The sequence below is a fragment of the Anas acuta genome, chromosome 1 (assembly GCF_963932015.1).
Source record: "Anas acuta chromosome 1, bAnaAcu1.1, whole genome shotgun sequence".
Lineage (NCBI taxonomy): Eukaryota > Metazoa > Chordata > Aves > Anseriformes > Anatidae > Anas > Anas acuta.
The window spans coordinates 157,485,480-157,629,658 of NC_088979.1; the positions used below are offsets into that span (position 1 = coordinate 157,485,480).

The following is a 144,179-nucleotide window of genomic DNA, read 5'->3' on the forward strand; positions in this document are numbered from 1 at the left end:
AACTAAAACAAGCACTAATTTTGAGCCTTCCAGTTATGTCAGACTGCACTGAACACAATGTAGGAATGTGGTCAGTGACAGAAAGAATAACTGAACCCAGTATAACCAGCGGATTTGCACAGTTATTAGGAAAGGAAAAACCACTCTGAATATAACTTGTGAAAACCAGTCATTATCACATCCTCCTCATGAAAGTGAAAGCTTTTGTTGCAGCCTCCAACCAGTCTAAGAAACTGGAGCATTTAATTGTTCCCACATGTGTGGCTTCCCAAGAGTTCACTTATATGATGACATATTCCCCAATTCAAAGTAGCTTTGTTGTCTGAAGTGAATGACAGAAAGGTCTGTTAGAAAGGTCTAATTTTTTCTTTTATTGTCATTCATCATTCCTGTAACAGGTTAGAAAACAAAAATTACATTTCAATAACATTTCATCATAGTTTATACAGAACTGGTTGATGCATGGTGTCATTTACTCATCCAAATCCACAGCCACCTTCCAAATCGCAGTTTAGCAATTACAGTGCACGCTGGACTAATTTTTTTTCACAATGTAAGGCACAACTACATGATCACGAGTAGTAAACACAAACACTGAAAATAGAACTTAAGAATCAAACTCCAATGAAAAAGAAACAAAATCCAAACACATTCATGCAAAATTTATCTACACCTACCAAGATGGTATGATCCAGTTTAAAAGAAGTGCAGTACTCTGTAGGTAAAATTGCATCATAAGGCTATTATAATACATTACCTCTAAATACTGGGTAAGAACTTAAAACTTCTTCCATTTATATTTTATACAATTCTACAGAAAATAAGTTGTATGTGTGATATTCACATCTGCAATAATAAACCAATCAATAAAATGCTGAAAAGAGGCAAACAGCACAACGCTACTTGTGGCACGCATCCATTACAGAAACCATTCATCAAGTTCACATCTTGCGTATTGAAGGAAAAAAATGCTAAATTAATGGTACATTTGGTGAATGAGGTTATCCATAGTCAAATGACAAAGATGTATACAAAATTGTTTTTACCCAGCAGACCGTGATTATGAAAGGTTGTGGTTATGATTTATTTCCTGTCCAGCAGCTAGAGTTTGCAAGATTGAAATTACAGAGGTTAAAAGAATTCAACAGAGTTTACAGTAACTTGAAACTATTGGATACTTCCAAACATATTAAAAAAAAAAACAAACTTTTTTTTTTTGGTGATAAACTTTTGCAATTTTGGCTTTCACTATAACTTTTACATAACGTGACAGTGAGCAAATCCTATTAAACTTACCTAGTGTTTGATTTTCACACTGAGAGGTAGTTCAAATGAAATCTTAAGTAACGGCATCAAATGGTGGGGTTTCATGATTTTTATATTTTTTTCTGATTTTTTTTTTCCTTTTCTTACAAAAGTGACAAATCCTATACAAGCAGCATTTTGGACACATTACTATAAAAAGTTCTGGTATTTGCTCACTCAGCGAGACATTCTTCTAAACATCCCTCCTGTGCCAGGATTCAAGACTTAGCGTGATACAGCAGAGCACTTCGCCATAAACCCAGCAGCAGGAGCCCAGACCTGCCAGTGCTGGCCTGTCGACATTTAACACTGAACACTATTCCCAGCCTTCTTTACCCTAAAAAGGCAGGAAACAGGGGTGAATTTGTTTTTCAGTTTAGGTCACAGGGGGAGGCAAAGTCGGAAAACATGACTACCAGGCTTCTGCTTTCATAGTAACGTTGATCTAAAGGGGTTAGCAGGGCTTCAGTAATCTCCACATGAGCAGGTACGCCTGAATCTGCCGCACAGCAAGTGCATAGTATATGGCACACTGCAGACAAAAGGCAGAGCTTATTACATTAACCAGTGTCTATTCTCTTTCTTACTGTGATTCTAAGTGGCATCTTGTGTTCTCTCTAAAGATACAAAGCTCTTTATTCAGTGCCACTTTACAAAAAGAGAGAGAGAAACACAACTGAGTTTCTGTGGAGGGACTTTACTATCCAATTATTGCTGGTTTTTGAAAAGTAGACCACTTAGTGTTTTCAAAGAGAGGCTGTGGTCGGACAATAATTTTAAACTTATCCTAAAAGGGATGGTGAGGTCAATACTTCAAAAATGAAGGACTAGACAACTGGCAAGAACCTTGAAAATACATAAAATTAATGTATATTCACTTTATAAGCTTAAAATGAAGCTCTACAAAGACAACATGTGAGTGACTACATGAATTTTCTTGTTACATGTGCTCCCGGATGATGACCTTATTTTTGGTACAAAGTAATTATGAGTGCAATTCTCCTTACATAGCAAGGGGCCAAATGTAATGCAGTGAAAGTCCAGCTGAAGATAAACCTTCTGCCCACTGATTACAGCTAGCACACGCAACGCCAGCAGTGCCATTCCGCTTCTTGGAGATTATATTCAGTTAGACAGCAAAAAGTGCATAGTGCAAATGACAGTGTTATTTCCTAGTCCCACAAGAATATGAGTGGAAGGGGTGGTACTTGGAGGAGTAATTTAACAGTTTTAGCATACTCAAACCACGGTATCATTCTTCCTGACATAGTTCGTGCTCTATTTGAGCTCCAGCTTCAGCAGTTTTCTGTCTGCCACTGAGTACTGGTCATAAATTTTTAAGTTTTGCAAAAAGCATTTGTTTCAACTTTCCATTTAACTGACATTGAACAATCTAGAAAAATACTTTTTTTCCAGTCCCTGCTTTAGGAATACAACTTCTTTTACATCTAGCATAGTAGAAACAATTATTCTTGCTAATATGTGATACAAACAGCGAGGTTACTTCATGCTTCCACTCCCAAATACCCTCTTGCTTCACTAAGAAAGGTTTTCTAGTGAGGATTCACAAATAAACCTAATGGCCCCAAAACCAACAAAAACATTCATTGCTCTTGCATGCCTAGCACTCCACACTCCACAACAACTTGGTTACTTAATACTTTCCAAAAACAGAGGAAAAAAACTGCACTCTATGGTAGAGCATTGAACTCTTGTGCCAGAGCAAAGCCAGACGAAAAATGAGATCCCTCTAAACCTCTTGTCTCTGCTGGAAGTAGCAGCAGAAACTTCCCTTTGCCTCTTTATCTGCAGACAGCAATTTTTCCTACTGTGACTCAGTTTTATAATCTTTGTTAAACCTTTGCAGAAAGGGGAAGGTTATTGGAGGGAAGGAATACATGGGGAGAAGAAATAACAGTGAAGCATATCCAGCTAAGATCAAAAGCTTGCCACTGAACCCTGCAGTGCTCTCTGCCTACATGGGGACTGCAGTATGAAAATATGAATTATGCATTGTTGACATGAGGCCGGAATAAAACAGTGGGGATTTGGCATTTTGGAGACAACAACCCAAGGGATTGTGGCTGTTTGGGAAGAGATGCAGCATCTCCAAACAGTTAAAAGAACCTCTCCCCATCCTTAGCAAGACCATCTTTTATGCTTCTCCAAATGACTTGGTAGATTGTCTCAGCCCATGCAGCAGTTGGTGTTTCAGATTCTGCTTCACCAGAGATGCTGAATGTCCCCCTGAAGACACTCTATCCACAGCTTCAGGAACGAGTCCCATGCTTCACTGTTCAATTTCTGATGCCATAGTAATGGCTGGCAATTAAAGGCAGCTCAGGGATCCCACATACTTTCTGATTCAAGCATTGGTTTCACCATTTTTCCTCTTGACATCTTACTCTACAATGGCCTCTCCTTGGTGAATCAGAGCTATGTGGTTCTTGCTAAAGGCTGCTGAAACACATCACCACACGTTTTCACCTTCTGGTTCCATGTTCTAGTCTCTTCTGCCATTTTTTTCCTCTGTTTCCATGTTTGTAGTCTGAAAAATCAGTGCATTTAACTACTTTGTCCAGAGTCCTTTATCTCAGTGTGGTAAAACCTAGCAGACTTTTTGCTAGGTTTTCCTATTATTTATATTTGAAAGGAGTGCAACAAAAAACCCACATCTTACTGACAACATACCCTTCAAAGCAGTCAGAATCTATAAGCACATTTACAAATACAACACTTTTCACCTTCAAGTTTTCCTTATATAAATAGTAATACCCTTAGGTCATTTTACTGAGCTTGAGCACAACTTTCATCGTGGCAGCCAGTATTATGTGGTCTATCATACCAACAAATTGTCAGAGAATACAGACCTGCACTAAAAATCATAAACACAAGAGTAGGAGCATAAGATTTAACAATGAAGCCACTAATTTATTCCAGTGAAAAGCTGCAGAACTCCTAACTTTGCTTCAGTCTCAAACCTCAAAGTTTCTACCTCAGTACTGCTCCTCCTGACCTTAGCAATCCCTCTTTCTACAACTGTGTATTTGAAAAGTATTTCTGTCCCCTCAAGAAGTCAGCCACACACATCAGTCAGCAAAAAGAAGCCTTCAGAAATTGGGCTGGTTTCACCTTGAAGCTGGGAAGCTCCATCCTGAGTTAGAATCATAGAATATCCCGAGTTGGAAGGGACCCATAAGGATCATCAAGTCCAACGTCCAACTCCTGAGTTGTCTGGTGACCAACCGAACACACTTATTCAGCAGCCAGCTGAGTGAGATGACTTTGCTTGTCTTTACAGCACAGCATCCCAAAATCACGAACAATGATAGCAGAGCTTCTACCATTTCCTCTTTCCTGTAGAGCTCTCCCCTCTGTTCAAAAGTAAAACATCTAAACACAAGCGGATCTTTCAACCATTTCCCTAGCTCCCCCTGAGAAACTTCCATCTTCGTTCACCACATACGTTTTGTCCTTCATGCAGTTGTGGGAGGTTTCTCTCTTCCCTCTTAAAATCCCCTCCATTCTACATGGTTGTCCTTCACCCTAAAATCTGTACACTCTGTGTGTTACACAACCGGATGGTGCGTACCTAGGAAGAAGCAAGACTGTGACATCTTTGCCAGATTTCTGAAGCCACGTATCAGACAGAGAAAGGCTTGAAAGCAAACTCTTTGGATTCCATCAGTAAGTAATTGAACAGAAAAAAATCCCCAGAGGCAGAGATTCTGTTCATACTTCCTAGTCAAAGAATTCTTATTCCAATCAGTTACCCTGACAAGGACAAGCAGCAAACCCACAGGATCTATTCATATAGAATCATTACAGCACTTGTTTCTTTCAAGCAAACAAATCTCAGAAGTTTCAACTAAAAAAGCTGGTAAGTACTGCACATAACCATGCATGTATTCCAAGCATAAGGAATAATAAGAATTAAATTTTAAGATGACTCCTTGAGGATGCAAATTTAGAACTAGATGGGTAAGCTAAGATGGGATATGAAACATATAGATCATTACTGGGGAATAGGGATTAACAAGTCTTTTCACTTGAGAGTTAGTCAGGACTAGACATTTTCATAAAAGAGGCTCCTCTTCATTCACATAAAAAGCTGTCAATACATAAAAGTAAATAAATCTGCCTAAAGATGACTAAGCATCTATCATTGTAACAGAATGTGTTTCCTTACCTTGGAAGGCAAGAATTAGAGGAATTGAGGGCATAGTCCTTTTCTCTGAACAGCTGGCACAATTTTGTAAGACAGAGAAGGGTTTAGGTTGTAGAGAGTTTACTAGGATAATGAAGACTAAGGGTCCCTAAGTATTGGAAGGCATAATCAATGATCAGAAGAAATAACCTTAATGGTTTTGAGGCCAGTTACAAGATACTCCTTTCAAAGGGAGGAAAATTTAGACACAGGCAGGCAAGAAAAAACAGGTGTAAATAAAAGCACAACAAAAAGAGCAGTCTATATGAACTCAGCAGGAAACCTCTGTAGTAAGTACAGAAAAGGAAATATGAACAAATACAAGGTGCTGGAGCAGGTTCCCCAGAGATGCTGTGGCTGTCCCATCAATTTCCATTGATGTTCAAAGGAAGTGTTCAAAGTCAGGCTGGATGGGACTTTGAACAACCTGATCTAGGGTCCTGTGCAGGAGGGGTGGAGTGGACGACCTTTAAAGGTCCCTTTCAACCCAAGCCATTCTATGCTTCTATGCTCTAGAACCATATATGTTGGCCTGTTTATTTAGAGTTGTGTGCTTATAACTAAGCCAGCACCAGGAGAATTTAACCACCATCCTAAGCAAACTAAATCATAGAATTCACACACCATTTAAGAACCTTTAGCAATGGTGGACAGAAGGAACAATGGAAAAGCGATGTTTGTTAGGGGTAGCAGGAGTTCAACTTGTTCCACCAAAAGCTGAAGGAAGGGATAGGAGAAAAGGTCAGCTAAACTGCAGCACCCTCTAAAAAAAAAGAGCTTTTCTTAGTAGGATAACTAGTGAGGCATTTCTGGACATCCCTGAGAACCACAAGGACTTCTTGGGGCTTCCAGACTATGGGCAGAGGGTCAGACGGGCTATAGGCTACTATCTGCCTTGTTTGTTTACTATTTAAAACCTGCATATAAAGGACTTCTGGAATATTAAAATCCATTCATCAAACATGTAAAAGTGAAATCAATTAATATGGGAGAGCTTTGTGTAGTACTCCTACAATGCCCACTAAACTTGGTCACATCATTAATTCACACATACAGACACACAGACACACGCACACACACACAATGCAGTACAGAATGTGTAAAGATGTTCCAGTATCCAAGTGCTGTAGCTGGGAAAGAACTCAGGTGCTGACACTACAAGTTCTAAGCAGGCAAATAAAACAGAGTTGAGTCCAGCCCATTACCCTCACTGCGGAGTTACAACTTCAGAGAGAAAAGTCCAAGAACCAGAGAGAGAGAAAGCAAAACAAAGGGGTTATAAAGAACATGAGATACGTAATCAAATGCAACAATTAGTTATGCTATTACAGCAACATTTGATACACAAAATCCTCACAAATTTTTGCATCCTCCTTTTCCATTGAAGGAAACAAGAATAAACTGCAATATCACATAAACGCGTTTTCTCTTGAACAAAAAAAATAAAGATAAAAAAATACATTGTTACTCCTCTGTTTAAACTTTATTTACAAATAACTTGGTATTTCTAATCTAGACATAGAAGCTCTTTCCAGGATAAATGGCAATAAGCTATGGGTGATCTGAGCCCATATCTCACAAAAAATACAATAGTTTTACTTGGTATCAATAAACATTTTAAAATATACTAAATTTTGCCAAGTGTTACAATCATTGTCCAAACTGAATAGTAGTCTGAGTGCAGAATGAAGTGCATCAACAGAAATTATAAATTTTAGCGTAACATTTCTTTGTCTCTCACGATAGCCAGTTATCCTTGCAAGTCATTAAAGCAAGTATCACAGACCCGAACAGGCTTCTTAGAGGAAGGAGTTAAGGCATTCTTTGCTGAGCACTCAGCACAGAAAATATTTCCACACTGTCTACAGTGATGCTGTGAAAGAAAAGAAAAAAACATACATGGTGAACATCAATTACAGGCTTACGGGTGTAGATTAATAATGGAGATAATTACCATGTCAAATCAGCACTCTCATGTTTCAGATTTTTAAAATAACAGTTACAAGTGCTGCTTCACTGAGAAGGGAGACCCATACCAGTTTCAGATCTGAACTGGTTGAAATTCATTCTCCTTTTGAATTTTTCCTCTTGAACTTATTTTGTTTGCATGAAACACATTCATCCTACATGTAACTATCTGCTTTCACACTGGGAATTACACCCTTGAATCAAAGGAACCAGAAGCCTTTGTTCAAAGACTACCCAAAGGACATCACAATGCAGGACAGGGAGAGCCACCTAATACCAAGTCAGGAAGCACTGCAGAGTGAACCTCACCAACATCCCTCACCTACTTCATTGCCAAGACACTCGGTGGAGGGATGATAATCTCTGGATGAAGGGCAGGCCCTGCCAAGGAAGGGATGCTAACATCTTAACTGCCCACAGCTGTTTTTACAAAGAAGGTCTGACTACAGACCTAAAACATACCCAGTTGTTTCTTCTGTTCTTTGTCTACTTAGCATTTACAATCACAAAGCTCCAGATCTTGCTGATGTCTTATATTTTCACATATATGTGGTTTCAACAAATTTACCTTCCTTTTTCTCTTCAAAATCCATTCCAGACTGGTTTTAAATACGTTTACTGTAAGAACCCTTACAACAGTATCATTCTGCTTGCTTCGGGGACTGAGCTATTTAACATTATTTATAAAATGCTATCATTAAAATGACAAAAGCAGCATGAATGCGGTAAACCCCACAAACTGTATTTTTAGTATTTAAGGCACCATAAGCAGTATTTGTATTCTAAGGTGATGTCCCAAGTATCATACCACTTTACAGCCATTTTCTAAAATTTCATCTCATGAAAAACAGTTTGAAAACAATAGAAAAAGAAAATCCCCACGGATACAGCGAAAGACAAACTTACCCTTCTCACTGTCACTGAAAAGCCTTTTCCACAGGCCATACAATTCTGTACCTCGTTGTCTTCTGCCCATTTCCTGTTGAGAGCTTGGGTGTGTTTGATCTATTTAATTTAAAAAAAAAAAAAAAAGCATATGTAATCCTTACTCATTTACTCTATTACACTGCATACACTACCCAATGCTGTATAAAAGCACCAATTCTGACATGATACTGAGAACTTATAATTCAGAGAGAAACCTAAAAGCAGAGTTAACCTACAGACAGCCATACGGTCCTTGTGCACCACAGGAACATCTTAATCACTATGGAAAAATAACCCGCCGCAAATACGATGCAAACTTATAATTCTGACAAGACCCACAGAGAGAATTAACAGGTTTGCTTCAAATCAAATGATACCTGTAATGACTGGTTTTCTCGGCCTAGCTCCTGCATTGCAGCAGTAGTGTTGTCCAACTTTTTCTTCATTTCTACAAGTTTGGCTTGAAGCTTTTCAATTTCTCCTTCACTTTTTATACACCTGAGGATAAAGAGTGAATAGTCAGTCCAAAGGCAATGTGCTCTGCCTCCTTTGGGCAGGTTGTCATGACTGAGAAGAGTTACCCTCATAAAATCCGTCTGAAAATACACTTGCTGTGAAAGTTCTTGGCTGGAAAAATATTCTGTTGTAACAACCAGTTTAAGATTTTCTGGCATTGCTTCCAAATATCTGGGGCTTTTTAATACCTGGAGTTACTCCCAACACCAGGGACAGTACTGAATGCAGCCCATTAATCAGCACGCCCTGATGAGCATCACTGTGCAACAGAACACTCTCACAAAGCATCTGCTGCAAATCACTTCAGACAACAAAGCAGAAAGTAACCTTTTTCTTTTAGCAAGGCCACCTCTCATCAGCTGAAATTCAGTTAACTTGAAACACAGATTTTAAAGGGTGCTTTTCTACTAAGCTGTAAAAGGGTTACTGGATGAGTTCAGCATAGTATGACAAGGGATAGCCAAAGAAAAAGAATCTCATTTGAATTGATCCCATCCTTTCCCAAGGCTTACTGCTTAAAAGCCAAGCAGCAAGCTTGACAGGACGGAATAAAGTTTTCCATTCTGCCTTCACCAAACATCCCAGGAAATAAGGATGGAAGAAGTTTCCAGTCTCACAAATGTTGTAAACCTTATAATCTCTACATTCAAGCCACTCCTGCTGGTTTGCATGTGCCTCTTGCTGCCCGAAGGAAAGCAGCTCTGCTTATGTAAGTCTTAACGACTATGTTGTAAAGACAACAAAAGAACTGGAGAAAGGAAGATATTAGCTTTTTAGGAGGAAGAAAATGCCTCATATGGAGCTTAGAAAGTCTCTCTAAGCCAATTACATGTTCAATATCCTAATGATGAGCAGTGGGCACACCTAGAAGTCCATAACCAAATTCTGTGTTATTGGAGGCACTAATGAGTCTGATCCAGGTTTCTGGATGACTACTGCATCTATTCTGATTCATTCAAACGAATCAAGTTCCAAGGAGTCTCAGAGTGACAGAGAAGATAAGTTTACTCAGGTAACAGAGCCAGGCCTTGCATGGTTCATGCAACAGATGACATGAAAAGCCACAACCTACACACCTTAAAATTCCAAGGCGCCCAGTAGGGATGGACATAAATCTTTAAGCGGAGGCACAGACATGTGGCTTTAGTGATAAAGTAAGGTTCTGATAAGCTTGCCTGATTTCCTACAATACGGTCACCCTGTCAAAGCTCACAGAGTACAGTTCGTTCACAACACCGCTTGCTGTGCTTTGGCAGGGACAACAGAAGGTTCCACTTTGGAAGCCACAGCCCAGACAAGCATGGATTTAAGTACAGCATGGATGCAGAGCTTGAGTCAACTGAAAGTAGTTTTCAGTGCAAGGCTACCCATTTCCCAAACTACACTTCCACCTCATCATGACCACTGCTCACCTCTCCAGCAATGCTCTTCTCTCATCCTGGTTATTCTGCACTGTCGCTTCCAAGACGGCAATGTCCCCACGTAAATCGTCCGTCTGTTTCTCCAGCTCACTTACTCGCCTCTGACTGCTTTGCCACTCCTTCTTCATGGTAGCCAGGTTTTCATTCAGAGCTGTGACCTGCATGGTGAGCTTGGCCTCCTTTTCCTCATGTTTCCGGTTTTCTTCTTCTTTCTCTTTTACCTCTGTGTGCTAAGAACATCAAGAAATAGTGAAAAACAACCTTCCAAGTATTCTTTCTGTATTCATTATACTCAAATGAGGCAAATAATCTTTACCATACTAGAATCATTACTTTTAACCAATGAACCCTATTACACAAGACTATCATCCTACTGAAACTTCCTACACTCTTAAATGCCTCAAAGATTTTTGATCTTGACATTTAAAAATTAGTATGATGTAAAACTTTAGACAACTCTATGCTTCCTCTCGTCCCCTGAAAGAATCCAAAGGCACATTCACAAAACAGTCTTACAGTCTCTCACATACTAACCAGTTTATCTTGAATTTCAACACATTCTTTCTTCAGTTCTTCTTCTCTCTTTTTCAACTGATCTTTGACAGCTTGTTGGTTTTTCTTCTCCTGCTCCAGAGCTGAATTCATATGATCTATTTTGCTCTGAAGCTCTAATTTCTGTTGAATCAATAGCTGTTTTGCATCCTTGAGATTTGATACCTCCTGTTAGGATACAGAACTCAAAGTTAAAGTGGCAACATTGAAAGTTTTGCTGACAAATTCAAAACTAATGTAATTGCTTTCCAGGGAGAGCACAGCAGTAATTTTTCATTTTATCATTGGAAGAAAGGATGATTTTACAGCATAAAGTATCAGTGATTTTCATGATCAAAGACTTTAAACTTATACAATTTTTACGAATAATGCTCAATTTTAAAAATAAACTTAAATTTACTGTATTTTTTCTACTAAACTAGCAGAAGCTGCGCTGGATTATTTTTTTACTGTTCTTTGAAAATAAATGACCGTTGTAATTTTCTAGAGTCAGTTCTAAAATTTACTTCACTTTGTTCTTTAGTTGTAGTAATCAGGTTAAAAGCATAATAATGACCAAGTTAAAAACAAACACGGATGGGAAAAAGCTGGCTTCTCTTAGCCTTATAAGTATAAATATATGCACTAAATTTTATGCAAGCAGGATGATACATTTGATTTTAAACATTTGTTTGTTTTTCTGTAATAAAAAACATGAAAAAAAATCTTGAGGTAGAATACTCAGTTAAATTTATAGGAATCTTTTTCCTTAAAATTACACAGCCAAATGTACAGGTACTAAGAGCCTAACAGGGGTTGCCAGTTTTCCAGAAATCAAAGTTTTCAACACAAACTAAAGCCAAACCAAAGACAAAGAGAGAATATAACCCGAGGGTAAAGGGATGTCCTATAAGAGCGTATCTATCCACTCCCTGACAGGAAATGGGAGTTAGAGTATAGGCGTGTAGGAGACAATTTCTGTTTTAGTCTGAATACTTGTATGTAGATCAAGAGATGAATGTATTAAGCCGCCGTTGGTGTACACACATTTCATAGTGTGAAATTGTTTGTTTTATTGAAGACTTAAAGTTATTTAATTGAAGTCTACAGATTTTTACCCTTTAGACATCTCATTTGACTGTTATGATTTTGGAAAACAGTCTTTTATGAAGCTCCCGATGTTGTGTCCCTCCCCCCACCCCAAGTGTGACTTTTTAAGACATTTTAAAAATCACAGCACATCAAGGAAGTTTCACACTCTACCACACATATTTGAGAAGTACCAGATGTTCCTAGAACATCTGGAAAACTTCATATTCATGACAATTTGGGACATCTTTTCTACACTTCAGAATTGTCAAGCAAGGGTATGCACAGTGAATCTACAGCAAAACAGAAAAAAAGCCCCGAAACTAAGACAAGTCATGTGGTCTACCTGGCCAAGCACGCTGGTAACTGGAGCTCCAGTACTATCACTAATCAGGTCAGCATTGCTCAGGAACCCCAGTGAAATCTGTGCTTTGTTTCCCTTATCTGTAATACTGATATTTACAGCAACCATCTTTGCAAAGCCATTCCAGATAATTTCTGTATTTCTGATCAGATAACTGAGCACATGAAGATTCATTTTGTTTCAATATACCTTCTCATATTCTTGCTTGCAGACTCTGAGCTCTTCACCCAGCTTGGCACTTTCTTTTTCAAGTCTACTCTTTATTTCCTGGAGCTCTGTTGTTTTACATTTTTCATTAGCCAAGTCTTTTTCTTTCAAAATCTTGAAGAAAAAAATACATATACAGATATATATACATACTTAAAAGGTGATATAAAGGTGACTTCTTCCAAGTCCACAAAAAAAAACAAAACAAAAAAACACCATCTAGTACCCCAAATCCTTAATTACAAAAGCTCTAAGAAGGAAAACAACCGTCACATATCTCTATCCACAGTTAGCAGGGCAAACAATTAGCAGCATGTTTACAGTTTTATATTTAAAATTAATAATGTTTTTCTGCATGTCTAACCACTTAGTACAAATTATCAGTCTATTTTAAAGTAAATTCATTTCATCTGTCTGTTAGCAGTCTTCAAGCAGGAGGTTCAATAAAATTGCTGTTGCTATGCTCTACAACAGTGGTATGCCCCCAAAACAACCCCTGTTTAGAGATGTACCAGAAATTAATGGGGCGGGGAGAGGGTGAGAGGCTGTGTGTTTCTGTGGGAAGATTTCAAAAGACAAAGACATTTACCCTATCATTCTGAAGATCCTGTAGCATTTTGGTCTTCTCACCCAGCTGCTGCTCCTTCTTTGATGCATCCTGTTCCAGTGCAGACTTTGCTTTCTTCAGTTCCTGGATCTGCTGATTATTATTAGCAATTCGATTTCTGCTGGAAACTACCTCTTCTTGAGCAAGAGCAAGTTTTTCTTCTGTGGACTAATTACAAAGACAACTCTGTAAATTATCTTTCAGTATAAGAGCTTCAGATACTTGACAATCATTTAGTCATTTTCCACAGAAAAACTGTCACATAGCATGCAACATTTTACTTCAAATGTTGACAAAGCATAATTACAGGAACTTCTGGGTCTTGAGGTTATGCCTAGCAAAAACAAAGTACCCCAGAAACATTTCCGGCTGCAGTACCTACTGCATCCTTCCACAGACAAAATGTGAAAACATCCAGAGGGCAAAGAAGGAAAAGTGATTGTTTCACAAAAAGAGAATGAACTTGAATTAGCTTACACAAGTTGATTTATTCTCAAGGTAAATGTACTACCTTATAATTCTATACAGATGGTATTTAAACAACAGAGAAGCTACACTGTGAAGTTTCCAGGAGTGATTCATTATTACTGTATTTTTTCCAATGACTTAACGAAACTAGCACTAGCACAGTCAAGAAATTTTTGAAAATCCTGAAGTGAAATGTGCAACCTAAAAAAGCTAGAATCAGAGCAAAATGTTTCACAGTCTCATGTGTATCAGCATTTCAATTCAATCAGATCTCAAACTTCCACTCAAAATCTATTACATACCATAATTTAACTGGCCTCCAACTCTCCTTATTTCCAGGGTGCCCTCATTGTAGCTTTTCAATACATAAAGGGGTCTTATACAAAGGATGGAGAGGGGACTCCTTAGTTGGGTACATAGTGATAGGACAAAGGAGGTATGGTCTTAAATTAAAAGAGAATAGATTTAGATTAGACATTAGGAAGAAATTCTTCACTCTGAGGGTGGAGAGGCACTGGCACAGGTTGTGGATGCCCCATCCCTGGAGGTGTTCAAGGCCAGCTTAGATGGGACATCCACCTGATCTAGTGGGTGGCATCCCTGCCTATGGCAAGGGGGGTGGAATGGGGTGATCTTCAAGGTCCCTTCCAATACAAGCTCTTCTATGATTTTGTTATACAGAAAAAGACCTCTCTATACAATAGGTCACAGAAACCCAAGTAACAATCTCAAACTCACACCCAAGACTCATTCTATTTGCTCACAGCAAAGTCAAACTTTGAGGCTCTTCTTAATTTAGTATTGTGGAAGAGAGGGTGTTGTGATGTTTTTAAAGCCTTTGGCTTAGCCATGGACTAGCTACATTTAGGAGCATGTCATTTCACAAAGAACTAAAATGGAAAAAAATAAAACAACTCATCCTCTAAGTCACCAAAATCATGGTACTTGATGGAAACATTTTATGCTAAGATACACAGTGTGAGGTGGGGAGATTTATTATTAACGATTAATTTATTACGTTCTGTGCACCAATAAGGATTTAAATTCTTTCAGAATAAACTACATTCTTTTAGCTGTTACTCTTCTTATTTAAACCCTAATTAAACCTCTTGTACTTGTTGTTCCTTTAAAAAAAAATTACTAAACTTCAATAACCTTGACTTCACTTAATTATACATCTGTTTTAAGCAGCTCCTGTCTTCATTTAAAAACTGATTTCTGTTTCCTAATCCTTACTTGTAGAGTCTGAAGTGTTTTATTGGTAGAATGAGATTTAGTTTGAAATACTAACGTGATGGAACACTGCTGATCCAATACCATTTTCTACAGCTTCAGTCACTTAAAAAAATCAAACTGCCTTTTTGAATTAATTTGCAGACCAATTATTGGTCTTCTGGTTTATAAGTTTACTATTTAAAACTTCACAAGGTTTTAGCTCAAGAAAAAAATGAAGCAAAATAGGAGGTGCTTTTGCAATTTCAAGATTGTAGCAGAGTGGGTCCTTCAGAAAAGAAAATACGCCCTCTCTATTTCACTGTGTGCGGTGGAATACAATATTTTCCTACAGCTGAGAAAGGATGGGAAGCGTAGCACCTTCACAGGAAAACCCAATAGTTTTTGCAAATTTAGAATGAAGACATGGCTTCATTCTGAAGACATGGCTTTTATTCAGATTTGCTTCTTGCAGAAGTATGATTGTAGACAATTTTGTACAGGATTGTAGACAATTTGTACAGGATGATAAAATTTGGCTATGAAGTGGGTAGCCCAACAAAAAGCTTCACCTATCAGATACTCTTCCCTCAACCATCCCCAAAGTGTCGGTCCAGGACAGGCAATCTGACTGTGCCTATGCCCAAGCTAAGACAAGGTGAATGTCCTTAAAAGAGGAGTCAGTATTTAGCTTGCTCTGAGATATCTTATACATAAACATTTGCAATATAAGGGACTCTGAATTTTGAGAACAATTTATCTTACTACAGCTAATGCACAGCAAGTGGCTCTTAACTGTGTTGTGATTAACAATAATGCTACTGGCCTTAATCGAGAAAACATTCAATATAACTTTAGCAGTAAATCCACCTTCTATCTATCTGTGCCTTTCTGTCTGCCTTCCTCAGAAGTCCCTCACAGCACCCTTTGGAAATCAGCAGAAATCCAGCACATGGTTAAACATTCCAGTTATTGTCCTTGCTCCTGGCTCAGTCTCCAACTAGTTCAGATGGATTCTTTTGGACTCCTGAGGAGCTCACATCTTTAACAGAAAATCACCTCTTCAAAATCTGATGCCATTCACCTTAATTATTGTTCAATTTTGACATCGCTCTCCAAAAATGGTAATACAACCCCAGTCATGAGATTCCTTTTCAGGATGACAGAGAAAACCAAATGCAAGGAAAACATACAGAACAAAAGAAGTCAATCTGGACTAACTGTAAATAAAACCAGATGTTAGGTTGACTGGCTAATTGGTTAACTAATTAACCAATTAAAAGGCAATCTCAGCCCAGTCCAGTACAATTGGGCTGTTGCACTGCAAACAGGCCACATGGAGCCACCAGCAGAACTAGCCGGGTGCTAGGTCCTGGATTCATTCCATCGAAGTGAGGTGCACGAATGAACAATTTTAGTCTGCATGCCCCTCTCCCCCCACCCAGCTCACATAAAGGGCATGTCGTTATTCACAGATGATAACCTAATGTCGCTTCACTTCCTCGGCAGTAGGATTAGACTGACCGCAGGCAACTTAGGCTCCTAACTTAGAGACTTAAGGTCTGGCAGCACAACGAGCATCCAGAACATCCACTGAAGACACACGGAGAGTGGTGCCAATATCGGAGGCAAAGAAACATTCTTTTGAGAACACAGAAGAAACCAGGACTGACTACAAAAAGCACAAATGCCAAGACCAAAGAGCATTTGGCAGAGTTCAGGAGAGCAAGATGCACAAGTATGTTTGCACTAACTCAAAATCAAGGCAGAAATAATAACAGCTCTTCATTTTCAATAAGTCTTGTAAATAAAAATAGTCTTTTCCACAAAAAGGAATCCCATTTATAAATATAAATGATATATATATAAATATATAAACAATACTATATATATAACTTTTACAAGCACTCAAATCTTGCCCAATTTCTTTTTTTCCATCAGAGACAAAAACACGAGTTTATTTACTGTTACAGAAGGCAGGTTTTTTAAATTAAACTGAATGTGCAGCATATCGTATCCATAAGAATCTAACTATGTTCTCACTTTAGAATTTGCTACAACACTTCTCACTTTTGCTCTGGGAGACTTACAGCTTCACAGTTTGCATCTGGCTAACACTACATAACTTGGACCTTCTGTTATTGAACCAGAAACTGAAGTGTTAAGGGGGCGTTCAATTTTTCAGCCTGTGCTGCTGGTGTGCCAGGCAGCTGCCCGCTTGCTCTGCCTCTAGCTATGCATAGCTAGCTCTCACGCAGTGCTGCATCCCCAACTGCGAAACTTCATGTAAGCATTACTCACTTTTTATCACACGCCAGTCTCACAGCTCCCTCAGCCCGAGGTGACCAGCAGCCAAGCAGCCTGGCAGTGATATTCCAGCCAGAAGCCAGCAGATGGTGCTCTGCGTACAGCCCCGCTCACTGGGCTTCAAACCATGCTCACTAAACACAGCTGTGCAGGGACTTCATAGTTCTGCTAGAAATCCTGCAGTAAGACATCTAAGCTTACCTAATACACAAGTTCTAAAAAGTTCTTCTACTGTCTACCAATAATATCAAGACCAGTCTGGACCCCAGCCCTCCTTGGTTCCAAACCATCCAAAATTTGTAGCTCTGGCTCAAATCATCTGCCTTAATTAAATAACTCCCCTAAGGACAAACATAATGCACATAACTGGCTTGACTATGAATCTTTGCCACAGAGTTCTTCTGATTTGAGTGGTACTTTTGTGTTCAGCTCTCCAAACTAGCATTAGTCTTCCTTGACACTTTTTATAACTAGTCTGAGAAAGCAGCAAAGAATATCATTACTATTTTAGTTTAACACTGCAATGAGACGGCACACTTGTGATTAAACATATATTGGCCCTGTCCTTTTTCCTCTCCTGGATTTTACAGAAAAAAAGCAAAGCGGTGCCAAGCAGACCTCACCATCCATAATTATTGTAAATAACTATAAATAAATAAACAACCATGCAAACAGCCTCCAAACTGGTACATCACCTCAGCACCGAGGACACCAATATTTCGCAGGCTCTTTAGGCTCCACAGATATTTACATAATAAATCCAGTTACCTGTTCATATTAACAGTCTTATTCTCCTGTTGCTAGTCACCTTATTTATATATTACAGGTGTTGCTGGTCACCTGTTCCTATCACCTTATTTTACCTTTTTGCACTGATGTTCCATCTCTCCCTTGTTACCATCCCAATTCAGGTTTAAAAGCACATGGGAGACCTACTGTCCTATTTTATATTTGTCAGAACTAGAAGTCATCGAGCTGGCTTAATAATACTTATTCAGAGCTATCTTTGCAGCAAGCAATATTTAAATGAACATCCAATGCTTGTACAGGTCACTGCATTACCAATTTAAATTATACCATAATTACCAATGTGTTGATCTAAACACATTCTGGGAAATTAACTCAGAAAGGAGGTTAGCAAGCTATAGTAACTAACTGTATGATTAAACCACCTTTACTTGTTAAGCAGGCCAAAGTTCTTTATACCCTTGCACAAGGATTCAATCAAGCAGCACCAAAAATAATGCTAATCTGACTTGCAGGAAAATGTGGCAGGTAATCTAATGTCACAGAGGAAGAGTATGATTAAGAGAAATCCAATGATGTATACATAAAGGAGCTACTTTTCTTTTTCTTAAAGGAACTCAAAACATTGAGTTTGGCGAGGACTCCACAGCTCATATGGAGCTACCTGAAATAGCCACAAAACCTTTAATATTTCAAGGATGGGACCGAAAAGACTACACTGGGAGAAGTAAAAGGGACATATCAAATCTAACCAGTCACCAAAAGCTCTCTTTATATATAGTGAAGGCAACAGAAGCCTGCATCTAAAATGGATTGGATGACCAGTTCTCCAGAAGCACCTATTTCTCTCCAAGAAATTCAGGCAATCTTAAAACAACAGTGTCACACAGACAATGACTCCCACTCCAGCTTTGCAAGTGAAAAGAGCCAAAGCCACACATCTCTGCAGCAGCGTATGTCCTGGAACAAACCTGAGCATTTGTTTAGCACTGACATGAGGGGATGGGGCGGGGGAACGGAAAAAGGATAAAGAAACACCTGTTCTTATCGACTCAATTCCCAGCAACATCTTTTTGAAGGCATTACATCTGAATACCAAACCAGGTAAATTCTGCTTAGGAATAGCAAAATCTTGGAGGATTACATTCAGACATCTGTACTCCAGGCAGGTCCCTAAACCTACTGTTTTTACCAGTATAACACCTCTCAAAGTCTGTAATGAGCCAGGAAGAAGCAGAAGGAGCAAGGGCACAGGAGCAGACTGACAACTACAATTCTAGTTAAATCGTCTAGAAGGCAGTGGTTACTCACACGCTGTCAGTGACTTTGCCCTAATTAGCTACACTATTTAAATTGGTTGAAAGCTACAATATATACCACCACCAACAAAAAAAATATATCAAAAAAGAACATGAAAATAAATCATCTTTCACTTTGCACCCACAGGTCAGATTGCCATTGCAAAAATGGAAGGGTAGTTCAGGTAAGCTGGCAAATACACTTGGCTTTCAATTAGTGTCAGTATGTCCTTTGTCCCAGGGGAAGGGATTGAACAGCACTATATTCTATATATAGCAAAGAGCTTTTTTTCTTTCTTTCCCCATACAGTTTTTGCACTGTTTCTGTATTTTGCAAATGGATACAGACAGATCTATTAAGTCACAAATAACATTAAAGTGTCTCTAAGTACCTTAAGGTCCTGCCTGGTCGCCAGCAACTCAGACTCTTTCCCGTAAAGATCCAGCTGCAGTTTTTCCATGTTTTCCTTATATTTTTCATAGGTCTTCTGTAAGTCTGCTAGTTTTCCTTTCTCTGTTTTAAGCTCCTGAGCTGACAAAATTGTCTGCTGTTGCAGCTTATTCTCCAGTTCTGCCTGAAACATAGGCATACAAAGCGTCAGTTAAAGTTACAGATGGTATGCTTTATGATGTCAATAAATCATATTTTTACTGAAAAACTATTTTTACTGAAAAACACTTATGAAATACCAATTAAGTAACCTAACATAAACAGTTTTATAGCAATATTTTGTAACTAATTTCACAACAAAATTAAATTCACATTATAAGACTTAGTTAAACACAGCAAGACCAAACATTTAAAATTTAAATTATATTTATATATATATATATATATATATTTATTTTTTTTTTAATCATACAGTGTCTGTAGACAAGCTAAAGCAAAAGTATGATCATATAGTACAGGGCAGCCAAAGCTGGCAAAACATTTAATAGTGCACAGCACACAACACAACATTCAGTAATGTAAGACATTTGACCTATTTCCACTATAGTTTATTAGTTTCATTCTGTCACTCAGATAAATTATTTTGCTATAATGAAAGAGAGTTTAAAACTGCCATGGACATTCCAAAACACTGCAGCGTTTGTCTAAACTGCTCTCACAAAACTGTCTACTGCTTTACAAGAAAACAGCAGCTCTTACTTCACAGTATCCTCCTGAGTCAAAATAAAGACATACAATCTAGCCATTTTTACCAATTTACTGAAACTCAGCTCCTAGAGAGTCTGTATATTTCAGCAATGGCCATTGAAGACTTTGTTTCCACATCCTGATCTTATCCTTTCCAGCAAGACTACAGTAAACAGCTGTTTATTCCAAAGACATTGGTATAAAAGCCACAGGATGTATCAAATTTATATTAATTTTCTTACAGGAGTAAGAGGCCAGCCTTACCTTTTCTAAAAGGGCAGTTTTTAACTCAGCTTGTAGTGTTTCACTGTGTTTTTTCTTCTGCTCAAAAGATTCCTTTAGGTCTCTCAGCTTTCCCTGAAGATGCTGCTCACTTTTTTCTTTGTCTTTCAGAAGACCCTGAATTTCCAGTACTTGTGCACGTGCTGAATCAAGTTCTATCGACAACTGCTTAGAGATCTATATTCAAAAATATTAAATAACTGTATATAATTTTAATTTACATCATTATTTGTACATGCTGTAGTATGTAAACTGTGTGTATGACAAATTGCAAAGCTCAAGGAGTGAACAGACAAGTTCACAAACGAAAAAACTGTTAAAGCTGAAGATACAGTCTCTAGTCCAACCCCCAAAGGACTGCTCGAAGTTGGGGAGTGTCCACTGGTTGCAGTAACCTGAGAGGCTTGCCCTCAGCCTGCTATGCTCTGGGCTGAACAAACCAAGGGGCCTCAGCTGCTCCTCATACATCTTCCCCTCAAGAGCCTGCACTATCTTCATAGCCCTCCTTTGGATGCTCTCTAATAGCTTTATATCCTTTTTATACTTTGGTGCCCAAAATTGCACACAGTGGTCTTGGTGAGGCTGCACCAGTGCAGAGTGGAGTGGGACAATCACTTCCCTTGACCAAGCCGGTAATGCTATGCTTGTTGCACCCCAGAGTACAGTTGGCTCTCCTGGCTGCCAGGGCATATTGTTGACTTATTTTCAACATGGCAAAATTATGCAGAAAACACCCAGACCCCTTTATGTTGGGCTGCTCTTCAGCCTTTTGTCCCCCAGTCTGCACATATAGCCAGGGCTGCCCCTTCCCAGGTGCAGAATCCAGCACTTGCTCTCGTTAAACTTCATACTGTTGGTGATTTCCCAGCTCTCTAATTTGCCAAGATCTCTCTGCAAGGCCTCTCTATGCTTACTAGGGTCAACAGCTTCTCCCAATTTAATATCATCTGCAAACTTCCTCAAAACATTTTCTAGTCCCACACCCAAGTTATTTATGAAAATATTGAAGAGAACTGGCCCTCAAATGGAGCCCTGGGACACCCCACTAGTGACTGGCCACCAGCCTGATGTAATCTTGTTTGCTATAACCCTTTGAGCCCGATCCATCAAGCCAGTTGTTCACCCATTGTATTATGCACTTATCTAACTCTACGCTGGACATTTTGTCCAGAAAGTTACTGTGTGAAACTGTATTGAAAGCTTTACTGAAATCCAAAAAGATCACATCAACTAACTGGTAAACTAGGTGGGTAGAAATTAAGTTCATTAAGCAGGACATTCCCCTCATGAACCCATGTTAGCTGTGACCAACGACCACATTGTCCTTGACGTGTTTTTCAGTAACTCCCAGAATAATTTTCTCCATAATTTTATACAGCATTTACCTTTTGCCAGGCAATTTTGTATCACCTAATTTCAGTGTCCCAGATGGGTTACAATTTGAGAACTGCAACCTCTTTTTTTTCCCTCATTAATCCCAACATATGAGAATGACAATGAATCTTTTAAGCATTTGTTATTATTCTTTTCTTGATTTTTGTAACTCTGCGGACAGCTTACCCCCTCCTTTTTTTCCAGTGAGTTTTTCAATTCATTCCTCTCTTTAGCTACAGACTCTGTTTGTACCTGGAGCTGTTGTTTTACTTCTTGGTAAGATTTTTCCTAAAAAAAAACAAACGGAAGACAAGCAAGTATTTATGTGAGCTTCTAAGACCAAGTGACATGTATTTTCACAGAAGCTACAAAGCATTCTAAAAGAATGCTTTTCTTTCTAGTGAAAATGCCTTTCTTCTCAGTTGCAGACATTTTCAGCTAAAAATATCTCTAGCCATTAACAGTGATAAGTCTAAGCTGAACTCTGCTGATATTCAGTACTTCAAGGCAGCCATGTGCCAAGAAGTTTTTCTGATTAGGAATAATCGCCTTGGTTGAAGCTGCTGTTGGCAGCCATCTTCTTATGGCAAGCAGTAGGCTCATTGCTCTCCTCAGGATCCATAATTTCTTGATGTTCTAAAACTCATGAGTAAATAGATTTGCAGAATTAGTACGCAAACATATTTGAGTATAAATTGGGGAGAAAATCCTTCAAGCTTTTAGGAAAAACACAAATGTTTAAACAACAATATTTAATCAAGCCTCTAAGCAAAAAGGCTTATCTTAAGAAGGTGAAGTAGGAAAGGAAAGTGTTATTTTTAAGTATTAGGAGGGTTGTTTTTGTTGTTATTGTTTTGTTGTTGTTTGTTTGTTTAAGAGTAGGATAAAAGCAGCTATACATGGGTTCTGGGAAATACTGAAATACTGACATGCAAAATAGGAAGGGAATGAGAAAGAAACTCTACCACGTTCTGAGGGTAGGGCTGTCAGTAAACCTGCATAAGAAAATTTATAAAATATATACTTTTATAGTAGTCAGTCATGTTACCAACAAAGCAAAGGGGGAAGGAAAAAAAAGTACATTCTAAAGCTACCAGGAGTACACTCTTCTTACCATAACAGGTTGCTCTGTTCAAGTGTTTGTTACTATACTGTCATGTGTGAGACCCCTCTGAAACTCAAATAGTTCTAGTACTCTTATAAAACCTTAAGCTAGGCATCTCCCAAAACAACAGCCAGTTGGATCTTGTTGTGTGATATGAACTGATGTCTACCACAGTAAACATTGAGACAAAAATTCAAGTTAGGATAAAAATTCAAGTTAGGACACATGTATAAACAACTAAAATCAAAATCTGTTTTTCCTTAAGGAAATTAACTTTCTTGAACTTATCATGTGCACTGTTTTCAGAACAAAAATAAAATCTTAATATCACATTGTAAATACCTCAAATTTAAGCTCTAATCAAAAAAAAGTCTACTAACCATTTCTGCTACAGCTGCTTTTTCTTTTTGTATTTCTTTTTCTAATTCTTCTTTCTTTTTTTTGAAGGATTCAGAACTTTTTGAGAGCTTCTCTTTGGTAGCTGTAAGGTCCTTTAATAGGGCATCCTTCTCTGATTTCACCTGTTGCAACTCCGATGTTGCTAGTTGCATTTTACAGTCTAACTCCTTGAGTTGTTTACTTGTATCTTGACTTGATTTCTCAAGGTTTTGTTTGAGGCTGGCATTTTCCTCTTCCTGCTTTGAAATTTGTTGTTTTGCTTGTTCAAGGGCCTCAGATTTCTTCTGTAAATCCAATTTAGCACTAGACGTGCTGCAAATACAGAGCAAAATAAAGAAAAATAAAAGATTTTTTTAAAATTCTCCTTCACAAGATTCTTTATATCATTAAACATCTCTACTTAAATATATTAACTGTAGAATTAATTCAAAGAATACATTTTCCTTCCAGAATACAGGCATTTGTCTCTCCAGTGAAGACATAAGCTACTATAAACACTATTCTGAGATGGATTTTCCTTCCTTAAATATTGTGAACAGAAGCTACCCCTTTGCTGCTTATACACAAATTGAAAATTAATCTTTGAAAGTTACAGAGCTATGGATAGTTAGAGACGGACCTTAGCGTGTCAGCCTACTTAGATATTTAGCTGACAAGCACAGTGAATATATCGAAGTATGTTAAATCACTTCAGCCAGTGAGTGATTCACAGAAGATGATGTGGCAGATGGAGTCTGCATGGCAGGTAAAGTGCAAGAAAACAGATGAGATATAACTCAGTTCTCATAGCAGAGGGAATACATCGCTTTTATTTATAATTTTAAGAAATCACAGGAGAGAAGAACAAAATTTCAGCTGTAGTCCAAACCACTCTAATTTAGCTTTATATCTAACTTTGAAAAGTATTATAGCACAGGGTATGCATACACTTCTCTTTCCGCTTCAAGTTGTTTACTCAGTTCTGCTGTTCGGAGGTCTAATTCCGTAGATTGCTGTCGCTGCTGCTGTAATTCCTGAAGAGCTTGTTCTTTGCTTGTTTTAGCATCAAGAATGTCAGCTTCAAGTTTCTGAGATAGAAAAACAAAGAAGTTAGAGCCATCAGAACAGAGACAATAAAACAAAACAACAATAAAAAGCAGAAGTTGTCCAGTAGTATTTACTGTAAAAAGTGTTTACTATAGAAAGCAGTCACAGTTCTCACACACTATCTATTTCATTAGCTGGCCACTTGTCTTTCATTATTTAGTTCCTGCAATACTTTTGCTCCCCCAGAAGTGATCCATTTTGGTAAAACATTCTGAAATCACCTTTAAGTTAAATGCCAAGCAGCCATTTTACTGCAAAGTAGTAAATAAAATGCAGAAATCTTTAAAAGGGCATACACAGCGTTCAGCTTTGGGGCCCTGTTCTCAGCTCCCAACAAGTAGTTTCAGCAGTTTCAAATGACTGGTGATTTACATATCCCCCAACTCTGCCATTCTGTGTAACTACAAAGACATGAACTACAGCTATAAAAAAAAAAAAAACAAAAAAAAAAACTGTGCTTGTTTGGCAGAAGGTTTCTTTTGTTTTGTTTATAGAAGATACTTGTTCATTTGCATGGAATATAAAGAACACAGGAGTCTTCAGCAACCGGGCACTGCTTAGACTCTTCAACACACTGGCTGTTTTATAGATGCTTCTGCTTTCATGCAGTGGCCATAAAACACCATGGTCACCATGGCCAAGTTTCTAAGAGAACATTCCTGAGGGTTTCAGGGTTTCTTTTTTTTTTTTTTTTTTTTTCCCTCCTCTATCATTTTTAATACCATGCATTCAACTGGAATAATCCTAAAGAATGGTGATGACACCAAGACTTGTACACAGAATTGCACTCCTGTTGATAGCATCAACAACCCTGCTCAGTTTCACACTTCATCTAATACAGACCTCATAAAATCTTGGGGAAGCAAACAGCGTATTCCTGCATTTGAGCATTTAAGCATTTGAGTACACTGGTTACCTGTGATACATTAGCAAAAGAATGAAAAATAAAAGCACAAATGAAACCAAGCAGAAAAGCACAAACTAGAAAAAGCACCCAACTCACTTTAGACAGCTGATCTCTTTCAAAACAGATACACAACACTGCAAAACGAATTCTTCATTACTCCCAAGACCTATATATTACATGATTTTATATACCGTGATTTTGACCACTAAGAATGCTTAACAAATATTGAACAAAATGTAAAGCCCAAATTTAAAAACACTGAAGCATTAGGAGTAATTCATCCTTAATGGAAAACATTAATGTAGCAAAATAAAAAAAGGTTCTGCAAACCTGGCAGAATTATGTGCAATTTAAGAGAAAATCCAAATCCAGAAATGGAATATAAAACTCACGATCAAATTTGTGGAAAAATATTTCTCATACACAAAAATCACGATAAAAAGCCCCCAGAAAGGCCTACTGAAAGGTTCCAGAATTAAATCAAAACAGACAGGTACTATTAACTTGGGCTAACCAACGTAACACATATTCACTGGTACCACTTGTAAAATATATAGACATGGAGACTTAATTTCAAGAAGTATTCATGCTCCTTCTCATAGCATTTTCCAGGTAGCATAGAGGTTGGTAAAAGCACACATAGTGGAAAGTGACAGTATAAGGGCAACATCCTAAATCTTAGTATGATATACTAGCACAGAAGAAGAGAATAGGATTAAAGGGCAGATCAGGAAACACCGGTGAAAAAGAAAACCTACAGAAGTCATATTGATAAAATCCTTTCACTGTAATTTGAGCACAGCTTTTATGAAATACTACCAAGCAGTGGAGAACATCAGTTGCAGTAAGCTCATATACTGTGCTCAATACAAACCTTAAGCTGTCCCTCCAGCTCTTCGGTTTTCTGTTCTAAATAAAGACATTGCTCTTTGTGCTCTTTGAGATTGGCTTCCAGCTGAGCACAGTATTCCTGCTTATCATTCAGCTTAGTGGTAACTTGATCCAACTGACTGCTGACCTTGTTTAACTCCTGGGGTAAAATAAAAATAAGAGGGTTGTTAGCTTTTAAATAGCTTCCAAAAATGACTAATGTCCTCAGAATAAACGCTTTAAATGATCTAATGTGTTGAAATTAAAAAGGAAAAAAATGTTTTTTATTCTGATAGGCAGGAAATTGAGTGGGAAAAGCACAAATTCTCTATGTTAAACATATCCCTCTCAACCTCTACAGGCTGTGAGCTAAATCTTAAGAAATGTGGTTTTACTTATAAACAGAAGAGAAATTGTATGCAATAAATGCTCAAGATCCTGAAGTTAATACAGCAATAACTAGAAAGTAACACTACAAAACTTTATAGAAAATGTTGCTGTCTTCCTGAAATCAAGGAATCACTGAAGAAGAAAGCCAATATCATGGGAAGAGTATGCTCTTCACATACTAAAGATGATTACAAAGCATTTTGTTCAACAAATAACAACATAATTTCTGCAAGAGACACAAACGCATTCACTTAGTAACCACTAAGATGACAGTTACATCCAACCTCCTTGCTCTCCAAGCAAGTTGATTTGTTTAACTATTAGGTAATTATGTATTTAATTTATAGTTGCAAAAAAAGGTCTTCTGTTTATAGCAAATAATTATATTCCCACTCTAAAAACCAGTGCTCTTTGGAATTGCTGGATATTTCCACTAAGATCGGAGCAGCACTAATCCTAACAATACAAATGTTTGATTCAGTACCAGGTAGCATGCTTCACTGGGATTACTGTAAAATAAAACATGCAGTTTTAACAAGCACCTTCTAGCTTTTGTGTCAGTTGGCATGCAGATAATTATTTCTGAAAAAAGACATCTAATTTTGAAACTATCTGGATATGCAATACAAGTTAAGAGTTTTCACTTGTACCCACTGCATTCCATAAACTCTTTTTTTCGTAACATATGGATTAGAATTGAGTTGTACCCCAATACGGAAACTGAGAATACCAAATATGGTTTCCAATACGAAAACCATAGCCAAAAATACAGCAAGGATTGGATTCCTAATTAAGTTCTTTACACTATAAAATGTATCTGGTCCAGATTACAGCAAAAAGAACTGAATACCTATCACATGGTTAAAATATCCTACATGATTATTTTCAAATGCATAGTCACACATTTAGTGTGTAAGCACATTATTCGTAGGTTTGTAAGTAGCTTTTTAGGTAAGGTAGAAACTTTATGTCTGTATGTTGCTCCTAACCTGTTGTTTATCTTGCAACGCATGCTGGGCAGTGTCCAGATGATTCTGAAGGTCGGCTCTTTGAGCAGCTTTTGATGCTTCTGCTGAGAGCAGCAATTCAGTTTTTGCTTTTACCTGAAAGACAAGTCATACTTCACTAAAACATCTCTTTTACTGTAGCGGATTATTTTTTTTTTTTATATTCATAATCTGATGTGGTTTAGCAGAGGACTGGTTAGTGTTACGTCAGAGGTTGGACTAGGTGACCTTAGAGGTCTCTTCCAACCTAGATGATTCTGTGATTCTGTGATAATTAAACTTAATAGTAAAATTAGCAGTTTTCATGTGTTAATTTAAAAAGATTTTTTTTCAAGTTTTAGCAAATAACCAAGATGTTAACAGTTCTTTCTTTGATATAAAAACACAAATTTAATTAAAAAAAAACAAACAAACAAACAAAAAAAAACAGTCCCACTCATTCTCCTCTAGGAAAGTGTTTTTATTCACACGCAAGGAACAATGGGAGAGACTTACTGCATTCACACTCTTGCATGCCTTAGTAACCTCAGACTACATGCACATAAAATTGTTAGAAGATGAAGAAACAAGTAAAACATGCTTCCACATGTATATTTTTCTCTGTGCCTATCTGCATGTCAGGGAGCAACTTCCTACTCTTCCCAAAATAGCTAACTAGCTAAAAATTTATAGGGCAGGTATGAATGCTGTTGGTGCTTGCAAGCAATACTCAGGGTCAGATACTGTAGCCTGAGATATGCAGCCCAGAAAAAGCATCAGAGCTACATCAGAAGAAGGTACTGAGTAACACTAATTAAAAAGACATCACAGTGTATTAATCCAACAACAGCAGTACTATGTGCACCACGTGTATCTATCTAGGAACATAATTGCTAAACGTCTGAAAAAGTGTTGTGTATTCTTTATGATATCTGAACATAATTAGCTGATTTTAGCTTAAGCAGCACTTAGGAGAGACCACGTTGAATCCATACTTGGGATTTCCCTTGTTTAGTTCAATTAAATTGACAAAAAGGCAGCCTGCAATTTTTTGTTTGTTTGTTTTTGATAAAAGCCACCAGCTTAGGAAATTTCCACGCAACAGCAAGATCTTACTGATTTAACAGACTGACTCTGGTGCACAGAATCCAGGACAGCTAAAAGCTGTTTCGTGGATGATTAACCATAATGAATACAAAAAAAAGATGCTCAAGGACAAGTTTGCACAACTTGATTATAAACTCCTACCATCACCACCACAAAACACCCACCCAATAAAGAAGGAAAAAAAAAAAAGAAGTCACACCAACCTTGCCATCTATTCCTATTCTGAATCCACTTACATCCTCAAGTTTATCTGCCTTATTCTACTTCATTTATCTGTTAGTAGAAACATGCAATTTTTCCCCAATTGCTTTGTACATTCTCTGGAGAGAATACAGAAATCACAGACAGGATTTATCATCACCAGGCAGAACAGAGTTCCATTACCTGTACATCAAGTTGTGATACTTTCTCTTTACTTTCATTTAGCTGGCTGCTCAGCTCAGTGATATTTGCTTCCAGGGAGAGTACACGGTCTTGAGCAGCTCTTAAATGCGCCTTCTGCTCCTGCACTTGCTCATGCAAATTTTCTTGGGCTTGTTTATGACTTTCTGATTGATTCTTCAGCTTCTCTGTCAACTGAGTTACCTGCAGTGAAAAAAGGAGGAAAATAGAAGACTGGAACAGGATGACCAAAAAAGTCATAAACTTGTTGAATTCTGGGGCATCTTATCATGGCTTTGAAGTCCCAACTTTAACTATTACAATGAAGCTCGTGGAATCAGTTTGAATAGCGTACGAGCTGAAAAATGAAGCAAAGTGACTGGTCAATTTGGCCTTACAGCAACAAAAACAACACAATGAAAAAACAACAGACTGAATTTTGGTGTTGAAAGCTGGAATTACACTATTTTTAAGATAAGAGAAACAAACATGTATGTAACCATTTTTTTAAGCATATATTGCCAGCATGTCTACATAGGAAACATCTAGGAATTTCTTCCTCTTTGCTGATAGCAAGGAGGTCACCAAAGCACAAATACTGTGAAATGTAAGAAGCAAAAACTTCACAGTATCAAAGAAACAGCAAACAAAGTATAGAAAAGACCAATTCCATGCTTAATAAAACAGAAATAAAGAAAATAAGATGCAATAATGAGAGAAAAAATAAAGAGATCTCGAGTTCTTACCTGTATCTGCAATGCATGATTTTTCTCTTGTAGCTGGTTAAGAACTGCAGTTTCTCCTTCACCAGCCTGAATTTTTGCATACAAGTCCTCTCTTTCCTTTTCAAGTAGAGAGATATTTTCCTTGCTCTTTTGAAGCAAGGCCTCAAGATTTTGAATTTTTTGGTCCTTATCTCCAATTTGCCGTAGTACTTGCTCCAAATCATTCTAGAAAATCACATAGTAGTTTCCTTAATTATAGCAACCTTAGAAGTTATTCCTAACGCATAAAATGTTGGATACATTTATTTAACATCCTCTGTATATTCTGTTCAAAATTTACATATTAAATTATTGAAACTACTGTAAAGTCATGCAAGCTGATTTTACAGAGAAAATGCGTCGAAAATAATGAAATTCTGAAATATACTTTCATGTGAAGATATATTACTATGTTACCTGGGCTTCTCGTAGCTTTGATGTTGTGTTTTGTTGAAGTGTCTGGTGTTCCTGGTGCTGTTGTTTTGCCTTATCTAACTGATGTTGCAATTCCGTGGAATTTGCCGCTTTTTCCTTCAGCTGGGAAAAAAGGAGGCTAATGAATGATCAAGCACCATTCAGTATTTTCATAGCACTCAATGTTTACTCTAGTGTCAGAAGGGTCTACTCTAAACATGAATATTTAAAAATTGGTATAAAAACAGAACTATGTGATGCTAAGTTATAGAATCAAAACCTAACTGAAGCATTCTTTATTATTAATAGGTAAGATCCAAAATCATAAGCGAGAACTATGACACTATCAGACATATATGTAATTTAGTTCTCAAAAATATAAAAGATAAATAGAGAATTTAGCATGTTTTTTTTCCAACAGTTAAGATATAACAGGACTAACAATATAGGTATCCATAAAACAAACAGCATTATTATTATTAGCAGTTTTAGTAGAAATTTCAGTTTAGTAGCATTTCCACTTTTATACTGTTCAAGGCTTTACAAATTAGCTACAGAAAAGCTTTAAAGCTTTGACAACATACCACTCACATATTTGGCCAATCCCCATAGAGGTAGCAGAAAATCAGCAACATATACAAGATGTTCGTTAAAATAAATGAAAAATAATAAAACAAGCAAGTTCTACCCATCCAACCCACACAGTTTATTAACTACCTATGGTTATCATTTGGTTTTGGGTTTCATCCCACAGCATCTATATACAAAACATTACTCCATATGGGCACCTATATCTTTCATAGAACACTTACACAAAGCTCATAAGTTGCAAAAGAAAAATCTTTCATTCATCTCTAAAGCACCATGAACATACATGCATGAGACGAGCACTTAGCCTTACAAAATCTGTAACACAAATGATATTTAGGCAGATTTTCATGATTTCACCGTAGGATTTCAGCAATATTAGTCGAATGAAATTATCATAAGGACAAATTTTATAAACCACAACAAAATAACGTGAGTATATAAAGGCTATTGTCAGAAACTGTATAAATCAGAGCCTGCAGAAAATGTCCTACCTGCTCTTCAGCACGAGAAAGCTTTAATTGCAGATCAGCCACCTGCTGTTCTTTGTCCATTAACTTTTCACTGGAGAGCTGCCTCTGTTCCTTAAGCCGCCCATGTGCTTCCCCTAGCTGGCGCTCTGTTTCTAGAAGTTTACTGTGCAACTGCAAATAGAAATCCATTTTTTCACACAAAGTGAGTCTAAAATACAGGACTGTTGGCTATGTTTGACATACATTTTCATTACCCAGATTAAAATAACTCCTGAATTCATGCACATACATCATAGTCGTCAGAAACATAAGTCACATTAACAGCATCAACTGTACAAGCATAAACAAATATTCAAAGCAGTAGGTAAGGGGGACCCAGAAAAATCTTCATTTATCTACAAAAGACCGTCTACATAGCTACAGAGATTTTTTTTAAAAAAAAAAAAAAAGAATAATCCTTCTAATACTATCAAGAAAAATAGTAATGCTTAGAGCGATCTCATCTTACATCTCAGCCATGTAGATCCAGTGGCAGAAGCACTGTGCCTTTACCTGCTGCACTGGCTCCAACAATACTGTTTTCTGCATTGCTCATAGTAAAAGTTGTTAGGCACACCAGTGGCATTCATGCTCTGCTGAGAAGACATGCGTGAACCTTCACTGTAGGGTACACAGTAACTTGGGTGGCTTATATTCCAGCACCTCCCAGTAACAGAGAGTAATAAGGGGAAGTGCTCTTCCAGCTGAAAATAAACTCCCTTGTAATTTCAGGGGTCACCAAAAGCAGTACTGCGCCATCTTTAAAGTGCAAGAATGGCCTTATACAATTTACTATTATAAAAAGCTTGCTTCATAAAATCAATTTTTGTTCCCTTTGGGTAACCTTCTACCTACTTCCACACTAACAAATTTACGGATACACAAATTTCAACTTAATGCAAAAACAAGAAGTGAATCAGACCCTGCATCACAGCAAGAAGTTTCTACAAGCTGTCAGGATTAATGAAGCTTGGTTTCCTATTAATTTATGTCCAAGACCTTTGTACCATTCACCTTGTACCTCCAGGCCCTCCCTCTCATATTCCTAAGCCCTTTTCCTAAGCCCTACCTCAAATTCTTACTAATAGCTAGGCAAAAGGCTGTGTGACCTTGTTGCTTGCTGCAAGCTACCACTTGTTGACTGGCTGGCCATATATGCGCACCAGCTGGCTGCCTAGTGGGACAGAAAAAAAGGAACAGTGCTCTCGGTAACATTAAATCTCCCCCCAGGCATGGAGGGGGTGAGACACAAACATAAGTCTCCTTCCTCCACTCAGCTGTTTGTTTCCACAAAAATTTAACACTGAAGAACCTAATGCTGAAGACCTTTGTGCCATCTGTCAAAATTGGCTGAAGTTATCAAACAGTGCAAAAGTTACAGGGGATAGAGATGGAGAAACAAATTTGTTTATATGTCCACAACCACCAACACTGCAAATGAAAAGCTGTTTGGCATGCAGCTGAGATGCTGACTCCTAACTGTGACTGGAGTTACAAGAAGTAGAAAAAGAGAGAGGACAGGGCATGGAAAGAGTACATAACAATAATCAAGAACATTTGTCTAATGACATATTTTTTTTGACAAATTTTGACCAAAAAAAAAATTGACAAATGAATTTGTCTTTTTCTGCAGGAATTGCTGAATTATCAATACTTCCTCACTAAAAATATGAACAAGAGCAAAGGAAAAAATCTATCAAAGGAAAAAAAAATCTATCAAAGGAAAAAAATCTATCAAAGAAAAAGCGCAATGAGATGGCTACAGAGTTCACAGTTATGCTGATACTGAGAGAGAAAATATTTGGAAAGGAGGAAAGGAAATCAGCAAACAACATTCTACTAAAGTCGGTTTTACTGTAGGTACACTAAGAAATAACTTGCAATCAGTCAATAAGTTAACAGATGAATGTTAAGTTACAGATGCTACTGTGTGTTTTAAATCGTTACTGGCCATATATATAAGTTATGACCTCAAAAAAAGATAACAGCCATTAACCACTAACAACTTCTCTAGCAGGTCATTTATGAAATATAGGAGTACCCATAAAGTCTTGTCATTTTTCCCCTGTGAAACATTTAAGCAAAATACTTAAACTAAACCAGAATATCATATAGCATAACAACAACAACAAAAAAAAATCTGCAAAAGGCAAGTACATGTTTGTAACAACAAAAAAAAAATCACAAGGCTCTGAAGTCTTTTTAATGACATTAGGTAAACAGAACCACGAAACCCAGAATTAACTTGTATTACAGAATACAAAAATCAGATTTAGCTATATAGAAAGAAATATTTAGACTTTAAAAGATACAATCTTGAAAATATTAAAGTTTGCCTCAACAACAGTAATTGTATTTATTAGCAGCTAACAACTCTTCTAGATCAAAGGAGTTCCTATTTCCCTATGAGAGCCTCTTCCCATCCCGGTGCTGGAACCAACGCCACCATCAGAGCTTCCTTCCATTGTGAAGATCATTTCCATCAGGTCACCCAAATTCTAAAATCAGCACTCAGAAAGGGGCACATAAAACTGAAAAACTATTCCATCTTTTCAGAAAAAAAATAAAAAAAATAAAAAAAATAAATGCATCGCACCTCTTCCTGTTACTCAAAGAATCAAAATACAAGTCTGCATTTCTTGAATATGTATCAACTTTCTTACTATTACTTAAGACAGGAAGCCTGTGAGCAAATACAATTGCTCAATGAAGACTATGGGATAAAAATTGTTAATATTTAGAGAATCCCAGCTGCTGCCTAGAACAGCAGCCAGGAGGGTTAGCACTTTGCAGAAGTACATCGGTACCAGGACCTGCATTTATCTAAGGGATTTTTGAGAAGATGGCAGCTTCTTTGAAAACATGGTTTGACTAAATACCTCTGTATCTGTCTTCATAAAAAGCATTTCACTGTGACAACATAAGCTATTAGACTACATCTGTAAAAAGGTAATTCCACTGAAGTAACGTGAACAAATAAGAGAAATTTATTTTCTCCATGATAATATTTACTTGTTTGGAGGGACAGAGAAAAAAAAATTTTGCTTGGTTTCAATCCTAATTCTACACCATATAAACTGAATGTGTGAATGACTTCTTTCCTCAACTGTTCTTTTACAGCACAATTCTAAAACACACTCTGAGATCCAGCAGCATATTTGGGCTTTCATTCTTAGACTGACTTCCTTCCCAGTGGTATCCCCAGAGAACGTGCGAGGCCTGTATTTCCTTCCAGAGGAATTCATTCAGCCATGCATCATTCACAATCTTTCTTCATCTGCCCACCTCAAAAATCCCTCTCCAAATGCCCTAATAATCTGAAGCCGCATTTCAGCACTAGTTCTTGTATTTGCTTCTGAAGCTTGCATACGTGTTGCCTAGACAGACTGAGGCAGTTTTACCAATGAAGATTCCTAAGCAGATGACTAAGCAGAACACAGCTCTCTCTCCCTTCTCCCACCGAAAAAAAAGACTGATGGGATAAGGAAAGACATTTTGGGGATACATAAATGAAGTTCTGATACATAAATGAAGTTCTGCAGAGCTTGCAACTTTGACAAAGGATTGAAAACTAATAAACACTCACTTTAAAGTAATAAAGTTATAACAAAAGTTTAAAATGAAGTGCTTCATCCTAAAAAAAAAATAATAATTCTATCTTAGAACTGGATGTGACTCCTGATGTGCAAGTTTTCTTCAGTCTAATGTATTTCTCCCCAAGACACTAGATAAAACAGATTGAAGGCAGCTTCAAAAGTCAGCATGCTCAATGTTGTATGAAAGTCTTGCTTCCATAACTCATCATACACAGCAGAATAATACGCAGATAGTGGAGGCATGACTGTTCTGGGTGTTCTCTTAGCCACAGACAACATGTGTTAGTGGATAGGTGAAAGGGAAGCAACATTAAGACCTTATTATCCCTGCTTTTCACACTAAGTATTCTCTACTACCTTCACTATTCAATTTTAAAACAAAACAATTGTTCAGTTCTAATGTAACAAGAGGACTTTCACTTTTTTCACACTTCCTATGGAGTAGTTTGACTTCAAGTAGTAATCTTACTACTTCTGATACTCTACTTGATTTTTTTTCATAGCCTCAACTCTATAGATTCAGCTACATTACTGAATCAAAATAAATAATCTTGCTGATTTCTTAGGAATTGCCCATTACCATATTTTCCATGGAAACTCAGTATTCTGGGCTACATTCTCATTTGACAATACACCCCTTATTTCAGGGAATTTTATGCCTTTTTCACCAACAAAAAAAAGCAGAGGGAAAAAGATGGAGGATGAAGGAAGGGTTCATTTAACACAATAAGAGAAGGAGAATGAACAAGAAATCTGTTTCACTAAATAAATAAAATCTTATTTATTAATACGCAAGAGAGTCCTGTAAATTCTCAGAACACAAGAAATAAGCTACATCTTCAGAACTGAAAGCTATTTGTGTAAAGACAGGTAATTAGAACAGAACTAGAACAGAAATCTAGTTTCCCCTTCTGAAAAAGGTGAATTATACTACAGATATCTAGATGTTATATTAGTATTCCCAGAAGTGAAAATGTAGAAACATAGCTGGAATTGCAGATCTCATTGAGTTTGACTGTGCCACGGGGGCTACAACTGTGTTCATTTGCCCTTGATGAGCATTTGGGCCTATGAAAAGGATTCGTATGACATACAAACAGCAAAGGCTTTCAGCACTCATATCACAGGCTCTTCTTTTTGCCTGTTTTCTTCTTAAGTCTCTAAGAAAAAGTGACTTACTGAAATACCAGTTACCTACTTTTCTACTCCCCTTCAACAAGGAAAAGCACAGCTAATAAAACCTAATGGTATGGTTTAAGGAATGGTCCTAATAGGATGATGGTCTGGGAGGTTTAATGACCTTACCTGACTGAGCTCGCTCTGGAGCTGCAGGCCATACTGTTCTTTTTCCTCCCTCTGCTGCTGGAGCTGTTTGCATTCTGCCTTGAGATGCTGGTACTTTGTCTCTACTTCAGATAATTCTTCTTTAAGCTTCTGGCTTGCTTCTCCCTTCTCACCTAGTTCTGTCTGTAATCTCTGTATCGAGGCTTCAGATGCAGACAGCTTCGCCTGAAGCTGTTGGCAGTCCAGGTCCTTCTGGTGAAAGCTTGCCTGCATGTTCTTTTTGCTCACAGATATCTCATCATGTTTTTCTTCTAGCTGGCTGTATTCCTGCTCTTTCTTCAGCAGCTTCTCACTCAGACTCTACAAACAAAATTACACAGCAGTTCAATTGCAATTCTGCTTACACCCATTCAATACATTATACAAATGTCTTCTCAAGTGCCAATGCAGAACAGCAAAGAACTCACTTATTAAAGGAAATTCTGATCTCTATTTCATATTACAGAAGTTAATTCCAGAGCCCACAATGTCCAGAGTTTCACCTGGTTGTATTGGTTTTCAAATTTTCACATAAATCCAACTCCTCTTACTGAGAACACCATACATGCTACATTCATATATCCTGAAAAATAATTTGCTCTCCCAGAAAGTTCAAATCGCAGGCTATTACAACTGCATTTGCTTGGAGAAAACACACATTGACACATGCCAAATATATGTATATATCTATATTTATAAATAAATTTCAGCTATTACATTTTTTTAGCCAATTTTCATGACCTAATCAAAACTATATTCAGATAGAAATTAAGTATCTTAAAGGGCAATATATAATTCAGGAAAGTTTATGTTTTCTCCCAAGCTTAGGTTAAGCATTAACTTCAATTTCAGAGATCTGCAAGCATGAAAAAGAAGCCATGAGAACCATTTCTATCTTCCACTGGAATTTTCTGAAGCACAGAAATGCAATTGCAAGGAGGCCCTGGTCACCATCCAGCTTGGGTAATTCATTCTGTCTTCTTGAAATGTATTAGCAAGTTCCATTTAGATATTAGTAAGATACTGCAGTATCTCAGTGGAGCATTATTATGCACACCTTTCAAATCCTTGTGTTCTTCCTGCAGTTTCAATGACTACTACATTCTCTAGTGACCCTTTCAATTAAAGCACAGAAAAAGAAAGAGTGTTTCTAACATGTCAGCTTGAAAAAATGCCAATGCTGAGGTCAATCTTATGCATGAAAACTTCAGACAGTTCTGCAACTCTGGAGCAACACTGTTCCAAGAGAAGACAGACAGAGCTGTAATTCTGGCTACGCTGAACATCTTAAAAGCACATTTCCACATAGTATCCAGGGATGAAATCTGTTTTGCCACAAATAAAAAGGCATTATCCAAATAAGTTGAATCTGTTCTTTACAGATTTTAACGAACGACAGCTATATTGACCATTAGAAACCACACACTTTTATTTTACACTAATGATAAATGGGAGTATCTTTTTTAAAAGAGATGTTAGAAAACAACAATAAATCTTTAAAATGGCAACTCTAGCAGTCTAGCAATCCAGGTGAGAACAAATATATTTAATACCTTAAGTGTCCATTTAAAAATATATACTTTCTAAAGCATATAGTTCATCCAAGACCTGAAGTAGTGTATTTTGAAGTGTTTCTTGAAAAACAAAACAAGTTGTTGCTGTTACAGGTATGCAGAAGTTTTTGTACAGGCATATATAAATGTACAAAACAAGAAGGAATAGAAAACTTCAAGAACATAATGAGGTCATTTGTCACCTTTACCCTCCTGAAGTCAGTGACAAGGCTCCTACTGCTTTCACACTCTGAATCTAAAATAAAGTTGCAATTCCCTTTTCATTAACAAGAAATGGCCAGCCAGGATCATTAACATTTAGGCTGAATCATGTTCCCAAAATACTAACACACCACAGTAGCTTTTTCATCAGAACTGGACAAGTTAGAAAAAAGATATTAGTATTACTAGTACTTCACAACTAGATCCACATGTCAAATGTAGAACTGTTGTGAACTATTTCATCATGAGTCAGTGCAGAGCACACAGATTTTCAAGTAAAGTTGGGAGGTAAAAAAAAAAAAAAAAGAAAGAGGAATAACCAACATTGTCTTGAAGCAGTATGAGACTTTGGGAAGCATTCCTGGGCATTACTTAAAACAAAAGAGAAGCAAAGCTTCTTCACCATCTCATTACAAGTTATTCAAAGGACAGCCAAAAGCAGCAGCTACAAGTTCAAGATGCTGCCCTGTATTTTGGTGCTTCTCTTCCCCTCCCTGCTCTGTTGAGCAATAGAACAGGGAATATTCATGTTTAAAACTGCAAGGTCGAGTTAACAGGCTGCAACTCAGAGCCTCTGCCCCTGAAAGCTGAACACCTTCTGCAGTCACAAATAGCCTGACAAAGCCACAAACAGTTACTGCTGCTTTCTCAAGAGAAGAGCTGTGTTTGCCTGACAAACTTCTACCTCTGTTTGTGTCTGGAGCCCACAAGTAAACTTGAGGCCACAGAGCTGCTAATGTATGTATGTATCATCATTCAGGTTTTACCAGGGAACCCAGCATCATTTCCTGTTTGGATGCATGTCCCAGCTGCATCCCAGATTTAAAAAAAAGGCATGTATCACATTCTCTTCCCCATGGCTTGGGTTTCATTTCCACAGAAAAGAAAAAGGGATAGTCACTGTGTTCCAGCCTGCAACAAAGCCCTGAGCCTTCGAAGCTCACAAGATATAAGCTGAAACACAACTCTGATTTCTTCTTTTATATTGCTCCATGGAAACATGCAAGAAGAATGTAATACAAACTGTGCAGTCACAATGGTTAGGCATTAAAGAATGAACACTGTGGTAACCGGCTGAATTTCAGAACAGTTATGTCAGTAGTAAGTTGGAAACTAAGCATTTTTCCATGTAGATAATGCATCAAAAATTTCCTAAAAGAAAACAGAAAACCCACATGCAATGGGTTGGAAATTAAAGCAAGTTTTATACTTCAGCGGAGATGCTGTTTTTTCACATTAGGTCTCCTCTGGGCTACAGGCCATTACTAGCCTCCAAAGCATTGCCTGGCAGTGCAAAGCAGGCCAAGCCCCATAATTACAGAGTTTTATAAATGAAGGGAAGTCAATTCCTACTGTTCTCAGAAAACTGATCTTATGTGCTTGTCATCTGCTCTTCTCAGTATAGCTTCCAGAAATATAAGAAATGGCTTGCTTACTTGAGGTTGTACATGATCTTGGAAAACCCTGCATCAATGCACAGAAATATCTTCATGCATTAGAATGAAATTATGCAAGGATGTACACGGCAAAACGTCATGTATGGATGCAGCTAATAGCACGTCCTGCCTTCCTGACAGCTTCTTCAAGGAGCACCCACTGAAGGTAGGGCAATTTCTGTTGTTTGGGAAGCTAGTCTTACCTTTTCCTACTCTAGGTCCAAGTCCTCCAAGGCCAAGGTTCCTTGGCTAGCATACCATAAGCTACATAAGCTGTAAACTGCTTTAAGTCACTGAAACAAGAAAAGTAGCTCGCTGCCACTTCTGCTCTCTCTGTTCCTCATGTGGTGTTTGGTGTTAACCTGACATGGCAGAGGACACTCTCTTAAAGTACAGTCATCTTATTCATCAATCTGTTTCACTTCATGCTGTAAATACAACAGCAATACATTCAGGCAAGTGCCCTGTGCTTTACAGAAATAAGTTTGCCACAAGCTTTATTCAGTGTTGCTGGTCTGTGGAAAGAACAGCATGATAATTCTCACCATCTCAGTTCTGCACTTTATTTTATGAGCCAAAACAGGAGTCATACTACCAAAGCCAAGTTTAATTTACCAAATTGTACCCTATTATATCTTTTTAAAGGGTTTTTAAATATTAAATTACTTTAAATATATACTGCTTGGTCCCTGTCCTTTCCATTTTTTCCCCCAAGACTGACAATGTTGCTGTTAAATACAAATGTAAAGTTCACAGTATATATACGGTATTATATACACACGCACAACAATAACCAATATACATCTTTTTCCTTGTCTCCTTTCTTTCCTTATATCTATTTATTACCTAACACTACATGCTTTCTTAATGCAAATGCAAAATGCAGCAAGCTCACCAGGCTTTGATAAAAGCTCTCAAGAAGTACTTATCAGCTAAGAAGCTTCAGGAGTTTATTTCAATTTTCCAGCATTCATGACTCTAATAAAAGGTCAGAAAATACAACACTAGTACAACACTGGTATAAAAGCAAAGATAGTGTAAGACTAACAACGAGATCTCAAAACGCCTTCTGAATGTTGATTTTTACAGAAACATCACAATATTTTGATCGTTACAGCTTTATTCTTCTAATGTGTGAGATGGCAATGCTGCATAAACTACAGCAGTTAGAAACCTGAAAACACAAGCCAGAGTAGCTAAGTTGAAATGTACTGATGATCATTTAAAAAACACTGTTTGCTTGTACATTACAATATCCTTCATATGCTAAGTGAAATGGTAAAGGAATTCTCAACTTCTGCAACACCAAGAAGTGTTTTGTTACAGTCTTCAACACTTCCCAAGGCAACGTGTGGTATGTTTCCATTTTAATGTGAACTGACAAGTATAGGAAATAACAGTATTCTCACCTGGTTTTTCTGTTCTAGCTCCTTGACTGAACTTTGAAGTTTTTGCAGCTCCTGAACATACACTGCTACCTCCTGAGGTCCTTTGGCAAGTTCAGCTCTTAACTGATTAATGGTAGCCTGAACAAACAAACAAAATCCACATTTAAAGCAAAGCTGTGAATAACCCAAACCGAAGCAATATGTTTGGTAGCAAAATAAAAGGCATCTTGTATACAAATAAACAGCTAAAGGAAGGGAAATAAATAAATAAAAAACTCCTGAAAACTCAACTCATCTCAGAGCACCATCAGCTATAGAAGTACCAATGAGCATAATTTCCCAGTAAAGACTAATTCACACGCTATTTCAGAAGACAAAATTTGCCCCAGTCCTATAGAAAACACCATGTTGGGCCCAGAAGCACTGAAAATCACAACAGATTATCCATTAATCATTATCACAGTTCTAGCTCGAGGTGAAGCCCCTCCCCCCCCAAAATCATTGGGGTTATACTACCAAAACCTTTGTCTGCCTTGTAAGAATAAAGCACTAGAAAAGGTACTAGAAGCTTTGAGTCTGGCATCTGATGCAAACTTGGTGTATGACTTTTGGATACATTGACCTTGCAGGTCAGCATAATCAGGATAACAAATACTACCCTATCAGACAGGATTAGTACAATACAGAATATACCAATGACCACATAGTATTTGTATACAGTAAGAAAAACAAACAAAAAAGACTTTAGATGGGTAACAAAAGCTGCCCTAAAGCATGTTGTGCTCAATTTAATGGGAAATAATATCATGTATTTCAGTCACCCTGTGACCTTCTGCAGATATCAGAGAACTTGTAAAAAAAATAGTAAAAGAAAAAAAAAAGGATTCTTTCAAAAGTGGGATCTCTCCGTATATAATTTTAAAAAGTAAAATCTGATTCTTATGCTGGACAGAATAGGTAATTGTTTTTACAGAAGGTTAATGAATACTGAGTTACCTAATTAAAACACATTTTTAGTACATTACCAGAAGCTAGCAGTTGACGTACTTGCTATTAATGCTCAGCTTCTTTTTGACAAACACGCCAATGAAGCTTCCTTGAATATTTGTAATATAGAAAATGAAATGTTCTGTATGAATCCACTCACTTTAAATACGTTATTTCAATGACCTTCATTTTTTTCCTACTGTTCTCACAACCACAGATTAAGCAGAAAGATATAAATGCTGAATTCAAGAATGAACTAAAGTAGAAGATCAGAAGTAGTAGACAACAAACATATCATGACGTTCCTATGTAAAAAGGATGACCAAAGAGAAGATATGAACACATTTATTGTGTGGCTACGTATCATTATTAATACTGAGTTTCTGTAATCCTGCACTTTACAAGACTGTTATATTAAACAGCTGTTAGTTAAAATATATCCTGGGCAGACAAGTATCTTAGACAAATATCTCAGACAAATATCTCAAATATCAAATATCGCAAACAAACATTCCAGGATGTTCTTAGAAAACAGCTTTCACTACTGAGAGAAGATATGCAGAACCTTGCTAAGATTGCCACTGCAACCATTCAAACTAGAACCATAATTTATATGCATTAAGATACACTTCTCTCAATTACAAATCAAAGAGCTGTCCTGTATTTCATTCTTAAAATGGGAATATATCATGGATGAGTATTCATTCCAGATATTGTCTGGTTGATGTGTATATATGATTAATGAAAAATTAAGGGATAGAACAATAAGCAAATAGGAACTCACCTGTTTAACAACCTCCTAAAATTATCTTGGTAAGACAGAAAACTAATGTAACAATAAGAAGTTTTCAAAAAAGTTACCTCAAATTTAAGCGTCTCCATTAGAAAGCAGAAAAAAAAATAAAATGGATGGATGAAAGATGGAAATAAGCAGTGACAAAAGCTGTTAGCAGATAAGCTTCCTCAAATTTGTTGTCAAATATTGCTGGGTTTAAGGCCTATGCTTAGTTTAAAAAAAAAAAGAAAGAAAGAAGAAAAAAAAACAGTCCTGTCGTTATCAATTTTTTCCATAACTTAATCTACTAATCTTGTTTAGTAACTTAGACATTCAACATAACAATCTGTAGGAACATTTATCAGATACTGAAACAAATCCCAATCTGCAGAGATTCATAGAAACGCTTAGCTCTACAGCAGTGCAGTTGTTTTCATAATGTGTTCATTATACAGGATTCCCTATAGTGAATCTATACATGGAAGGAGTATCTCAGGATGATCGTTCTTCTGAGGTAGATAACCAGACACCAGAGTTTCACCAGAGCTTCAGGCACAACTCTGAAATAAGGGTGTAACACCTAACAAAACGAAAGGACAATAATGAAAACGTCTAGGTGACAACTGCAGATGTACACTATCCTTCAAGTTCTCCCTTTCCTGTAGTGTTTAAGGTGCCCATTTAGAGTTAGGAAGACCTTTGTTATTCTCCTCACCCAGACTATAAATCTATCTTATTTTAAAGAAGTGTCACTTTGGAAACCAATATTAATATACATTGTCTCACCCATCCCAGCAAAATGGCCAAGGATGACACAAGAACCATTTTACTCTTTCAGCCTTGAAGTTGACTTAAAGAACAAAGCTGAGGTGTAACACAGCCAAATTTTTATGGACAAAACTGCACTAATTCTGACCAACAATGAATTTCCACTTCTTGTTTTCTTATGGCTAATACTTTTCAAAGATGTAGTTTTGTTTGTTTGTTTTAAAGTAGTTTTCACCGCTATTAACTCAGTTTTGTTTTGTTTTTTAAAGTGTAACCTACTGACACTTTGCATCGACAGAAAAGCTTTTATTTTGAATATGTCTTGCTACCTATGCCTTAGACTATTGTTGTCCTATGTTGAATTAAGCAGAGAAGACAGTAACTATTCTGAGAAGAAACAGACTGCCCCTGCATACCATATTCTTTCATGCAGCAGCTCATACTGATGATACTACATAGGTACCCAATTTATAATTACTACACTGTACTTTATAAACCTTCCATAACATCTAAGACTTCTTAGACTGTTCTTCTGGGAGCAGCCAGGGTTATCATGCAGCCTTCTCCTCCATTTGCCATTACTCTCATCAGGACCGAAAAACCTTCTTCGTTTGTCTTTTTTCCTGTTAAAAGCTGCATGTTAAAGCTAAATTTTAAAATGGCTAGTTATGTCAGAAAAACATACCTAATTTGAGGAAACAGGAACAATTCATGTTGCTGTGAGTGTTTCAAGTTGATAGATTTTCATTACGCCCCTGTCACTATGTCATTTTATCTTCACATGAAAACTAACTACGATATCCAAAACCACAAGAGACTACAAAGACTGTATTTTGAAAAGAAATTTGAATTCTGCAGCATAGTTGTGGGATCTCACAGTTAAAACCAAATTACAATTATGCAGCAACTTACATGGCCACATAACCACATCATATTCCTAACTCCAACTGTGATACTCCTTTTTTCATGTATGATGAAGCTCTTGGCATGCATAATTTTAAATTGAAAACAATGGTAGATTCATTTAGTTCTATCCTGTACACTTGTACAATTCCTGGAGCTCTGCATACCTGTTAGAGTGTTCAGGGGAAAGCAGGATGGAAAGCCCTAAGGAGTTTAAAATAATACAGGGCAGAGCTTCTCTGAAGTTCTTCAGTGAAAATTAAGAACTAGAAATTTAAAATTGCATTTCTGAAATCTAGGACACGTGAAACCCCAGGACAACAAGATGTCAGGAATTCTTCATGTTCAGAAGTCTCAGCAGGATGGAGGATAGTATAAATCCTACAGAAACTCTACTCATTTCCTCATGTAAGCTGAGGAATTCTGCAGTGAACATGTTTAACTAGGGACCATAATTCTGCATCATTTTGCTGGCCTTGTTGCAGTGGTGGGGGAACGACAGTTAGTCAAGTTACACCAACCAGAAGTAAGATGCAACACCTAGTACAAGAATTCTTCTGCAGAATAAATAAATTATGTTAGACAAAGCCTTCTTGGTGATAGCAGATTTTTATTAGGATTTCTTGTCAGCAACTCTTCCCTTACTATTGTGTTAAACATCAAACAGGCCTTAGCCAGGAGAGATGTGACATGACTATCTCAGGACAGTTTGAGGAGTAAGATTCCACCTAAAAAATCCAAGTCAGAGCTCTTGCATTGCTTTTACTCTAGCCTGCATGGAAATGGAAGCTTTCGGTACTGGAAAAGCAGAGGAACCAAAACCAAGAAAAAACAAACATACAAACAACAACAAAAAACACACACAAAAGAAAATCCACAAACATTTGCTATGGGAAAGCTAGGTAGTTTTGCATCCTACACAGAGTTCTCATCAGTTGTATATACATGAATAACAGAAGTGGACAAATGCTTTCAAATCTCCCATCAGCAATTTAAGACATCTTCCACTGACTCAGCCAAAAGAGAAGCAAGCCTTCAGAAAGTAATTCTGAGAAGAAACCAGCATATTCCACAACTCAAACAGTGAGGTTCCAATTTACAGATGGAATGTAAAAGCTTTAAATCCAAGGAACTATGGAGAAAAAAATGCCAACAATAAAGTAACTAACTCAAGGAAAAGAGCAAAGAGGGAAGAAAACTACAATGCTGTTGCCTGAAATAGACTATAAGTGACATACTGCCATCTTGACTTTAAGCCATGGTGAGAGGCCTGGGAACCACTCACTTTCTCATCTAGTGAATAACAAGCAACATTTGGAGGCTATTATGTAGTAGATTTTGGCAAGGAGGAGAAAGAGATTTGTATCTTACACACAAAATATATCTCCAATAAATACTAGCAGTAGAAAGGTTTCCAAATTCAATAGTAAAAGCTAGATAAAGAAAAATGAAAACCATATATATACATAACATCCATTGAGATTTTTTAAATCTTCAGTAAGCTTAAGAGTTACATGTCCTATAATTCCATGTGCTCAAATTATCTTTGTATTAATAATTCTTCTCATACATTTTAACACTCTAGCATCCATTTTCAAACACATCAACTCTAATATTAAACTAAAGCCATAATTTTCAATAACTGTTTTTATCTACATGTAGCTCACTATCAGAAACACTTCTCTGAATCACACAAGTACTGCTCTATTTCTCTCTCCAAGTAGAAAGAACACAGCTCTACCAGAAGGTCTTTTGCTCTGCTATTAGGCTCTTGTAATAACTTTTCTGCCAAGAAAAGGTTTTGCAACAAAAAGCATGGGGGTGTTTCGAGGGTAAATATAGTAAATTGCATAATTCTGTTAATATTGAATAAACATGTCTCTCAGATAAGTCAGAGATCCTATTAAGAACAAAGCTTCTTCATTACTATAAATTTATATTTTCCATTTTCATATGAAAAAAATATCATCAAAGGTAATACACGTCTTTTGGTATGACTATTACCTCTGAGTTCGCCTGCTCTGCCTGTAAGTGCTTGCACTCATCTTTCAGCTTTTCAGATTCTCTCTCACGCTCCAAAGTCATTTTGTCCATCAGCGTCTGAACTTGGACCAGCTCCTTTTTCAGGACGGCCACATCTTCCACACCAGGCCTTTGTAGCTGGAAAGTAGAAAAGTAGGAATGAGCAATATGATGTTGGCAGACATTCTTCCAGCGTCAAATTTCATCTCTCAAAATCTTTCAAACCAAGTTATAGACAAGGTGACATACATAGTATTATAGCTGGAATAACAACAAAACAAAGTATGTATTGTTCCCAAAGGAAATAGGATCTAATGCCTGATTGTCAGTTCTTGCCTTCTAAATTTTGAACTTGTTTTCCGATATCAACTAAAGCTGACAAAAAGGGATAAGGTCCCAGAGACTGAATTCCTACAATTTTCAGGTAGGTAGATGGCTAAGTATAGGAGGTCTTCACTCAGAGAAAACACTGAAGTGACAAGGAATCCATGCAATAAATTTATCTGAAGTCATAATGCCATGAGAAGTAGGTTACATTCATTCTACTACTCTATGGAACAAATTACTGTATATGTTATACTGCTGTAAAACACACGAGCCCCTCTCATGACTGAGACATATAACAATCCAGTAGAAGACAGATTTAGAATGATACTGTTTATGTCTTCAAGAACTTCTATTTCAGAAAACAACAGACAAAAAAAAAAAAAAGGGCAACTGAAGGAGATATTTGAAGGAACTGTCAGATACACTTCACTCTAGACCCATACGTAAAATTTGCTGGTAATTATATCTAAAGCACCATGAAGTCCTACCAAGAGAAGACTCATGGAGTGAAGGAATGTAGAAGGCAATACTGGGCAGTGAAGAAAGATGAGAAAAGTGCTCTCAGTTTGTAGAGAACAGGTACAGGAAAAAGGGTAGGAATGTAGAATCATAGAATGGTTTGGGTTGGAAGGGACCTTAAAGATCACCTAGTGCCAACCCCCCTGCCGTGGGCAGGGACACCTCCCACCAGCCCAGGCTGCCCAAAGCCCCATCCAGCCTGGCCTTGAGCACCTCCAGGGATGGGGCATCCACAGCTTCTCTGGGCAACCTGTGCCAGTGCCTCACCACTCTGAGTGAAGAATGTATTCCTTATATCTAAACTGAATTTACCCTCTTTTAGTTTAGAAGGAGAAAGGAAGACAAAACTAAACAGGTAGAGAGGAATGGATAGGTCCCAGTGGCTGGTCAGGGCCAAGAGGAACCAGTAAACATTTGAGGAGCTGACTACAGGGAAGAAGGGGAATAAACACCATCCTACTGTCCTCTGGAGTCTTTGCAGTGGTTGAGTGGAAGACAAGCAAGAATTTAGGAAGTCCCTTAGCCACTGCTTTGGAAGCAGCACGACTTCTGAGTCATGGAGATCATTCCCAGAAGCCATGACTATCTCTAAAAGTCACCATGAGCCAAAATCTTGGAATACGCACATATCAGTATCATCAGCCAAAAGCAAGACGGAAAACATTAACAGATGACAGCTGCCAGACATTTAGCCACCATGTCATGGAGCACGTCTGTGAACACTCCTTATGAATGCAGCTGTCCAGGGACAGTCATAGTGTAACACCTCATGGAAAAAGGGTGATCTAAAGACAGCTCCTGAAGTCAACAACGGCATTCACCAAGTGCAGCACTGTGTAATATCCAGAACTGCAATACTCTGAAAAATTATTGAAGTTCAGAGCATCAAACAAGCAGACTACAACATAACTTATGGTAAATTTTAATATACACCGGAAAAATGTTGAAAATTTAAGTCACTGAAAAAGAGCAGAAACAATAGCGTTCTGAACCTCCTTTTAACCCACAATCAGATGTCTGCAATCTCAACAGTTTGTCTAATTTAAAGCTGTGTTTATAAGGTAGGTATATTTCCCCTTGACTCAAAAGTTATAAAAACATTAATAGTGTGATATGAATACCAGCTCTGTCTTTAAGTCTTCTATTGTACGTCTCTCCTTCAGCAGTTCTTGTGTTAGGTTTGTCAATTTCTGTTCTGCACCTTCCCGAAGGCTGATTTCTTCATCATACTTTGCTTTAAGATCTAATTAAGAAGGAAGTTGAATAAATGATCACTTGCACAAGCTACGTAAGCAGAGAACAGAATCAGACCTCATTACTCACCCACAATTTCAGTGGCCAGTTGTGCTGCTTTTTGCTCAAATAAGTCTTTCATTTGCTTAATGTTAAAATTTTCTACTTGGATCTCTTCTAGTTGTCGTTCTAATGATTCTATTTCCATAAAAAGAACAGTATTAATTTCCAGAATTGCTAGGACAAGGTTATACAGTTACTCACATCAATAACAAACCACAGCAGATAAAAAATTAATCTAAGTTCACTTTGCTAATCCAATTACCTTAATAAAGTGAGTGACTTTACTCAAGTTAAATATCTATGAGCATGACAGTGGAACCTGCTACTAGTAGAGTTCTATGCAAAATTAAGTATATATTGGTTTTCACCAGTCACAAATAGCCCTTCAGATCACTGTAACATGGTGCTGAAGTATGAGCCCTGAACTGTGATTAAAAGCTCTTCAATCATGATCAGATACTTTATGGATATGTTAGGAAAAAACTTATTCCATGAGTACCTCATGGAAAACAAACATGGTGCAAAAATTATTGGCCTGGAAAACACCTAAAACAACAAAATTCATCATTTTCTTTGCTAGCAATCAGTACAGAAGAACACTGAATAAAACCAGCACTGATACAGTTTAAATGTATACAGCCATGGTCTTTCTCTGCAGAAGACTTGAACTGAATGCTTGAATACATTAAATGATTTAAAACAAGTTTAAAACTACTAATACAGAACTGCTTTTACAGGCAGGAAAACTCTCATTTTTACAAATCACAGACCCCAAGCCTCTGTAACATTTCCCTACACTATAGCTGTCTTAAAACAAATAACACAAGCAAGTGCTTCAGTAATTGTACTATTTCAGCATGTTATGTTTTTAGCTTACCAAAACTGCTTTTTCATCAACCCAAAATCTACACTGAACAAAACTTCAGAAAACCCAACATAATTCAGAAATTAATACGATAAAATGTTAGCCACCTGTAGATGCAGATGTTGTCAATCCATCAGACTTAGAATCCTTAAGAAAACAGAAGGACAAATGCTTCATTATACAGAAGGAATAAAAACTACTACTTCAAAAGTTCATCCCACTTTTGGAAAAGACAAAAATTAAGATTTCTATGCTCATATACTGCAGTATAACTGTTTGAAATCGGGTATTTTTATATCTGGAAGAAAAGGACAAGATGATTTTCTATTTCTTGTATTGCTAACAAACTTCCAGACTTGCAAGACTCTAAACCCCCTCCCCTTTCTTTTCCTTAATATTGAAATCTGACCTAAAACACAGGTTACAGACACTATTAAATACATCTGAGAAGGCATTCTGTCAGAACGTAATTTCTGAGGTTCATAACAATCCAATATCTAAGTAGCTTATAGTTATCTAAGTAGCTTATAGGAACTAAGTGAGTTTCCTTAGGGCACAACACACTAATTTGTTTTCAATTGTTTGTTCAGTTCATATAGACTTGTGAAATCACACTACTATTCTTCCCCACGTTTTTTGTTTGTTTTTCTGTTTTTACAAGAAAGACCCCATTGACTTTTCTCATTACAAGTGAAACACTACATTCAATTTGTTGTCTTCAATAAGCTGAGTTCTGAAGAAGCTCAACAGAAAGAAAAGTCTGAACTGAACATGTTGTAAGCAGTATGGAAGAATCATTATCTTCTCTTAGCTTTTTTTCTTCATATTTATGTATAGTTAACACTGTGGAGAGATAACTAGCTTTATTTCCAAGAACATGTCAATATTCAAGTTATGGAACTAACTAAATCAGGCCACGTGCCTTACAAAAAAGGTATTAATCTTCAATGTCAATGCTGATGATAAACCTGCTTCAAGTATTTTAAAGCAATTACTTGCTGCCGCTGCCCCTGCAATTTTTCTAGTTCTTTCTTCAACTCTTCTGAATACCACCTCTCCTCCTAGAAAGAAAAAAAAAGAGATGGGGGAAAGAGAACTGTAAATTTGTTTAATCAAGATACTGGAACATCTTAATTTGTAGTTTGAAACAGAGAAATACATGCAAGTAAAATATCTTTCCAACCTTCAGTGAAGCTTGCAAGTCTTGTACTTCTTGTCGGAGCAGTGATACTTCATCTCTGAATAAATATATCCATGGAGTGGAGAAAATTAATATGCAGCCATTATATTTTTGTCAATTATGTACAGGTTATAATGTATATTAAATAATCGCAAGACAGTTACAGGCATATGCTACATAAGTATAACTTACATACAAAAGTATAACTTACATAAATACAGTTATATTTTTTGAAATTTGGAACAAAGTGCATAATAGATACTTATTAGTTCATTTTGCACATCACCCAAAAAACGCTGAAACATTCACTGGCTAAGCAAAGAAACAGATTTGAAAAAAATCTCATGAAAACAAAAACAAAATGCAAATCTAATTCAGTGTATCAGGTCGACCACGAGTTCAAAATTGCACAGCTGTGCACTGGGATGTTTAACATGCTTTGTCATGAAAAGGACAGGTCTATTCTCCTTCACTTCCCATATCACATAAGGAACAATGCTAAGAGACAGCATGCTATTTTAGAAATACGTAGTTACATAATTTTTCATTCACATAACAATTCAGATACATTCACTTAATAGTTTGAAGGCCTAAAGTGATGGGATTTAAAATTCTCAAATTTAATGTTCAAGCCTCCAGCCATGCAAGAACACAAGATGCAAGGCTAAATTGTGGTTTAGAAAGCACCTTTCTAAATCTCAGTTCTCCTTACAGAAGGAGATAGCAATACACACAATTATAATGTTGCATCTCTGAGATATGGCCACTTCAAGTGTAGAATATATAGATCATTAAAACCATGCAAACAAATCCTTTCCTATTGCTCGTATGGTGGCATAACTGAGAGGCACACAGAATATGTATATGTGGGTGACAATAGCAACATATTCTCTCTGTTTTACACCATACAATTTTATTGTTCATGTGCTGCATTATCCCCTCCTCCACGGGTGTTCTTTTAAATTGTCTCATACTTTGAGAAAAACAAAACAAAGTAAGTTATTTCTTAGCTAAACTGCAAAGGAACAGACTCAACCTACAGTTCACATTAGCAACAGGTCAGGGTCATCAAGAAGCAAGCAAAATATGTTCACTTGAATGAACAATAAAGAAACTCCAAGAATTGCCAATTTTAATGGTGAAATGAAGATGTGATATTGGGAGGATATTTTTGTCAGAAGATTTTTTGCTTTTTACACATTATTTGGCCTGTGTGAGATAAACTGGAGGTTCATAAATACAATTTTAATGAGACAGGTGTAACTGCAATTCAAAACCCATACGTTGCTTGGGGGTGGAAAAGCAGGAGCAACTTTCTCACCAGTATTAAGTAAATCAGCTAATATTCACATGGTAGATTACAAATGAAATGTCAGGCAGGTGAAACAATTAACTACATTAAAGCCTGGCCTGAACACATACCAGATCTGCAATTCTAAACCATTTAGTATGCTCTGTTCTTTAAGTTTTTGAACTGTTGAAAAAATAGCTCATAATATATGGGAAGAAGAAGGGGAGGAAAGGGGAAAAACAAGAAAAAACACCCTTCTGTCATAGTTGCCTCAATATTCCCAACGCTGTCTTGCTTGACATTTATAAGACAAAACCTAAATTTGGTTTAATTGCCCAGCAGAAAATTAACAGGAAAGAAGGAAAAAAGTGTAACTGATCACTCTAGAACTGTAACTTTGTTTTTCTTACTGCCATCCAAATCCTCACTAAATCTCCCTTTCCGCTAGTGCTGTCAGTTTTGTCTTCTTTTCAGCACATTTCCTGCGTCTCCCCATCCAGCAAACCCCTGTTGCCTTTTCCTTACGCTCCTCTCTATTCCCAAATGCTAACGCTGCTGCCTCCATCCAAACACTGAGTACCAGTGGCCTAGCTCAACTGCTCTGGGGAGTTACATGATTTATTCTTGGCCCTAGTTACAGTACTTGACTGAAGGTGGGGCGGGAGGACACAGGGTAATTCATCATACCTGTCTCTCTCTCTTGACTAAATAAGGAACTTCACAGACCAAACTTAGTTTCATGAATCATGTGCAGACTTTGCTGCTAGACCACTAGCAGAGTGGCCCCCTGCTGCAGGTTGGAATACTTCTTTAATGCAGTATTCTGAGTATTGAAAAAACATGTTTATGTTGAACGAGAGTTTTCTCAAGAAGACATGCAACTGAGAAACATGTGAAAATGCCACTAACAGGAAGAAATAGCTTGTGTGTTACACAACAGCTCTCAGACTCCCTTCACTCCATCCAAGCTCCCTGACCTTGTTCACTTTTTCAATTATATGAGAGAAAACAAAACCACTTGTTCTTAAACTGTCAAGAGTCAGAAAAGATATATATATTTTGCCAGCCAACATCTGGTTGACATTGGAAACTTGCAGGCATAAATCTTTCATAAACTATATAAACAATATAGTTATGACCAATAATTCCCCCATGTGAATGCTATTATTCTACTACAAGTATTATTTTGGATCCAAGTTATATCACTTTGAAAAGATTTAAATCAAAGAAGAAATACTCATTCTTGAGTAAATGTGCACATAGGAAACCCAAAATAGCTCTGCTAGTACCATACTATTTCCTCATATATAAAGCCTGAATTTTGATTTCTTTTGTTCTCCCCAAGCTACACAATTCCTTTTATTTCAAACTATCCTCTGCATCTTATTGGCTCTTGTTTGCTTTTCATACATTTGGAGAACACTGTGGATAAAAATGATCATAAAAATAGCACCACTGAAAAAAAAAAATAATAAGAAAATTCTACTCCCCTCGAACAGTTAGGTTGCAGCATGCTCACTTTAAGAAGCATTGCAATTTACTTTTTCAGGGAGCACAGCCAGAAACCTACAGCAGCTGTGAAAGAACAGAGCTCATAAGGAAGGGCCCATCCGTGCATGAAGACAAGACCTCTGATAACATTGGCTCTAACTGGCTTGGCCTGCACAACACTGGGGAGACAAGGATCTTCACTTGGGTAATTACTGAAATAAGTTGCCTTCCACACACTTTTCTCACCAAAGTACCAACCTTTCACGAGTTACATACTTGCATGTATTTTTCAACGTGATCATTTATCATTTTGGGTCACGTTTCTACTAGTTACAAACACCTGAACGGTTTTCTTCCCAGCAGCAGCAGAAGCCAGCTCCATTATTAGGGGATACCTTGCAGGATTTTAAAGTGGGTACCCCTGTTTGCTGAGTGAGGCCAGTCAGCTGCTCACTGCGACACTGTTGCATACAGACCAAAAGAGAGAGTTTGGTCAGGGGAGAAGGGGAGACCAAACAGGAATGTGGACTGTCATTTACAACCATCCACGATAACCCCCAAATAGAAAAAGAACCAGCAGGAAGGAAAATGAACCCTGTGTAAACTTTACCTGTAAGAAAAAGTTCCCCAAACCAACGTGAGGGATTACTCAAACACAGGCAGCTACTCTAAACTGTTCTACCAAGAGTAAGGTTCATCTCATCAGTGTCTGCTGGTCTCAGAAATAAAACAGACTGATACATTTCCTAGGAATATATTCAACATGTTGCTTTTGACCAAAGAGTTAAACAAAATAATTTAGAGAAAATTTCTGCAAATGAGGATGGAGTTTCTGGAACGTGAAAGGGGACTGAGTGCAACAGAGACTTCTCAGATTTGCAGGTAGCTTGGTAATATGGGAACCTATTCAGGCAAAAACTGATGTTATTTTTACCCAGTAACTCTAACCACTAAGGGACAAAATCAGGTTTCTCCTGTATAGTCAGGGTTGTCCTCGCCCCAAGCTCAAAAGATGAAATTTCAACTCTATGATGCAAATAAGGATAAAGCAGTATTTTTCTGCCACACTCCTAAAAATCGTTCCAGCTTCTTACACTACATTCTCAGATGCATGAAAAACAGATGCATGAAAAACAGAATTAACAATTTAAACCTAAACAAGTGGTTTTCGTTTATTGTCAGATTAATATCAACCAATGGAAGTTTCAAGCTGCTTTTTAATTATAGTTGGAAATAGGACACGAACATTTAAATACTTCAGTACGTAATTAAGTCTTCAAATTAATACTGCCTTCAGTGTAATTAGAAGCAGCTCAACACTGACACAAAAGCACATGCACAAATGAGTAGTGTTCCACCTTTCCGGTGACAGATGACCTTCCCCTCCACGAGTTGAATCAATGCCAGAATTATGAACCGCTTCATAGTGCTTGAACAGCTCCTCAGCTGATCCATGAGACTTCATACAGAGAGGACAGATAAAGCCCTATTATAAAAAGGGGGGAAAAAGAAAAAAAAGGAGATGAGAAGCAATTTTTTTTTCCATCACTTGCCCAAATCTATGTGCTTTTTGTGCATCTAAAAGGTAGCAGTTACAATTGTTATTTTAAAAAAATATTCATACTATTTATTTCCTGTTCTGATAGCAGCTTTGGCTATTAAAAATTTAGAAAATGCGTAAATAATTCATGTTTCATTATTCAGTGCTTTCTTTTCCAGCAGCATTACATACTAGTAATGAGGCGTTTATTTAAAAAATGAGAAGTTAGAAGACTGCACTGCAACTTCCACCATATTTAGGCTACTGATTTCAGTAAAGACCAGGAGATCAAGAACCACTTTTTACATCACATACAATTAATTAGTATTTTTCTGAATTGCACTTACTATCTGTAGGAAATCACATCTCAACAGCCTAAAGAAGCTGAAGTTATCCACATTCATTCCAAGATATTTACTACAAGCTGACCAGGGCAAAAACTTATCAGAGTAATACCGTCATTCCACCCATTAAAGGACAGCCAAGTGAAAACAGTTATTATTATGAACCCTTAAATATTTGTGGAGTGTCCAGACTGACACTTACCATAAGTCTCATCCATCTCATTTTTATCTAGCAACCTCCTACATCTGGTTTTAGGGGCTGGATTTTGTTTCGGTTCTTCACTTGTTTGGTTATCATGCCCACTCCAAGTCTAATTCTCATTTATACCATACCCAATATACACCACAATGACAAAACAAAGAAATTTCAGAGTGCAAGCAAACAATTTAATCTCCTGTTAAAGGCTCCTTATCATTCCAAACTGTGTAAAGAGAACCTCATGCAAGTGAAATTAAGGTCCCCCGGTTGCTAAGTCTTAAATAACCAAACATTGGCATGGATTTATTGCAAGAGAACTGTCAAGTACAGGTATTCAAACATGGCTGAAGCTCCAGAGCACTGAGCAGAGACTTCACAACTGCTATTATTTATTTACAGAAATTAATAATTAAGTATAGCTGCTTTTCAAATCCAGCATATTATTTTGAAGACTAATTTTAGCACAATTCTGTTAAAGAGAACAGCATACTCCATCAGCAGACAACAAGCATTTACCTTGAACAAACATTTACTTATTTCCAGAATTGGTTCGCACTGTTCCACTCCAGATTAAAACAAGTAATTTATATATAGGCATACATACTAACACGGGTACAGAAAGATGCTTAAAGTACTAAGTTCCCAATAACATTTACCTGACGGTAGTGAAAGTACCAGAGGGAAATGCTAGGAAATTCCTGGCAAATAGCAGTGGCAGTGAACTATAGAAGCGGTCAAAAAGAGCAAGGTGAAAGCAGAGAGTCTCATACAATGACACTGCAACAGAATACTTCTGGATGAAAGGCTACCGAGCGATTTTCAGCATTCAGTTTAGTCTCCCAGTGACAGGAATGCCTGCAGTTCTCAGAGAAAAGCAGACTCCTGGTTGCACAATTACGAGCATCTGGAAAGAACGAGTGTAGAAAACTGCTCTGTCCTCTCCTTCATTTTGCTCTTTATTTCTTTCCACTTGAACAGCAAGTTCATTTCATTGTTTGGTTGGTTTTGGGGTGGATGGGTGTTTTTTTTTGGTGTGTGGTCGGGTTTTATTCTGTGGAAAGAGGGGCCCTGGAGAAGAGGAAAGAATAGGTTATGTTCACAATTAGCCCAAGGGGACAGCAATCAATCATTTGTCTCGTTATTAAGCAAAGCCAGCCTCAGATTTCCCAGAAAGGCAGGCAGAAGTGACTGCAGCCACTGCAGGGCTGAGAGGTCAGATGCAGAGGAAAGATGCTGTCCAGGGACCAGGCTGCAAGTGAGAGCCCCCACAGCGGACAGGAGCTCCTGCTCTGTAGAGCCAGGCTTGCTGGCACCAGATAATAACAGAATCTTCTAATACCAGGAGCCACCTTCCCCTCCCATGGGCAGAGCGTGTCACCCACCTGTCCCAGCCTCTTCACCGGCACTGCCATACCCAGGGTTGGCCTCGCTTTTGAGGGGCCTGGCACTGCTGGAATCAGTGCTGGCTACAGCTCACAGACACGTCCCTACGCTAACACAGCACTTCCTAAAGGTGCTAATCACGAGCTCTGAGAATGATGTCCTTCTGCAAAAGGGCAGCCTTGGGGAACGATGGAAGACATCAACTTTCCCCCTGTTTCCAGAGCTGGCGTGGACAAGACCACCAGCTCCTACTGCTGTGCGCGCCCCAGCTCCCACAGCAGAGCCTTACGCCTGCACACTCAGGCCTGGATTGCTTCTTGCAGGCTGGTAACGCTGCTGAAGCAAGGGCTGACATCTAAATGTTAATTCAGTTCTCTTTACAGTAAGAAAACCAGAATCACCAGGACCTCCCTGGGCATCAGCCAGTAACAGCTAGCAGCATACAGCCTTCCTGGGCCTGTAACTGTTAGCCCCAGGTGAGAATCTTGTCTGGGGTGCTGGGTCTCCCTAACTTTTTCTTCTTTTCAGTGCAACCATAAAAAAGCTCTTTCTCAGCATTGTCTTGAGATGTATTTTGAAAACATACAAAAGTATACTGCACTAAGTTAAAGATGAATGAGTAAGAAGGAAGAGGAAGGGAAGAAAAACTGATGGTTTGAGATATATAAATCTCATAAGCATTTTTGTTAGTTTCCAGGAATTTACATCAAGTTGTGAGGCCTTGTCCTGGATAAAGAGGAGATCACACAGTTACAACTATGAGGTGGACCCTGGTCACCACAGCTAGGGAGAGGAGGGCAGGGAGGTCTCGATTCCAGTGAGTCTACACTTGGCTTCCTTAACTAACAGACTCCCTTGCCGAGAAAGTACCAGAGCACTCTTTTTCTATCTGAAGAAGATAGCTACCACACCTAACAAGCACAATTACAGTTTTCAAAAGGTTGTATTTGCCAAGAGACGTTTGGTTGATCTCATTTAAAAATGCATTTACGAGTTACTTTGCATAAGGCACAGTCATGGAGAAGTGGAAGGCGTTTAATATTCTTCATTTAATAAAAGCAAAGATATCACTTATAACCCCTGCAGTGTTGCACCGTAAGTTTTAACTCCCTAACTGATGTTTCTAATGGGGCTTTATCTTTTGCTTTATGTAGGGAGAAAAGAGCCTGGAAGAAGTTAAAGGATGATTAGTTGCTTTTTGTTTTTATAAATAGATAAAATACAAATATAAATGACAATTTTTTGAATCCAAAATGTTTTGCAGATGCCTGTCAGTTAAGGAAGAAGAAAAATAATATCAAAACCACCACATTCGCAAGCTTTCATCAGGAAAGAGTTCTTAGAATCACTGCAGACCTTCTGAAGCAAGATAGAACAAGAATATTGAAAAGAGAAGAAGTCCAAACCAAAACACCATATACGTGCACAAACAGTCCACTAGGAATCAGCACACAACTTCGAGCTCAAAGTAGATGAGACAGGCACTCGATTTCAAATCCCAATTTTCTGATCTAGAGGGAAAAGCTTCTCTTCCAGGCAGATGCTTCTGAGCCATGCACAGCACCAAGCACCTCCACAGCACCACTCTGTTCTCTGTGGGATGGGTCCTCCTTAGTGCAGACTTCAAAACAGACAAGCTCATTCAGAGCGGAACAGACATGGCTTTTTAAGAAATTGCCTAGGAAGGTGTCTTCTCTCAGCTTGGGTTATAATGCCAAATTTTACCAACAATTTTGAAATCCACGGAATTACCAGATGTTCATTTATTTGCCTTTTTCAAGAATGACTAATGACCAACCCTGTAGAGGGGAAAAATAGCCACAAAAAATCTTCTAATAGTTAAGATGTACTTTCAGACCTGATAAAGTTAAGCTTCTCTCTCCTAAAAGACATACGAGGCAAAAAAATTCTTGTAGGTAACATTAGTATTTTTACAACTCATTAATACAGCACTTCTGGGGAACTAAGCCCGAATGCTAAGTGACACTAGAAGGGAACTCTTGCAACAAGAGCTACCGTATTTATTTTTATTGTACCAATATAATTTACAGGGCAATTAGCTGTTCGAAGAACTTTGGCCTCCCACACAGAAACCCTCCCCTACAAGAGCTGGGGCACAGTCTCGTAGGCACACTGAACATGGCCAGAGTGACTCCAGACAGCCACGGAGTCCTCCTAACCCCCAGCCTTGTTAGATCTGATTAAAAGTAGTTTATGTAACAGAAAAAAGTACGCATAGGACTGAACAGATTCTGGTTCTCTGGCTCCTTGTATTACTCTATGAGTAGAGAGGGAAGTAAAAATATGTATTTGAGAATTTCAACCTTGTCAGAATATTACCTTTCTTGTAAATGTTTTTCCTCACCATTCTGCACAAACCTGACCTAAACATGAAGTTACGTTACGTGACAACACATTCAGATAAGCAATATTTTCCCTACTCAGTAGCAACGAAAGTTGAAGATATGCAAAAATATTTCTTCAACAAACTGAAGGTTTCAGCGTGCAATTGAAAAAAAAAAACAAAAAACACATCTACACAGAGATGTCCAACTCACCATCAATGGAGAGCTATTCAACACAGATAATGGAGCACAAAACTCATCAGCTGACCTAACAAATGTGTACCTTGTAAGTAGGGTCAGCATAACAGCTCCCTAGGTTCCACCGCTGATAACTGAAGCTTGAACCAACTATATATATATATATATGCCTTAAATCTAAATCTAAACTTCTACCAATTGCTTTTTTCCTCCCAGAGCTTTACTGAAATAGTCTTTGACTAATATGAATAATAGTCTTTGCTAATATGAAATCTTAAGTAATTAATGAGTGAAAACACAGCAAACTTTACTCTAGGCTCCTTTTTCACAAATTAAAAATTGGAGCTATCTGGCGAAAAGAAGCCACCTCTTCTTGAGGGACAGTCCCATGGGCAAAGACAGCTTTTACGGAATGGAATTCAGATTTGCTTAAAGGGTTGGTGTACAAGAGAAAAGGCACTCTAGGTAAGCTTGGAAGTCACAGACATAGCTACCCTGCTTCCTTAGTATTTTCTTTAAAATTGGGGTAACTTTCTGTTCTCCAACACATTTTAATACTGCAAAGAACTAAACAAATGCCTGCTGTAATTACTGCTGATGTACAGCTGTCTGTGGTAGAGAGCCATATAACAGGAATAGTGCACGTGGAGCTCTATTTGTTAATGTAAGCACAACTTCTGCAACATCCTGCATTTTTATCCCGGCAATTACATCATGAGTCAAGCTTAAAGAACCAACGAACTTTGCTATTTTCCACTGAGAAGTCAATTTTGTTCCATAAACACTCTTCTTGGAAAATATTTAAGTACTGTGGTGAACAAAGAATAAGCAATAACAACTAAAAAAAAAAAACACAGAATTGCAGTATAATTGGTATTTTTTACCAGTTTGGAAAAGGCGAGTGGATAATCCACCACATGTACACTATGGAGCAGCTCAGTCCAATCCAGTACATATTTTAGCATATTTGGTATTTACATGACCAGGTTCTAGTTTACATAAATTTGAGTTTTCTGGGCTTCATCTTTGACCCTCCAGAAATACTGGGCCAGCACTCAAGCCTACAGCCTATTTACACTGAGCCACATGAACAAAAAGTGATAGCTGTGATTCAAGTCCAAAGCTGTAATACCTCCCAGCCATGATCTATGTTTGCCAATGTCTCAGAACTCAGATTTACATTAAAAACCTTCAGAACTGTGTTGGTATGACAAGCTGATGCTGTGAATAATGTTCTGCAGGTTTAAAAACTTTCTCAGCACATTCAACAACCTGTTCATGTACTCAGAGGCATAAACACCTTTCTGGAGGTGATTTTAGTTTTTAAGTGTGCCAATTATTTGGAAAGATTCCAGATTCACTATTCATGTTTTTACACTGAAGCTGAACCTCCTCAACCTTCTCTGATACTACTTAAATGCTAAGTGAAAACACATAACTCTAAACTAAAATTCAGATATTCTCCAGTTACACAGTGATTTAAAGGCTGAAACATTTTACAGGACAGAAGGTTAAGAACTGTGTATACTTAGGGCCAGAGGACAAAAATGCTTCAGAGCTGAAAGCTGTATCATGTAGTTTCTAGGTTTTGTTTCCTGAATACACATTGAAGCAATTAACTGAATCCTCAGGAAGTTCTCAGAGGCAATTTAAACTGCCTGCCTAAAGAGTAAGGGCAAGATCACACCTGTAATTTATTTCAAAAGTCTGACATACTGACAAAAAATAAAAATAAAGTATTTTAAGTTAAAGAACAAATAAATAAGGTCATTCCTTTTACATATTCTTAAAAGGAAAATACAATTGACAGATTTTTTCCCCCATCTTCCACCAGAAAAAGCTCTTTCCCCTGTGCTTACATACACACTAAGATGACATCTCTCTCTAATCATTAGAAAAGTGGGTTAAAAGGTCACATTCCATAAAATTAAGCTCCATCCATTTCAACTTTATAAGCAGGTATTTAACTTTCGGATCAAAAAAAGGAAAAGGGTGCCTTGCTACAGTTTAATAACATACTGCAGACTCAATGTCTTTCCACAAAAGAATCTGCATTCTTCTTGACGTGAAAAGAAACAATCTCTAGTTCTGTTCTCTTCTGTTTTTATTACTATTGATGAGTAGGATTACAGTTCTGTCACAACCTACAAGACTACCATTTTGTCATGAGTTAGAAATTCTAATTCAGTGGATTATCTATTTCTTAAAAGAAAGTCACATGAAATGGCCAAGTCAAATCAAATCAGTATCTCTGATTCTTCATTCTCTTAGTATTCTTCAGATGTTGAAGCAAATTAATATAGTAACACAGCTCAGCCAATTATTTTTGTTCCTGTGCAAAGCAGACAAGTACCAGAAAGGTGAAAACTGCAACCTAACTGGAGAAGCAGCTGAAAGAACAGCCAAAAAAAGGATAAAATATAGTATCAGCATGAAAGCACTGACACAGTGCTCTGTAGGAAGAAAGGAAGAAAGGAAGAAAGGAAGAAAGGAAGAAAGGAAGAAAGGAAGAAAGGAAGAAAGGAAGAAAGGAAGAAAGGAAGAAAGGAAGAAAGGAAGAAAGGAAGAAAGGAAGAAAGGAAGAAAGGAAGAAAGGAAGGAGTCTGCAACATTCCAAGGGCATCCATAAAAAAAGAATATGTAATCAATTGAGATAAGAGACAAGCAGAAAAAAAAAAAAAAAAAAAAAAAAGAATGAGGTATTTTCAAAGAGAGAAAACATATTCTTGCACAACTAGTTTTCCAATTTACACGCTAGGCAAATGAGCTATAAAAAGCCTTTTCTGAAAACAGTGTCATATTTTGCTTGTATTAGCCAAGAAATGTGTATTTACTAAGCATCTGGAAAGTCATGAAAACAACCCAAGAACAGTTTAAAACTGCCTTAGCTTTAGCTGCATTGTAGCTAAGACAATAGACATTAACAGCCAGCATATCCTAAACACTGCAAAAGTGCCACACAGTGGTTTTCTGGATGCCCCTGGAGAAACCGGGAAGTCTGAAATTAAGCTTCCCTGGTTTACTGTTTAAACATCATGAACATCCAACATAGGCAGTCAGGAAATGGGGGAAACAGTTTAGAAATGTATCATTCCTTTAGGAAAAAGAAAACAAAACAGAATGAACCGCATGGCTTTTGTTAGCGGCTCCAGTGTATATATAAAAGTTGGGGAACAATGTCCCTGTTTGGGAACGTGGCGATGCGTTTCACTTCCGTAAGGAATTTGTTTGGCCAAGCCGACTATATATGGACAAATACACTTGCCAACGTTATGGTGCCTGTTCCTGCAGCTGCATAGGCCTTACCTTTTAGGGTAAGGCTTCATCAGTGCTTGAGGAGTGGGGAAAAGTATTTCATTGCTATTTTCACCAGTTATCATATGGAGCAGTCCCTAGTTTGAAAAATGAGGGCTGCACAGAGAGCTATTTGAGGGAAAGACCATAAATCACGCTGCAGGTGAGCGGCGAGGACCCTTTCCTGCAGCAGGCCATCAGACACGTTCAGAAGGTCCATGGGAGAATACCTCTGCCTGAAGAATGGCACCAACTCTCCTTGCACACAGGGAAGGAAGGGCAAGGAGAACAGAGTGGCAAGCGGCCTGGCTGACTAAAATTTTGATCAGCAGGGAGGCTGAATCAGCAAAAGACAGGTTAGCGAAGAAAGCAATAGGCAAACTTAAAAGTAAGGTACTAATTAATGCTCTTGTCAACCAGCAACCCATTTTGTAGGTCACACAACACGAGACTAAACACTGGCATTTTGATGCTTCCTGTCTCTACATTTGAGGACAATGCACTGGCAAAAATAAAAATAAAAATAATCAGGAGCTTCTTCAGCACTGTTTCCAGCAAAATGTACCTGAGCTTTTCACAGTAACATCAACAAGCTACACAAAGCCATGTATCAGTCTGAGTAAGCCAAAGTCAGCAATGTTTCATATGTCTGATACAGAAGATGACTCTGATAGCAGATTATACTCTTATAATGCTGCCTCAGGAATGGCAATGATGCAATGAAGGGTGACAGCTTGGTTGTGTTCCTGTTTCAGGATAAGAATGTGCTTGTTGCAAATACAAATTATCATTTTCCATCAACAAATACAAACCACCAGCTTCTCAGTAGTCAAGTATTTAAAATTTTACATTCTAGCATTGATAATGATTAACAAATACCCCACTTTTTCAATGTTTCTATGAACGCTGATATAATAAAAGTGAAACTGATAAATAACTCCCTATATATTAGCATTCTTTGTTTCTCACCTCTCCCAGATATTTATCAAATCACTGAACTGATACAGCTTACAGCAAACAGCAAGAGTTAGAAACAACTGATTTTCCCTTTAGTATGCCACAATTAACACACAAATGTTATTAGGTTAAAAAGTTGTAATGTGACAAGTAACTGATGGTGGCAAAACAAAAACTCTTACTGGGCAAGAACCCACAGGCAACTCTCAAAACTATCTTAAACACAGCCCAGATTAAATGGAAGAATGATTTCTTCAGGTAAGCAAAGCATCTCTAATGGCTCACATCCCATTATCTATTGATACCATTGCATCAGGAACACCACAGTCTGTCACTGTCAGTGACAGCTTACTCAGCTAACGCACTAGCAAAGCGACCAGAAAATTGACAAAATAAAGGCAATGTGACCACAAACACAGCACTACAGATGGTCCTTGCTTCAACAGGTGGCAGTGAAGAGTTAATCAGAAGGCAGTTCCCACTTCACTGGCTATGAGGAAGTCCCTCTGTGCACCTGGAGAGCAGCTGCCAGTCTTACCACAGCTCTTGCTCACTGTAACAGGTGACAGTTCGTCCTTTAAAAGGGATCTCAGGTGACTTTGAGATAATCTCTGTAAGGAGGGCATTCAGTATCTTTGGGAATGAAGTCCCACACTTTTCAGTCTTCCCTTTAAAAACGCAGCATAAACACACGTTAGGTTCTAGGTTGGAAAAAAAAAAAAAAGCACTGCTTAGCAAATGCATATAGCAACAAACAGGGTAAAACCACCCAGCTTATACAACTAAGAATAAACACTGATTCCAAAACTCAGAAGTAAGATCATCAGAAGGAATGCAAAACAATTTTTATCTCCTTTCAGGCTCATTTGGTGCATGGGAAGTTGCCTTCCCTTAGAAGTCATATCTACTCTCCGAAGGTTCCCAAGGGGGAGGGAGATCAGATAGCTGAAGGCTTTAGGCTGTTATTTTATATTCTACGACCTACAACTGGAAGAATTTAGAAACACACTACTACTTACAGTCTATTAACAGAAACAGCCTTTGCATTTTGTTGGAGATATAAAACAATTCCAATATGATGTGGGTGTTGGTTTTTTTTGTTGTTGTACCTATAAGATCTAAAAATGTTCAAGAAGAGACACTTCTAAATTATTTTTGAAATTCCTATCTTTAGTTCCATCCTTTATGCAATGTATCTGTCTCCCTCTAGAAATCTGCTTTAAAACATTAGCTAATAAAAGCTTAAAACATGTATTTTCTACAAAGGATTTACAAAATTTAATACTATATTTATCATGAAACTGGCTCTAGTATATCAACTGAAGTATATCAAATATTCCATTTACAAGGAAGCCAAGTAAAAGCTGTTTGAAAGGAACACATTAGTGAATGTGAGTCTCCCAATACCGCAAATGTTTCATGTGAGACAAAACTGTAAACCAGAGAGCTAAACATAAATGAATTCTTCTGCTGAATGTACGCTTTTGAATCCTGCAAAGAGATCAACTATTTTTTTGTGAAGAATCAAAAGAAACACACTTTAAAAAAAAAAAAAAAAAGCTGATATCCACGCCATGAGAAAAGATGTATGTTCATTTATAACAGTCCATTACCAAAGCTATTGAAACAAAATAAACAAGACCCACAGTAACAGCTGGAAGGTCACGAAGCTCCTGTCTTCCTTCTGTCCCCATGTGCTCATTCTCGTAATGTTCACACAGATCAGTAGAAGTTACACACACTTTCATACAGAGTGGACAGATGAAGCCCTGTGAAATGTATATTGGTCTTTAAGAAACTAATAAAGACACAAAAAGATCTGGAATCAAATGATGTTCAAATTTTTATGATGAAAGTTCTTACAAGCACTAAAAGCAAAGTCTGCAGCTACTTCCTTTTGGAAGGTTAATTTTTGCAAACTGCATATCAATCCCATGAGGGGAAAAAAAAAATGGTTATTAAGAACATGAAAATAAATCTAGAATACACTTTAAAAGCTAGTACCATGCTGCATATTATTGTTTTCCAGACACCCTTGGGACCCCCTTCATGTGGCAGAGGAACATGCAGTGTAACAAATCCTGAATGGACCATTAAAGGCATCAGATCAGATCCATCATGCAGTTTCCCACAGGCGTTTTCAGACGCATGACAGAAAGAGACCAGGATGGTACACCGAGACTGCAGAAATATCTCTGTAAATTAATAAGCAAATTTACAGCAGAATGAGAGGCATAGGTGCTAGTGCAACCGCGTGTCCAAGCAGTATTCCCACTTAGGGAAAAAGAAGCGTCTTTCTTGGTAGAATTAAAAAAAAAAAAAAAAAAAAAAAAAAAAGAAAAGGAGGGGGGAGGAGATTAAGCATTCTCAACCAGGGATTCACCAAAGCCAGAAGTTAAATGAGATTCTGAAGAACAGCAGCTTTAGATGCTCAAGAAACATCCTTAACCACCTGGAAAAAGCTGGGTGTAGCATAACCTGCTGTGGGTCTCTCTCCACACTGCTGGCTGCAGGACGCCTGCACCTCCTTGGCAGACCACTGAAGAGGCAGAGAGAACGGCCTGAACACAGCCCCTGCAGAGGTGCACGTCCACAAAGGAGGGCTGTGGCAGGTCTGTCTAACCACTGAAGCCATGGTATACCCTAACAAAAGTGTACACCACAAGTGGACTGCAAACATGCAATATTTAGCAACCCTTTACTGCAGATGGAGTTGCACTGGGACCTAAGGTACAAAGAAAGAAAAGGCTCAAACTTTTCCTTCTTAGATTGCACTGTAAATAAAATACATATCCAGAGCTAACTACAGGTCCATGTGTGACATAGCCCCAGAAGGGACTCAAACAAGCTTTCCTCTCTTGTTGAGCAATAAACAGTTTGAATTTAACCAACCTTTCTCACTCGTTTTGTTTTTACTACAACTCTGAAAAGTCAGGAATGATTTCAACCAGGTTCGAAGGGAGTAAGAAACATGAGAAACTATCCAGATTTAATGATTATTCTCCATTTGAATCTTACAGAAATACAAGTTAGAAAATCTAGTTAAGAAATTGGAATGAAAACAAGTCAACTAGATTTCTGGTTTTATGCAATACTGGAGAACCAGGTGAGACTGTAACTATATGAAGGACAGAAAACATTCTGCAAAGCCTGGCTAAGGTGCTTCTGGAGAGAAAGTTCTCTCAAAGAGAACATTTTAGGACAACTGCACAGGAAAAGGAAGGCCAAGAGAAAGGCTCAAGTTGCATGCCAAAATGCATGAATCTCAGGAGAATGAGAAACCATCACCAGCTTCGGAATTCAGTTTCAATCAGATTTGGAAATTGTGTGCTAAAGAGAACACCCTACTTGTAACTAATGCAGCAGATGGTGGAAGTATTGACAACTAAAAAAATACTTTTTAATATGTTGTGTAGTGTCAACTGAAAGTGACACAGCAGCCTTTGGCCTGACTTGAGTTTAAACTCAGTAGCAAGAAAAACTCATGGTGCAGTAGGGCAGGCACACCAACACTGTTAAAGCACGTCCTACGTCAAGAAGATAACCCTACATTAGTACTGAGGTACCTTGTGACACCCACCAGCTGTACAGTCAGTGGTATTACACTCATGCTAACAGAGCTGTGCGATTTTAGTCAAACTTTGGAAAGAAAGTTATCTCATTGCATATTTTTATGCCATGGTTAACTATAAAAGTAATGAGATTTTAGTCTGTAAAGTAAGAATATTTATTTGCTTCAGGGACAGTGTAAATATGCATACAAACTAGAACTGAACTCACAAATGCATTACATGTATAGCATGCAGCAAGAAATTAATGAATGTTTGATTATACTGACTGTAACATGGCTTTGACAGCTAAGAATTAAGCAGATGCACAGATGGAAGGCAATTAGGATTTTAAACAGTACAGTGAAAAAAGTTCTCTTATCGGTTATCGTAACAGACATAGGAGTATTTGAATCATCGCACACTTCATTCAGTGTAAGAAAGGGCACTTTGCTCCCTTTAATGCTGTAATAGGAGTAATTAACCTTGCACTGCAATTGTATGTCAAGCTTGATACATATTTGCAAGCCAGGTAATCAGGCTATGTTAGCACAAAATAGCTTCAACAGCCAGTGAAGTCAGCTTGCATTTTTAAAAGTTAATATTTGACAACACTGTAAATCTAAAGACATTGTAATACTGGATTGAAGCAAGAATAACAACTTATTCTGCTGGCTAAGCATTTCATACAACACATTAAAAAAGAGACAGGACTTGTAACTGGTAGCTTTTTGAAATGAAAACCAGACAAAAATCAACACATTTGATATTTTACATGGAGAAGGGAATTTCCAACATACGTTACAGCTAGCACAAGCAAGGTGTAAAGGAATTACAAGTGTGCAAAAATGTTGAGCCTTGTTTTTCCAAACTCATAAAACATTTATAAATGAGGAGTGTTAAACTGATGTCTCCTTGCTTTTAATTTTAATGATTCATCTCTATGATTACAGGAAGGATTGCTTGTGACCATTAAGATTATCTTAATCAAAAGTTACACATTTAAGTCATCTATCCTCACTTTTTATTTAAACAAGGACCTATTCTTAGGCAATGACACTTGCTAGTATTTACTTTGTACAGCTGTTAATTGAGGTATGGCATCAAAAGGAATGCCCACCAATTTCATGGACCCAAGAAACAAGGTTTACAACTCCAAACCCATGTATCAGTGCACAGTACCTCAGAGGAGCCTTCATTGTTGACATCCACAGCATTTCCTGGTGCGGCAGATGAATCAGAATCAGAGCTCTGAGACCCAACTCTGCCTGGAGTCTAGAAGAGAAAGGAGAGGAAAGATGAAATGTCTGCTGACTGCATTTAACAAAGCATGGCATGCAACTTGTGGAAAAGCCTCTCTTCTATTTACTAAAACAGAGAAGTATTTTCCCTCCACAGAGTAATGAAATGAACAAGCTGACAAACCAATTACCTAATTTTCAGTGCAACACTTCAACAAAGCTTTTATCCAAGACTCAATATATTATACAACAAGAAGACACCAAATGCAAAGGCCAGGATTTTAACTCACTTCCTCTTATGAACGCTCAAAATGAAACAAAGAATTAAGCTAAAGTCTGCCCTTACATCACTCATTCTGATGTTAAATTAGGTCTCTCTATCAAATAGAACACCAGAAATTACAAAATAAACATTTTCAGAGTGGCAATACCATACTGCTTTCTCGACAACTTATCTACAACCTCAAAGACAAAAAATTAAAGACAATTAAAGAGCAAGGACCCTGCTGATGTGACAAGCAGACATGAAGGTACACTAGTGCTGTAATTTGAAATAGAAAAAATACCCAAGTGTTAAACTTATGGCTAAGTTAAACCATGTTTTCAGTAAGACAACCTACAAAAATAAATTCCCATGAGCATGCTGGAAATGAAAACATTACTGATTGAAACCATAGATTCAGAGAAAATAAATTCCAGATAAATTTGAAGTACTACTTGATTCAAAAATTGGATAGATGGATCACTGCTTATAAACCTTATTTAAATCTAACTTTGTTTCAAATTAAATTTAACTTCTCTTACTTGTCTCTGCAACTCCACTGCTTGACCAATGACAGAAGATTTAGCATTCATAAAGCAAGCACTGGTAAATAAATTATCTTAATACTGATACTCAATCCTAGTTTTTACAAAGAACAGAAATTCATTATCTAATTCCATGACGACAACTGAAAATGGGATGAAGTAATGTGACTTCAGCATTTCCAGCCCATCTGGAAATACATGTAATGTTATAAAGGAATTTCTAATTTAATGTAGGGGGATTAAAGACATAGAATTTAAAATATTAAGATTGAAATCCACAGACAGAGGAACAGAATTTGATAAATAGTTTTAGTTTCTAAATCTTGGTGTCTCCAAAATTCTGGTTTAGGATTTTCCTTCTTGAATATATCCTTTCTTTTCAGACAAATCAGTCTGATTTACAACATACCTACAACACGAAAGCTTTTCCATACTTGGAAACTGAGGTACATTTTCCTGCTGTGTTTTGTAAGGAAGGTTCTATTTTTCACCTCTTATAAAGACTACAGCCTTGTAATCAAGCAAACATAATAAAAACGTCAAGTTTACTGATTAAGGACTTCATACCCAGCGAGATACTGTTAAATTTTAGAACGGCTCCATAGACTGACCCAAGGGAAGTGAGCAGAGCTGACAGAAGCAAGCTACCAGGAGCTAGTGACAGTAACTGTGAGAACATCTCTCCTCATTCTGGTCTTTCCTGGGGTCATCATTGAGATGGGAGGTTCCCATTCAAGGTAAGAAGAAGTTTCTTCACAGTGAGGACAGGCCTCAGTGGCCCGCTCTGACCTCGCAGCCAAGCCTGCCCACAGCAGGAGGTTGGACTGCATTTGTGAACCCACGTTGTGCGAGGACAACAAACCCAAAGAGGATGTATATACATGTCTGCATGAAGAAACACGACTAAGTCAGGTGCCACAGCTTTCTCCCATAAAGGAGCTGAAATTTCAAGATATCAGAAGCAGTTTCTTAATGATAGGAATTTTTCGAAAGGCTTTAAAAATCTGAGCATGATGAAAAGGATTTTGTATGGCAATTAGCTACAAAGGATCCTCTGTCCCCCAGAAAGCTGAGAAATTGAACCCCTATCTGTCCCGATACCTACATCCACACGTATAAATGGGATGAGAAAGTGTCGGCATTAACAGCTATGCACTTCTGCAGTAATCCTTTAAAACAAATGGAAGCCTTTGGCTCCTCTCTTCAGTTTCAAAAACTGAAGAATAATAATAAAGAATAGTAAAAAGTAAAAGTAAAGAATAATACCTTTACATACCTAGCCTCGGACAGCAGAAGAGGGAAACTGAATAAAAGTTGACAGCCTGGACAATGAGAGCAACAGATGGTCTGACCGTCTATTGCGGCAGGCAGAATATACCTCTGCTTTTGCAATACCTGACAGCATGCTTTTGGTATAGTGAAACAATCATTTCTTCCCCAAACTCCTGTGACAACTAAGACAGAAGAACAACATTTTCTTCATTTTATATTGTAACTTCTTAGACAACACAATAGCACAGAGTTCATCAGCTATCGTGTGGCATTGTTTCACAATGAGACTTGCATATTAGGTTCTGCTAGTTTTAGCACCACAAACTGGAGATTATTACAACCTTGAGGATGAAAGATGATATATTACTGTATTGTTACTACAAGGTTGATTAAAATACTTGCTGTATGAAACACCTCAGACATGCTATAATCACACTAAAAGGCACTGCATGGTTTGTCTGATTAGATGTAATATGAAAGAGAGAAATTACTAAACAGTACCTAGTAAAATCCTTTTAACGCTTTAAAAAACCACAATGTGCTCATTATAAAATGGAAAGCATGATTCAAAGCTAGATTTAGAAAGGTTAGTACACTTCTCGTGAGTGGCATGCATAAGAAAGAAGGGTGGGAAGGAAAAAGGTCATTAAGTACCTTTCCACATCAGGAGAAAGGCACCACAGCATCCATCTGATAACTAATACAAACTGTCAAGAAAAATTTCATACAAATTTGGAAGGATGTTATGGAGACCAAGACCATAAATGCAACTACCTTATCCTTTAAAGCTGTACTGTAATTTAAATGTGCTTCAACAGACAAATAAAGAATGGGAGGACTGATACATCAGGACTTTTTCCTTCTATTGAGCACCCCATGATGAAATACATTCAGAAACATGTTTAAGCTTGGCTCCCACACCACTGCCATGCCATGTTCCATTAAAAAAATAAATAACACATTGAACATCATACCAAATGGGGCGCAGACTTTGTGAACTAGGGAGAGACCCAGAATGATGTTCTCTGTTTTCAGTTACCTTTCTTATTCTTTACTTAATAAAGCTCTGGGCTATATAGGGGAGCAGAAGAATGACTTATGAATCACACAGGCTTCTGTATATGCATTTTAACATAACTAACATTTGATCCCTAAAGCCACGCATGGAGATATAAGACTGACACAAAATTAGTCTCTAAGCCAACACATTTCTTTCCTAGTTGTCCAAGTCCTGTTTGTTTATTGTGCTGAGAAGCATGCGTTTCTACTCATAGTGCTATAGCTGTGGAAATGACATGCTAAACTTCATCATGTTGTTCTCTGTGTTTTCTCCAAACTGCAAGCTAATATAAAGAAACATCATTAACAACAGAAAGCAAGACGAGTGCAGCTTGTTTTCTGTAAAGGAACAGAAAATTATATAATGAATGAGTTGAGTTAATACATTAAAATGACAGAGTATAAATATGGATCTCTACCATCTCATTTTTGCACAGTCATTTATCTGTCTATAGCTACGCTCCATTCACTTGTGAAGCTCTTTCAGCAGTTTTAAATTCAGAATAAATTAAACCTTTGAAAAATATGTTAAGCCACAAGAATGTCTTAACAAATATAGATTTATATAGTTTTTCCAGCACAGGTTTAAATACTGCATAAGGGTATTACTGCCCAAACCTACTATGGTCTTAAAGCAACTAGCAAGATGCAAGAACAAAAAGATAAGACAGCAAAAGCCTCTGGTATTAAACAACTTTCAGTGCATTTTTCATCCCTCTGTTTTGCTTTTGTCTACCCTTAAAGACATTATAGCCCAAACAAACTCAAAATATTTTTTTCTCTGCAGAAGCTTCCCAAGAAAAGAGCAAGTTTTTGTATTTGGATAGATTCTACTTCACACTTCAAAACAATGATCTGCAGTCAACATCTTTTCAAGGCCTCCCTACGAGATTTCCAGCTCTCGAAACACTGTAAATCTAATTAAGCACACCTGATAACACCGTCACTTAAAAGTAATTAGCTCACATGCCAGAATCAGAGTACACCATGTGTACAGAACAGTAGTAGCGTTTACTTCTTCGGAAGCGTGACAGCTGTTTTTTGGCTGCGTTAAAGGGAAGGACTCCCATGCTCGGGGGCACGAAGCCTTCCCCCCACCGCGCTGCCTGTTCTGTCCCTTGGAGCAGGCCTCCCCGCCGCCCTGTGTGAGGGCACCGGCACGGCCACGGCTCAGCACCCACCTGAGGAAACATGCCAGCCCTGTAATTATAAACGTAACAAAGAGAATCATAGGCGCTGTATGAGACGCAACACACCCTAGACACGTCAATATCTCCTGTCCTGAGGATGGAGAAAGAGAAAAGGCAACCATGCTACTTGAGACAGAAAAATGCCTGCAAAACCTGCCAAGAACCTAAGTGTACCAAGTGGTGTTAGAAACAAAGCATCTTACCACCCAAACACAGCACAGTGGCTAACAGGTAGAGATAGCCTGCTAAACACGAAGAATTAAGGCAAAAACTAACGTAAACAGTAGTCACACCGGCCCACCAGAGGCATTCTTCACCACAAGATAGGACAGCTGAGAAAGAAGAAGGCCTAAGTAATTAGTTTTCCAAGAACTAAAAATAAATGCCTCCTCCCTACAGAAATGCTCGCCCCCATCTAAGTTTTGGTATCTGGTGAACGTAAGAAGCGGGCTCTGCTCTCTGCTTCAGCAGACCAGAGGCAGCGGTCACCAGCTCCACCAGTAAATGCCCAACTAGGAGGGGAAGCACTGGCCACACAGGGCCTTCGGAGCTGAACGTAATCAGACAGCTCTCCGGGGAATACGTATAAGTAGGGCTGACAAAAATCAAAATATCTGGACAGGAAAGTTGTCTGTCAGTCATTCCACACAGACCTCCTTCAGGAAGGACTACCTTCTCCCTAGATCAGCATGACAAACGATGCCTGAAACTGAGGAGTGACAAGAGCCTAAATGAAAGACTTTTTTTTACAGTGCAAACACACAGAACAGATGGATCTTTGAGATACTACATTGAAAACACATAAAATGTAGGAAGAGCCTGCAGCGAAAGGACCTAAAAGGAGGTCCTGGTTCAAGACAGCACTGAGACTCTAACTTCAACAAGAAACTGAGTGATGTTCAGTAGTAACAAGTACATAATACTTTCTGGTTTAGAAGTATGCCAAAGTTACTGAGGGTATTCTTCTAAAAACAAAAATTAAACTGTGGAGGAAATAAAAAGGTCATCAGCCAACAGGAAGAGTGTAAAAAGAAGCATCTGATGTTTCAAAACGTCAGGAACCAGAATGTCAAGTAAGTGACTGAAACTGCAAACAGCATCTTTTTAGTTTTGGTCTTCCTCCTTTACAGCTTGATGCCAGTCTCTGAACCACAAAAAAACACCTTAAGGGAGAAGTTTACTTGTTGCTTATAAGCCAATAACAAAACAAAAACTTACATAAGAAACAATGTTTCAGTGACTGCAAGGATTGTTTTTTCAAGGGTTTGTTTTTTCTCTTTTAACCAGTTACATTGATGCCACGCAAGGAAGGACCAAGAGGAGGATCCCCTGGCTTTCAAATCACTGCTTCAGAGATGGGAAAGATTTTAATACTTATTTTCTCTGTGCACAAATTTGACAGCAGCCAGAGGCTCACTTTTAGCACCAAAGCACATCGGAAGTTATCCTCCCCCTTTGCCAACTGCAGGCTGTAGGTCACAATGGTACGTGTGAGGTTATGCGTACAATCACTACTTCTACTGAAAAGGCTTTTTATGAAATAGGGATTTTTTAAAAGCATAGTTATTTGTACCAATCAAAAGACCCTTACAAATTTTGCCATTTCCCTATTTATTTTGGGGCAGTTTTGTTTCAACTCTGTTAGCAACTGGCTCTGCTATAATCCTGCAATTTTGGGAACCCCTGGGGGGCGGTTATTTGTTTAAAATTTCCAGTGAAAATGGCTGTTTCTAATACCTGAAAACTTTTATACCGACTTTAGGTTTTTAGCTAAACTTATCACTCAGGGGCAAATTTCCCTTGTACCGAGGTGTTTTGTACATCACGTAACCTCTCCTCAAAGGCCTGCTGTGTCTCAGAACCAACAAAACACCTGGTTTAACGCCAGCAGCATTTAGTGAGACCGACGCCGAGGTCTCCCTGCTTCCTGCTGCGCCTTCCCACCGGCTCTCAGCAAGCGCCTCGGTGCACAGCGGGGGCAACCTTCCCCCGGTGAGGCTGCACGGAGCAGCCAACTCGGGACACGTGCTTGAGGCCGGCAGCCACCGTGAAGTCCCCTGGGCCGCCCGGCAGCCCCCGCTCCTCCTTGCGGCAGCCGCGGGGCGCAGCCAGCACCCGGCAGCCGCCCGGGGAGCCCCCGGGCCGCGGGGCTCGCCCTGCACCCAGCCGGCTCCGGGGATGCAAGATGGACGCGGGCGGCTCGGGAGCCTCCGGCGGAGCCGCGGCCTCTGCCCAGCGCCGGGCGGGGACCCCGCAGGCCCCGACCCGGCTGGGCTCGGCACGGAGCCGCCCCCGCGGCGCCGCCAGGCCGGCGGGAGAGGGAGCAGCGGCGGCCAAGCAGGCCGGGCCGGTGTCCCCCGCCCCGAGCCCGGCCGGCAGCAGGAAGCGGAGCCGCGCCGAGCCGAGCCGAGCCGAGCCGAGCCTCTCCCCGCCTCTCCCCGCCGGGCGCCTTACCCGCTGCAGGATCCGCCTGAACATGGTGGCGGGGCCCGGGTGCCGCCGGGCGCTCGCGGTGGCCGCCACGCCGAGGGGAAGCCGCGGGGCCCCGCGCAGCGCCGCCCCCGCCCCGCAGGAGCCCGGCGCGGCCCCGAGCCCCGTGACAGCCGCCGCGGCCGGGAGGCGGAGCAGCAGCCGGGGCGGGACCGCGCCGCGCCGGGCAGGGCACGGCACAGCTCGGCACGGCTCGGCACGGCTTACACCGCCTCGGGGAGCCGGGCCCTGCGCTGCAGGGAAGGACCTGAACCCCGCCACAGCGCGCCTGGATAAGCGACAGAGCCAAACCCGCTGGGAGCTGAATCCTGGATGTCCCCGTGCTGCCTTACAGCCCCGGGCTGCCCCGCCACATAGCCCCTTACAACCCACCAGGAATTAGTGCTTTGCTTGCACGCACTGTGGCCAACGCACAGCTACCCTGAAACAAAAATAGATAAATAGAGTGGTTCTATCAAGGCAGAGCCTGTGCTCATCGGTGCTGAGGCAAAAACCCATATGAGGCTTTTGGCAGGAGAGTTGCTACAAAACCAGTAGCCTCCAGAATGCATCTGAACACATTTGGCGTTTCCTTTTCTGTTCGAAAGCTGCAACCTTTACATATGTGATGCAAGGCATCATGACCCATAATACACAGGAGCTGAAATTTCTAAGTATCCTAAAATCCAAGGGTTAGCATGAGTTATGAGCACAGGGCAGGCAGGATTCAGCTGCAGCAGCTTAAGACTTGAGGCACCGTAGCGTTACGTGTTTGAGCTGAGTTCACTCTGGCTCCAGGTGCCAGTGTGTTCCCTGCTGTTGTAAATCCTCAGATGGGGCAGGTTAAGAGCATGAACCAAGGTGGTGGTGGCTTCAGCTACTGCATGGTGACTTCTTTGGTCACATCCATCAGATCACTTTCATTTCTGTGTCCACAGTTTGAAAGAGCTTTAACATTGGCTGTACTATCTGGTAATTACATCTGCTTCTGAATTTTCTGCTTGGGATTGACAATTGGAACAAAATTGTTCTTGCACAGCTGTACAGTTACTTAAACGTCTAGCCAAGCTGCAGATGTTTACTCTAAATCTATTCAAAATGACTGCAAATTTTAATACGTCACTCCCTTTACTAGGCATTTCAACAAGAGCACTTGGCAACTTAGATGACGAACTGCTGGAGTGCTCAGTTCGCCATGCCAGGTAACTTAAGCGGCCCGTTTGTTACTCTCCCAAGTTAGCAATTCTTCCATCCTCAGAGAAAGGTGACAGAAATTTGAGGACACTAATTAAAAGTGTCCATCAGAGGAAGATTTTCTTAGATGAGTAGTGCAAGGAAATGCACGACCGTTTCTTTGTGTGGATGTTTGTGTGAACATGCACATCTGTCTCCCTGTCCATTCCCTCAGTGACTTCTGCATCCAATGGCCAATTTCAATCAAATATGACAGAACCAGATAAGGCTCAAAGATACTGAGCTCCTACAAATTTCAGCAGGCAACCAGGAAGAGGATAGAGAGCCTACTCATTTCCCTTTGTAAAGTAAAGACTGCAGCTCGACTACCTCTACTAAATACCAAGAATGCACATAAGAATTCACCCTTGGGGCAGACATGAAGGAAAAAAGAAAAAAGAAAAAAAGAAAAAACAAAAAGAAAAAACAAAAAAAGATTTCATCAGTCTCATTTCCAGTGGAATTCCTTGCTTTGAATTATTACGTATATAGTAATGCTTACGAATTAATAGCTGCAGCACTCTCATGCTGTTTGAATATGGTTTATGCCCTTGGGCATGGGAGTTGCAAATTTTCGTTTCATCCAACCTCATAAACTCTGTGATAGGTTTGGTGCCTTTTTATGGAGTTCATTGGTGACAAAAAGAGCCTTGGACCAGAATCATGGCAAAGACTTTCACGGACGTTCCAGCTGGAAGCGGGTACTTCATCCTCTGAACAGAAGTCAAAGGCTTAAAGTCTGAACTCACATCAACCTCTTGCATACCATTAGCTGCAGAACCCAGCAGGCCTTTATTTCAGCAAACAATCAAAATCAATCTTTTGACTGTATAAGCAGTATTCAGAATGGCCCAGCATGCAGTAGCACCTCACAGACATTCCGACAGAGAGCTGCCTTTTCTTTTGGTTTTGTTTTTGGTTTTATGGCTACGCATATAGCCAAATAAAAGGAATGATTCCTGGTCTGTGGCACACAGGACACTATGCCCATGCAATCTTTTGCCATCACTGAGGGCCACAAGGAGCCACCAGCACATTGCACAAAACAATAGAGGAAAAGTGCGGTAACATCAACATCACATACGCTAGCTTAGACCTGTGGCCTGTAAATTTTCAAAGATTCTGGGCTACTGTCCTGTGTATTATCAATGTTTATATGGATGATTGTTTTCAATCATGTCAGGTTCCTGACCTCAAAATCTCTTGGTCACAATCTCATTGGGTTCATGATGTGCTGCAATAGTAAAGTACCCAATTGTTTTCAAGATGTTGCCTTCAAGTTTCCAATTTATAAAGGGATTAGAAAGTCTATCTCTTTTATTTTTTTTTTCTTTTTCTTCCTAGTTCTTAAGTTGTACATTTTTGACTGTCACTGTATGCTGTTCACGTATTTTCAGCAAGCGTCTTTCAGATTTGCCCACATCTTTTTATGAAGCTCTTTCCTTTCAGGTTAAACTCTATGAATTTAAGTTGAATGCACAAAACAGATGGTTTAAAGGATTTGTATGCTGAAAACCATAATGGCTAGCAGGTAAAAGTAATATGTTAAAAATCCACATCACAGACCATGGAACAGGCAAAGACAAATAATAAGATTAAAGATTAAGAGTATTAAAAACTTGCCAACCATCTGTCTTCAAAGATTAAAAGTTTCCATAACCTCCCCTTTATCTTCCTCATCCAAGTACCTCCAACAAATGCATGTTTGAGGTAATGGGAAAAAAAATGGATTCTACACAGAGTTTAAATATATATTTAAAAAAATACAGCTTACAATATGGAAATTATTGATCAGGTTAAGTCTTTTATCTTAAAATACTTAAACAAATAGGCACAATAAGTTTGTTAGCTCTGGAAATTGTTCAAAAGGTTTGCACAACTACCGTGCATGTTTATTAAATGGCAGCCAAGGAGTCCAGATACAGATAAAGCTTACAGCCACCATCTTCCATTTAGTCCTCAATGATTTAGAAAACCTGTCATCTGGAGTTTGGGTTCTAAAATGCTAGATCAACATCATGCAGTGGTTTGCCATGCTAATTTGGTCACTTGTAAAAAAAATAAAATAATTATATATATATATTTATATATATATATATGTTAAGTACATAACATTTCATAAACAGATTAAGCTAGTAAATTTGTGAATAGAAAAGGAAGGAAGCATTGTAAGTGCAGAAGTGTAATTCATAGGTGAGTAGTACATTGTAACTTATAACGTTACTGAAACCAGGAGAAACACCAGGAATGTGCAAATTCACCCAAGTGGTTTAGGAGCATGTATTCCATAGAAAATTAGGGATTTGTGTATTCCTAAATGGAAGCACCATTCCATCAAAACGCCTACTCAGAATTGTCATTTAAGAACATGGCTGGACAAATTAAAATCTAGGAAGGAAAACCAACACTGAAGAACATTTCAGCTATTGATACTCCTGTCTCCCATTAAAAATATTTGCAAACTAACTATGTAGAGTGCTGTTCAAATTCATGTTTTCTTCATTTTGCTGAGAAACTCCAGTTGTAACTTGTCATTCTTGCAGGTGGCACCAATGGTAGAAAACAGAATTTCTTGGTGACATTTGTGATATGGAGAAGTAAGTGTTAGACAATTATGCTAAGACATCAGGGAGACTCACAGTACATCAAGAAAAAAAGAGAAAAAAAGTTTTAAAAGTGACACACAAAGTTAAAAGTCACTCCACAGGAGACATAAATGCTGTGGTCAGTCCAGAGCTGGTGGAGAGCAGAGGCGAGGAAGTTGAAGACACACGAGGTCCCCTCTGCTTCCTTAAGGAGCTAGGCAAAACCTCTAGGGTGATTATAGGCTGTTCAGACTGCTCACCAGTCTTTCCTGACCTGTTCCCTTCTCACTACAGAGAAAAATAACCACTCTTCAATTCTGAACTTGAGGTACTGTAGAAGCTGGCCAGAGCATCAGTACTTCAGCCTGCATGTGCCAGGGTGAGCGTGTTTCCCCATCTTTTTCAGAGTCAGGCTGAATATGTGATGAGGTCTGTAACAAAGAGGTGACTACAGGCCAGGTCCTGTCCTAGAGAAAGCCTCTTTCAAGTCAGTGCAATTACTTGCATGAGTAACAAGCGGGTGTACTAAGAAAGATTGCATGGCTAGCATTAGTAACAAATTCAACAGCCTACCAGTATTGTACCTGGTGTTACAGAACCTGAACATTGTAGGATTTGCACTGTTCTCCATGGGTAACCCAAAATTAAAGACAGACAGGATAGAATTATCTGTATTCACAACAACAACAACAAAAAGGCTGCAGTAATTGATTTCTTTTCCCATCCCCCAGGACTGAATGTGAAGCATGCCATGTAGCTTTGCTGGAGTAGCTGGAGAGAAAGGCATTGGAACAAGAGAAAGCCCAGCAGCATGAAAGAGAGCTGAAATGATAAATATGTATGAGTTCAAGTAAAAAATAAACTTGATATTAATATGACCAAAATCTGAGATGTTGATCTGCTGCTGAGTCATGCAGAGCGGTCTGCCAAATGCCTCAGCTAAGAAAGTATTCTGCATAAAGTTGAAAGCATGCCACAAAACAAAGACTTCCAAATTCCACCCTAAAAAGCTGCAGTGATACCATGACATTCTGATCCTGTTACTTCAAAGAGATGTTAGCTCTTGCTGGCAAGTTTCCTAGGCACTTTCAAGTAAATGGCACAGAAAATGAATAAATAGGAAAAAGAAAGGGGATTGGTGGAATTCCACTGCAGAGTAAAACATAAATATTTTAAAGAACACATTCTTTGGGCTTACTCACCTGCTCACTTTGGTATGTGCTTTATATATATTTATATATAAGCATATATGTATATAATTTCTCTTTCTTGGGGTGTTAGACACAAGCTTATTCTCCATTATTCTAGGCATGCTTGAGGCTATTTCAAAGATTTGTCAGCAAAATACTTAAAATTCCAAATGAAATAATCAGAGGAGCTTTTGGTTATGCAGATTATAGGGGATGCCAGTACTACTGATCATTTACATTAATCTTACTAGGGCTCATTTATTTGAAGCTGAAACAGAAGATGGATTTTCAATGTGATATGTAAAGATTGCAATAATAGTTATGTGCATTGTTTTGATAACCCTTCTGAATAATTGTAAAAAATAAAATAAAATAAAATAAAATAAAATAAAATAAAATAAAATAAAATAAAATAAAATAAAAATCTGAAGGTCTGCAGTAGTTTTCAAACACAAAATTAAATGAACATAGTAGCAAGCTTTTTCTAAATATATGGAGGTCCATACATATAGCACTGATTCAAACACTGTCCTCACTCTCTCTGAAAATTAATGCATGATTTGTTCATGGCTTTGTAAGTAAGCAGTTGCAATAAATGTTGGCTTTGTTGGGAGTCACTGTGTACATGCATTGCATCAGCAATTCAGTTAAATATTTTGAAATGGTCAGAGTAGAGGCTGCTAAATAAAGAGGGCAAAATTTAACTCTAAAAGGAGGTTTCCAGGCTTTCAAACAATACACAAATACTCCTACAGGCTTAGAGTAACAACACAATGCTTCATGGCATCTATTATTATAAATGTAACCTCTCAAAGTCTTTCAGAATTTGTATTTTAATGTCAGAAATTTACTGCATCTAGGATCCAAAATGATGGTTTTAAGATGCACAGTGTTACACTGCTAAAAGTCCTGCTGACCAACCCTTGATTTTCTTGCAGTACTAGCCAAACCTGTCTGTGAAGCAATTGTAGCAATGATTTAGATGAGAAGAAGAATGATGGGAATAACTAAAGCAGGATTAAAAATTCTCTTACTTAATCCTTCTTTTTTTGTTAATGCTAAAATGTACATACTAAAAGAATAATGAAGTGGACCTTTCATTCTTGATCTGCCTTTCCTGGCGTGCAGCAGGTAAGTTATGCAATTTCATAAACACTACATAAAGTGTGGGGAAGAAAAAAAAAAAAAAAAAAAAAAAGCTAATTTACAAATGAAAAATTAAGAGTGTTTACCAAAGCCTAGGACAAACAGGCACTGGGAATCAATGAAGGGAAAAGTAACAAATGCATTTCCTGTGGGATGATGAAATTCTACATCATTCTCAAGAATCAACCCTTCAACAGCTGAGGCTTTCCTTTCATTAATGCCAGCTATATGCATTACTGGGTCAACTGACAGTACAATTTTAATCTGAATCAAATATGTGTGCACCAATGTGCTTCTGTTTCTTCTGAACTACCAGGAGTGTGGGATATAGTGTTAAAGAAGTTTTATGCTTTTAGCTTACTGTAAGTTGATTGCAAGCAAAATAAATAAATAAATAAAATGAAATCATGTCCATTATAAAGCTGGACATAAAATAAATAAATAAATAAATAAATAAATAAATAAATAAATAAATAAAGCTACTGCTTTAAAACAATGTTAAATTATTAGGTCGGATGAGTTTGCACCAGACTTGTATTTTTTATAATTCATGCTGGTAACTTTTCTAATCTGTATTTAAGTACTCTGAAGCCAGATTTACCACCCAGTGGAACCATGGCCTGGCCTCCATACCTGTCCTTTCTTGGAGGGCTGTTAGGTAGCTGTAACAGCAAGAACAATGCAGAAGAAATAAACGATTCTTGAGAGCACTTGAAGGAATGGCATTGATACATATGCTCAGAAAATAAGTGTTCACTCCTTATTTACTGCTTGGCATTATAATGATACTAAAATGGCTCTTCCAAAACTGGATATTATATACTATACAAGTCCATAGCATGGGCAGTCTCTGCCTCAAAAAAGTTTATGAACCAAATAAGCAAGAAAAAGCATATTCTAAAGAAAAAATCTTTTTAAGATTAAAGTTTGGAAAACCAATTAAAACCATTCAACCTGCAAAATGTCTCAGTGGTGGTGGTTTAACTGGCTAGAATATGTGCTTAGAAAAACAAAATCTCTTGTAGAGTTCAACAGGTGATTTGGAGAAGTAAGAAGTGGAAACAGGTGTGCTGTTTGAAGCTGGCATATTTAATTCATATTAGCAATTTCTGGTCAAATACTGAGATTTCCAGTAATGAGTAATGAAGACTCTCTGTTCATGTGGAAAGGCAGACAGTATGTCCATGTAGATGTCACAGACTGTGAGACGCCGCAGCAGTGGGCCTGGATGAGAGTGACAGCCAGAGCGACCCCAGGGCCCAGTTCTGAGGTCTTCCAGGAAGACCTGGGCCTGCCCATAGACATGCATGGGATCTAGGAGGAAAAAGATCAAGTCTATTGAGAGTCACAATCTTACACCTTACGTATTGGGATACCAGATGAGGAGATATCTCAGTCTCACTGGGGGTTTACAGAGAAGGCCGCTGAAACAGAAATGGGGCCTTGTGCAGTGCTGGGCAATTAGTTGTACTGAGTGATTTAGTGAAGTGATCCAAAAGTCCTGTATTATAAAGGACCCATTGATGCTTAATTACTATTTTTATGAATGTGACAAAAAGCAAGTATTAAAAAGTACTCTCAGATCTGAGCAGAAAGTACGATGCTGAATGATGTTCCTAACCAGAAGTATATTTTAGGAGTATTACAGAGACCTTAAGCTGAATTTGCAGTCAGGAATTCAAACATCACATTGCAGATTGCTACTAAAGATGTTGGTTTCCTGACATCTGCTACCCTACTTACAAAGAACAAGTGCTGGCTACTGTAACTGTTGCTTTGTCGTGAAAACATTTACAGATGATTAAAACAGGTCAGTCCATTTTTCTGTGCCAAGAGCCAGGTTATTTTCTACTGAGAGAAAACTATGTAGAGGCTGGAACTTTGCGCAGTTACTATTTGGTATTTCTCACTGACCACAGAGGATGGCTGGGATTTGTGGCTCTACCGGAGCCTCTCCACCCTCTGCACCCTCAGGGCAGTCAGACCTTGCAACAACTCTGGCAGCCTGGGGCTTTGCTCCAGAGGTATCCCCAAGTCATTTCTTTCTTCTTCCAGAGGCTCCCTCTGTCATTTCTTTCCTCATGATACCACTGGGAACATCCACTTCCTGATGGCTGTTTATGTCTGAGGGCTGAGCTGACACAAGGGCAGATCCTGGCAGCTGCTCCCCCATGACAGCACGCCTCCATCCAGTGACCACGTCCATCAGGCAGCCTGCAAGGGGAGTGAGACTGTCACTAGATAAATCCCATTTCCATTCCATGTAGCACAGGATATTTCTTAGATGGAAATAACTTTTGTAGCAAAGGCAGTCCAAGAAACAAAACCACAATCATGCAATGCCAATTCCAATCCAATGCAAAGATGCTGAGAGAAAACTACGATTGCCTGATCTACAGATCGAGCAAACATCCCAGGAGTCCTGGCTAAAGCACAGGATCTCTGAGCCATTCTCACCTTTCCACCTCTACCAGTGCAACTCAAAGAGCAGACCACGTGATGGTAACTAGTGCCTTTATTGAGTACCTGTAGTATGCCATTTATCTGGAGATATTTTTTCTCTGTTTTTCCCCATCATCATTAGCAATTTACATTTAATGAGTAGCCTACATTTATTTTTATGGCTGATGTTTCACAGCAGCAAATAAAAAATACTCTACTGCATTTGGGCAGCATGCAAGTGGATCCTAATCCTACATTGAACTGTTCCTGGAGGGAGTGCCTCCTGTCCTTTCTCCTCAGAGAGCAGGGATGGAGCTGCCAGAAAGGCCCGCTGAGAAAATAAAAGGCCATCAGCCATTGTGGGTGAACATGGTCCCTTTGAAGAGACCTCTTTGCTGCGGACTTCAGGGACTGAGCATACTGTGCCCTGCACTTGTTTGTTACAGAAAGCTGTGACAGTTGAACAGCGCCCAACAAATCACCGAGCTGCTGTGTCACCAACCTCAGCCTACCAGACAGCACAGGCGAGGGGGCATCATGCACAGCATCCAGGCATCTCCACCCCGGCCGCTTGTGTCAGCAGTTTCACACCACCTTTGCCCCCAGCTACATTCAAACATGATGAGGTCTTGTCACACATGCATTTTTGGTTACACGAGCAATCGTTAGTTCATCGGCTGCCTTTTTACCCTCTTCCTGCCTCCTGAGAGTCTGCTGTCAGCAGAAACAAGCTGCATTTTCCAGCAGCTGAGGAAGGCAGCAGTGGGACGGCGGGGACCTGCAGGATGGCAGCGTGTCACTCGGTGTCAGAACTGGGCAACAAATGGGGGCAGTCTCTGCACAGAGTGAATGAGAAGGGCTATTTAGGGGAAATAACAGAAAGCATCGGTAACAGCAAGCATCCTTTCAGGCACTGACAGTCAGAACTGTCCTTACATGCCCCCAGTGGAGGCCCCGGATCTTCCTGTGCATTTGTGGAGCAATTAACAAGTTCAGATCCTGGCCTAATAAATAACCTGGTTGTAATAACATAATTCAGCCATATCATACTCATATAAAACATATACGTGCACAAAAGGGCTGATTTAAGAGGATGTGGACTGTCTTGATTCCTGCTTTCCCCAACAGCTGAAAACTTGACCATTTGGCTTTGGTAACAATCTTCAGTCTTTCAGTGTGGTATTTTCTATGCAAGAGTACACAGGTACCTCTATCAGTACATCTGTCTATACTTGAAACAACAACAGATACATTTTTTTTCCATCAGGTTGAAAAGTTTTTCTCTATTTACTTTGTTTGCTCTGCCATTGGCAATTCCTAGACAACAACAGAATGTATTTCTCACTTCATAACCATTCAGCCTCTTTCCAGGAAGCTGTCAAGGACTTTTAAATGTACGCTTATTAAATCTTCTTCCTCGTTCCACTGTCTTGTTGATACATAGTCCTATGCTCATAAAGCAGGATGAACTGCTGTACGTGTAGCTTGCCCATCAGATGTGCAGAACGAAAGGCAAAATGGAGTGTACCATTCCTCCCGTTCAGGAACTGCTCTGCTCTGTTCTCATTAGAAGTCAGTTGCCTACCAAAAGTACATCCCCTCTTCGAACTTTGGTGTAAAGTTCAGTCCAAATCTGTCTGCAGACCAGAGATCCCTAGAAAGGTACAAAGCCAAGAAATCTAGCAACTTTCAACATTATAGCCATACTAGGAAGACACAAAGAATAAGACTCAGGGGGCTTCTATAACTAGCTACAAATCTACTGTAGTCATTCTGGGCTTGCTGCAGCACACAGCGAGTGTGAGTCAGAGTTCCCGAGGCTTACAGTTAACAACATCTCTAAAAGGGAGAAATGATCAATATCATTTTTCTCAGTGAGTGATTAAGACTGCTTTTAACAATGCAGTCGTGCATGCCATGTACTAAAAGGGATGATTCATTAGTTACTGGGAAGAGGAGCATTTCTTTTCTCAATTCAAAAGCCAGAGGGATTAGCCAGTGTCCCATTAGCATGGCTGATTAGCATGTAGAGAAGAGAGGAAATACTGGCTACTTTTGTCCACATCCTCACATCTGCAGTGCTCCTCTCATCAATTCAAGAAAGAAATGTGGGTATTTTCTATGCAGCAGTGACATGGTTTGATTTGCGTAAGTCTGATACCAGAGGTGGCTGCTGGCAGCTCCCTCCTCTGCCCTGCAGCCAGCACGGAGCGTGGTCCTCTTGGTCCTGCCGAGTGGTCCAAAGAGCCACACCAGCTGCTCTGCACATCCCGCTCTGGTGTTGCCCTGGCTTGTACACAGGAAATTTGCTCATTCTGCTGTTTGTGGGGATTGCCTCTTCTGAAATGAAAGAGAACAGTTACAGGTAGAAGTGGCAATGAGGACAATGACAGTAGTGGATTTCTTCTTATTTGAACCACACCGTTGCTGAAATTAAATTCGTAACAACTCTTCCCTACTTCCCATCACCTCTAGCATGATAAACACAGTCTTCCTTTTTGAGATGGTGTCATGCATACAGTAAAGAATATGTCACTCCTGAGCCTTTTTAAGCCTGGGTAGCTTCGCATTGTACTGTACTCTTTGCAAGGCCCTGGTAGTGCAATACAGTCGCGTGGTGGCATAACCATTTGAAAGGTAATGCTGGAATTTCTTAACATTCTTTCTCCCATGAGGAGAAATGAGGTTGTCAAAGCCTGCATGTTAAACAACTCCAGGAGGTGGAAATTGATGTTGCTGTCTCTTCATCACAACACAAATTTAATCTATGGCCAAGTACAAAGCACTTTATTTATTTTTTTGAAAAGACTGATCAAAATTGTCACACGTAATCTCCTTCCCCCTTCTTTGTCCAAACGTCAGATGCAAGTATGACTTACATGCAGCTCATTTTGCATGCTGCTAACTGCGATCTCATGTAATAATCCTTCGGACACACTGTACTCAGCAAACTGGCAGCAATTCCAAGACTGATATACGTGGCAGGCTTCTGGCATCAGCATTCAGTGTCTGCAATGCACATATACATACCATGCCCTTGCATCCAAACATAACCACCACTCTACTCCTAAGCGCACTTACATCCTGGACTCTACCCATTGCATAAAAACCCTGCATCATTCATCCGTGGGCTAACCTCTTGTACCTATGCTTCTCTCTCTGCTTTTACTCAGTCTTTATTCTGACCTAATCCTGGTTATCCTCTATGCCTTTCACCTTTCTCCCCTGTCACTGGTTGCCTCCTCAGCTGCCACAGCACCAGCTATTTATGCAAAATGATTTATCTTCTTTTCCCTTACTCATGCTTCTCTTTTTCTTGGAGCAGTCTGAGTGGGATGATGGGAGATATAGCCTTCATCACCCAGGACAACGCTGGCCCATGTGAAGTGGTACCAACTCTAAGGGGTGGATCAGCTACCCTTACATACGAGCCCTTATATTCCTATCCCTAACGTACAGCCCTTCCCTCCCCAACTATATACTGCCCTGAACATGGTCCACCCTTAAATCTTCTGTGATGGCTGGTATTTATTAGCAGCCTTTCATTACCCAAATCCCTTCTAATTTTGCCTTGTTGAGTGCAGAGCGTGCTTCCCATATTGATGGAGTTGAAGAGTCTCTGCAGGTGTCTGTCTAGCTGAGTTCTTGTTAGAATAACTGCTTCAATACCACAAGGACTTTGTTTCATATTATTAATTATGCAAGGGTGCTTAAATCCTTGGCTACACAAATTCCATACAATTCCAAACATCCAATTTGAAGCAAATGTATTACTAGGCAAACAAGACGATCTTTGGGGAAAAAATAAAATAAAATAAAAAAAAATATATATATATCAATTTTTAATGAATGTCAAGATAATATTCTGGTTTAAAACAAGGATATTTTTTGTATGTTTGAAGGTCAAAAAATGTCTATTGAAAACCAAACAATGGAATTGAAACATGACCAAGATTTCTTTTAATTAAGTAGTGGAATATATTGACCAAAAAAAGGCCCTTCTGTGAATGTTTCTTCTCTAGTCAAAAAGCTGAATCTCCTGAACATATCTGGTGTCCAGCGTGCACTGTGCATAAAATTATCATCATTATATCTACATATATAACCACTGAAGAACATTTTTTTCCATATTAAATCAGAGCATTATAAATTCCGTATGTGAGATGTTATGTAACTTACATTATTTTTTCTTTCATTATGCTTCAGCTTTCACCAGAAGCTTCACAGACAAATAAATCATTAGTCATTTAACTGGTGGTATATAGATTTGTCATCTTTGGCAGGGTTTTGCTTTTAAGCTTGAGTTAAAGCAATTCATTTGTGTCCTAAGTGACATAAGTACATAAACTTCGCTGCAGCAGATTTCCAATAGTGCTCAACACAGAACAAGGTCAGACCTGGAGAAGGAAAAATGAGCACAACACTGAATGACTGCTAAGATTTTTTTCTGTAACTCAAGCAAGCTTGTATGTTACTCTCCTGACATTTCCTTGGAAATGCCCTCGACATCTTAGCTAAAACATTTCCTGCCGTCTCCCTTCTGCTCCCCACAAGAAACAGCCAGAGCTATCTATTTATCATTGAAAACTTCTGAACAATTTATTTACATTTACAAAAGTAGGAAGGAACCAAAAATGGTACCATTCAACAGAAAGAGTTTGGCAGTATTTTCCTAGGTGTTAATATCTGTGCTCTGCATAATGGAAAAAGTGCCATTATTTTAATCAGTAATTCAGTGAGATGGTTACTCCGCCACCCTCTGAAAGTCACCTGTGACTGTTAATATATAACTCACAGATGTGCAGTTCCTCCCTAAAGTGTTATTTCAGGCACTACAGGGGAATTCCCTCTGATATCCATGCCAGAAAAGAAGCACACTGGCAGGTGTACTTTCAAAGAGGGGGAAATCGGTTGCAACACCAGCTTGGGAACATCATCCTCCTCTCCCTGCCTTGCCTCAGGCTGCTTCTGCACACTCATGCAGCTCTGCAACTGCTGCAGGTCACTGAGCTGACCCAAGTTACAAACTATCTTTTTTATTTAGAGTATGTTCTTAATCCAGATTGCTTTTGTTATCAGAGTGACACCAGAAACTGCAGCGCTGGTGCAACTAAGGAAGTCAGGCCCTGGGATGCAGCGGGGAGAAAAGCAGTCAGGATTGCTGGCACCACCAAGGAAGCATGCCTTGGTTCAGATGGTCTCTTCCCTTAATAAAGGTAGACTGCAATCAAAAACGTGTTGTCATAATGCCATTAACAGAAAATTCGTACAAAAAAAAAAAAGTATAATAAATTGGTTCAAAAAAGACTAAGACTGAACAATAAAAAATGTTCCATATGTGGCTTCTGCAGAAAAAGTAGCTATATACATGGGTGCTAGCGAACATACATAAGTACAGAAACCTGTGTCCAATGTATACATATAAACATGCAAAAATCATCTTTAAATTTAAAATAAATGCACTCACGAGTTTTCACCACCCTTCAAAGCCTGCATGTGGCTCTGATCCCCTGGACAGCCAGCTCATGAGAGCAACAACCAGAAAAGCCAATAGAGGGAGCATGTCGCCCGGTTTTCCTGAGTGACAGCCGTTTTCAGCTTGTGATAACCCTGAGAGGACAGCCAAAGACAGAGGATGAAAATGTCTTAGGGAGCAGTCCTAGGGCTAGATCGAGTTACCCTGCAAAGAGGAGGGGCAGCAGCAACACCTACCTGCCCAGGGCATGGGCAAGAGGGCTGCAGCTGCCCATCTGCCTTCTTTTCCTCCTGCACACATCTTCAAGTTCACACCTGAGCCCAGGAAGGAGTCAAAAATTGCTGTGATTTCCCTCTTCTGCAGTCATTGGCCTGTCCCATCCCAGCCTTCTCTCTGCACATTGCAGGATGGAGATTTCCCTGGAGGTCTTTAAAAGATGTTTAGATGTTGAACTTAGCGATATATTTTAGTGGAGGACTTGCTAGTCAGAGGTTGGACTCTATGATCTTTAGGTCTCTTCCAACCTAGACAATTCTGTGATTCTGTGATTCCTTGATTTAGAAGAATTTCATCCCCCCTAAGCAATAGACAGCTGCCTAGAAATGAGGGAAGAATGCAGTAAGTAAAGCCTTCTATTCTGTTGAACAAAAAGAATAATTAGAAAATGAATAATTAACTGTATGTCACAGACAACATAAAGGCAGCAGTATGAAGCAGAATCAATATTATTACAGCATTCAGAAGACAGAATATACAGAAATAGCACAGAGTTGTTACTGTGACTACAGCCTATATGCCTGATTTTCAACAGATCAAATATGTTTATTCTAATTTACATGAGAAAAAAAAAAAAAAAAAAAAAAAAAAAAAAGAATAGAAACCTTTAACCCATGGATATAGTTATTGTCAGCCCAGAAAGCTGTTAGTTATTTTTTCAACTGCAAAGCCCAGAAGGCCCAGCCTAGTCAGAATTGCATTTGCTGAGCATGATACAGATCTGTATCAAGAGCCTTCACCTCACTTTGCATTTTATTGTTCAAAAAAGAGTGGATAAGGCATTTTTATGTTTGAAGGAGATGGGGGCTGTAACCAAAAAAAGTTTGACAGAAAGTCAATCTTAGCAAAAAAACCCAGATTTGATTCAGCCTTTGAAATCAAAGGACTAGCAACTGAAAAACATTTGTTTGGAAGTAATGACTTTTATAAGATGTGTAACTGAGTATATGCATCCTCAGCTTAAACATAACTATGAATAAATGAGAAAATGGCAAACAGTGCATGGCAAACACACGTGCTGCTTACTGTGGCGTACCTGTGAGCTCCCTCTGCAGAAAGACTGGCCACCAGAGTGTGCACCAGCTAACTTGTGTGTCTGTAAAACTTAACAGGCACAGAGCATACAATATTTATACATTAAAATTATACTAAGAGCTCCCCCCCACGCACTAAGGTCTAATAATACTTCAGTGTTTGTCTCCTGGGGAGCAAGAGCAGGTTTTAGGATTGCAGCATAAATAGTTAAGCAAGGGTCATGAAACAGTGGAACAGAAGAGGAACACTCTATGCCCTTCAACTCCCAGGCACTGCAACACAAGGCTTTAAATAAAGGTGGCATTATTTTTATTTAACTAACCCATGTAAAGGGTTTCATGTCTTGATATGGGTTTGCCTTTTTTTTTTTTTTTCCTCCTTGCATTACTGGAGAGACACAATTTGAGGAACATATTCTGCACAGTGATGTGATTCAGCAACTTTCTGGAAAACATAAACGCAGCCTTTTTTTCAATACACTAATGAAACACAACTGGCAATAATTTCCTTTGAATTGAGCTTAACTGAAAGCAGGCAATGTACCACGTAACCTGAAGCTCCGTGGTCTTGGATCACAGTGTCATTTTTCATGTTCTTTTATATGACTGAGTATGAGCTGAGCATACCCTGCTGCTCGTACCAGGCCAATGACAACAAACACATTGGTGTAGGAGCTGTTGTGTTACCCAGAGCAGCTCAGCAAACGCATTTTCCTTTTAATCTAGATTCTAGGTAGCTTTTGTCCATACCAACATGTGAGGCTGTTGGCTCTCAGTATCTCCCAAGGGCATATCCACAGAAAGGTTATCCTGCAATTCCACGAGGGCAAAGTCCACTGCCATGAGGTTGCCTTGTCATTATTTTTTTTTAATTTTTGCTCAAGGACACAAGATTGAATGGGGCTTAGTAACTCCACTGTAGAAGCACTATATAATTTTGCATATTTGGTATTCTTTACCCAGAAGTGCTCCAAGTGTGAGAAATCAGATGAGAAATCAAAAAAAAAAAAAAAAAAATGCCTTAAAGGAACAAATCCCCACTCTCTGATTCTGTGACATGAAGAGCAGTAAAAAAAAAAAGAGTTTAGGAAGCCATAGCTGTGGTACTTCAAGGCCATATTTCCCATGTAAAATATCCCAAGACATGCTTGTCCATAGGATAGAGGAGTCCTACCTCCAGGTGGGCACAGTGTGATAGCTAGCCCTGGTAAGTGCTGAGTGCCTGTGCTGGGATGCGCTGTTCTTCTTCACGCAACACACAGGAGCGATGGGTAGCATATGTCCTGCACCCCACCACCCCCTTCCTGCCCTGTACTACCAGACAGCTGTGGTGGAAGCTCTGCAGCACCCACAGCTTTGTGCAGCGCGGGTGCCACCACCGCTGTGATCAGCCTGACGAGGAGAAGTGCTGCGCAAGCATTAGCCGCTATTGTTCCTGGCAGAGCTGCATGGGGCGTTTGCAAGCAGTGCCCGTGGGGCTGGCTAACCACTAACCAGCTGGAGCCTTTGCTCTTAGAAGCACCAAGCAATATTCACCAAACATATTCCCATCTGAAAAAAAAAAAAAATGTCATTCTGACAACAAAGTCTTCCAGTGACTAAGCGACCAGCGCGTTCCTGGCATTAAATAGCTGGCAGAATTTCTATCATAAACACTGCTATCAGGCCATTGCAACTCAGCTGTAAAAACTTGCTCCAGGCTGATATTTGGCAAACAAGAGCCAGCAAGATAATCCTTTTTTAAACACATTATCCTACTTGAGTAATCTACAGACATGGGAATTGAGAAGTCTGCAGATGTGGGGCCCACAGACACCTTTGCTGATGGTCCCTGCTGATGCGGAGAAGGGCAGCAGAGGAAGAGAACACCTGGCCATCCCAGAGCTGTGGCACCAAGGCTTTCCTTTTACCTCCAAATGCCATCAGTGGTTGAGACACAGGTGCTGGGGAGGCACAGGGCAGACAGAGCAGAAAAGCTGCAGCCAGTGAGGAGACCCAGAGACTTTTCCCAGGAGAAAAGCCCATCTCCCAGGGACGCACACATACAGAGACACTGATCACCTTTTTGAAGAGAGCTGCTGGAAACCCAGAGTCCCACCTAGCCATAGACATGCTTCCTCCTACATCTGGTGTCACCAACTTTCCCACAGAAGTGATGGAAAAATTGCACCTATTTCTGTGTCAGAGGAAAGGCCTGCTGTTACTTCAAAGCAGATTCTTGGTCATAATGCCACAACTCTACACTGGTTACCACAATCCTCTGTTATTTCAAAAGGTTTCCTGGACTCTGCCACATCTAACGAATGTTTTGGTTGAAAAAAAAAAATGTCATGCACCAGCCCTTCTGAATGGGGTTTGGCAGATCTGGGCAGAATATCCTCAGGACAAAAACGTGGTTAAATGCAACAGGGCTGGAAAACTCAGCACTAAACAAATGGTAATGATGCTTCATGTGTCCTTCTTAAAGTGTTCAGGATTTATAGTCAGGAATACTCCTTTCATTGATTTCATTATTAAAAGTCTGTTATAGCTAAGGTTTTTTTTAAATGCTGATTCTCATTTCCAAATGCCCTGAGGGAGCAACAGCCACAACAATAAAATTAGGAACCCATTACTGAAGATAAAATTAGAATAACTAAGCCCAACACTACGCTGGGAAAATGCAGCGTTAAAATGTATGAGGTAAAATGCTTTCTAACTATCACAACATTAAACTTCATTTTGTCCTTGGAATGGGCAAGGGCAGAAATTTGTGACAAGCTACCATGTCATTAAATGCAACTGCATTTTCTGCAAGTTATGAGCTGATTCAGTGCTGTTTTTTCTCAGCATAGCTAAAGCCAAAGAGGCTTAAGATGGGTTTCATTCATTTTTAATTAATAAGACTTTTTTCTTAATGCTTTAAATGCTTTTAACCCTTCCTTCCTCCAGAATTTGGATTCAGGGAAATACTGAGAATATAGATGGTTTAGCTTTCAGTCCTGTTTACACAGGAGACCTAGAGGGATGTCTGATATGAAACCAATTCCTTGCTAAGAGTGGAGAAGCCTTTGTTATCACAGCCACCTCAATGGCAAAAGTGCAGAAGGTGCCAGATATCCACCTATCTACAATGGGCAACAGCTCAGATAGGTATTTTGTGGTGAAATTTCCTTATGTAGGTAGGAGTGTGTTTCAGACCAAAACCATCACCGTGCTCTGGATTAGACTTCCATTGTCACTCCGGAGCAAGCGCCTCCATGAGACAGCATTACACTGCCTGCATGTAGCGCACGTACAGGTTGGGCAGGCTGGAGAATGATGATTCGTCACAGTGAAAAATGTATTGCCTTTTTTTTTCCCTAGGAAAAAAAAAAAAAAAAAAAAAAAAGAAATGGCATATTTCCAAAACGCAAATTGTGTCATAAAATCTGAAGTGGGTTGGGAGAGGGGAGTTGCTCCAGTATTCTCCTTTATACGCGAGGTAACTCCCTCCTTCCTCCTCCTCCTCCAGCCTCGAACGTGTGGCTGTCACACACTCTCTAAGAAAATATTGTGAAATGCATTCACCAAACATTCTGACACTGATGAAGAAGAATCACTGAAATGAAAAAATATTGAAAATATTTGATAATGTGAAAACACTGTTGAGAATATTGCTTCACATAACGAACAGCTCGTTTGCTATTCCTGGCTGTTGGAGTCTAGCTCAGTGCTTTTGCAATAGATATTTTTAAATAAAAGCTAAATAACATGTTTGTCTTATATTACATACTTGAAACATTTGTGGAAACAAACAAGCACCCTCTTTTCATGTGGTGGTGTCTGTAGGTCTTGAAACTAGCAGATAGACTGAATACGTGGGGGTTTCACAAACCATTCCCCAGCAAAAATCTGCACATAGGAGCTGACTCCTTATCTGCACTTCAATCAGCTGAGCTTATTGTTAAAGTTTTACAAAGCAACCCAGCAGCAAGGTGAAAGATGAAGAGATTATTGAATAATAGATAAGAATATTTTTAGTCGGCTCAGATGTATTCATGTAGCTGAGAACACGCCGGGAAAAAGCCCGCAGAAAGGCACTGGCTGGATTCCAGCAGAGGCAGACCTGCTGTCAGTGCCCCACGAGGGCCAGGGGCCTCCTGGGGCTGGGGGCTCCCCGTGGCTCCACCAGGGCAGGGCCTGTCCCACTGCCCAGCCAGGAGCAGGGCACGGGGGCACCCTCCTTGGGGATGGGGATGTTTTTGCTTTCTTTTCATTCAGAGCTTTAAAAGCCCTGCAATCCTGCTCTTCAATTTGTAGCAGCTGGAACTGTAAACTTGTTCCCAAGGCTGTTCCTTCCCATCAGGTTTCATCAGCCAGATGCAGGGGCAACGCAGAACTTTTAATGTCCAGGAAAGGACCCTCCCAAAGTGCAAAAGAAAGAAATGAGCCAATGATCTGATTCCAGCACTGCTCTGCTTCTTGCCCTGCATCCTCTACCCAAGCTGGGATATTGCTCAGTTATTATGGCCTGAAGAGACAAAGATTTTTAAAGAACTTTTCACTGGCTGAGCCAGCCCACTCCCTATTGTCTCTCCATTTTAATGAAGATCACAGAGCAGTCGAAATCTTTGATCTCACCACAGATCCTGAGAGCCTCTGAAGAAGTGGAGGTATCATTCACTTAAAAGATAGGGAAGTACTGACTGAAACTGCATCTACTGAAACAAAGTGCCGGTGAAAAATGAGAAGTCACTTGGATATTCAGAACTTCATTTATGACAAACCATTTCCAAAAGGAACTGCCTCTTGTGTCACCGGGAACAAAAATAGAGGAACCTCTACACTAAATCAGGCTTGGCATTCAGGCTAAGTCCTTGCACAGGGCCCATCCCTCCGTGACACTGCGCGCAGAGCAGAAATGCCCTCACCTCACCTCTTGTGTAACTGTGAGGTTATACACAACAGGGGCCTGAAAATCTTTTGAAAGACAGTTGTAAATGGGGAAAACTTATCTCTACTTACTACGTGAGAAGCACAGTCCTTCACAGCGTAATGGACTGAATGCCCCACAAACACTCTACAGTGTGGAAAGACCCAATTTTTGGGGGCAGACACAACCAACAACCTGCAGCACCAAGGAGCTCAGTGCTGCTTCATTCACCCAGATGTTCTGGCAGGAATTTTTCCTGAACTCTGTGCTGCCCTGTAGCTTTACTTCTGAGTTAACAAGTTAGCTTGGATGTGTCTAAGCTGTACTTTGGGTCCTGGAGAAAAAAAGCAAGTATGAACTGGAGCCTGAGACTGCAGCAGAGGTGTAGCCCAGCATTTTTACTGCTGTCCTGTCCAGCAAAGCCTTTCAGCACACAGAGCTGTAAGGCTCTGAACAGACTTGGCAACTGCATTAATTTAACAATGGTGAAGTGTCTTTTGAGCTCCCTGCTGGACTGGGAGTTATCTCCGAAGCATTTTATAACACAGTAGAGCTTCAGAAAGCAGAAAACAACGGTTATTGAGTTTCTTTCCTCTCCACCCGGATGCCCTGGAACTAGGATGTTTTGGCATAAAAACCAGACATATTAAAGCAATTGCCAGAGGACATCCAAAGTCCCAGCAAAGTCTTTTTTGAGAGGTATTGACAGGTACAGACAGGGCACCTGTCCCAAGGCCAGAAAAGCCCAAGTGCGAGGTGACACAAGGCAGGGTGTACAACTGCAGCTGGTAGGGCAGGGAGCCCCACGTCATCTTCCCATGAGGGCTCAGCCAGGCTGCTGTGCCAGGCACAGAAGGCTACTGCAAGCAGCCCCGCCTAGCTAGAAAATTGTGATTAATAATTTGTAGGTGATATTCTCCCATAGGATCTCACCACAGCTCTTGCAGATCACAGGGAAGTGTAGGACTCATCTGCATGCTGACCCACTGCTTTGGCAGCTGTTTTGGTCCACCGTCTGCATCTTCTGCTTCCCAGCTCCCTCCAAGTGAGGTTTTGGGATGGATGAAATACTGAAAATGTCCCTGCCTGCAAACTGTACTATTTGAAATCGCTGTGCTAGCTGATCTTCACCTCCTGTAATTGCACCATTTGGCATTTGAAGCTGTGTTTTTATTTCTGGGGAAGAATGCACATGCCTCAACCCTCCTTCTCAGATGTGCCACCCCACGACTTTTCCTTTCTTCCTTAAGCTACAATTTGGTATTCTTTCAAGTGTGCAAGATTGCCAATAAAGCAGCCCCTGATTTCTCCCACTCCCACATCACTCCCAGATCATCTGCTGTACTGTGCCATCATAAATATTTGTGTGGCCATGTGGTGAACCAGATCAGGGAACTGATCCAGCTGAAAAACAGCCCTTGGAAAAAAAAAAAAAAAATGCAATTTTTCCAATATAGTGTGCCACAGGGTCATATAAATGCTTGTGTTGGGATTGTTAGGAGCTTTCTGTAAGAACAGGAATGGCTGAGTGCAAGAAGCAAGGGGAAAGAGCCTGCTGTTTTAAGCAGCTCTGCTGGCCTCAATGCAGGGCCACCTTTTGGTGTATGCTTTCATCAGCATTTGTCCCTAGAAAGCATGTAGAAACCTCTGTTTTGGGAACATATGCCTGTGAATAGGCATAAAAGTTCCCAGCCCCTCCTGAATGCCTGGGGAAAACTTCTTTGCACAGTGATATCTCACTCTTGCCTTGATTTGAGGCCAAGACCATAATCTCCAAGACAGTGTCCTTTCATCTAAGAAGAGCTTCCTCCTATCAACAACAAGATCAGGCATCCTTTGGAATCAGCCGCTAGCATTTCAGAGGCAAACAGAGCATTTCTCCTTATCTCACTCTCTCCAGATTTGAGGACTGATGTAACAGAATGCTGCCTGGTTACCTATTCCACAGCCCTACCTTGTAAATTGGAGGAAAAAGTCTGGAAGCATTACCCTTTGATTGCATTTTACCAAGAAGCCTTTTGAATTAGCTCATCTCCCCATTTAACAGGTTCTAATAAACTAAGCCTAAACATAGAGACAGGAAGTCCTGACATGAATTCTTTCAATTTCACTTATTTTTGTCTCATTTTCTTTGCTTAAAATAAAGCGACAATTCCAGAGCTGATATTTCTCAGGATAGCTGTGGTAACGTTATGTGAAACACTTGAAAATTGTAGTGAAATACAAACTTACTGCTAAAAAATAAAGCTGTGCAGAATACAAAAATGTCCTTCCTTTGCCTCCTCTAATTCAAAAAGGAGTCAGGAACTACTGTTTCCTCCCCGTTGGTTTGTGGTGTGAGACAGCAAGGATATGAAACTGGCTGATCCCATGAGTGGGAGGACTGACTACAATGAGAAACCTTTTTTTTTCTTTCATTGTTTCCAACAACTGTACAATTAACTTAAATTGTGGCCGTCTTTTCGGCAGTGAGTTCATGTATTCAGACTAAGGATAGTGTCTAAGTGAACATTACAATTTCCTGAAGAGGTTGCAGATCGGCAGTCTTCCCTGAAATCATATACCATCACTTACCCTGCAGTAAACTAGAAACACGAAGGCAGTGTGTTATCATACGCTAGGAGACTTCCTTCACGCAGTGTCTGTACCACGGCCAGCTTTGGGACAGAGCCATGACACAGAAGTTGATGGACATATTTAGCTTGAGGAGTTTATGCAGTAAACAACATGGGAAATTGTGCATAAAGACAACAGGAAGGGACCAATCCTGGTCATCTCTACTATTCGAGAAGCCCTGCTAATTTTGGAGAAAGCAGAGCAGGATCTGGCTATGTAACAAAGAGGCAAGCATTTTTAGATGATAAACTGGGTTGAACTCTAGGAACTACAGAGGATGTAAAATCTACTGCTGGGCAGAAACTGCATAAGGAAGGTTTGTTTTTAACATATCCTTGAGAAAGAGCTGCTTTTGAATTTTTCCTCCAATTCAATTGCTGGTGCCCCACATTTCATTCTGTCTCTACTTCTGCCTGTAATAGCATTGCTGTTGGAGCTATGATGGTCTCAGGGTAGAGGCAACATTTGTTAGAAGTCCTTTTTTTTTTTTTTATTAAGTGGTATATTTGGAGGGGAAAAAGCAGCCAGATTTTCAGGTCCACAAATCTATCTCTGCACCACTGGAAAGTTGATGTGCCTAGAAATGTCTTTGGACTTTTTCTAGATACATCTAACAAAATATAACAAAATTCCTCCAGCGCTCCCCTCCTTGATTTTATGCACAGCTCTCCGTGGTAAAGCTTCCTCTTAGCCCTCTCTCTGTTCTGACAGCACTCACAGTCTTGCCTGGACCCACGAAGCTGTCACACACTCGTTTCCACCTTCCTGGCCATTCTTCTCACCCTGCCCCACCACGTCCTTTAGGCCTCTCTGAGCAGATCCTGTGGATCTCCCACCCTTCTTACACTGAAGCCCCTTTGACAGACTCCTTTCAGCCCACAAAGCTTTGTCTTCTGCAAGACAAAGCCACCAGGCAGTTTCCTGTCCACTACTAACTGCACCATGGGGCTGTGCCACTGACTCTATCACAATCAGGAGTGTTACCAGGAGTGCAACTGTACCACAATCAGGAGTGCAGCTAACCCTCAGAAACAAAGTTCCTTTTGGCATTCAGCAGTGCAGTGATAGGGTTTAATCTGCTGCCTCGCACACAGCTGCAGAGGCAGAGCTGGGGAGATGAGTAGGGGTGGGAATGAAAAGGGATTTCGCTCAGTGAGCTATGAAGAAATGAAGACATACAGGGGTTGGCAGCACAGCAAGAGCCCACCAGAAGTATGCTCCTGTGATTGCAGACCCAAGAAAGTCCCTGGCGGAAGGGTGCTGAGGTGAGCAGGAAGGACTCTGCAGAGCAGTGGATCTCCCTGTATTCAAATCGCCTAAGGGCTGCGGTGAAGGTACGAATGGAACAAAAGGTGAAAAGTAAAGCCCCAGCTTTCTGCCCAGCCCAAACTGCGTGGACACTTGAGCTGCTGGTGAATCGACATGAATCAGCCCTCTTCTACCACAGAACATAGCCATGATGTAAACCGAGGTGATGCAGCAGCTGACTCAGTCACCTTGCACGTCCAGGATGAGGCACAGCACCGGGGCAGCAAGCTGTCAGCCACCCCCAAATAAACTCATAAAGCCTGGGCAGCAGGCCCAAGGGATTTTGCCCTCTCTAGTTCAAATAACCAACACATATCATGCCAACCAGTAATTAGTAAAGGCTCACTGACTTCCCTTAAAAGAGCAAGTCCTCCTTGAGGATCGATTTCAGTCTCTCCGGTGAGGTCACTGACGATAAGCGAAGGCTCTGCGACATTGCCTGGCTCACCAGGCTCAGAGAAGGAGCTTGTCACGACTCTGTATCTCCTCTGAGGAGCGGCTGAAGGGTAGCCAGGAAACATGCAAAGACCTGAGTCACCAGCAAGAATCACTTGGCTGGACAGCAACAGAAATCTAATGGGGGGACAAAAGTAAGATACCTGGTCGGCCTCAGATACTCTCTCACTAAGCATGTTATTTGTGCAAATAGTGTTTACAGGCATCAGACCTTTCTTTCAAGCAATGCAAGAGCAATTCATTCCAATGGGCTACACTGAGCCTTTGAAAAACAGCTTTGTGCAAGGGTTGTTGGTTGAATCTCACCACGGACAACTGGCAGCAGAGCCATTTAAGACAGCAAACAACACGGCAAAATAATAAAGAACACATTATATTTCTGTGGCATCACTTTCCCAGTCTGCTCTCCCACATGGTGATATGAACAGCTGTGCTGGCATGGAGAAGGCCAACTGGCTAGAGATTTTGGTTGGGATCAGGTCTGCCACCAGGGAATTCCTCTTCAGACTTCATCCCTGAGCTGCCCCTGAGGTCCTGACCCTACACGATACTTCTCTGAAACACTCTTGCTCTAAAATATCCTTCACATGCTGCAGATAACTTGCTGTCGGCTTCTGAGCAATGCAACTTACGTGCCTCTCTCTGGGTCAGAAGCAGTGTTTGCTGGCATGCAAGAAATGCAGGCAGAGCTGTCATAAAAAGTTTTAGGAGCATCCCTCTCCCAGACCAACCTACTGCAGTGCTTCTTCCTACCTTTCAGATGCCACCAGTGACCCACAGATCCTGTGTCTGGGCAGCACCAGCTACTGACAATCCCTTGCATGTCCCCCTGCATGGATGCTCCCCAAGTTGTGACAGACAAAATTTATGAAGTCCTTGCATATCTGATGGCCCCCTGCCTGGCTCTGCATGTCAGTATATCCCTCTCTCAGTATGGCTAAGATCCAGACAGAGCTAACATATTCATGTCGGTAGCAGGATGAGGCTCTCACATCCCCAAATTAAAGCTGGACATGAGTTAGGCCTGCAGTAAACCAGGGGTGATATTCATTTCACTAAAACTTTAGATGCCTTTTAAGTAAACAGGCAAATCTGAGCTAGTCATCTGGACAACGTTTTAAACGTAGTGGAGAGGCACTTCTGGAGCACAACTTGTATGAATTAATCTATGTATCTACTTCAGAATGGGGTGACTAATGTATTAGAGTACTTATGCCTCTCCATTGAATCCATAAATGAATCCCCTTCTGGATGTCAAACAAGCAGAGCTGTAGTTGCTTGCACCATTTCTTACAAATACCCACTTGGATACATTTACATGTATATCACCCTCGAACTGGTTCATTCCATTTCCCTTTGCATACTTGGAGTTGTTTCTCACTTAAGCCACAGAAAAAGTTTAGAATAAAGTCTCCCACATATATTTTCATGCATACTAAAAAGATATATATTCTTTTTTAAACTGAAATTGTGCAGACTGCCAAAAAAGTCAGGCACAGCACCTTGAATGCTTAGACATAGTACTCATCTTTGGCCTTGGATCTCTGTGCAGTAATCTGTGGTCTTCTTGAGTGCTATCCCATTGGAAAATAGCAGGGGCTGCCAGAGCTGCAATACCCAGGAGGATGCATCAGATGTGTGGGATCTCCAGGTGTCGGCACTTTCTTTGATATCTGCATTGCTGCAGCTACAGTGAAAGTTATGCTGTCTTCTGCTCCCTGCTTTGTGCATGAAAATAAACATCGGTCTCAACACCAGCATCACAGCACAAAGAAGGAAACAGAAGTAGGTATACAGTCAACGTGCCCATGCATTCTACTTCCAACACACGGTGGCCTTGAACCAGAGAGCTGATAAATGGCTGTCAGGGACAGTCCCGCATCACTGAAGGCACTGCCTGCTTTGCCACTTGCTATGCAACAACAGGCTCAGAAGCATGGGTATCACAGAAAGTGACAACAGAACAGGTAGGGGGTTGTCTAATGTTTCTGCCTAGACAACATCCTTTCAGCTTTCACATTATTTACAATTAAGCTGTAAGAAATCAAAATACAACAGTACTCAGTGCCACATTCGCAAATCTTACTTAAGAAAAAGGTAAAAAAGAGTAAAGGAAAGTCACAAGTGTGTTCCTCCTACTAAGGAAAACAGGGATGGATGTGTTCTGGCTTTTACTATGTTCAGCATACCAGATGGTCAGAAGGCCTCTACCTCTTTTGAACAGTAGTGATCTTAACTCTGTATTCATCTCTTGAAAAAATACAACTGCAAAAGCATCACAGATAAATTCAAAAGATGAAGTGCCAAATTTACAAAGCCAAAGGATGCCTGAAACAGGACTTAAGTTTGTATCATGGAACCAGAAAATATTTCAGTTTGGAAGGGATCTCTGCAGGTCACCTAGTCCAATTCTCTGCTCAAAGCAGGTCCATTGCCAATAGTCTATCAGGTCACTCGATCAGGTTTGCCCTCGCTCTGAGAGTACTTTCTTGTGACTGAGGCTTTGGCAGCCATGATGTTTTTGCCAGCTGAAGCCATTCCTACTTCATGTCCAATCCAGCTTCTTGCACTGCCCTCCCAGCACAAACATTTGTGTAGTCTCCTAAGGAAGTGATTCAGCTGAAATATAATCTGGACCTCCAATATAATAATCTTTTTTTAGCTGGACCAGTTCCCCAGTCCAATTTATTCAGCAGTTCTACTCACAACTGTGCTAGCATGGTGGGGTGAGAGCCAGACAAGGACAAGCAGCCAAGTGGAGGAAAGGAAAGGAGGAGGAAGGAGGGAGGAAAATGCCTGCCTAAGCCAGAGCTGCAGATTAATGAATTCTATGCCAAGCCCAACCCTCGGAGAAGCAAGAATCAGCTCCTGATCCAGCCCCTTCACAACTACAATTTCCTCTCTCTACAAGGGGAACTTCTGTACGAGGACTTAACAGAGTATGCAGATATAGATGAAAGACATAATAAGTACTGCTTATTTTCTATTTTCACATCCATTGAACTCAGGAGGGGAATTCTCTACCAAATATATAGGAGCCAGGTGAATCTGCACATCTGTTAGAAAGCAGAAGCTAGCACAAAGTTGGCCTGAGCAGAAGCATAAACGAAGCAGAATTTTCCAAGTGAAATAGCCAGACTGGCTGAGCTGCAGAACCCAGGGTGTCTCCACCCAGCATCTTGTGGAAAGGCACTCTCTTCAGATTTAGATCAAGCCTGAACAAAGCTGGAATCAACTCACCTACTTTGGATCCAGCTTTCCTATTTTTCACTGTATTTCTATATTTGTCAAAAAAAAACCCTCAAGATGTTATTCAAAATAACTGACAAAGAGAGCAACCCCTGATCAGAATATTCTGAGTAAATTCCATAGTAGTTCTTGATTGGTACTGATGTGCTGAACGTTTATTTATGCAATTGATCTTCATTAGCATTACTGCCAACGTGAAAAAAAAAAAAAAAACCTGATTCATCCCATCTAGCAGTAGGTTTTTAATGCAGACATCTGAGTTGGAATCCCAGTCACACTAGTCTTTCTATGTAGTCCATGAAGAATGATAAGTACCTGAGTGATAATTCATCCTGACACCTAGCTTATCAATTCTGTATGAGCCCAACAGAGTTCAAGACTGCCCTATGAGCACTACTCAGCCCCTCATGCTCATCATAGGTCAGTGAGAGGCTAGATGCAACCTAAAGAAAGTCTGTGAGCAGACATTTGAGTCTGTTCTCAGTCTCTCATTTCTACTGACTGGAGTTGAAAACATAATTTGTAAGCCAAATACAGAGTAAACTAAATCTTGAGGTGCCAGAGACTACGTTTATTAAAATCAACACAATAACGAAGCCTGAGCTGATATTTAGAACTGCATGACTGACACTGAACAGCCCAGATTTGAGGATAATATTCCTAAACAGAGTAAAATATTCCCATACAGACTCAGCAGAAGCTGAAGTCTCCAATTAGGCCAGACTCTTATTGTTACTTCAACTTTAACATTAAATGTATCCCTGGAAAGACTTCCAATCCTACCAAATGTGGAAGAAAGAACAAGTTCGTGGTTCTTAATTGTCAAAATTCTTAATACATTTCAGCGGTTCCACACAAGCAACACAGAAAAGCTGCCTTACCAGCAAGGAAGGGCTTTGACTAGAAACCTGTACCAAACTGTCAGCCTCTAATCACAGCTACATCACTGATTTCAGGTACAAATTAAAGGTGGTTACAAGAGCTAAGGCCCATGGATCAAAAATATCTAAGTACATAATAGACTCATCGTACATATGTTATACACAGACCTACACAAATCAAACTCTACTGGCAATATTTCTCAGTTAGTATCAAGAACATATTTGCATTTCCTTTTTAATAGAATACAGTAGTTAAAATGAATATGTTCCCTTCTTAAAGTATTAAGAGTAACTTAATTTTCTAGGATTGATTCTATGGACAGGATCGATATAATTAAGAAAAGGGAAAATATCTTAATTCTACTTCACTGCTAAATCTCATCCCACAAATTACTGCCTTATTCAGAAAGTCAAACTCACCCTGCTAATTATAAATTTGTCTCCCCCAATTAGGTAATGGAAATAATAACAAGTGACTTAAGTAACTAATCACAGCTAAATAGCACAGCTTGTATTGTGGATACCAAGTATTCCATACTGCAAACATACTTACAGAATATGCACAAGGAAAGCACAGTCTCTTTGGATGCACTCCGTAAGTGGAAGAGGCTACATTCACTGAGCAAAACAGAGCCAATAAAAATTTTAGTTGAGGCTAATATTAAATGCAACAAATAAGCTGTAATTTAGAAGCTTTCAGCTCCAATGTGTTACTTTATTTTCAAGGTGTTATATGAGCTGTTTACTGCTTTTGTACTGTGCTACTAGAAGATTTTACAAGTGGGTAATTAAAGAGATTTTAGTCTGACCTAAGCATAGGACGCTTCTATCTGACTTACTATATATACATGTGAACTGGAACGTCAGACTGGAAGTTGGTAACACTGCTTTTAAACACGTCCCTGAGTGTCATGTACAGTCTGCACAGTGGCTTTTAAGAGTGTCACATGATTATTACTTAGAAACAAGTTCATCTTCAGGACACGTTACCTTAGGACTTTTAAACAGCAAGACATGTTTTCATATCCCCAATCCTGACAATGAAGAAAACTCCATTTCATAAAAACTCCAGCTAGAAGCACTCCTGCATATGAATATGCTAAACAGGTTTTCTACACTTTGAAATCCAAGTGCTAGCACATTTAGCTTAGAAATTAGAAAACCGTTGCAGCTAAACAGATACAGATGACCACAGACGCTCACTAGTCAGCCTACAATGGAGCAGCAACAAATGGAAGGCAACTTCCACTTTACTCCCTAGCTGGCAAGATGATTTGCAGTAGTTCCATAGATAAAAGGATAGGATAAGGATTCCAAACCTCTGCCTCTGCAGCAGAGTATTAAAATAACTCTGTATGCTTATAAGCAGATGTATGGTTAGCATGTAAGAGCAGGAATAAAGACGGAGGAGGAAAGATTGGTTGCACCTCCTGGTAAGAAGGAATGGCCAGGGGTTCAGGCACTCACCTTGGGTTTGCAACACCCAACTCCAATTTCTTGCCGTGTCTCAGCTCATCTGCTTAACACTGGAACATTCACTGACTATGTGTGCTTCACTTTCTCTCCTGTGAAATGACAACCACAGACCACAGACAGAGAGGTGCTGAGATGCTAAGAATACAGCTAGATGCACAGTGGAGAAGACAGAACAGCTGGTTGCATTGGGAAGTGATGGTCCTGCTAATCCATTTTCCCTCTCTCTCTTTTTTGTCTGTATTCCTGTTCCCAACCAAAGAGTCTCAACTCCTCTCTTGTGTTACTTCTGATGCTCTGACTGTACAATAAAGCCAATTTAAATTGCTAAGCAGTAAAAAGCTCTACTTAGTTTTTGAGTTGGGGTTATTTTACTGCTGGGCTAACATGTTAAGTCAATCCACTGTATAGTCAGATGAGTAGTAGAGATAATGCAGAGGACAGTCAAAGCTCTGCAACAAGAAGAAGGAGCAGAGTGAAGAGGTGGCATGATCTTCCCTCTTCAGCATCTAGTAATTCACTAGATTGGGAGCTACAGCATGTAATTGCCATTGTCTGATGGGCACCTTAGGTAGCAGTGCACAAGTACAGAGAAAAGAGGCAGCTGTTTATTGCAGGAAATTGTGTTCAACACCTGATCCAGAACTGATGCTAGAACTCCAATAGGTTTGATTGACAAAGAGGTCACAAACAGAGTAATGGAGCTTCAGCCTGACATTAAATAAATAAATAAATAAATAAATAAATAAATAAATAAATAAGAGAGAGAGAGAGAGAGAGAGACTGAAACTGTAGCAGCTCAACAATATAGCCAGGGAGGTTTAATGCCAGCTAATGAGAATACACTTTCTCTCTTCCTTAGCACAGAAGTTGTGAAGTCTTGGTTTTGATTGACTGCACAATACTAACCTACCAGATTAAATATTATTATTGAGTTTGTTTGCAAATATTGCCATTTTCCTAATCTCGTTTGCTTTTACAGTAGTTTCCATGGGCAGCTTGTACATTTGAATAAGGGGGTTCCAGATAGCCATCTTCAGCAAGACTAAGATTTTGGCCTGTGCAGCACAGCACAGCAAAGACTGTAATGGTGACTGGATGCACTTAATAATATTATTATTGTGAAAGATAAGGTTGCCACTGCTTGAACCACAGAGGCTTTCTAGATATGAGGCACACCGTGAGCCTTGCTGTGGGGGACTGATAATGGATTTCTGATCACTGCCGACTCTGTCCATAAGAGGGCAGTGATATGCATCTACCAAACACATCCACCACCCACCTGAGTCTTGGGATGAGACCTAAGTGCAGCTAAAGCATCCCCACTTCTGCAGAAAACAGCAGGGACAGTCATGAGGCTGTAGGGATCACCCCTGCCCACTTGCCAGCCTGAATGACTAAGCCTTCATTCAAAGCAGGATCCCCTGGGAAGCACTGTCAGCACATATATGGAGCAGGACTCATGTGCACCATTCTGGCTCTTTGGCCAGGTGTCCTAGTTGCTCTGCTACCGGGCCCCTGTGGGCTGACACAAATTACATTATTCATGGCTGGCTATAGCTGTTGAAAACCATGAACCAGGTTTACTAAACAGATAAATGCACCATCTCGAAGAATAATGTATACTTTACCTTTCACAGCAGTTTTCCTGCAGCATTTATCCCCAGCTGTGGTGGTGAATCACATTACATGAAGAAGGCAATCAGACCATAAAATCTGTAAGTATTCCTACCCAGTGTGATTAACAGAGGAAAAGAATTGCAGTTGTTCATGTCTGCTATATACATTTTTCCAGATGCTCAGAAAGAATGGTAATTACATTTTGTTGTCTCATTTTAAAAAGATAAATAAGAATATTGCTTGTCAAGCTTCAAGAGTAGATCAACCAGCTTTTCAGTCTCAGGAGAACTCCAAAATATCATTATTCAAAGGGCAGAGAGCACACCTAGCAGTATGTGCTGCACAGCTCCTGGTACGCTAGAAGTATAATGAATAAATGATCATAACAATAAAGCTGTCTTGCATGTTGATAACAGCTTGCCTTGATGTTTAAATTTAGTAAGCACTATTTCTCACTGTATATCAGCTTTGATTCTCCTATGATAAGGCCAAACCACGAAGCATTGTTTTCATGATCTTAAGGTAGCAGTACAAGGAATGGGAAGTGAAAGCTAGATAAGGACAATTTATGAGAAGAAAATAAAATAAAATATTCTTGGTTAGTGAAGTGAACAGAAATTATTTGACTCCATGATATTTCATAGAGGACTTGAGGTAATGTATTAGTTCTTTAAAAATTTACATACGAGGCATAATTGGCACCATGCAATCTTAGGCACCTCCCAAGCACATATCTCTGATGTCCAACAGAGATGGGAGAGTTTCCTTTGCCAGTAGATCAGGACTCTCTTGACTCAGGTGTTCTCAGTTGTTTTGTGCAGGGGCCTCACTCACTGCTACCTACAAAGGAAGCCTAGGCAGCCTGGCTGGCTAATGCAGAGGCTGAGGCCACAGGGTTCAACAGCCAGAGGTAGGCTGGCTACAACCATCGTGAATGTGTATCTTAAGTATCTAATGCTGAGCAAATGTGTCTTCCTTCCTTCATCTCCAATCAAATACTGCATTGGTCTTCACAGATTATTTCTCCAATTGTTTTTGAAATTGTCTTAGCTGTGTTCCTTTGCTTGTTTTGTTTTCTGAAGATCAATACAACTCATTAATACCCAATGCAGAAAATAGTCTAATTAAATGAAAGGCAAGGTGAAATTGGTCTTTAAAGGACAGCTATATTTTTTCCTCACATAGTAGCCAACAGGATCTATGTCTTTCATAGCCTCCCATCAGGCAGTTTAAGAAACTTCATATACTTCCCAGAAAATAGGAAGACAAAATGCAATGTAATTTTTAAGTGCTAAATAATTTCCAGAAATTAGCTTAATTCATTATTTTTCAGAAAGTTTTAGTTTGGTTATGGAACTTACATTATTCAGGGATCCATTTTAGGACCAGTCCTCTTCAGTCCTTTCATAAGGCCAACCATACCCTGCCGTGCATCAGGCACAAGCACTGCCAGCTTCGTCAAGGGAAGGGATTGTCCCGCTCTGCTCTGCACTTGTGCAGCCTCACCTCGAACACTGTGTGCAGTTTTGGGTGCTACAGTATAAGAATGATATAAAATTGTTAGAGAGTGTCCAAAGGAGGGCAACTAAGATGGTAAAGGGTCTGGAGGACAAGATGAATGAGGAGGGGCTGAGGTCCCTTGGTTTGCTCAGCCCAGAGCAGAGCAGGCTGAGGGGAGGCCTCATGGCGGCCTGCAGCTCCCTCACAAGGGGAGCAGAGGGGCAGGCGCTGAGCTCTGCTCTCTGGGGACAGCGACAGGACCCAAGGGAACGGCATGGAGCTGGGACAGGGGAGGCTAAGACCAGATATTGGAAAAAGGTTTCTCACCAGGAGGGTGGTTGAGTACTGGAAAAGGCTCCCCATGAAGTGGCATCGAGGCTGTCAGAGTTCAAGAAGCATTTGGACAATGCTCTCAGACATATGGTCTGTTTGTTTGTTTGTTTTTGAGGGGGGTGTCTTTTGTGGGCTCAAGAGTTGGACTTGATGATCACTGTGGGTCCCTTCCAACGCTGATATTCTACAATTCTGTGATCATAGAAATTCCACTTACTGCCCCCTTCCAGTGCTCTGGTTTTGAAGTATTATCTATCACATTGCAAAACCATGGTGCCGATAGGAAAAACTAAAGTTTTCTTCTATTGAAGCTGGACAGTTTGGTGTGTCCTAGGCTTCCTGCTCCACTGGGTCTGAACACACAGCTTTAACCCATGTGTACCAGCACATCTCAGATATCTCCATCTAAATCCCAGAAGCATGCACGTCTAATCTTTGGAAATATATCAATCCAATTACATAGAGTAATGTCCAGTTTTATAGCTTGAGCTATCACACGGAAACAGCTAAAAAAACTAAGGGTGCTGCCAGAAGATAAACGCAGTCAAAGTCGAAAGAGAAGAAAACTTGACAGGTCTAGATGATAAGGGTGGACAGCATATTGTACTGGAGCAATAGAAGTGCAGCATTCCTCCTCCCCCTCCTGTTTTACAGCTGGTTTAGGTTACTCTTTAATTTATATAGTTTCACTTTCTAGAGTTCTGTACTCCCTTTCATTCCTGGGAATACTGAAATCCAACAAAATGAAACAGATGCTCAGGTAATGGCCTAAGCAGGCAACCATGTAGAGCCACTAAGGGTTGCTATGCTCTTTAGAGCAGGGACAGATGGCAACACAGGAATGATCAGAAACACAAGCCTTTATATTCCCTTCTGAGCGCTACTCAGTTTGGCCAGTTTGTAGATAATTCCTGTCCAAATCAGCTAAATTTTCTGGATGTCACCTTTTGCCAGATGTCACCTTTTCCAGATAGTTTCACTCACTGTTGTCACTGATTATCCACAGAAATGTGTTCTGAGACACTATATATTTGATTTGTTTTTACCAATTTTATGCTATTCGTATTCTGCTAATAATTGCTCCAAGGAATAATATCTAGCAGAATAGTTTTCATCTAATATGTAGCCAGCAGAAGCTGCTGTGTAATGTTGTTAAAGAGACACTACTATGCCTAAAACAAGGGTTTTCATCACCAGCTTTCCATTTAGCCATTGCTATTGCAAGAAAGACTAATTTCTTGTTTAGGTTTAAACCATTACCAGTTTAATAATGCATATGAATTAGTGCATTAGTTGCATATGAATGTAGTTGGTTTGTTTCTCCGATTTAGATTCTCCTTTTTAAGAAACAAAAAAGTAAACAAAAAACAAACAAACAAAAAAAAACCTTTTTGGAACATTCTTCCTGATCTCTCCAAGTTCTTAAGAGCAACCTATTTCTTAAGAACAACTTAAAGAACAAGCTATATTTCATGCATTTTCAGACTAGGTAACAAATGTGTTCCAACATTAGGAATGCTTTTTCTTAATTCTGTACTTTCTGTATTGTGTCCAAATTAAATATATATAAAAAAGTCTTTTAAGCCTGAAAACTCACACTAGCACTGAACTGAAACTGAAGTAGAAAGCTTTTCAATATGCTTCTCAAACATTGTTTAAGCTGGAATCATGACTACAATGTTTTTCTTGGCATAGCGTGTTGCCTTTGAAATACACAGACCACTATTCTTGATATGTTCTTGTTTTCCTTGTATTTTATTTTAACAAGATGTGTCCCTTGGGAATGCATGGTGAGACCCTTTTCACAGAGTGTCTCTGTCATCTAACTGTGGCATCTCTCCACTGCTAAGTATGCAATGTATATTTTTGTGAAGTGTTTATTTAAGTGGGGTCCAGAGATTTTCAAAGACATAAACTAGTGTCATGGAATTTGACACCAGATGTAACGTTTAGTGACAGTCACAATTATTTTGTTCCAGAGGAGCCAGCCAACATGTCTTGGATCTACTCAAATAATCTAAAAACCTGCTTGAAACTGCCTCACTGAATTCAATACTTAATCTCTTCATTATGAGTTGTTCAGAGATATTCCAAGAGCCAAGAACAAAAGTCTGCTCTAACAAAATTTTTCAAAAAGTAGTTTTACTATTGCAGCCAAAGTTGGTTGAGAAAAGATACAGGAATTTGGAGAGGGAAGCAGAGAAGAACAAAAGAAGAAAAAGTAGTTTATAACTATAAGCATGTCTTATCAGGTGACAGTAACAATATCACATGGCTCATGAAATTCATCATAAAACTGCTGTCCTCTAAATTTTCCAATCTCATGATTCTTAAAAAATTAAAAATAAAATCAGTCTGCAATGGCAGAATATTAAAACCTTGTCAGGAAAGCTCCAACACATTCAGTGGATGGGACGGTCATGTCACGCAAGCAGCTTGCTGGCAGCTAAGGTTCCACTCTTCTGTTGACACTCCTCCATTATTCCTTACTTAAGTTTCTCCTGAACAAAAAATAAATAAATTAATTATTTAAATAAAAAAAAAAACACACAACTCTTATTATGTTAGTGTCCAACTGTACTTACAAACAATTCAGATTCTCTTTCCTTCCTTCATCCCATGATCCAAATCCAAAGCACAGACTACTACCGTGCAAAATTATATCTTCAGTTTCACTTTGATTCAGACTTCTTGGGCACCTGTTCCATCTAGAAATCCTGTGTGTTTCATTGTGTATCAGTCCCCATATATAGATTCTATTGGAATTTTAAAACATTTAATAGAGAATTGTACTTGTGTATTGCTACAGCTCCTGAGCTTAGTCTTCATTTCCCCTTTTTTTTCCTTCTTCTCCTCCAAATGAACTGAAATTAGTAGTTAATGTTGCTAGTCATGAAGAAAACAGATTCCAAGGTTATATGATATGGCAGAAAACCAGAAAATTTGTCCCACTTCTTGCATATATTATTTAAATTTGTTACAGAGAAAGCAAACCTTCCAGGTTCTTGGCAACCTAATTCCATCACTGCTTTCACAGATGAAAAGTGATGACTACTGGTGGTAGGAGGGCAGGGAAGAAGAGTGGGTATTAAATTACACACACTTGGTAATTCATTGCAGAAATTAAACCTAATAGGTACAGCTGCTTCATGGACATGGGGACATTTCAAATGGCCAGAACTGCCCTTGACAGCAGGTGGTGTTTTGTATAAACAGCATCAGGAAATAGCTAGAAAAAGGCAAAAGAAACACACTTGAAAAAACTGTGCTGGAACTTGATCAAAATGTTTACCAGACAGTTCAGCTCCTAAGAGACATGCAGATCATTTCAGATCAAAAGCAATATCCAGCTGGAGAAAACCCCCAAAGACAAAAAATAAAAACCACAGAAGTAATACTTGGTCAAAAGGGTTTGCGCTCTTCTTGGGTTACACATATCAGATGCTGCTTCATCTTTAACACACAGATTTGAAGAGCCAGTGTTAGACTTCAGCCTGAAGAAGCTGGAAATGATAAAGGAAAGGTGGGGACAGATGTCTCACAGCAACCCACTTGCTAACAGTGGGTCCTTCTGGGATCACTGTAACCTCGGTCCTGCTGTCCTCCTCCCTGCAGCAGAATAGAGAATAAGCACTACAAATGTGAAAGGACACCCCTTTGCTGTTGCGAGAACCAATTCCAAATGAATGCAAGTGTAAGTGATGTATTTAATCTGCAGTTTTGCTTTCAGTGTTGCATCCTAATTCCTAAGGCACTCAGAAGTTATAGACCTTGGACACTTACATGAATGGTCACCTACAGGGAGAGACAGGACAAGGAAAAATAGACAGCAGTTTCATTGCTCAGTCACAGCAGGATTAGCCATCTCCCAAGAAAAGCTGTGCAGAAAACAGAGCTTTCTCAGTAGGCCAGCCTAAAACTTTTGGATGAGTTCCCACTGGAATTATCCCCAGCACAAAGCTCACAATCTTCTACTCTGTGAGTCACATAAATACATACAGAACAGTGTTCAGACAATGTAATAACTATTTTAAAAGACACTGAAAATAAAAAGAGCACAGAAGTCACCTTTGGAAAGAAGGGGAGAGAGAAAACCATGTGTAGCAGATGATAATCCCATCACTTCACTTCTGGAAGCCACTCAGACCCTGTGACGTGCAGCATATAAGAACCTAAACAAAACTTACATAACATTGCATTACATTGACATAATTTTCTAGGTACAGTCACTGGCTGCAATTCATATAAACATATCCATGGAAAAATAATATCTCATCCACATGTACGAGATTTACCAAATAAGAAGAAGTATCACAGCACTTGACAATTATCATAACGTGTTTCATAAAGAGTGGCTATGAAAAACAATATCCAGTGTTTCCTAACAGGAAATACCTAATGTGGGTTGATGTGGGTTTTATTCAGTTGTTGTCTGCCTTGCAAGGTAACAATCTTGCTCCATGGATACTACACAACACACTTCTGCAGTGCCCACAATAAGTCTAGGTTGATAGCACTCCGTATTTCCATTTTGATGCAACACCAGGACATATTTCACATTTTCCTAATTCTTACTTTGCTTCAAGTAAAGCTGTATCAGCAGCATTTAAACTTCAACATCCATAGTCAAAAACCCAATTAACATTTAAGCTATGAAGACAATTTAAAAAATAATTACAGTGCAGTTCTCAGCCTGCCAGGCAAAAACTCAGAACATTGAAACTGTATGTTAAACGTCATCAACAGCCTGCACTGTAAACATATTTAAGTATTTTTGTTCTTGAAAAGTAAAACTAAACATTTGTTTAAAATCTAGCCCATATGATAACTGTCAGTAAATTTGCACATCAGCTTGGAAAGAGAATAAATAAGCCTAACATTTTGCTAAGAATTTAGAAGCACAGCTTCCACTGTATTTCAGATTCTATATACTCATAAAAGAGTTCTGCAGCAGATCATAGTAAGTTCAACATCAACCCAGTGAGCAAGATCTGAGCACTTCTTTTCATCTTTTTCTACATGTGATGTAACAGAAGACATGAAACGCTTTCAGACAGCTCGATCCAAGTGGATAAAAGGAAGGAGATGAAGCTGTTTCTGCTATTACAACACACTCGCAGTACAATTATATTTATTCCCCAGCCCTTGATCACTTCTATTCAATCCAGATACATACACTACTCTTGGCACTCGTGCAACCTCAGCAATGTGCTCAGAGCATTTTTTCAAGCTATGTCTATACAGGGGGAATCAGCAGTGTTTTGCAAATCCCAGGTGTAAGTGTGTGTACCTGGCATGTCTTGTCTTGACCTGTGGCATATCAAGGCTCAGGGCATGTTTTGGCCACTTGTTGGCATTCCAGTTTGCAAGAAAAATCAGTCTTTACAGATCTTGTCATCCTTTTTCCTCCATAGACTTTATTTAATATAGGAAACAAAAATATTTAGGCAGCATGGGAGTCCATCAGAATGTGGTCCACCAGTTGCTCTCATTTAGGTCTCTCAACTCACCTGAAAAGAAATGGAGTAAAAACCAGCCTGTCAGATTAACTATGCCAGCTATCAATGGGTATGCTTTTAGACCACCCCAAATATGAGGTAACAAGAATCACTTAGATATCTTTCAGAGGCTTAAGCAAAGTCACATCGCCTCACAACTGCAGTGGGCTAAGTGTGCGTATCCGGACAATTACCAACCGGCACTAAAGGTTTTCTGATGTACAGCATCTTTTCAAGCCACTGTAACCCAGACGTTAGTAACTGAGTTCAGGCACAAATAATGTCCATCTTCAGCCATGCAAGTTACTATTTATAAACTGGACTAAGAGTCCAGGGGTGTAAAGGATATACATGTACAAGTATGCCAATACTGCTAAGTTAGGGATAATGTCATTCACTTTGGGATAAAAAATGCACTTCAGCTTTTACCAACAAGATGTAGCGTTCATTTTAAGAATTTAGATTGCTGATAAAGCAGTAATTCTGAGAACATCTTTAAGATATGAATCTAAAATGGCATTCATAATAATTACCATCAAAGGTGAAGTGCCCACTCACTTACATCATCTCTTACAAAGCACAGGCACTCAGAGGTCTCAGCTCAGCGCACCAGCTGAGAACCATACAGTGCATTCTGCGCGCAGAGTGCAAGACTCTTCCTCCTACTGAGCACCTTGCACTACAAGTGAAAGCTGATGTATATAACAGCCTCAACACACAGCTCTCCAGTGCTCTCCGTGCTGCCTGCACCATGGGTAAAATCCATAAATTCCATGTTGCTGTTTTTCCAGCAAGTGAAGGTGGAAAGACCAAGTGCACTACAAAGAGCTTTCTGTAAGAAAGATGCTCACACACACAGGAGATGGACATAAAAAACCCAATACCAAGCCTAAGCTTTTCTAAAAGTCACAGAAAGTTAACCTATGATGAATATTGTTGTAAACCATCCCTCTGTTATTTGAGGGAGAAGGTGGATAGAGGTTGTCTTGGAATGCCCATGCTTTTTGTCTAAATTCTGTATTCTGTATTCCATAAAAATGAGAAATATTTTCACTCAAGTCAAGAATCAATTGTACTTACACTGGGAAGAAACACAATACTTTTTTTTTCTTTTAAAAAGGAGCATGTTTAGCAAGCTTAACTATCAGCAGCATTGCCTTGGCAGCTTCTAATTCTATACCACTAGCTTAAAACAAGTCGTCAGCTGTTGTATTTTGGATGTGCGCTAAAAAGCAACCAGGTACTTATCACAGTAATACGTCTACCACACAGTTAGCAAACCCACCTACATAAGTGCTCAGCCTGCTGTTCCTACAGTCCCCAAAGTCCCCACCCACTGTGCATGAAAGCTTGGTCACGTGCCTTGGGTGTAAGTTTTGGCTTACGTTGGGGGGGGGGAAACATACCCATACAACTCAACTTGAATTCATGATTTTGCACCACTGTGGCCACAATGATTCAAATTCCAGTGCAGACACATATGGTCAGATTTATTTTGTTCAGATCTGGACATCTGAAAGTTATATATCCAAATAAGATTTGTGTTAAGCATCCTGTGCAGCCAGTGGAGAGGGAATCTCCAGGGTGCTTTCTCTGATTTGTTTCAGATATTTTAGATGTGTCTACTGAAGGTGCTATTTCTCACTTTGACTAAAAGGAAGCCCAGGATACTTGATTAATTTGTATGTGCCTACATTTGGGAAGATGGGCCCCACATACAGCATCAAAGAGCTTTAAGCAGGGAGCGTTTATTTTTCTTCTCAGACTAGAATAAAATATGCCAGTATAAGCATTCCCATTTAAGAATAAATGCATCCCACTGGGAATTAGGCTGGTTAGAAGTACAGTGCTCTGAAAAAAATGTCCAGTGCAAAAAAATTCTGTGGTATTTCAAAGTGCCTGTAGCCAGCCTCTGCCACTGGAGAAGGAAGCAAATACCATACCCAGGACTTTCCAAATCCCAGTCGTGAGTAATTTATCATTTGAAAGAAAGAATTTACATGGCCCCAATCTACAATAACTCAGCCAACAAATGTAGCTTGCACATAACAGGAAAAAAAAAAAAAAAAGTCACAGTCCTTCTCTGTAGGACTCCCTAGATCCAGCTCCTTTTCCTCTCTTTCTCCATATTACTACCTTTTTTTCTTGGGATCCTTCAGAGTTTTTCTACAAGCACTGCACCTTACCACAGCGTCTTCTACCATTTTACTAAAATACTGTAATGACTGGGGCTGTAGACATCTTTCCTTACTAGCTCAGAGGAAATGGCAATGTAGTTATAAAATAGCAAGCTAATAGTCGAGAGTCCTCTATCTACTATATCTGCGCTGGTCCCCTAAGAATTTACTTATTTCTCCACTGCAGTGATTGATAGTCTATGATTAGGGTCATCCCTCCTGCTACTCCCTAAGGACTCCCTAAGGTTCCTGGTCTGGCTCGCCCAGCTTGCGGTGAAGCCCCTGCCATTGCTGCATTGGTGCTACTGCACACAAGTTAACCAGAGTGCAGTTCCCTCAAGTATGGACACCTGACTCATTGTCACTCCTCTGGCCACTTTCTTCTTAGGCTGTGAAGGCACTCCTTATTTTGTTACGCCTGAGCGTAAGTCCTCTTGTTGAGTTCTTACTGCTTTCCCACCATGAGACTTTTGTTCTTCCTCTCACAAAGATTTCTCATTCCCATTCCTGCCACGGGATGCCCATGTTCTATCTAGGAGACATCCAGATTCCACTGCTCCTCTTGGGCTAATCCCCTGCTAGCAATTCTCTTTTTTCTATTATCCCAGCCCAGTGAAAGTGAAAGCCCAGTGAAATCTCCACGAAAACACAAGCCAACCAGATAACCAACAGCCATTTTGCACTTTGATCTTCCTCAAGGCCAGTGGACCAGCAGCTACTCCTTGATTTTTCTTTCACTTCTCAGGAACATGAAGGAAAGAGGAACTGATAGACTTAGGCTATTAAGCAGAAAAGCAGATTGTCTCCAGTGTGATGAAAAGTCTGGTATGGGCTGTTATCTCTGTGTGGGCTGGATATTTGCCTCAGAGACCTACAGGTGTTTCAGCTCCCTAATCCTACTCCTTTCTAAATTACGCACAGCTCATAAAACCTCTAAATAGAAATTGCACTTTCAAAGTGTTAAAACAATTAATAAGTGTCTGACTAAAGAAGAAAAATCCTACATTCCCAGCAGCAAACAGCTGTTTGTCATACTGTACTACCTGTTCCATTGCCTGCTCCAGAAACCAAAGACCTCATTTTATTCATATTTCTGAGGTACTTTATCCACCATAACTTAACATTTTCTTAGCACATAGCTTTGTGAAATATGTTCATTCTTTTTTTTCATCCCAGCTGAATGATTTTTTTGTGTTTTGATTAGTCTGAATTGAATGATGCAGTACTTCAGTTATAGACAGTTCCCATATATATATATCAAATTTAACCAAGACTTAGGACTTAAATGCAACCTGTTTTTCTCATGGAAAATTAACAGATATGAGAAGCATCAGGATACTTGTATCATCATAAAAGAGCAAAAGATGTTTGTGACAGGAAGTGTAGAATTCACCCATTCTAATCCAGGAGTTTAAAACGCAGATGCCAACATGGCAAAGTGGTGGTCATTCTTGAATCTAAGGATACTTGGTGAATATAAATGAGTACCTTTTCAAGACAAAACCCATCTTGCCCTAGCACACATCTAATGTTGGATTCATTGCTCCCTGGAGGGCAAACTCTCTCTTCTGACTGCAAAGAAAGCCCAGGAAGACCAGTTTGGATTTGAATGTTTAAATTTTAAGTATCTAAAACAGAGTGAGATTTGATTTGATTTGTGAGCAAATAATTCTAAAGTTACAAAATTACTAAGAAAGTGGCCAAGGCAAATTTACAAATCCAATTACTGGATTTGGATTAAGAGGATTACAAATCCACTTAAAAACTTATCTGAAATGAGATAAGAGAAAACGCCTGCAACATATGGCTGAGCAAACATAATCAGACAGTAAAAATCTATTATTATCTACTATTATATCTAATCTCAAGATCAACTAACAGAAACAATGGTATAATGCTGGCTCTAAGACAACAGATCTCATGTCTGGAGCAGCAACAGGAGTGCAACAGGAGGAACAGTGAGGTACAAAGACCCGTTGATTTTGGAAGTCACTTGAGTTTTCCATACCTATATATTCTATTCAGAATTTCCATACCTATATATTCTATTCAGAATTGTGTGATTTTTAATGAAGCTTTCACAAGCATTTAGGAAACACAGTTCTAAAATGCAGTTTATAAAATTGTCTAGATCATAACCAAAAATACTGTAGGTATTTTCAAGACATGAAGGATAAAGTGATAGCTGTGCCACAAAGCACCTTTTTTTCTTAAATCAGAGGAATGCTCCACAGAAGAGGCACTGGCTTTGCTTCCTGAGAAATGCCTTACATTATATATCTTAGGTTGTGAAGGAAGCAATGAAAGCTCCTTATATAAGAGTCAAAAGTAGGAATAAAGATCATAACTCCCTCAACATAGTAGGCAATCTGTCCAAAACTCTGTAAAAATAAAATATTTTAGGAACAGAAGGCCCAACACTTCAAAATGACACTTAATTCATTTCAGTGAATCCATTGAGATGAAAGCTTCCAACATAATGTGGGAGCTAAGTCATCAGCTGGAAATGCCTGAGATGCCTGAGACGAAAAGTTCCCAAGAAAATCTAAAAAGGACTGGCAAAGCCAACTCTCCAAATTTGCTAATGTAATGCTAGCAGCAGCTCTATTGCAACATAAGGGACTTTAAAGGTATTCAACCATTTAAATGAAAGGCTCAGGAATTATTTTTTCAGGAAGACTCAGAATTATTTACTGTCTCATGATAGTTCCAAATGTGGGAGAATGTTAATTAAACAACATGTTTCAGCTATATGGTTCTGATTTCAGTCATGACTAATTGCCCAGCTTTATGTGCTGAAAGCCAACTGTTATCTTACAGAAAGTTATTGAAGCAAGTTCAAAAATATCTCCATTTGCTCAGCCAACCTAAATATCAGATTTTTTCCAGAATCATAAAAGTTGATTTAAATTACTTTCTTGGGACTGAAAAACAATGCTGTGAGCAAGCAGGGTATTAAACGTGGTTTAACTTCGCAACGGAAGAATTACACCTCAACCAGCGTAAGACTCTTGTAGCACTACAGAAAAACTGATTGTGTATTGTTCCTGCCCAAAATTTCCATTGTTTAGAACTTTTTCAGCTCTGCACAGCATTCATTTCTGACATATTTCAAAAATGATGTTATAATACTTAGTTCTGCGCTATGATTAAATTTATCCCCTTCTAATGATGTGCAAATATTAACCTATGTTCTAAACTGTTATAACACCATTATTTTTGAGGCAGCTAAAGACTGTCAAAAGCCACCAGTGCCTGTGACCCTGGGTAGGTTCCCATACAGTAATGCCTAACTTCTTTTCTGGTTCTACTGTGAACATCAACATTTTTAGGATTTTTTCTGTTTCTTACATTTGAGAGAGAGAGATGGTGATTTTCTGCCATTCAAAATATTATCTACAAAATTCAGTGCAGCTCCCAAAAGAAATATAACTATCACTACGTTATATCTCTTTCTTTTCCTTTCTCCTTCCCTTTCCTTTACCTCTCTCCTCTTCTCCATGGTCCTCAAACCACTCCAAACCATGTTGTTGCCTTACCTTATTACTATAATGGACTATGATAGTGTTTTGAGAGTGACTGTCACACAACACATCCACACAATTTTTTGTCATGTTATTTACTCCATTCAGATGCAATGCAGCCTATTGTTATGGTATCTGGAAGTGTGTTGACTTTAAAGTAAACAAACTTTTACTGACAGTTGACCCAAACCTAGCCCTGTCTATCACTCATTCTGGTCAGTGTGATAGGATTACTCTGATTACAGAACTATTTTAAAAACAATGAACTAATATTAAATTATTACTTCTTGCTACATCCTAAAACCTACATAGTTAGGCATTTATGAGCGGCTACACAAAGAATCTTTGAGCTTTGAGGTCTCTTTCCCCAAAAAACCTGCAGAAGCTCCAAATGAACTTCATATGTAGAAGGTAGAGTCCATATGATGGACTGACTAAAAGGATCAGGAAAGATTCAAGTACTAAAGACCAAACACAAATCTTTTTATATGAGGAACATAGATTTTGGTCCAATACTTTGTGGATAGACTTCCTCTGCCTGCCCTTTATTCAGAGAAAATACTGTAATTCAAAAGTAACAGCTGATCTTCCTCATCATAACTTCTGGGATAGATAGCACCTTCTCTGAACAGAACTGGAACACCATGTATGTTTGTTGGTGGGTTTTATTAGTCTCTAAGCATAGCTCTTTATTTTCTCTTGCCCATTCTTGTCATATTTGCTTCTTCAATGTCATCTTTTGCATCCTCCTCCGTTCCTATGTTCCTTACACTCCCTGACATTGGCTTTATCCACACACTGACTCTGCCTCTTGCTCACTGTAAATCTGTCATCCTACATCTGTCTGTGCACCTACTGACTCTGCTGGCGCTGACACTCTGGCACTCTGTCCTACTCCACCTTCTCCCCCTGCTTTTCCTTCCTCTCCTCCCTCTAATGATTGCTTTCCCTAAATTCCAGTCGTTGGAGAGGTCAGGAACAGGCAGTGTCACAACCGCATGGAAAAGTGTTTCCTCTAATTCCCATTTTAAGATAATCTCTGTTCCAGATGGTAACAAGCATTACCTGGTTGAGAACTGCTAATGTGTGTTTGCTCTAAAATTAGGCAACAGAGCATAAGAGCATTAAATTGCAAAACAGAGAGAGAGACAGCAAAAATTGCCGTGTTGGTTGTTACAGCTGCTTGCCACACCTATAATTAGCATTGTCTGACAATTCCCATTCTACGGTGTTTTTTTTTAGTTCTGAATACTTTGCCAGATCTCCGTCACTATAGCTTAAATTTTCCAGCTGGACATCTGCTTTAAGAAACTATCAATCAAAATGGAGCAACAATGTCTAAGAATGAATTCAAAGAAAAGCCAGCTTCATTCATATTTTGCTAATGTTATAAAAAAATGCAGAATAAATTTTTATTTGAAAACCTTTATGTTCCCATATTTGGGGACAGATTTTGAAGCTTTACAGGGAATAGCCTGGTGTGAGAGAAGAGACTTTTTCACAGGAGGAGAGGAGAGGAGAGGAGAGGAGAGGAGAGGAGAGGAGAGGAGAGGAGAGGAGAGGAGAGGAGAGGAGAGGAGAGGAGAGGAGAGGAGAGGAGAGGAGAGGAGAGGAGAGGAGAGGAGAGGAGAGGAGAGGAGAGGAGAGGAGAGGAGAGGAGAGGAGAGGAGAGGAGAGGAGAGGAGAGGAGGAGAGGAGAGGAGAGGAGAGGAGAGGAGAGGAGAGGAGAGGAGAGGAGAGGAGAGGAGAGGAGAGGAGAGGAGAGGAGAGGAGAGGAGAGGAGAGGAGAGGAGAGGAGAGGAGAGGAGAGGAGAGGAGAGGAGAGGAGAGGAGAGGAGAGGAGAGGAGAGGAGAGGAGAGGAGAGGAGAGGAGAGGAGAGGAGAGGAGAGGAGAGGAGAGGAGAGGAGAGGAGAGGAGAGGAGAGGAGAGGAGAGGAGAGGAGAGGAGAGGAGAGGAGAGGAGAGGAGAGGAGAGGAGAGGAGAGGAGAGGAGAGGAGAGGAGAGGAGAGGAGAGGAGAGGAGAGGAGAGGAGAGGAGAGGAGAGGAGAGGAGAGGAGAGGAGAGGAGAGGAGAGGAGAGGAGAGGAGAGGAGAGGAGAGGAGAGGAGAGGAGAGGAGAGGAGAGGAGAGGAGAGGAGAGGAGAGGAGAGGAGAGGAGAGGAGAGGAGAGGAGAGGAGAGGAGAGGAGAGGAGAGGAGAGGAGAGGAGAGGAGAGGAGAGGAGAGGAGAGGAGGCTGGGACAGGAATCTTAGGGATTGAAGTTTGGAACTAAGACAAATGGGCCAGCATAAGAAAAGTTAGGGTGAACAGGAAAAAATTGTCCACAAAGGGCAGAAGGATCTAACTCTACTAGTACATAGTCCCCTCCAGAGAAGGTATCTTACCATTCGCCTGCTGTAGGAAACCCCTCAGCTCCTCTGAGTGCATTTATTAAGGAAGTGAGCACGTTCAATTAATCTAAAGGCTTCAAATAGCTTACAGAGGCATCAACATCATTGTCATGTTGATGAAATAGCTTCTGAGTGTTTAAAAATTGCATGAAGTAGACCTCGTACTGTGAAATATTTTCTACTTGCATTTCCAAGCACTAGGAAATGACATAAAACAAACGTATCACAGACAAATAAATAAATAAATAAATAAATAAAATCTGATGTTTCACAAAAGAATTAGGAAATAGCACAGTTGCTTGCATTACCTGATTTCATCCTCACCCCCACCCCCAATGACAATATATTTGCTCTACAGTATAACCTTTCGGTGCAGGCACACACACCGTTAATTTTGCAAAGACCCTGTGCTTTGCTCAGTGCACACAAGACCCAACTCAGAGACTACTGGCTCTTCGGCTCTGCTTCGTTTTCTCCAGAAGTTGTAAAGTGTGTGGCAAAGTAGATTTATAACTTCCAGAAGAGAAAGGATCATTCCACAGATGAGCACTTCCAAGAATAAATGGATTCTATATTTGTCTTTGTTACAGACTTCCACAAAAGGTACTTTACGGGCCTGTGTTGCTTCAGAGATATGTATAACTGCCCAGGCACATGTAAAGAGCAAAGTGCCTGCGGTTAATAAACCCCCTCGACTGTGTTTTTCAGCCTGCTTTCTGCCTTGTTCCCAGACACCTGAACTGAGAGCCTGAGCCCCAGGTAGGCAGAACACGCGGCAGCCAGAAGACAGAATCAGAGGTGGCTGGACTGCCATGTCCAACCTCCCGAATCTGTGGGAAGGGCTCTGAGCCTGCAAATTCTTCAGCCCTGGAGCTAGGAAGAGCAGCTCCACTGAGATCCAGATGCTTCCAGTGAGTAAAGGTCTTCATGAAACCATAGCAAGGAATGCACTGTGTACTTTTATCTACCTAACTGCAAAGTCATAGCTAGAGACAAAGTACTCTTCTTATTTCCTGCAGACAAAATCGCCTCTATTTCCTCCTACTGCTAACACTGGATAGACATTGCACATGAGTCATCCTGTAGTAAAAACACACCTTTTTCTGCCCGTGTCAGTGCCCTGAGTCTACTAATCGATGTTGATAGGTGCTGATGAACCTCACTGGGGGCCTCTGCCCCTGCCTTGCCCGCGGCACAGGACACCAGCTCAGCTCAGACATCAGTCCCTGCACCAGTGATGCCAGAGGAGTGATAGCCTCTGTCCCTGCCTCCTGTATGGGCTTCAGATCCACTTTGCAGCTTTGTCTCCATCCCTGTCTCTGGTCCGTTCTCCTTTTCCCCCTGGATGAACACACTGGACCCAGGTCTTCAGTCCCTTTCTCTGGGGTAGTTGATGGAGCCTGGTGCCACCACCTGGCTCTGCTCACCATGCTCGGACCCCATGGGAGAGTGCCCCACCAGTGAGGGCATAGCCTGCACTGTGGTTACTGTCAGCCCCAAGCTCCCCATCCCCTCCAGGGAGCCCTGCTGCTCCTTTGCACAAAGGAAAGCAGTGCTAAGAAACACACCAGGCAGCCAACATTTGGATTCACTTATAACACACGTAGTCTCCAGGCAAGAACTAGGTCAAGCTGTGACAAGCAATCATTCTCCAGAATACCAGGTTACATAGGCACTGCCCCTGGGACACGGGGTATTTTAAAATCTTTTTTTTTTTTTTTCTTATTCTTCCATTTCATAAATGCTGTTCACCTTCTACTATAATCCTCTGGTGACTCAACATCCATGATGGTCAATGTTCCTCATTCATCTCCCACATACCTCCCCATTTTGCAGAGCATGAAGTACCACTAAAGCACCTTTTACAACACACTTTGGCAGTGCTTCAGATCCCTCCACCCCCAAACACCTTTTGCTTTCAGAAACTGTATCTGAGTTGGACACTGGCACCTATAAAAAGCACTCTCTTGAGTGCCATCTGTCAATGAGTCTTCAGCAAGGCTGTAAAACAAGGGCACTGACAAACACATGCCAAAACACAATGCACGTCAGTTTGAGTATTTACAAAAAATATTCCAGGTTACATAACCAGAGCAGCAGTCCTATACAGTTCCTCAGCCTCTTTTGCGTCAGCCTCCTATCAAAGCTGGCATTTGCTGTTGGCTTTGCTTCTTTTTCCGTCAGTTAGCTTTGACAAAGGGGATATCACCTGCCCCTTCGCCAATTTTAACACCAGAGTCAAGATGCTGAGTGGCCACAGCACATGCAAACCCTATGCTGTGATGTAGTTTGAGGTAAGCAGAGATGATGTTTTCCAGGAAAAATGTATCCAAAGCAGATGTAAGCCCTCTGAACCTAAAGCATGAGAGAGTCTGTGGATTAGGTGATAGGAAAATGGCCTGATTAATTAGAATGCTTACCCCAGCTGTGCTCCTAACATGCTGTTTGACCTTGAGCTGTTTGTCTCTCTGCTCACCTCCATCCTTTTGTTCATCTCAGCTACGCCAGTTAGAAACCTTACACTTTCTCCAGATACATTATTTGACCAATCCTGTTCCCATTCCCAGCATTTTTTTACATGGCACGATAATCTCTGGTGACTTGGCACACTCCTGAGTGGCAAATTCACATAAGACAACACCATGCCATGCTAACACGTGCAGCTTGGTGGTGGTGGCTGGCTCCTGGAAAGGGAGTTGTGCTGTTCCTTGGCAGCAGCAGCAGTTCGTGACTCTGTGCTGGCCAAGAGGCAGGTGCAGGAGGAGGTATCTGGGTGTCTGACAGTTGCCAAAATATCTGCTTCCAGTCATCTCCAGGACAGGCAGGAGGCTGGGTTTTGTTGTGCGTACCACTTGGATGTAGCTGCAGCACTGCTAGCAGCTTCCAGCTCGAGGATGCTGGTGGCGGCTGACTGCACCGGTATCTCTCTGTCAGACAGGTCACTGCTCTGGAAGAAGACCTGCCATGTTTCTAACATCAGTCTGCCCCTGTCCCACCACACAGCACTTGTGAGCCCAGTGCAAGCTCATTTGGCACTAGCCCAGGGGTTCAGGCACTGCCTGGCTCTGCATGGTGTGGCAATACTCCCACCCTCATCTGGGAGGCCCTGGAAAAGACTATTCTCACAGGGATCAGGCAGGCACAGAGGATGGGGGAAGCCACAGGGGAAAAGGCTACTGTAATCTCAGCAGCAGAGCACTGTGGGGAAACGTGCTACAGAAGTGTCAGTTTGTGACAGCAGGCAGTCAAGTGGCTGAAATAGTCAGGAAATTTGACTAATGATCTCGAGTGCTGAATCCATTTCCAAAAATCCCAAGGGAAACTCTTAAAAATAACTGTCTTGCTGAAGACAGTGAAGAAGACAGTTGTGTAGTTCCCTGTCTTTTCTGACTGCAAGGAATTAATGACTTCATTTTTATTCAGATTCTTAATACCAAATGGGCAAGGAAGGAGTCATGAGGCAGAACAACTGTGAAAGCTGCCTCTACAGAAACATTTATTACCTATATCATTTTCTTCACCGGCTTCACAAGGAGAAAAGCCATCACTGGGAAAAAGAGACAAATCACTAGGTTGGCACCTGCAGGTCCCAAGACCTTTTCTCAGTGAAATGAATAATGCTAGAGAGAGGATATTATATGCAATGACATGTCTCTGGCTGTCACTATATCCAGCAATTCATGTCTGGGAGTAGAGCAGGGATGAAGATAGCTCATTCAGAGCAAAGCAGATGAAAAACTTGAGTTTTAATCTGAGATTTTAGGCCATATAGTATAAAATAACTATTCCAAACAGAATGGGTAAGTAATTACAGCACATTCTTCCAATGGAGTATTTTGCCTTTATTTCAGAGTTTCTCTTTCCTTAAATAGAGCTTCCAAAATACTTTAGATATTTGAGGATTTACAGCTTTTTTCATCCCCTATTTTATTTAGAGTCTTCTCAGAAGAGCATCAACAATAAAGAGTCGAAAAGAGGAGATTAACTGGGAATTTAACCATGATTCCCAAAATGGAAAAGGAAGAGATAGTAGTCTGGTTTCCTCAAATGAAAGGTCCCAGGAGGGAAGGCAGTGGGCTTAAAAAAGAAAAAGAAGGGGAAAAAAAAAAAAAAACTCTTCCTTCCAAGACTTTTTTCAGTTTTTCCCTTATTTTTTTCAGGCCAAAATACTGTCAACATCAAATCATTCTCCCCAGCATTTTTTCCTTAAAACAGCTTTTTCTAGTGGAAAACTTCTTCTGTCAAAACATCATGACCAACTCTATTCAGTGGCTTCTGTTGCTGTGGAGACCTTCTCCAGGTTATAAACAGAGAATTAAGAATAATATTTTCTCAGCCAAGCTGCTCCTTGCTTACCCAGCAAAGGAGCTGGTCAAATCACTGCTCCCAAGAGCATTCACCTGTCAGGCGGGAGGGGCAGGGAAGTCTGAAGTGGGGATTGCAACATTTTCCAGGCAGATTGAGTCACTTTGTGAGATTCTTAACCTACTTACAAACAGTTATTTCTGACTTCATTTTTTATTTTTTCTTCCTTTTCCAGATAAAGATATCTGGAACTATCTAGGCCATGAGTAAACATTTGATAATGTTTTCCTGTAAAGGTAACGTGCCCAACTCTCCACTCCTCTGCCTGCATTTTAAGCTGCACCTTTGCCACTGCTATTCATGCAGACATGAATATGCCTGCATGAATATGCCCCTTATGCCTGTCTGGAGTCCCACACACTGCATAGAATTATTGTTCAGACTCAGAGCTGTAAGAAAAAGTCCACATATCTGTTGACTTTTCCTCTGGAGAAAGAAAAAAAAAAAATCTTGTATTTTTATGCCTTCAGTTTATATGGCCTTTATCTCTGTCTATTTTTAGAGAGCAGGGAATGGCTGACAACAGACAGCTGTTGATACCAGGTGGTACTGGGTGAGAACCAGGCTCCAAGGATCCAAGGATGATTTTTTTTTTTTTTTTTTTTTTGGAGTAGTGCTTCAAATCCAAACCTTCAAAGCATAGATCATGCCTGTCTAGACTCTTAGATATTAAGTTTCTCAAACAATGACACGGTCCTGCCTGTGTTTGTACACGCTGGTGTACACACCTCTTTGCTCAAGTAACAGTCATGAGCTGCATCACCCCTGACCTGATAGAACTGGTGAAGTGGGGTGTTCCGTGCAGCGTGCCCAGGAGGAGTTACTCTGGGACAGATCTGCTCTACAGCGGGCAAGAGCTCTCTTCACACTGCAATACAGGACAGACTCAGCCTCTGCTTTCATCCATTAGTAAGAGACTGTCTTACGGCTGCCTTTCTGAATCCAGAGATCCCTTGTTCTCTCTCTTTCCTCACAGCATAGTTTTAATGAAGATTCTTGATTATCAGCTCCAAATATAGCTCCTTTCCACCTGCCAGAGAATTGTCTCCAGCACTCCTTGCCCTAAATTCACCCAGTCCCACTCTTTCTGGTCTACAGTTCTTCAAAAGTATGGTAAATTCTCATCAGACCGAACAGGAAATGGACCATAAAGTGCCATAGGACATTAGGCACTCATCCAGTATAAATTCACTCTGCTGGTTCAGATGCAATAAAAATTTTTTTATGGATTAATTTTGCATGGGCAGGTTTTATGCTAGATGAAGCACTACCCACCTTCGCATGGCCAAGTAAAGCCTGAACAAACACACAAGGCCGGCACCCACACAAGATGGCACCCAGCAGAAATGCTGTCTTGTGCCCAGCCGCCACCTGGCTTGGGCCTGTACTGCTGGCTGACCCAGGGGGCAATGTGGGGCAGGAACAGCCACAGTACCAAGGCCTGGGGGAAATCATTCTCCACACAGAAGGGGAAGGTTCTCCCCTGGATTACGGGATTATGACTTGGTCTATGGAAACTGACGCTTGGTGGAGCAACTTCTGCTTTTCTACCCAGCAGCAGCTTTGGTTTGCTTTCCTCCCAAGGGTGCAGGGCAGGGCCCGCACCCCAGCAATGCAGGCTGACTGGTTGTACCTTGAGGGTTTGGCCTCAGCCCTCTGAAGTAGAGCAGTTTCATCACCCTAATGAGGGGTGGACTGGACCACTCCTTAGTGACAATATCTGAACTCTTCAGAGCAGACTACTCACAATGATTAACAGAGACTGTCATTCCACTTGCAAAGCTATTGATGATAGGTTATCATTCCTCAAACATGTCTTTATGTTGGAGAATTTTTAGCTACCTGTGGCTTTATAGCTTCCCCAACCTTTGGCCATGCTATGCTTAAGCAATTCAATATAAATGACTGCTTCAGCAACAACTGAAGATAGGAAGTAGAGAATAATCAGTTTGCTTTCAAGACCTAAGTGCCCAATAGTGGAATAAAATACTTTAATCTGTTCACAGAGTGCACCTGGAAAGCTCTCACAGTGGCCTTACTGAGAAAAGCATCAGTTAAGCAGTGGCTGTGCAGGTCTCAGGTTCCTTTTAAGTAAGGCCAGCAGAAAAACGGCCTTGCTCTTTCTAAACAAGATGGGAAATTTGAGATCATGGCTCCAGAGTAACAAATTTTTGGCAGGAACATCCCATCCAGAGCTCCACCTTTACCTCCCATTGGCCAAGCAGGTCCTTCACAGCTGCCCTGTGAAATGCTACCCCTGATCCATGACTTCTGAGACTCTGCTGTGACCTCCACCAAGGGGCCGATCCCAGTTAAAAACAAAACAAAGGTTATTTTTTAACATGTGTTAGTTCTTTGATCTGGTTTGTGATTTCTGTGTTGGCTGACTGAGGGGCTAGTTCTCTGCAGCACAGGGGAAGGAAACTGTATCTGGAGGTTGGAGGGTTAGGAAACAGCAACCCCTTTATGTGGCACTACCAACAGATGCCACATATTGTGGAACCACAGCCTTAACCTCTGTGAAGAACCACAGTCTTAACCTCTATGAGGTCTTAGTTCTTGGGGGTGGTGGGGCAGAACTCTTAAGGAAAAAAAAAAAAATCATGCCATTTTGTGATGTCTTGATAGGTTTGAATGTGGCACCCTTGCTGAACTACTAAATGCTTCTGGTTGTGTTGCTTGGTAAATTACACCTTCAGTTTGTAATGATTTTGAGAACTGTCTCTTGATCAAGACTTCCTCTGTAAAAGAAGAGCTTTTCTCTAAATTACAAGTACTTATGTCAATGGGAGCAATGCCAGGGAAATTGTGAGGAGAAATCAAGAGATACTTAGGAGCAGCTTGAACACAATGGAAAAGGAGATCATAAAAACCTAAGTTTATTTCAATAAATAATGATAACAGAAAATTGTTAAGCAAGTAAATCAGGAAAGTGATTCAAGGAAATCAGCATAGTGACCAAAATGCTCTTCAAACATGACATGATCTAGGAAAACCAAATAGGTAAACTGCACGTATAGTCCTTTCTAAAATCCCCAAACTACTGGGCATTAGTTTATCAGTGTTCATCATGTCTGCCTAAAGCTTTGAATTCAGCTGTATGATTATTATAAAAAAAGCACTGATCTGTAAATGACTACACTCAGCAGATGATAAATTTTGCTGTGGGATTTCCTATCTCCAATGTATGTCATTTGACTAAGGTCAAGAAAAAGAGATTTTTACACCAGCCCATCTCTTTCACATCTTTATTGAAGACATAAATCTGCCTTTAGCTGTGTGCACCTGTACTCAAAAACACAACCAACAAAACCGGGAAATCAGTCTTCAGTGTTAACCAATAAAGAGTATCTGCTTGTTCAAATCTGTCAGGTTTTGTAGATCACTGAAAAATAATCAGGGAAGTGAAAGTGTAAAAGAGCGAGCTTGTGTTCTGAACATGTCCTGTGCATTAAATTCTTTGAACATTCCTGCTTGAACTCCACTCTGTAATAGTCTTGTTAGAATAGTTTATGAGTCATTAATTCACCTTGTCAATATTGTCAGAAAAGTTTTCCTCTGTAGCTTGCCAGTCATTCCTTGTTCAGAGAAAAGAAAAATGTGTCACAGTTGCAATAACCCACTACATGTCTGTCAGTTACCTTCATATCTGTGCTGACAATTGCTCTGTGGTTTGCCCTGCAAATTTTCCTGTCAGCTGCCCTGACCATATTTCTGAGATCTGGAAATTCTTGTGTCCACATAGGACTCTTCAGGTGGAGCAACTGAGACTTGCGGACAGACTAGTGTGAAATATAAGAGCAGTTTTTGAATCAAGGATGAGAAAGAGCCTTCCCTGCAGGCAGTTGGCTCCAGCCATCCACAGCCTATATACTGATTTCTAGGTACCAGTGGCCGCCTACTCCATTTTTGAAGGGTGAACTTAGGTTGCTAAAAAGAGGGTATGAAAGAAGATATGAATTCTCATTTGGTCTAGGCGCACTTCTGCAACCCAGCATTAGCTAGGAGAAAGAAGTGGGGTTCATACTGCGCAATTCGCCACTTCGCGTTTGATATTTTAGGTAGCTGCAGAGTGGTTTGCATCTTAATCTGAGACACCTTTCCATGCCTTCCGTGCCTTTCCATGTATTGCACCAGAGCCATGGGGGCAAGCAGCAGGCTGTGAATTCCATCCTGGGAGCCAGGACCCTACAAGGTAAGCATCATTATGACAGTGCTGAAGTCTCCCCATAGATGTAGCCATCAGGGCCTAATTTGTGCCAGAAATAAATTACTATATTACTTTCAACTAGCAAAGCTGCAGTAATAAATCCACAAGTTATTTTTCTGTTAGTTGCGTCAAGTAGCTTACAGCTACTCCCTGTGCTCCCTCCAGGCCAGATTTGTTCCCTTTTGATACCAAGGCATTTGCAAGTCATATTCTTCAGGGTCATAAGCTTTCCTAACGATTAAATTAACAGCATGAAATTCCAGTGTGTAGGACAGACAAAACTGGACTTTGGAAAAATACTGTCTTGTTTTTGTCCGTGGGAAAAAGTGCTATAGGCGTCATCACACATGGAGTTGTTTTCTGGCTCATTTAGTTGATCTGTCTGTCTAGCTTTGTGATTATTGGATAATATATATATATATCATTACAGAGAAAAACTGTCATTCAGAACAAACTGAAATACTTTGGTTAAGGATATGAATTTTTTGACCGTGTTACATTTCACATTAACCCAGACAAAAAAATAAAAGCCAATCTGTGCTTTCCAAAGATTACATAACCTTGCAGAGATAAAAGAAAAGATGTTACTGCACATTTGAGAAATAAATATGTGAAGATATACCTCTAATAGTGCATATGAAAATATTTACTGTGTTTTATCCATGTTCAGTGATCAAACAATTTCCTTCCATTTCAGAAGAGCACCCAGCAATAAGAGAAGGAGACCAACCACGCTCAGAAGCCCGCATCAATCTTTATACTTGCATATGATAAAGACAGACACATGAAAGGATAAGGGCATCAACTGGTTGATGATAGAGACTTAAGCCTCCTAAATCACATGGCAAAGATAAATTAGAGCTATCTGCCACCTACATCAGATGGTGAAGGAGGCAGGAACACAATGCTCTGGATACCAATTAGTAGCATAATGGAGCCAGTATCTCATGTTCTAGTGTGTCAAATTCCAGCAGTGCCAGTGAGATCAGAACAAAAGTCACAGCAAGGTCACCGCAATCTGTCAGCAGGACAACTTCAGCTAAGTACCACATCCTAATCCCTGTCTGTTGAGAACCTAGTAGAGGAGAATGCCTGTAGTTAGAAAGAAACCTAAAATGATACCTGCCAAGGGCATCAGGCTGAAGATTAATTGTGCTATAGAATACGGTAAAACATAGTTAATTTTAACTGTTAAATGAGCACTTTTTGTTTTGAAACAGGAACAGCTGAAGTTTTTTTATCCACAGAAATGGCAAGGGCATCAGCAGTACAGCAGAGGGAACACAGACACCTTCAAATGGCAAACAAACTTTTCTTGTTCCTGCTTGGAGAAGCTACCTCTCTATGGAAAGTTGACTGTGCCCATACTCACCTCTTTGGTGGCTCATCCTCAGGAGTTAGTCAGTTAAGATGTCACAATTGTACAAAAAGTACTGTACTTAATGGATTTATCCTCCTAGCATCCCTTTCAGGCAGAGAAATAATGCACCTCCTGTGCAGTGCACGAAGCACAAAGCAGAAACCCTTGTATATTATTTTGCCAGTCCTCGAGGTAATTAATCAGGGCTTACCCATGTGTGTTAGCCTACCCTGCTACAGTATGGTCACACTCATAATGTTAGCATACTGTTTCATGCCTACCCTGAGGCTGCATGTAGCCACAGCAGGCAATACAGCTGCCAGAGCAAAGACAGCAAGGAATACAGTTTCTCCAACACACTCAAAGTGCCTGGAAAGTAGGATGAAGTGGCATGTTTGGGCTGCGGTTCTTGGGTTGTTGCTTTGTATGCAGATAGAATCCTTATGTGCATGTCACAAAAATAAACACTTTTTTTTTTCCACGTGCACTGAAAATCCTTGATGCTATAAAAAGTAGCTTGCCTAATTTGGTCAAAGTATGTGCAAATATAATAGAGAGAATAACCCACTCCTAGGGATTAGAAGTCTTATTAGTTCCATCTTTGTTCTTCTCGAGGTCCATTAGCTCCTGTTGTTTGTTCTTTCTGTTATTAATCTTCTGCCTGCTGAGAATATTTCTTAGAGGGACTTATTCCCAGGGAAGAAGTTGGGAGTTAATTTTAACTTATTCAAAACAGTTGTTGAAGGAGGTGGGTAGGCCAATTGTTAGAAGACTCAATAAACCAGTGGTGGTTACGCTGTGCCCTTTCCAGATTTCAGCAACCTTCCAGCATGGTGTCTCATTCAGGTAAAGTTTCACTTTGCAGCTGGCCTGATCCAACAGCATACTGCTGCTACAGGGGGTGGGCTGCCTCCTCCATCATTCCTTTCTGTGCATTTCTGCTCCATACTTTGTATGGCTTGGCAGCTCAGCCGAACTGATCTGGCTCACCAAATCCTCAGAAGAATATTTGCTTTCTTGGGTCGAGTTAATTTTTTGTGGGCTCAGTGAAGTGAACTGGCCAAGGGTAAGCAAGTGCCAGAAAAGAAGGTGGTGGGATCTGTGCAGCTCGTGATGGGAGGTAAAGCAGAAAAGGGGAGAGAGGGAGAAGTGAAAGAAACTGGTCTTTTTCACATGACAGTGACCATCACAATAGCCGAGCCATGCTGCAAGACCTCATCGTTATACAATAGAAGAAAGAACAATTTATCTATGGTGTGACACCTTCCATTGGTATCGTGGAAATGTTTCTTTGTTTTACACTGAAGGAGCTCAGTTAATTGAGTGACTAGATAGGGACTGCAAGCTACAGAAGCAGATGAGATGTTTGTTTTACACAAGAATTACTGCCTATAAGTCTTATCAAGTGAAAAATTCTGTCTTATTCCTCTCCAGAAAGAAACTAAAATCAACCAGGCAATAATCTGGTGCACAATAATACACAGGATGTATTAATGGGCAAGTGGTTTGAACAGATAGGGACAACATGCAATCATCTGACAGTTTTGATCTGATCAAGGGGTGACCAATATGTTTTAAGTCTACAACTAATTCACCTGATAAGAAGTGCAAATCCCCTCTTTTTTCTCCACTTGCCAGCTATTTTTAAGTGCACAAATGAAAAACTGATCCCAGAAATAGGTAGAAAAAAAGTTTCACTTAAAACCCTAGCAAAGTCACACTTCCCTTCAGCCCCTTGATCTCTTCTTCACACTGATCTTTAGATCCCCCAACCCTCTGGTCAAGCAGAAGCAAGTTGATATTTGGTGTTCCTCCTGCACTGTTAAAGTAGCAGGTTTTGCTCTCTACAGCTCAGACCATCATCAGCTGGGCCCCTGATGGCTTCCTGCAGTCAAGCAATTGGTATGCAGACCTCTGGATTTCTAAGGGCTACTCAAAATGTAGAGAAGAATGAAAATGAAGAGATTAGAGGCAGGTCCTGATAATATATGCTAAGCAAAGGTTTTACATCTCCCATTTCTGGCCAGTAATGCAAAGAGAGAGTCAGCACAGGTAAGCAGTACGTAGGAATGAGTGTCAGAAGACTTCTGGAAGGTGTTAAAAGACTGATTACCTCAGTGTGAGTACACTCGTTCACTGAATCCACCTGGCACTAACAGCTGATACAAAGCCACCTCAAGCTAGCTTGTGACAGTGTTTTCATTTGTGGCCTCTGACAGTGGCAATAGATTCAACAATGCATCCAACGTGGAAGGGGAAAACCCAGGTTAAATACAGAATTAGCACATAATGAAGAAAGGAGCTGATGCTAGAATCTCTCCCAGTCACTGAGTCTTCCCGTATTAGAAAGGCAGAGGAGCAGAGCAGTGATATTCCTGTCACAGTGCTCAGACTAATTGAAAAGTGAGGCAATCAATTGTTAATTTCATAGCTTCTCTAGTTCCTATAAAAGGACAACTTTATCATAATCCACCCAGAAGAGATTTCTCACTGCACCAGCACAGATCAATTCTTATGCCATTGCACTTTCACAAGGAATTAAAATCAGTAACACAGGAAGTCTGAGTAAGTGAGTATGAAAAGCCATCAATAGCAGGGATAACACCATAGCGTAACGCTCATCCGCCGTCAGCAGCTCCCACCAGAGGAAAGATGTAATTTATAGCTGCTTCACTCTCGATTATGAAGACTGACGAATGAAGAAAGACTTCCTTCATTTGAGGTGGAATCTCTTTCCTGATGAAGCTGTTGGAATCGAATACCGATCACTTGACAGGCTCTTCTTTAGACATACTCAGCAATTCATTTACTACTTAAAAGCTATCTGATGCTGCCAAAGTAAATGAGATTTTGGCAAATAACTTAAGACTAAGAATCTTACTAAGAATCTTCCCTCTAAGTTTAGTGAGCACTGTGTTCTATTGTTTACCACAGTGGACATTTATTGGATGGACTAAAATACCAATATAGTAGGGACATATTTCAACATAAAATGCCTACCATAAAGTTATTAATATAAACCTATTTTTGAGAGGCTAAGGAGACCAGACAAGCAAAGCCTTCTGAAAATAATGGATGACCTCAGAGTGTGACACCAGCTATGTGCAGCTCACTCTGGTATATGGTTACACCAGTTATGTATTTTGCACAATAGGTCTCATGATAGGTAAGAGGATGGATCCACATTGAATGGTGTCACTTTTGGCTTCTGCACCATTACAGAAAACTGCTCAGCTGACCAGAATTATGTTGTTTGTGTAAATCAATCCGTCACACAGGATGCCAAAAGACAAATTACTTTGTGGGTAGCAAGTGTAAGTGTACCAGTATCCCACTGATCCACAAACCTCCCATGTTTCCCCTGTTCACAGTCTGTCATTTTAACCAACTGCATTAGCAGGTAAGCAAGATAACTCCAGGACAGAGCTCAGAAATATGCCTGAAGATGGAGAAGTATAAATCCAAGGCTGGGGACCAGGAATTCTCAACCTTATTTCCTCTTCTACTGCATGGTGAAAGGTCACATGGCAAGTCATTACAAAGCACCATGCCTCCTGAAAAACAGATAGCTCATCCTCCTGAAAAAGAAAGCAGTTGGATTGCCTAGTAAAGAAAAGTACTGAGAACATTAATTAGGGAACTATTTTTTGATCTTGATTTCAGTCTACTCTATTCATTATATGATGAGTCCATTACTGGAAAAGAGAATTTTACATAAGTAAGGAGGAAGAATATTAGAACATAAACCTCACTTCCAAATCATAGCCTTTTTCTTGTGTTTTCTTTTTCCCCCCTGTAAGATTAACAGAATCCAACCGTTGTAGTTCATGGATGAGAGACTTAAAATACTCCAGAACAGAACAGTTCACATGTTTCAGTGAATGAAACAAAGTAGAAACAAAAAATAGAAGACTCATATATGTCTCAATAGAGAGAGTCAGAAGAAACACAGCAGCTATAGAGGAAAATTAAAAATAGCAAAGAGAAGCCCAGTGACTAAAAATGTGAGTTATGAAACAGACTCTCAGCACATATGAATGAATGCTTCGGCTTTCATAATGAAAAAAAAGAAGTCCTTTCATTTGAAGATGCAGTTTTAGAATGATTGCTTTTAAAAAAATATGTTTATATCAGTAATTACTGCCTTCCTCATGTGAGCAAATGCATTTCACCTTTAGTTTGCTGATCTTTAGTGACAATGCCAGCTTAAACAATTCCTATCTTCTTCCCTCCAAACACAGTTTGATCCTATTCTCTTCTTCTTGAGGGTGCAGGTTTGGGAGGTCCTGGAATAAACAGGTTTGAGGTTGACTACACCTCCAATTCCCACCTGAACCCTGCTTTTTTTCAGCTGGATCATTCCACAGATGGAAAAAGAGCAAACTGGGAGACTAGAATAAGCCTTCTGGAAGATAGTTCTGGTGCCCAGAAAATGCTTAAACAGACTTGCTATCAAATACCTTAATTAATGCTAAAAATAAAAAAATAAAATAAAATAAATAAATAAACTTTGTTTTAGCATTACCTTGCTCTGCTTTCCTGAGAAGCAGTCCCGTATATCATGGGTCCACCTGCTCTTTCCCATTCTGAGTCTCCATTTCCTTTTAGCAGAGAAAGATGTCTTTTGTGGCCTTACAATAAACAGGATTGGGGAATTACCCAGCTGAAAAGTAGACTTTGCCTTTGTTCTGCTCAAGTTAGTTCTTGAGGGATGCACCCTCCATGGATTGCACCACATATGCACAAAGGCAAGGGCACTTGCAAGTGCTTGAGAAAAGGACCCACAAGACTAATGCTGTCTGAGGCTGGCTCAGCCAGTTTGTGTGGCCATCCAGCTACAGTGCTGCAAGCCCAAAGCTGCTCTTTGTAGCTGTGCAGCCACTTGTTTACTTTAATTGTGTACACAACAAGAATGCAATGTGAAGTAGCAACCCACAAATAAATAAACCACCTCTCATGTTTACTCCAGTCACTTCCAATTAATTTGATGATTTCTTAATGTGATCTTCCACTCTGACAATAGACACCTGTGGAACCTTATTGCTCAGGGTCACTTGTAATTAATTGGACTTCAGTCAACAAAAACACTCAGGTAATCCAGTCAAGTCAGCTATAGAAGCATCCATAAGGAGACAGAATTTGCATGAAGCTGGAGAGGATGACCCACCACTCTTGCCTTTTTTAATGCTACCATCTCTCTCTCTAAAATACAGAATTGGGAAAGCAAGGAAAAGTTTCCTAGTATGCTGATAGAAAAGACCATTCAGGAGAGCCCTTCTATCAGCCTGGCATGTCAAAGCACTAAGAATTAGCAAGGGCAAAATAGATGCATTGCTGAAAAACAACATAATTCTTCACAGTTGGCAGAGGAGTCCATCCAAATGCAAAGAGAAGAGACAGAAAAGCTGTTCTTTGATCTAGCCTGGGTAAAGGGAATTTGAAAATATGAGGTGGACAAGTTCCCATGATCTTATGAAAGCAACAGTTCACAATGTGTTGGGCAAATGGGACAAACAGCTCTGCTAGTGCAGGGCAGAGAACTGGACAAAGCAGATAGAGCTGGCACAGATCCTGCAGCCCGATCTGAGCCAGGTCGTGAGCCTGAGGTCTCGCACCCAGCCACCATGACAAGCTGCACTCTGTGTCCTCCATGGGTGCCATCAGCCCTTCCCTCCCAGTCTGCTCCTGCCCTTACATCAGCTGTCGCATGCATTCAGCCAGGGCCTAATTCACAACAACTGGATGATCCAAGTGAAGGCTCATCAATATATTTGCATGGCAGAACCACTATTTTCAACAGCAATGTGGTCTTAAGCTCACTGTGAAACCATAGCTGAGTCCATAGCAGATGTCTGAACACCAAAAATAGCCTATAATATTTACAATATGATTGCAACTTACTCTTCCACTGCAAGGAAATGATCTGAGATTTTAAGAAAGGCAGACTGCTTTTATCCTGTAAATGTCTAACAATGGTAAGCTTCTCTTGTCCTAAAGCCTGATGATCTGAAACCATAGCATACATCTACCTTTGGACATCTACCAAATGACTGATCAGCCAGCAGCCCAACTGACCTAAATATGTGAGCAATCTGATGGTGACTGCTGATGTCAGAGTGGGGACAATTTGGAAAAGGACACTGGATGGAAAAACAAAAATTGCTCAAGTTATCTCAGCATCTGAAAGATCTTTTATGAAATATGTGAGTTTAAAAAAATAAAAGGAGGTCTACTATCTTTGAGCACATTCCTGTTAGTTTGGCTGCTGAACGCTGGGACCCCTCAGGGTCAGCAAGGAGCTATAACAGCAAGCAGCCAGCCAGGGTGTGAGTCCTGGGGGACCCTGCAATCTGCCTCCTGCCTCGGAATGTTTCACCAGAATAAAACTGCCAGGAGGCAATGAATGAAGGCCAGAAGGCTTTACGAGAGGCATATGCCTCTACCTCCTGGAAACTGGGGAAAAATAAATATTAGCGGGTGCCTCCCGACAGGAAGATTTTCCTCATTTGTGCATAAGAGCAGAGGTTATCAGTCCCCCTCTGTTGTGTCATTCTTTATTTTAGCAATAAAGAAAAGATTACCACCGATCAGCTGTGCAAAACTTGGGCAGTTTTGCAATCTCTCTGGGCAGAAAGCCATCAAATGAGTTCTAGCACAAGCTGGTAACTGTCAACTGCACCTGTACCTGTTCCTTAGGGGCACTACCACAGTACTTTCCTACGCTATTTTCTCATCTCATTTTTCACTAAAACGTAGCCAGCCTTAACCTCAGCTTAACTTAACCTCAAGTGCAACACTCGCTGGTTCCCAGAACAGAGTGAGAGAAGAGAGAGGTACAAGGAAAAGGCTAATGGAGGGTGAGAGCCGAACCTGCCTTCAGAGGCTCAATCATGTAGCACTCGGAGGTTCCTGCACTCACTCATTTAGAAGCAATAGCTTGCAGACAAGACTTCAGTTTCAGCTGGCAAAATAACTGTTGGCTCAGTGCTGACAACATCACCAACAGCTCCACAGCAGTACTAGTAATAACACAAAGCTTAGATCTGGTAACTTTTCTGGACTGGATTTAAAAGACAAGGAGTATGAGACAAGCAGAGGCTTAGACCTTTTCCCTTTACAGTAACCTTTCACGTATTTGAAGATTGTTATCATATCCCCCTTCAGCCTCCTTTTCTTCAAGCTGAGCAAACCTGGTCTTCTCAGTCTTTCATCACAGATTGTGCTCTGGAGACTTCTGATCATTTTTACTGCATTCATGTTAACCATAGCTCTAAAAAATAACCTTAGTCTAAGGAAATGTTGCAACTGATCTATCAGCCTGCTTCACCAATACAGCAAAAGCCTTAAGCAACCTCTAATTTTACTGCCAAACAAACTCTGTAGCAATCAAAACTACCCAGTGAAACAAATCTTCCTGGGTTTTATAACAGCAGCTCCCTGATACTGTGCTGTTGTGGCACCAAATCAAAGGTTTCTGGCAAAGGGCTTGGAGTGGAAGAGGAAGAGATACAAGGATCTAATACTTTAAATGTACTGCAAATGAAAATGTTTAAAATGTCTTTGAACCCAAGAAGATGTGAAGTCAGGAAGATCTAACTATGAATCTTTCACCATAAGAGTCTGGAGAGGTATTAAAAAGAAAAAGAAAGTAAAAGAAAATAAGGTGGCCAGGTCAGTCTATCCATGCTGAGGTAGGAACTAACACAGCCTGCCATCATAAAGGGACTTTGCATGTTTCCAGTATACAGTTTTTCACCATAAAATTTATTGTTTCCACTCAGATAAAATAAAAATAAACAAATAAATAAATAAACAAACATATCAGCCTACTCACACATGGAGAAAAGTTGCAAACAAATCTATCATTACTGAAGAAAATGTGTAGCTATTGATATTTTATGGCTTAATCTGTATTGCAGAATACATTGAGTTCAAAAACCAGGAATATATCTTTTTTAAGTTACATATGCATAATACCCCTCACATCCTGATAATCAGAAACACCAACTATCTCCTTCTTCTACAATCTGAAATTCAAAATTAAAACAACAGGAGAAATCTAATTCTGGTAGTTACTGAAAACAAAATCCTTGTTCGGCGTTCTTCCAAGATGCCTCTGAAACAGGGAATTTGTAATTACTTAAACTTGCCTTGTAACATCCCATAATCCAGACACATTCATTAAATTTGTAACTTCCTTTCAGTTTGGTAGGAAACAACCAATATTGTCTTCTCAGAAACCTCAAAGTATTTACTTCCAGGGGAGATCTATATTTTGCTACACCACCAGCTTTGAGGGCATGGCGAGGTTGAACAGCAGGTCAAAAGTGAATTTTATTTACTGAACAATTTGGCTTGTTGCTAAAATTTTAAGCAAATAAAAATATGCATTTGAACAAAAACTTACATTTTGTTCATTCTAGCAAAACCTGCCTATGCCAACATTTCTATTTTCAATAAACAGCCAGCTGAACTGAACAACAAGGAAAGAGCATCCATTTTTTTAGGATTGTTAGAAGGAAAAATATTTTATGGCTGTAGGAAATACAGCAGAGATGATACAGCCATCACTTTAATAAGGTTTTTGATACTGTCTCACATAACATTCACATGAACAAATGTGTTACAGATTTTATATTATAAGTGCAAAATAATTTGGAAAAATGTATTGAAAGAGTAATTTTCAAAGCTTCTTTATGACACTATAAGAGTGTATTAGATAGCTTTGTGTTAGACAGAAGTATATTGGTCTTATTCTGTGCTTTTATTACTCTCTTGGCTGATAAGGTAGAGAAGACACCTTTCAAACAAAGTTTGAACAAAACAAAACAAAACAAAGTTTGTTTGAAAAACAAAGCTGCAAAGTGTTGCAAGCACCACGCAGTAGAAACAAACAAAATACCAAATGACCTTGAAAAACCACAGGACAGGTAGTATGTAATTCAGTAATGGTTAAGTTCAAAGTGCTATACTCAGGGATAATTCATTGCACAAATTCTTAGTGAGGAAAGACTGAACAGAAATTTTGAAAAATAAAACCTGGAACTATGGGAAACCACAAACTGAACTTGAAGCAGTCCATTGCCATGACAGGAAGAACTCCATAGCTGTTGCAAGTTCTCCTCAACAGTGTGTATGATACTAAGTAACCACCATTTTTCTTAAAACTGCTTTCTGACACAGGCTTTTAGATAGACCTGCAACAGCTGAGATCATTTAAAAGGGAAAAAGAAACATAAGCCCACTTATTTCTTTTAAAAATAATCCATTATAAACATAAGGAGTCCTTTCGGGGTTAGCAGGAGAGAAAATACATCTGCCAGCTTGTGCATGAACCATCTTTCTCCCTTTTCAGCTTGCCAGCTTATTTCTGAAAAGCCAATGCATTGTATTGAGAATTTCAGAGCACAGGACCCACACTGTGCAAATGCCAACCTCCTCCAGGAATATAAGTCTCACGTTCATGCAATAACAGTATAAACAAATGTAGTGCATGCACCTGCAGAGGTAGCTGGTGTTAAGTACACGTCTGAAGTTGCTTAAGACAACTGTTTAAAAATAATGTAAGAATATCTCATTTAATTGGACAAGCAATAGGCAGAGGTCAAACAGTGTTAATCATGGAGATATTTTTTTTCTTAGTCAATCAAACATAAATTTGTCTAAAAAATACATGTAAAAAGAAATCCAGGCATTTTTGTACGTCAAGTACAATATATGAAAAATAATGTTTTTCCATTATTCGCTTAGTCTCTTGACCCTAGAAGCAACTGCTTCAAGGACAATTGTTTTACTTGTCATATCTGAAGTCTAAATTTCCACAGAGATCAGGATGACAAGGGAAAAGAAGATTTTCAAATGAAATTTGTGCAGCTGAATATATTACTTTCAGAAGTGTTCACGTAAGACAAAAGTGAGAAAATGTTATTTAAATTAATTAAATATTTGTACCTTATTTGAAAAGCAATGAAGGGAGTCAAATTTAAGACAATCTTCTCTCTTTCCTATTCCACTTATTGTAAGCTACTGAAATGCATCTTTTATTCTCTCCACTTAGAATATTTTCTTTAGTTTTGAAAAATAATCACATCTTTAAACAACTTACCACTGATCTGAATGATTAAACATATTTCTGATGTTGGAAGATATCCTCAATCTATCATCTACTTCAATTCAAATATTGACTATGGGCCAGAGGGAAAACAAGACTGCAACTTAAATATCCTCCAGTGTCAAAAAGCTATTATTGAAGTGACTTCAGTTCTGCTTACTGTGAAAAATACAACACGACAAAAGAAACCAAGGAACAACAGAGGATATAGACATTCAGCATGTTATCACTTGCCACAAAATTCAGAGCCCGCATCCAAGCAGAATCATCAATATCATCCAGCAGCTCCTCTGCCAATACCCCTTATTCATCACTTGTGGCTGGATTCTCCTGTTAACAGCAAGTGCAGGAAGCTGGCCTGAGTCTCTTGGGCATGGTTTGGCCATTCATTAAAGGGGGCTGTGAGAAAGTCCTCAAGGTTCTTTGGAGGAGCAGATGATATAATGGCACTCTTAAAAACATAAACCAGGATTTTTTACTCAGTCCACATTATGCAGGACTAAATGATTTAGGCAAAAGGACAGCAAGCTATGCTTGTGGTCTAAGCACTTCATGGCCGAGCAATAATGGATGGGTTTCACCTCTGCCACCAGTGCTGTTTCTGCTGGTTTGAGTAACTTCTCCGCCTTACCTCCCTCTCTGCTCTGCCAGCCAAGCTGTTCAAGCAGCCATGCAATGAACCTGATCAAAGAGCTGATCCATCTGTAAAACAACCAAGCAAAATAAATGGCCGTGTGCAGATGGATCCACTCCCAGCATTATTAGCTATTCAAGTGCCCCAAAAGACCTGACAGCACAGTGGAAGAAGAAGTGCAGTGACATGAATGGGAAGCCAGGAACAGTAAAGTTGGCAGTGGCACTAAAGAAATATACACAACAACAGTTAAAACACCAGATGGATAAGAAAGCCTGCACAGTCACACAAATACAGGTACTGTGACTCTGATCCAACAGTCTCATAACACATCAAGTCCAGCCATGAAGTCATCTCTGGAGGTCCCTGTCCCTCCTGTGACTGCCTGTCCCTCAAGGGGGCTGATCAAGCTGTTTCTGAGTTGAACTTAAGACCGATTCAACAACAGTAACTGGAGCAAAAATGATGTTAGAAAGAAAAGGAATCTAAAACGGGTTGTTGGACATCAAGGAAAATTCAGTCCAAGAATTATTTCCCATAGAACTTTATGTCAAAGCAGCTAAAGTAGTTGCAATTCACATTTTCTACTGTGTGGTGCAAATCTGTGTGCCACTGTGGACTTGTTTTAAGTGAAAAGTTCCCAAATGTGATCTGGCTTAGGTTCTTTTGTATTGTTTTGCAGCCACATAAAACTGGAAACTACGGAGCAAAGCCAAGCAAAATAAGGTGGCTATGAGGTACTGTTTCATCATGCCCAGGGAAAGAAAAACAAGCCCTGGTACATACATCTCCAACACCCAGTCATTAAAACAAGCATTTTTCTTTCTCAATTCTGTTTATTTAAACAGGCTTGGGAAGCTGTCCATTTCATAAAATAGAGAGGATAACAGGAAACCAGTTCAGACTCCAGAGCACTTATCCTTGGTTACCCCT

At 39.7% G+C, this 144,179-nt stretch overlaps 1 protein-coding gene and 1 long non-coding RNA gene across 8 annotated transcripts; both read right to left on the reverse strand.

Annotated features, from left to right (window-relative positions):
• Positions 1-347: 347 nt before the first annotated feature.
• EEA1 (early endosome antigen 1) lies at positions 348-75,410 on the reverse strand. 3 transcript variants are annotated; one of them, XM_068668148.1, is made up of 30 exons: positions 75,251-75,410; positions 68,410-68,502; positions 65,326-65,448; positions 54,778-54,905; positions 50,641-50,695; positions 50,453-50,518; positions 49,565-49,604; positions 48,620-48,727; positions 48,418-48,539; positions 46,433-46,588; positions 41,017-41,133; positions 36,379-36,717; positions 31,460-31,609; positions 30,381-30,500; positions 29,946-30,149; positions 29,203-29,403; positions 27,715-27,828; positions 26,340-26,495; positions 24,400-24,539; positions 23,454-23,784; positions 22,155-22,256; positions 20,577-20,771; positions 19,567-19,749; positions 13,125-13,310; positions 12,518-12,649; positions 10,879-11,064; positions 10,336-10,574; positions 8,785-8,905; positions 8,387-8,485; positions 348-7,385 (listed from the first exon to the last, which is right to left on the reverse strand). In XM_068668148.1, the coding sequence occupies exons 1-30, from the start codon at positions 75,272-75,274 to the stop codon at positions 7,263-7,265; spliced, it is 4,353 nt and encodes a 1,450-aa protein (XP_068524249.1). In that variant the 5' UTR covers positions 75,275-75,410; the 3' UTR covers positions 348-7,262. The 3 variants fall into 3 exon arrangements, with proteins under 3 accessions (XP_068524249.1, XP_068524259.1, XP_068524270.1); XM_068668158.1 differs by lacking the exon at positions 65,326-65,448; XM_068668169.1 differs by lacking the exons at positions 50,641-50,695; positions 54,778-54,905; positions 65,326-65,448; positions 68,410-68,502; positions 75,251-75,410 and having other exon boundaries at positions 50,380-50,498.
• A 3,223-nt stretch (positions 75,411-78,633) lies between these two features.
• On the reverse strand, positions 78,634-96,938 carry LOC137848774 (uncharacterized). 5 transcript variants are annotated; one of them, XR_011091513.1, is made up of 6 exons: positions 90,640-96,935; positions 89,329-89,933; positions 88,041-88,258; positions 86,023-86,201; positions 84,551-84,697; positions 80,648-83,633 (listed from the first exon to the last, which is right to left on the reverse strand). It is a non-coding gene; the product is annotated as an uncharacterized lncRNA (long non-coding RNA). The 5 variants fall into 5 exon arrangements; XR_011091514.1 differs by having other exon boundaries at positions 80,649-83,633; positions 89,329-89,471; positions 89,574-96,934; XR_011091515.1 differs by having other exon boundaries at positions 78,634-83,633; positions 84,551-85,515; positions 89,329-96,938.
• Between the last annotated feature and the right edge of the window lie 47,241 nt (positions 96,939-144,179).

Bases quoted from the DNA above. Each gene is read 5' to 3' on its own strand.
- EEA1 (XM_068668148.1), bottom strand. From the start codon at position 75,274: ATGTTCAGGCGGATCCTGCAGCGG. The intron at 68,503-75,250 runs GTAAGGCGCCCG...TTTCTCTTCTAG, and splicing joins TCAGGCGGATCCTGCAGCGG to ACTCCAGGCAGAGTTGGGTC. The intron at 46,589-48,417 runs GTATTCATATCA...TCTACTTTCCAG, and splicing joins AAGACTTAAAGACAGAGCTG to CTACAAAGGCCTGGTGTGGA.